A 144179-nucleotide genomic window follows, 5' to 3' on the forward strand; every position below is an offset into this window, starting at 1 on the left:
TTGCTGGTCCTACATATGCATGGAATCTTCCTCATCTCCTAACTGTCAACATAACCTTTATGGTTTATAACATTTATTTTGCTTTAATAACTGAAGTAAATCCCAGGGATCCTTAGGCCACAGAAGAGGTCTCATACATTACCACTTTGATTAAATCTTAACACCTGATTATGATAACAGGAAACTTATTGCATTCTGGCTTATGAAAGCTACACACAGCTGCTGAATCTTGTGTCATCACGACACTAGTTAGTTTTGCCATTGATCTAGACAGTGTGAGATTTCCATAATACATCCATACTGTGAACCAACCATTGTTTAGTCCTACTTTTTGGGAAGCAGTGCATTCTATGTAAATTACTTTGTAGTCAATGAGAGGAAAAAAAAAACAGTTTAAAGTGGATATAATGAAACAGGGTCTACGAGGGTCTATAAACTTTGAAAAGGGACATTCAAATGAAAATATTGCTATGCATATAACTTTATAACACAAGAAGTTCTCTGTTTTATAAGGAAATCTGCAGAAAGTCAAGCTCAACTCAATATTCTGTCTTGATAGGGATAATAATCAAGAAAATTTCTATGTTCTATGATTCATTATTTCTCAGAGGGGGTGGGGGGGCTATATGTGCATCTGGATGTAGGACTCAGTTTTCATTATTATCAAATGGAGACCTATCGATTTCCCTGGTAGTGCAGTGGCTAAGACACCACTCTTACAACGCAGGGGGACCCTGTTTGATCCCGGGTTAGGGAACTAGATCATACCTGCTACAACTAAGAGTTTGTGTGCTGCAACTGAAGGTCCTGCATGCCTCAAGGAAGATGGAAGATCCTGCGTGCTGCAACTAAGATGTGGAAGAGCCAAATATATATATATAGAGAGAGAGAGAGACACACACACACACACACACACAAACATACGTGTTTATACACACATACACACACAGATACATATACATAATTTTAAAAAGGAGACTTGGTTTTGGAAGATTATGAGTTACCAATGGAATTAGCACTGGACTGTGACTAGTCACAGTCTATCAACTAGTATCTAGACTCTGTATCAATTTTAAACAGTCACTAAATTTATTTATGTTCCCAATTCATAAATCATAGGCATATATTTGGGAACACCTCACATGCACGTCGCATAATGTCTGACCCACCTGCCTTTACCACCTCCCAAGTCATGGTCAGCTTTCTGCTACAAAGAGTCTAATTTTGAGGCTACCTACAAAACAGCCCTTTCTGTATCTGAAATTGCTCCAGTATTCTATGAACAGTATGAAAAGGCAGAATGATAGTATACTGAAAGAGGAACTCCCCAGTTAAGTAGGTGCCCAATATGCTACTGGAGATCAGTGGAGAAATAACTCCAGAAAGAATGAAGGGATGGAGCCAAAGCAAAAACAATACCCAGTTGTGGATGTGATTGGTGATAGAAGCAAGGTCTGATGCTGTAAAGAGCAATATTGCGTAGGAACCTGGACTGTTAGGTCCATGAATCAAGGCATTTTGGAAGTGGTCGAACAGGAGATGGCAAGAGTGAATATCGACATTCTAGGAATTGCATGGACTAAAATGGACTGGAAAGGGTGAATTTAACTCAGATGACCATTATATCTACTACTGCAGGCAGGAATGCCTTAGAAGAAATGAAGTAGCCATCATGGTCAACAAAAGTGTCTGAAATGCAGTACTTGGATGCAATCTCAAAAACGAGAGAATGATCTCTGTTCGTTTCCAAGGCAAACCATTCAATATCACAGTAATCCAAGTCTATGCCCCAACCAGTAACGCTGAAGAAGCTGAACGGTTCTATGAAGACCTACAACACCTTTGAGACTAACACCCAAAAAAGATGTCCTTTTCATTATAGGGGACTGGAATGCAAAAGTAGGAAGTCAAGAAACACCTGGAGTAACAGGCAAATTTGGCCTTGGAATATGGAATGAAGCAGGGCAAAGGCTAATACAGTTTTGCCAAGAGGACGCACTGGTCACAGCAAACACCCTCTTCCAACAACACAAGAGAAGACTCAACACATGGATATCACCAGATGATTAACACCAAAATCAGATTGATTACATTCTTTGCAGGCAAAGATGGAGAAGCTCTATACAGTCAGCAAAAACAAGACCGGGAGCTGACTGTGGCTCAGATCATGAGCTTCTTATTGCGAAATTCAGACTTGAATTGAAGAAAGTAGGGAAAACCACTAGACCATTCAGGTATGACCTAAATAAAATCCCTTATGATTATACAGTGGAAGTGAGAAATAGATTTAAGGGACTAGATCTGATAGAGTGCCTGATGAACTATGGACAGAGGTTCATGACATTGTACAGGAGACAGGGATAAAGACCATTCCCATAGAAAAGAAATGCAAAAAAGCAAAATGTCTGTCTGAGGAGGCCTTACAAATAGCTATGAAAAGAAGAGAAGCGAAAAGCAAAGGAGAAAAGGAAAGATAAGCATCTGAATGCAGAGTTCCAAAGAATAGCAAGAAGAGATAAGAAAGCCTTCCTCAGTGATCAGTGCAAAGAAATAGAGGGAAAGAACAGAATGGGAAAGACTAGAGATCTCTTCAAGAAAATTAGAGCTACCAAGGGAACATTTCATGCAAAGATGGGCTCGATAAAGGACAGAAATGGTATGGACCTAACAGAATCAGACGATATTAAGAAGAGGTGGCAAGAATTCACAGAAGAATGTACAAAAAAGATCTTCATAATCACGATGGTATTATCACTCACCTAGAGCCAGACAACCTGGAATGTGAAATCAAGTGGGCCTTGGGAAGCATCACTATGAACAAAGCTAGTGGAGGTGATGGAATTCCAGTGGAGCTATTTCAGATCCTGAAAGATGATGCTGTGAAAGTGCTGCACTCAATATGCCAGCAAATTTGGAAAACTCAGCAGTGGCCACAGGACTGGAAAAGGTCAGTTTTCATTCCAATCCAAAAGAAAGGCAATGCCAAAGAATGCTCAAACTACTGCACAATTGCACTCATCTCACATGCTAGTAAATTAATGCTCAAAACTCTCCAAGCCAGGCTTCAGCAATATGTGAACTGTGAACTTCCAGATGTTCAAGCTGTTTTTAGAAAAGGCAGAGAAACCAGGATCAAGTTGCCCACATCCAATGGATCATTGAAAAAGCAAGAGAGTTCCATAAAAACATCTATTTCTGCTTTATTGACTATGCCAAAGCCTTTGACTGTGTGGATCACAATGAACTGTGGAAAATTCTGAAAAAGATGGGAATACCAGACCACTTGACCTGCCTCTTGAGAAACCTATATGCAGGTCAGGAAGCAACAGTTAGAACTGGACATGGAACAACAGTTCTGGTTCCAAATAGGAAAAGGAGTACATCAAGGCTGTATATTGTCACCCTGCTTATTTAACTTATATGCAGAGTACATCATGAGAAACGCTGGGCTGGAAGAAGCACAAGCTGGAATCAAGATTGCTGGGAGAAATATCAGTAACCTCAGATATACATATGACACCACCCTTATGGAAGTAAGTGAAGAGGAACTAAAAAGCCTCTTGATGAAAGTGAAAGAGGAGAGAGAAAAAGTTGGCTTAAAGCTCAACATTCAGAAAACGAAGATCATGGCATCTGGTCCCATCACTTCATGGCAAATAGATGGGGAAACAGTGGAAACAGTGTCAGACTTTATTTTGGGGGGCTCCAAAATCACTGCAGATGGTGACTGCAGCCATGAAATTAAAAGACGCTTACTCCTTGGAAAGAAAGTTATGACCAATCTAGATAGCATATTGGAAATCAGAGACATTACTTCGGCAGCAAAGGTCCGTCTAGTCAAGGCTTGGTTTTTCCAGTGGTCATGTATGGAATGTGAGAGTTGGACTGTGAAGAAAGCTGAGTGCCAAATAATTGATGCTTTTGAACTGTAGTGTTGGAGAAGACTCTTGAGAGTCCCTTGGACTGCAAGGAGATCCAACCAGTCCATTCTAAAGGAGATCAGCCCCAGGTGTTCTCTGGAAGGAATGATGCTAAAGCTGAAACTCCCGTACTTTGGCCACCTCATTGGAAGAGTTGTCTCATTGGAAAAGACTCTGATGCTGGGAGGGATTGGGGGCAGGGGAAAAGGTGATGACAGAGGATGCGATGGCTGGATGGCATCACTGACTCAATGGACATGAGTTTGAATGAAGTCCAGGAGATGGTGATAAGCAGGGAGGCCTGGCATGCTCAGATTCATGGGGTCGCAAAGAGTCGGACATGACCGAGTGACTGAACTGAACTGAACTGAACTGAAGTCTATGTATTGAGCTAAATTTTCTTCCCTACAACTTCCCATCCTTCTTGTCTATGACAACCTTGGCATAGGTGAAAGTAGCTATCATGTCTCCCTAATATTTTAATTTCCAGACTATTTATCCATCAGTAAAATAAGATTAACTATCTCTGACCTGCTTTGTCTCAGGAGATGACAATAAGGTGAGATAATAGATGTGAAAGGATGTCAAGAATACAAAATAAAAACATACAAAATGTATCATTGTTCTATCTTAAAAATAACAGGTATGAAATTCTAAACTTTCAGCTAAAGCATCTTTCATCATAGTGTTAAAAAAATAGCTCCAGTTGTTTATATCTTTACATTCTTAAAATTGAACTAAATTAGTGTTTGGGTAGAAGAGTCAGCCAAAGAATTTCAGCAACCAGAATAAGTAGCAGTTAGAGCATGTAAGGCAAGTTAGGACAATCTGAAGGACGGAAAACCTGCATGTCTGAGACTCAACTTTGCAAATCAAGAGAAATGGAGGAACTGAGCTAAGAAGGCTTCTCTGTTTAGGACAATGTCTTTTATTGTATGAAAACTCTAAGCACAGGAGGCCTGATCACCCTCATATGGATCCCACAGGTCCTATCACTTTGGAGGTTAAATGTACCTCTGGCATCTGCATAATTGATTCAGATCTTGGAATCTAGAGTCAAATTATTTAACTTGAAATATGACTATGCCGCTTCTTAACTGTGTGATTTCAGGAAAATTATTAAACTTTTTGATCTCAAAAACCTTACCTGAAAATGGGGGCTTAATAAGAAAGGTACAGTCTAGGGTTTTTGAAAGGACTGCATGAATTACACCATAGAAAGTATATAGAATATTGGCTATTTCCTAGCTCAATAAATGCCAGCTGATAATGAATCTAGTACTCGTGCTAGAACAGAGATCTTCAACCACATACTTTCCTTATTTTATGCACAACATTATGTACTGTGGCTGCATGTTTAAGTCACCGGGTATACAAAATGGGTCCTCCTATACTTTCTCCCATTTTCAGGCTTGTCACAAAGGGAGATCTAAAATATCATACACTGGAAATGATCTATTGATTAGAAAAAGCACATCCAATAATCAGTTTAAAAGGCTATTAATTTAAAGATAATGTTGACTACTTGTTCCATCTTACTACTTGATCTGATCAAGCCTAGTCTTTCTATACCTATCCAGGGAGTACGGACATCATTATTAAATTTGTTCCAATTCAGACTGAAATAAGAATGATCAGACATAACCCAGTCAAAAGAATATTCCAGTCATTGATGTCAGTGAACTGGAGAGAAAAAATGTAGATGCAACTACCAGATTACTGTTCTCACTGATGCCAATGAAACTCAGAGGGAAAGACCAGACAAAACTTCATACTTGTCTTAAGTGTGTGGACTCAAGTTAACACTTATATTAATATTTCATTTTACTTTTAGCCTCACCCTTTGCTGTAAGAATGCCTTTCCAAGTAGAAGAAGCAAATCAGATCACCAGAAGTTCTAATTACTGTTACTTCATTTTTCATATGATTTTTCTCATTCTGATAGAATCAGAAGGATGAAAGAATCCTCTTCACAGGTCACAGTGGAGTGATGTGTGTTCACTGTAGCCTTTTCTGCAAAGAGATGGACTACTTGGCTCCCCTCCCTGTATTGCTGGCTCACAAGATCACACTAGTGTTTCAGTTTCTCCATTTTCACTGTTTTATTTTTCATAAGATCTGACTGACTGATATAATTTCTTTTGCATTTTCAACTTAAATTATTCTATTTACTCTCCACTTTGGTGCCTTCCAGGCTTCCCTGGTGGCTCAGGAGTAAAGAATCCTCCTGTCAATACAGGAGACCTAAGTTCAATCTCCAGGTCAGGAAGCTCCCCTGGAGAAGGAAATGGCAAAAATCCCATGGAAGAGAATGGTGAGCTACAGTCCCCGGGGTTGTGAAAGAGTCAGACATGACAGCAACTAAACAACAAAATTCATCAGGGAAAGGGGCACAGTTCTTGAGATGCTAGCCTACTGTGTTCCCCTTTTGGTGCCTTTCTGATTTCTTCTCTGATTTACTTTTCTAGTCTATACTGCCCACTTAAAATATAGTGGAAACTGGGAAGCATACTCTTCAATTTTCATGGCTTTGTTTTCTTTTTTCTTTGCCCTTATTTTCATTTTCTTTTTCTATTTTTCCTAATATAACACTTCTCTTTTTCTCATATTTCTATATTTCTGGTTTCCATAGGATACTGGGTTCCCCATTCTGATGCTTTCTTGTTATGATACAGAATCCATGTGTATCCTGTAATCAGGATCACTGAAGCTGTTAACTGTTAGCTCTGAAACTCCAGCAGCTAGACGCCTTCCCCAGTGCATGGTGGGGACAGCACACCCCTTTGTCTTGGAGGCTAGACAAGAGGTTCTCATTGGACCTGAACAGATTGAAGTTATCTTCTGCCCTTAAAATCATTCTAATCTGTTCTTTCACGGTTGTGATTGAGATTTTAGCCAGGGGGCTCCACTTATGTCTAGTCTCTTTCTTCCATATCCTCCTGTAGAGCAAGTGAATCATCTATGTTTTGTGCAGTTCTACAGCCTCACTGCATGGATGGTCCATGTGGGCAAGAAATTTCATCAGCAGCTACAATGTTAGGAAATGGTAAACAGTTGGCACCTCTGTCAATCAGAAAAGCAGGAATCAAATAGGTCACATTGCAATGAGGCTGAAATTACTTTTTTATAGATATAAAATTCTTATACCTCTGTAAAAATTAGATATAAAATTTAACACATTATGATCAGGCCTTGAAAGGGTATCTGAATCTAGACAAACATGAATATATGGATTCTGAATAATATACTTACTGAAACGAGTTTGCTACAAAATTTCATCCTGAAATTAAACTGATAGAAAATTTTAAAACAAACATCACAAGAACTCTAGAAGAAATCCAAATTGCATTTACACACTGTTTATAAATTGATGAAAACAGGAACTTCTTATATTACCACCCATAGAGTGTTTTAAGCTATATTCAGGAAGATATTCTTTCATGACATACCAATTTTTAAGCATTAAATCATTTGAAAACCTTAGAAATTCATTTATTAAAAAACATGAAGAAATTATTAATGAAAGCAGAAGTAAAGATTGATTAATTGAAAAATAGATAAAATGGATTAACAAATCTAAATGTGGATTGTTTTAAAAATAATAACAGAAATAGATAGATAATCTAATTAGGAAAAAGAAAACTAGAAGTAAATAAAATGAATTAGAAGATATAAATGCAATTAGAAAGAAATTATTTAGATAGATTACTTTATAAACCTCTATACAAATATACATATAATAGGTGGACTAAAGGAGTCTGCTTTGTACTAGAGGAATATTACATAGTACTTACAGCAGGAATTTAATCTTATTTCTATCATTTCCTGGCTGTGTGAAATTGGGAAATATATCCATATTATCTGTGCTTCAGTTACACCATTTACAAAGTGAGAGTGATGATCACTAGATTTACCTCAGCACTTTGTTCTAATTGAGTTAAATAATATTTAAGAAGAACTTCTAAATTCCCAGCATACAGTTAAAGTTTAATACAAGTTACACTTTAATAATAGCAGCAATTGGGTTTTACAAGCTAAATATTATTTCAACATCCACAGACTTACATGTTTTTAATATATAACTTTATTGTTAGAATGGCTTTATTTTTAACTCTTAGCACTCAGTTTTGATAAATAACAAGCAAATTACTGTAGATTTGTTCAAGTCAATAAAATCTAAATGAGTGATTAGGTAATTAAATTCAAGGGGTATAACTCAGTCCCATTTCAAAGCCGATGGGCCGCACTTCAAATACCCACCCCCCAAGCCTTTTCCTGTCTTCCTCCTTGATAGGCTATCACTCCAAGGGGTACTTATATCAACAGAGCTGCACACTGGCAGGCGAGAGACTGTTTCTTCCTTGTTGGACTCATAGGTGCCTAGACCTATTCTGTTGCTGTTATCAGCTGCTGGAGCTTCCGTCATCTCTTTTCTTGGCACAGAAAATATCATTTACAGTTCTGGCAGATTCACTTGGTTTTTCTATTTAGCTCTCTGGCATTGATGATTATCTAGAGAGGATGGTCTGGCTCCTCTGCTCTCCTGCAAGATTAGCTACTTCAAACTTGCTGCCAGCTCCTGGAAATCTGGATGACAAAAGCAAGGTACACCTTTACATCCTCACTCATTGAGTGTGGGATTTCAAGGGGAACCCAGCTAGTCCCTGCAGCCCTCCTCAGGGTCTCCTAATGGAGCTAAAAGTTCTTACCACTTCTCTCTCTCCCTTTCCCTCATTTGCTGCTAAGTCACTTCAGTCGTGTCCGACTCTGTGCGACCCCATAGCGGAAGCCCACTAGGCTCCTCTGTCCCTGGGATTCTCCAGGCAAGAATACTGGAGTGGGTTGCTACTTCCTTCTCTTTCCTTCCCTCATTTGGTATCTTTTAAATTCAAGCTCCAAAGGCTTCTCCAAGTGTGATGCGGGTAAGGAAGATGATGGTGATGATTAGGGAGAATGCACCTTATTTTACATCTGTGAGCTGTCAACTCAAATCAGTCTTCACTGTTGTAAACTGATAACAGAGTTGGTGTTTGCTTACACTTAGAGGAGAAAGAAGTTGACACAGGGACACAAAAAGTTTGGTGTGAATGGCAAGTAGTATCCAGGTCAGAGAAAGAAGGAATATAATTAGAAAAGTGAGCAGGACTAGATGTCATCATAAGGAATTTGAATTGCATTCTGATGGTGATGGCAAACAATAAATGAATTTTACACTGGGCAAGGCCAACATCTGATAGACGCTAATGAAAAATATGAACTCCAAAGATCAGAGAGGAGGCAGGGAGACCCCTTAGGATATCACTGAACAAATCCAGGCGAGAAATGAGATGGTGGTTAGGGCCAATATTGTTACAGCGGAAATGATGGCAAATTTGCTGTGAAATGGAAAGAAAATGAAAAGAATCAAGGATGAGTCTTTTGTTATAGACCTGAAGAATGAAGTAGTTGATAGTGTCATTTCAAGAAATGGGACATTTATCCTATGCCAGGCTTTGAGATATGTGGAATAAGGGAGAAAGTAATAGCTTCCATTTGAGAATGATGTACACAGGGAGGTGAAGGTAACCTTCAGAGATGAAAGGGAAGAGACGGGGGTGATGCTAATCAGAATGTTCTTGGTGGGAGCAGTGTTTATTTGACTGGAGAAGAACATGAGAGAATTTCCTGTGGTAATGGAAATGTTCTGTAACTTAGTGTAGAGAGCTATGTGCACTTTTCAACACTGGTAGAACTCTATAACTATGCTCTGCATTTTACCATATGTAAATTATACCTGGAAATGGTAACCCATGATTTAGGAAAACAAAATAGCTTTGCTCACAGATATAGAAAGATGGGGCTTCTATGGTGGCTCCACGGTAAAGAATCCACCTGCAATGAAGGACCTGTAGGAGACTCAGGTTCAGTCCCTGGGTTAGGAAAATCCCCTAGAGGAGGGTCTGACAACCCACTCCAGTATTCTTGCCTGGAGAATCCCATAGACCCAAGAGGCTGGTGGGCTACAGTCCATAGGGTCACGAAGAGTTGGACACGACTGTAGCAACTTAACACACACATAGAAGGGTAGTGAAAATAAAAAGCAATTCAACTAAGGAAGCTTTCCATTGAGATAAGAGAACAAAAAAGCTTTCACTTTCTGGATAAAAGGTTTCTACTTAGACTTGTTTAAGAAAGAAGTTTGAGAAGTATGACCATGAAGGATCTATCCCAGTTACTTGAAGAGGTGAGTTCTACAGAACTCTCCCTGTGATAATGATTTCTTGTCAGTTAACCTTACTCATAAGATCAGATCATAGGAGAGCTTGTGTTACCACCTGACCCTAACTTTCTCAATGGCATTAAAGGGAATAATGATTCATGTATATCTGTGTTCCTGTACTGCTGAGGTCTTCTGAACAGCTCACAATTATTGGGAGCTATAGAAACTGTCTCCCAGAAAATAGAGACACCCAGAGACATTTCAGGATAGTCAAGTGTTATTTTCATGAGTCAACTTAAGTTTCCTTTCTGGAGGCATTTCCTCACTTTCCAGGGTAACAGATCACTCACTCTCTCTGGAGAAGAGAATAAGCAGATGAAGCAGATGTACCAATAACCACAAAAGCTTAGAGTTCTCTCTAAGAGGAAGGAAGGGATAAATTAGGAGTTTGGGAATAACAGATATACATTCAGTTTAGTTCAGCTCAGTCATGTCCGACTCTTTGCGACTCCATGAATTGCAGCACACCAGGCCTCCCTGTCCATCACCAACTCCCGGAGTACACTTGGACTCACGTCCATCGAGTTGGTGATGCCATCCAGCCATCTCATCCTCTGTCGTCCCCTTCTCCTCCTGCCCTGAATCCCTACCAGCATCAGAGTCTTTTCCAATGAGTCAACTCTTCGCATGAGGTGGCCAAAGTACTGGAGTTTCAGCTTTAGCATCACTCCTTCTAGTGAATACCCAGGACCGACCTCCTTTAGAATGGACTGGTTGGATCTCCTTGCAGTCCAAGGGACTCTCAAGTGTCTTCTACAACACCACAGTTCAAAAGCATCAATTCTTTGGTGCTCAGCTTTCTTCACAGTCTAACTCTCACATCCATACATGACCACTGGGAAAACCATAGCCTTGACTAGACGGACCTTTGTTGGCAAAGTAATGTCTCTGGTTTTCAATATGCTAACTAGGTTGGTCATAACTTTTCTTCCAAGGAGTAAGCATCTTTTAATTTCATGGCTGCAGTCACCATCTGCAGTGATTTTGGAGCCCCTAAAAATAAAGTCTGACACTGTTTCCACTGTTTCCCCATCTGTTTCCCATGAAGTGATGGGACCAGATGCCATGATCTTAGTTTTCTGAAAGTTGAGCTTTAAGCCATCTCCTAATGTGAGACTTCTTCCACTTTGATGCAAACCTAATTCAATAAAATGTAAACATTTTGCCCTCACTGTGTTGCCCTCTGGGGCTTGGGGTGTGGGAACCCAATGCTCAGTTATTGTTCTGGATACTGTTTTGATGAAGAATAGCAAACTGTGTCCCTGGCTTAGGGTCTTGGGTTCTTGGCAATTGTTGCTATTTAGTCACTAAGTCATGTCTGATTCTTTTGGGACCCCATGGGCTGTAGCTTGCCAGGCTCCTCTGTCCATGGGATTTCTCTGGTAAGAATACTGGAGTGGGTTGCCATTTCCTTCTCCAGGGTATCTCCCCAAACCCAGGAATGAATCCTCATCTCTTGCATTGGCAAGCAGATTCTTTACCACTGAGCCACAAGGGAAGCCTATTCTTGGCAATACATGAGTGTGTCTGTATATATATATATATATATATCAGATCAGATCAGACAGCCGCTCAGTCGTGTCCAACTCTTTGCGACCCCATGAATCACAGCACGCCAGGCCTCCCTGTCCATCACCAACTCCCAGAGTTCACTCAGACTCACGTCCATCGAGTCAGTGATGCCATCCAGCCATCTCATCCTCTGTTGTCCCCTTCTCCTCTTGCCCCCAATCCCTCTCAGCATCAGAGTTTTTTCCAATGAGTCAACTCTTCGCATGAGGTGGCCAAAGTACTGGAGTTTCAGCTTTAGCATCATTCCTTCTAAAGAAATCCCAGGGCTGATCTCCTTCAGAATGGACTGGTTGGATCTCCTTACAGTCCAAGGGACTCTCAAGAGTCTTCTCCAACACCACAGTTCAAAAGCATCAATTCTTGGGCGCTCAGCCTTCTTCACAGTCCAACTCTCACATCCATACATGACCACTGGAAAAACCATAGCCTTGACTAGACGAACCTTTGTTGGCAAAGTAATGTCTCTGCTTTTGAATATGCTATCTAGGCTGGTCATAACTTTCCTTCCAAGAAGTAAGCATCTTTTAATTTCATGGCTGCAGTCACCATCTGCAGTGATTTTGGAGCCCCCCAAAATAAAGTCTGACACTGTTTCCACTGTTTCCCCATCTATTTCCCATGAAGTGATGGGACTGGATGCCATGATCTTCATTTTCTGAATGTTGAGCTTTAAGCCAACTTTTTCACTCTCCACTTTCACTCATCAAGAGGCTTTTGAATTCCTCTTCACTTTCTGCCATAAGGGTGGTATCATCTGCCTATCTGAGGTTATTGATATTTCTCCCGGCAATCTTGATTCCAGCTTGGGTTTCTTCCAGTCCAGCGTTTCTCATGATGTACTCTGCATAGAAGTTAAATAAACAGGGTGACAATATACAGCCTTGACGTACTCCTTTTCCTATTTGGAACCAGTCTGTTGTTCCATGTCCAGTTGTAACTGTTGCTTCCTGACCTGCATACAAATTTCTCAAGAGGCAGATCAGGTGGTCTGGTATTTCCATCTCTTTCAGAAATTTCCACAGTTATGTGTGTGTGTGTGTGTATATATAAACAACAGACTAACTTGGTAACTGGCATGTGGGGTAATCTCAGACACTTCAGAGATTTTGAGCAAACATGGAGGATTCTACAGTATTCATGTAATAATTCCTTCACGATGTGTGTCAGATTCATGGATCAAAGCTTGAACCCTAAGCCAGATGTCCCACAGAGACCAGCAAAATTTGGGAGCTATTTCTAGCAGATGTAATTCTGACAATGAAAATGTAAAGCTACTTTTGCTAATTTTGTGGGGGAAATATACATCCCTGCAACAGTTTTTACAGTGTCTTCACACACAACTATACCTGTTGGCAACCTGTGTTACTGTCGAAGCCTAGTCATTTCCCATCTGTTTCTTTTGTGACTCTGCTTTCTAAGGTCACAGTACAAGTGGTAAGCAAGTCCTCTTTTATTTCCCTCAGTAGAAGAAAACTTTGTATTTAGCTTGCATTCAAATGAAGAAAGCTGATTTATACCTTTATCACTTAAAATCTTTTCTTGATTTCAAACGTATTCATTCTCAATTCTTCTAACAGTGGTTCAGTTCTTCCTTTGTCAGAAAGTGGTATACACAGACAATTTAACAATGAACTTCTATGCAGATGTAACACCACTGCTTTCTTGGAGGGAGATCAAAATATGTATTGTCTACAATGTCTCTATAGCAATTTGCAGAAAGATCAGAAAATGTGAAGCCTACTACACTGTCTGCTGCAACAATTCCCCTGTAGGTTTAGGGGAGTATATAGAACATAAAGAGATACTTGGACAATTCTATGAATTTGAGCATATCTTGAAGTGTAGAAAAATTTGACTCTGATCCTGACAATATTATAATACCATCCATGCTGATATTAATAACAATCAAATCATGGCAATGGGGAAAAATATTCAACTCGTTGTATAAGCCATCACTTTATCTGTGTGATTGACCACACTAAGCAAGTAATTATTTTAATGCCATATTTAGAGACAGAATCTGATAGTGTGTCTGCTACACCTTGGAGATTTATTTCTTCTTGGATACTAAACACATGCTAGGCAACACACAGGACTTTGAATTAGATTTTGATCAATGACCTCATGCTAATTTCCATTCTGTTTGTTTTGCTAGTGGGAAGCTTTGAGAAGTGAAGTTTCAGATCTATTATGTATTTTTGAGGGTATTCAGAAAGACAAAATGATATCTTTTACAGAAGAGATGGCCCCCTATCTCTTTTCTTAATGTCAGTTCTCTACATATCTAGGATTATTCTCTATCTCTAGAAAACTCTGATCTTTTATGAAAGAATGAAGTGTGAGCTCAATCTATTTCTAAGAACAAAATCACCGAATAGCTTTATTTTCAGAAAGGCAAAATAATCTTAAATTGCCTTACATTCTAAGTGATATTATCTGGACTGGAGCACAAAGATAATGTCATTGTGTCCTTTATATCACTCACCAACCCACACTCTGGAGTTAATTAAATGAAAGATTCATAACAAATGATGAGATAATAAAACAAAGATTTTTTTTCATTTATCTTAATTCTTATATATGCACTTAAAATGTCTAGAAAAAAATCCATCCTATCTTCAATTATAAATATCAGTTAGAGATTCAATTAACTTTAAGTCCCAAGATTAGCTACTGAAATGCAGGTACTATTTTGTTCTTTTCTCCAGAGAGTCTGCAACTTGATAAATTGTTCCAAGACCAGAGCACATTTTCCCATCAAAAGAATCCACAGAGAAGTGTCAGGTCAACAGATGGTTCCCACCCAACTGTTGAGCCTTCATAGTCCTCAAGTTGAATATTCTATCAATGCTGCAGAGAACCTAATCATCAGGCTTGTTAATAATACTCCTGTGGAAAATTAATTCAGAACCCTTCAATTCCCTAAGGGAGCCAGGGCACAACTTGCCCTGTCAGTGGGGCCATGGATTCTTTTCCTCCTAGTGACTGGGTACGGGAAGTACCTCTTCCCCCTCTAGTAATTAGCCTTGGTGTAACAGCCATGGTGTGAAGCTGGGACATCCAACACAGAGAAAGCTGGATGGGCTAAATATACTGGCTTGATAGCTCTGAAGAGATGCTTCTCACTCTGGCTGTGAGTACATGACACCTTTCTGAAGTTGCCTTTCGAGGGGTCTAAGAGCCAACCTTTATGCTTCAATTTCCTCCCGATGCATTGCTTCTGATGAACCCCACCTGCACGCCTCCACGCACAGCTGATTAGATTAGATTCTCAGTATTTCTTCCCTATTTTCCTCTTCTTTTAGGAAGCATACAGGACTTCTGGGGCTTTTTTCTGCTCACATACTTTCTTCCTGGACACTCTCCTTTAAGGCAACCCCTGGGAAGATGCATGTGGTAAAATATTGTCTTCTCAAATTCCTCTTCCTCCATAAACCTGACTTGGTGCTGTAAGGTGTGGTGTGCAAACTGAGCATCTAGATACAATGATTTGAACTGAGAGCCCTGCTGACTGCGGCTAGTGATGGTACAGGCTCAGTATAGAAAGATATCCTTGTTTATAAATATTCATTTAACATAGGAAATCTCAGTATAATTAACTATCAGACTTGAATTTAAAACAACTTTAAGGTGGCTCAGACAGTAAAGAATCTGCCTGCAAGGCAAGAGACCCAGATTTGATGCCTAAGTTGGGAAGATCCCCTGGAAAGGAAGAGGAGCCTGGTGGGTTACAGTCCATAGGGGTGCAAAAAGTCAGACACAACTGAACAGCCACTATATTAGCTTGCCATGCCAATATTCAACCCAACCTCTATCTAGATATAGCCCACAGTTCTATAAGCTCATGGTGTATGCTGGATAGAAGAACAAAGAAACAAAAGGTGTCTAGTCTTTGCCTAGAACATAATTGAATCCAGAGTCATCTATTTTGGAACGTATACATAGAGTTAAACATAAAGGGTTTTACATGTTTTGGAGTCTCATTAGTATCATATATTTTTTTCATTTCTTTAAATGGAATTTTACTGATTATTTCTCCATTAGTCAAATTCATAGGGAGTTCATTGTCATACTCTTAGGGTTTTTCCCTCTCCTGCAAATTATTCAAGAAATCCACATGATTAAGACTTTTTTAAAGAAGAGGTGTCTGCCCGATTTCATTGTGAAATTAAGTAGGAGCATTTCTCCTCACCCTAGCTACTGCCATCTCCACCATGGAGCCACACTGCCCTAAAATGCATGGCAGGAGTGACACCCCCCCCCCCCAAGCTGTCCTCTCAGGACCCTTCCTCAACTCTGACGTCAGGGTGAGCCTCACAGCCCCTTGCCATTGTGTGTCCTTGCTTGGTGCCCATTGTACTTGGGAAGGATTTTTAGCAAGATGTATCTGCTCTGCCCACCTGTTTTGTAGGGAACTCAATCAACCTTGTCATATCAAATACAGAGAATAGATACTGGTCCATATTACCCCCTCTGCCCTCTGTCTTCCAGTCTTTATTTTCCTATTCAAAGTATAGGCTGATTAATTTGTCTATTGTTTACATAGATATAAAACAAGATACTAAAAAGTCAGTTTTGTTTTTTTTTTCCCCAGTCCCCTCCAACTGTATAAGTGCTTCTTCCAAAGGACCTCTCAACTGGCTCGGGGTGGGAAAGCCTCAGTATTCCTTACTAGATTGACAATTTCAGCTTCTATAGATTCCTTCTTCCTCTCTCAGTTCTGATTGTTTGCTTAGAGATTATATAGTCTGATTTGGGGGTAAACAACTTGATTGATGTTTGCAAGGAACAAGTCTATATTTTCAATTCTTAATGAACTCTGAAGAGAGTTGCCTAGTACCACTTTCTGCTGTTCTCCACTTGATGACTTTTTTTTTTAATAATGTTTGTGATCCTAGTTCTGGGACATCAGAAAACATTCTTCTCCAGATTGGACATTTGTATGAAGTTGGAAACATCCCAAAGGGAACAGGCGGTGAGGTTAGTTGAGGATTCTGGAAATAATCTGCAGGCTGACAGCTCAGTGAAGTACTATCACACCAGTAAAACATGAAGAAAGTGAGAACAGCATGTTAATGTAGGAAGAGAGGTCATTGCTCCCATTATGGATAAGTAAGGTGCTTTAAGAAGATGAGGAAGAAGGAAAAAAAAGAATCTGATTTCCAGGGCAGAAAACAGGAGTCGTCAAGGTGTCAAGCTGATAACCACTTAGATTCACTTAGATTCCCTTAGGTATCAGCACACATTGATGGAGGCTGAACACTCTCTCTTACCTGCATGCCCTGTCTTGTGCATGCCTCCCACCCTTTTTTTCTTCCACCTCCCATGGGGCATAAGTTCAAGGGAGAAAACGGCAGTGATCAGCCCTTGGGAACTAGACCAGACCTCCAAAATGACACTCCTTTTCCACCTTCCCTCTGAGCTCATCTGTGATTCTAACCTAGAAGAGAGCTGAGTGGTGATGGTCATGGTAGTGAGAGGTGGATGTGGGGCAAATTGGTGAGATTTGAACTGGTTAGTAAGTGCGAGCACTATCATGAATTCTATTTGGGAAACACTTGATTTGAAGGAACACTTATTTGAAACTTTTAAGAAGGGACTAAGACCGTGGAAACTCAGATTAGATCTCTTTGCTTCTACTGGTCCTCATACAGGAGAGTGAGTTGGGTTCATGTAGCAAACTCCCTAATGTGCAAATATCGTGTCTGTGACTATTGTTCACACCTGATGCAAGGCAAATTCCTGCGAGAAAATGTCTCTTCCTTCTCTCCTATATATTCATGGAGGAATCCCTCCCACATTTGGAACCTGGTCCAATACCCTTGAATGGAGGAATTCTGAATATAGGGTATAGTTTTCAGTCTCCACTGGATCAAGCCCAACATAAAGTAGGAAAACTTGCTACCTCTCTTCCTACTCCTAATTTTTTTGTAAAAAACTCTGACCTATTGCACTTTGATCCTAGTCAACTGTTAAGACCCAGTGAAGGTTCTTAAGTTCTGCTTCTTTTCTCTAGAACTGGATTTCTAACTCGACCTCACATTGCAGAAGTGGTGGATCCGTCAAGTCCATTGTGAACAAACAGCTGCTGGTCTTTGTGTAGTAGAACATAGACAAGGGGCAGGTCTCTGATTTGAGGTGGAGAAGAAGACTTGAGGAAAATTGGAGGTGATCTTCTGACTGGTGGCAAAAGCCATCAAGCTCATGGAAACAGAAGCCTGTGGAAAGGAAATCCTACCTGAATGTGCTACCCCATGCCTTGGTCTGTGAGGCTCAGCAGCAGGTAGAGATGCTGCTTTTTAAAGGACACAAAATGGGTCACACATGAAGCAGGTCAGTATTGATGCTATGAGCAGAGCAGGAAATAGAATCATCCCAGGAGACTGCAGTGTGGGAACTGGAAGGGCTGCCAAAGGCTGTAAGGAAGACTTGCTGAAAAGGCTTGCCCATGTTGTAAATGACAGGGACCTTGCTGATAAAAGATCACAAATACAAATACATAAGGAAAAAAGAGTTTACTAATTTCATATACCCACCCCTGAATGAATGTCATCTTTTATTAAAAACAAAAACATGTTTTCTTTGGATTTTTTTTTTTAGAGTAACCTCACAAAGGAAAGTTTTAATCATCAGTTCAGTTCAGTTCAGTCACTCAGTCTTGTGTGACTCTTTGCAACCCCATGGACTATAGCACGCAAGGCTTCCCTGTCCATCAATAACTCCTGGAGTTTACCCAAACTCATGTCCATTGAGTCGATTATGCCATCCAACCATCTCATACTCTGTTGTTCCCTTCTCCTCCTACCTTCAATCTTTCCCAGCATCAGGGTCTTTTCCAAGGAGTCAGTTCTTTGCATCAGGTGGCTAAAGTATTGGAGTTTCAGCTTCAGCATCAGTCCATACAGTGAATATTCAGGACTGATTTCCTTTAAGACGGACTGATTGGATCTCCTGCAGTCCAAGGGACTTTCAAGAGTCTTCTCCAACACCATAGTTCAAAAGTATCAATTCTTCAGTGCTCAGCTTTTTCATAGTCCAATTCTTACATCCATACATGACCACTGGAAAAACCATAGCTTTGACTAGATGGATCTTTGTTGGCAAAGCAATGTCTCTGCTTTTTAATATGCTGTCTAGATTGGTCATAGCTTTTCTTCCAAGGAGCAAGCATCATTTAATTTTATGGCTGCAGTCACCATTTGCAGTGATTTTGGAGCCCAAGAAAATGAAGTCTGTCACTGTTTCCATTGTTTCCCCATCTATTTGACATGAAGTGATGGGACCGGATGCCATGATCTTAGTATTTTGAATGTTTAACTTTAAGCCAGCTTTTTCACTCTCTTCTTTCACTTTCATCATGAGGCTCTTCAGCTCCTCTTCACCTTCTGCCATAAGGGTGGTGTCATCTGCATATCTGAGGCTATTTTAACCATAGAACTTAGATAAAATAGTTGAAGGCCACTTCAGGTTAGCTGAAAACCAGTAGAGGTCTTGGATATGCCAAAAAGGGCCTTGGGACTGAATATAGAAAGAGCAACCAGAAATAGCTGAGCGCTGCTCAGTGCAATAGAGGTATCTGAGTTCCTGGAGGCAAAGCAAGGGTAAAGAGAGAATATGAGGGGCCAGGAGGAAATAGATAAAAAAGTACAAGAGGAGCTTTAGCAGAAGAGATACAGAATAAGGGAGCAGGTCAAGGACAGAAGATCGTCCTTGACTCAGCAAGTTTGGAGAAACTAGAGCTAGAAATGAGCACAAAAGAGCTCTGGGCATTTCACAAGTTTTCCCATGAATATGGAATGACCTAGCCTCCATCTTGGAGGTGGGATTGGAGGGGGAATTCCAAATAATTAAACAGATGGAAATAACTAAGTGATCAGACTGTCGTTCCCAGTTTCAGTATTTTTAGGAGTGCTGGGTGACAGGAAGGAATATGTGACCACTTCAAAATAATCAAGTGGACAAGTGACAAAAAAAAAAAAAAAACTTTAAGCAAACATGAACTGATAAGAATATTTACGTCTACACAACTCTAGACCATAAATCTGCTGATGGAGGGTTTTTAGTCATATTCATTAATTCAGTGACTTTCCCAGTGTTGAGCAACTATTTGTGAAAAGCAGAAAAGAATAACAGGAGGAGGAAAGAGAAGCAAGGATAGGGTTCATACCAGGCTGTCACTGGTTAGAAGAAATTGAGTAGCACAGAAAATATATTCAGCTCAGCATCTTTGATGTTAGCCATCTCTCTATTGGGAAACCTGCCCGCCATGTGCTTGCACACACACACATACACTCAAATACACATACAACCACACAGCCCAGTTTCCTCACCTGCTATAAGTTTATCTTCCTTTGTCCTTTTATTTAAAAGCACAACTCTCCCCAAACTCAAGCTGCCATTTCCTGTTCCACTTCCAGCTTTTCTTTGCCACATGGCCTGTGTGCCATCTGGGCCATGATGTATTTTCTGCATATTTATTTTTTGTCACCACACTTTGGTATCTAAGCTCGAGCATAACAGGAAATTTCGACAGTTTTGTTCACTGACATGTCTCTTAGCAATGAAAGGGTTCTTGGCCCATAGTAGGTACTTTTGAAGAAATGTATGTATGAATGAATGAAAGTGAATATATATGTCCTAGTCATCTGAAAAACAGAAATGAATTTTTTGCCTCCAGACTCAAAGAATCACATTGAAGAAGTTAAAATAGGAAAAAGAAAGTGAAGAAAAAAAAAAGGAAAACCCATTATCAGATATGAATTAAAGCCTGTATGCTTTTATGTATTTGAAACCCCAACCAACACAGAACAGTAGTCAGAAGCTGGACCTAATTTCTAGGAAGGAAATTAGAAGCTTATTTTCTGTCTTTCCATTGCTTTTGAATCTGTGTCCTGATACAAGCCAAATGTTGTCTGTCAGCCTGTTCCAGCATGTGCTCTCATGTGCTGCCACACTTTTCATTGCTGTCCCTCTGAGTTAAACTGCTCTGTTCTGCTGCCTCACTATCTAAGGCTCGAGATAAAAATGCTCAGTTGCTGCTGCCGTGCTGTCTCGCTTTTAAATGCTTCTGAATCATGGGGTTTGCCTCTGACTACATCTTGGTAGCTTCCAAATAAGACTTAGAGAAACCAAGCAACCACTGTGATGATGACTAAACATTTTGCAGAACAGTGAGAGGGAGAGATTGGTATGGCTCTGATGGTTCCATTTTTCCTTCTGAGCAACACCAATCCCCACCACCTAGGGAGGATGGATGACTAGTGAGTGCCATCATGGGCACAGCTCTGACTGGTCAACAGATGCAATTCTATTATTATGTGAATTCCCTAAGAATATGAAATTGGATGAAATTAAAAAAAGAAAACAAATAGATGGAGACTTTCTTCACCAGAGATGCTTGTAGAAGCCAAAAAGTCTTCCTGGTCTTTGTTTACTATCTTTCCATGGAGTAGCAGATGTTGGGAATTCTAGAAAATGAAAAAAAAAAAAAAAAAAAAAATGCCAACATCCACTGAAGCCTGAGTGATCTTTAATGCAAAGCTGTAGGATCATTGAAATTCAAAATTTCCAGCAAGTTATGTTGATTAATATTGTTCACATATGCTTTTATTTTTTAAATGTTTAGGGTGTTTTTGATGTAAGTCCAAGAGGCTGTACAAAGGGTGTGGGCATATGTGTGATACTCTTACTCACTGTAAAGGAAAACACCGCACCAGGGAAATGCTGGCTGCCATCAGCCTTGTCTCAGGACAGCTTTAGGGCAGCATGAAGTATCATAGTATCATAGTGCCCTCTTTTTTTGATTATGTGTATCTACGATTTATCTGGTGGCTCAGACGGTAAAGCGTCTTGCTTACAATGCGGGAGACCTGAGTTTGATCCCTGGGTCAGGAAGATACTCTGGAGAAGGGAATGGCAACCCACTCTAGTACTCTTGCCTGGAAAATCCCTTGGATGGAGGAGCCTGGTAGGCTACAGTCCTTGGGGTCGCCAAGAGTCGGACATGACTGAGCGACTTCACTTCCACTTCTACCATTTATCTAAAATACCCTTGCAGTGGCATGGTATTTGGAATACTTTTCAAATTTCTTCTGCAAAGTTCAGTAATTCAACTGCATTCAGGATATTTTTCTCAACTTTCTACCATATTTTTGAATTTTTAATTTTATATTGGAGTACAGTTGATAAACAATGTGTTAATTTCAGGTGTGCAGCACAGTGATTCAGTTATACACATACATGCATCTATTCTTTTTTCAAAGTCTTTTCCCATTTAGGTCATTACATAATACTGAGCAGAGTTAGAGTTCTCGCTGCTAATATGGTAGATCCCCTGATCGGTTATCCATTCTAAACAGCAGTGGTGCACGTCAATCCCAAACTCCCTAATCATCCCTCCACCCCCACTCTTCCTCCCTGGCAACCACAAATTCACTCTCTGAGTCTGTTTTCACTTTACAGATATGTTCATTTATATAATTTTTTAAAAAATATTCCACACATAATCAACATCATTTTTTCCAACATGTCTTCATATAGTTTGTCAAATTAGATGACAAAAAAAGAGAAAAGTTGTCATAAGGGATCATCCGTTAATATTTGTTTTGGGTGTATTTATTTATAATATAAAAACTATGTTATCTCACAGCATAAACAGGGTTCTTGGCAGGGATATTTGAATGATGCTCTGAACTTGATGATGTTCAATATATATTATCACTCTTAGAAAGTAAAAGCCCTCCCCACCCCAGATTTAGATTTACAGTTTTAGCATTTACATTCAGAAGAAAATATTAAAAGCCAGAAGTCATTGAGTCTCTGCTCCTCTCTCAATGGGAGCCAGTGTAAACTGAATATTGCAATCAGGTTATGGGAATTTGGTTCCTTTTACTTTCTATTGAGGGAACACATTCTGACAAGCAATCTTAATTTAAAAAGTTAAAATTTGAAAACAACAGTAGTACAATTTCACATTGCATTTGAAGAATAAACGTCAAAACTTACAGATTAATTTGTACTTAGAAAAAAAAGTGTTTCTCCATGTTTCTTTTTCTGAAAGATCTGCCTGTCATCTTTTGAGTAGTCAGATCCCATGCGGCAGTCCTGCCTTTCCAGCGCCCTCTACTGGGCAGTACAGCTGATGATTATGTGTATGTGGGCGCCTTCACATTTAGGCTGATTTCATTTTCAAAGCACAGAATCAAAGGGCAAGGCTAGAAGGAATTTGAGAATTCCATCCCTGCTTTCTACTGGGGTCCTATTCAAGCTACCTGAGAGACCTGAAAATCTCTTCTGTTTTTCAAGAGTGTTAGAAAAGCAAAATGTGTCAAAACTACTTTGGTTGATATTTTTACCCACCTGGCCTCATATCCGTGATGCCTTAGTGGGCGTTTAGGGTGACTTAAATTACTGCACCTGCCACAAGTGCCTTCAGGGTACTGTAATCGATAACACTACCTTTTATCCCTTAAACACAAAAGATGTGCCTTTCACTCCAGCCAATGGAATTAATCAGTGCAACATAAAAATTGCATATATGTTTATCATTTCCTTTCTAGCCATAGTAATGGGTGCATATGTGTGATGGAAACACCATACTATTTCTATTTTTTTCATAGGAAATATCTAGAGGCACACGCACCCACACATGAAAACCCATGTTGCCTTTTAATGATACTCATTTTGTTACATTTTAATGTGAAGGGCAAAAAAATTCTTTATCCTTAGGCTGGAATTTAGTGTCTGTCAGTATTTGGCATGTGCCTATAACACAATCTTTATTACATTTTGACGTCTGTGATTGACCCCCAAAACAGGAGGTTTAAAACAAAACAAGTCAAATATCGTAGCTAAAGGGAATCTATATGTGCTCCCTGCTCTTCTTTTCTTCCCTTGGTTACTGGTAGAATTTGTTAATTATAGCATGAAAGGAGATGAAATTTGGTAACTTTAAGAGCTGCTTTTGGTTGATTTTCGACTCCTTGAACATTAAGTTTATATGGATATTTATAATATGTCAATGCATAACAAACAGAGTTGACTCATTGGAAAAGACTCTGATGCTGGGAGGGATTGGGGGCAGGAGGAGAAGGGGACGACAGAGGATGAGATGGCTGGATGGCATCACTGACTCGATGGACGTGAGTCTGAGTGAACTCTGGGAGTTGGTGATGGACAGGGAGGCCTGGCATGCTGCGATTCATGGGGTTGCAAAGAGTCGAACACGACTGAGTGACTGATCTGATCTGATATATATATATATATATATATATATAAACTTGCTGAGGCTCCTAGATAGTCTCCTGGCTGTGCTATGCTATACTTAGCACAGCGTCACACTCATGTGCGACTCTTTGTGACCCCATGGACTGTAGCCTATCAGGCTCCTCTGCCCTTGGGGATTCTCCAGGCAAGAAGACTGGAGTGGGTTGCCATATCTTCCTCTAGAGGATCTTCCCAACCCAAGGATCCAACCCAGGTATCCCGCATTGCAGGTGGATTCTTTATCGTCTGAGCCCACCAGGGAAGCCCAAGAATAGTAGGTAGCCTATCCCTTCTCCAGGTGATCTTCCCAACCCAGAAATCTAACCCAGTCTCCTGCATTACAGGCAGATTCTTTACCAGCTGAGCTACCAGGAAAGCCCCAGTCTCCTGGCTACTGTCAAAGAATGAAATCACCACCATCCCTTGCAACTTTTCAGCTGGTTCATAACTATAATATCCTAATAGCATAAATTTGCTGATGGATGTTACATCTTTCAGTTTTCTGCAGTTACTCTATCATTTTCTATAGGTCGCAACTAAACAATTGCTACAATGATGAATAAAAAAAGAACCACAACAGTCATGATAAAATACCCATCTACAGTAGTTAAAATAGTTTCAAAGAGGGCAACACAGATTATTCCATATTTCTATAGTCATGTATGTTTCCACATGTAAAAGGTATGTGCATGTTACATATAATATTGCTTTGCATCAGCCTTTGGAATCTTTTTTATTTTTTACAAATAGTCCAGTGCAAAAAGAAAGTAATGCAGAGGAAATGTACAAGAATCTTTCACTTTAAAAAAATCAAACTTTGTTCAAAGCTGGTAGAACACCAACACCAACACACTGATCATATCTTTTCAGAACCTCTTGTAGTGTAAACTTAGAGGGTCACGCATAGAAAGTTGATCTCAACCAAATCTTCAAACGGACAAAACATTCTCTAGGACCCAGTAGGGACTGAGTCAGCTGCCAGATAATACATAAGCAGAAGAGTTGAGCAGGTGATCTTGTTTCTGTAGCCCAAGGTAGCTGAGTCTTAACATCAAATACGATGTCAGAGCTCTAAAAATATGTTAGGTGGAAAAAGAACCTATTCAACTTCAAAAAGTATTCGAGTTTGTAGTATTTTCGACCATCTTGCCATGTTTATACTTTTTGTGATAATGTATTGGAGAGTGAAGACCTAGGAGATAGAAACATTTTTATCCAACTGATGGACCCAGAATTCTAATTATGTACGTTTTTGTTCCATTAGGCTACCAACTGTTGTTTACTAACTGCATGTGGAATTCAAAAACGCTGAAGAAAGCCAGCCATACTATAATGGAAACAGTGTTGGTTTGGGAGTCAAGAGTTTGGTAAATTTTGTTTTGTCTTCTATTGCTGTCCCTATATGTTTCAGTAGCCTTGAAGGAAAGCATTTTGTTTTATTTTTAAAAATAAGCCTTTAGGGACTTCCTTGGTGGTCAAGTGGTTAAGACTCCATGCTTCAAACGCAGGGAGTGTGGGTTTGATCCCTGGTCAGGGACTAACATCTCGCATGTTCTAGTGCAAATAATATTAATAATAATTAACCCCCCTAATTACTGACTTCCTCATCTGATAATAAGTATTGGTTGGAGTAGGATGATTAACTCTTTTGCAGCTATAAATGTTCATACGCCAGACTTGCATATCCAAATGCTTTGTTGACATCTTTGCTTATAAATATGATCTGACCTCAATGGTAACACTTTAATATGTAAAAAGCAAAACAAAACACAACCTTTGATTTGCCTCCACACATCTGCCCACTCACCTAGTCTTCCCAATCTCAGGGCATAGCAATTATTCAGACCAAAGTGATACATGGACTGAGTGGTCTTCTGTTTTCAATACTCTACTATGGTCTATCTCCCGACAAGGCAGCTGGAAACAAATCTTTTTAAAGCAATATATAAGACTGCTTTTCTCTTTTATTAAAAGCCCACCCACAGCTACCCATATGCTTTTAAAATTTTGAAGTGTTTGTTTTATTTATTTTTGACTGCACTGGGATTTCATTGCTGCACATGGGCTTTCTCTAGTTGCCAAGAGCATGGGGCTACTCTAAGCACTGTGCACGCTCTTCATTGCTGTGGCTTCTCATTTGCAGAGCATCTGGCTTCAGCAGTTGCAGCTCACAGGCTCTGGAGTTCAGTGTCGGTAGTCATGATGCACAGGGTTAGCTGCCTTGCAGCATGTGTGATCTTAGTTCCTGGACCAGAGATTGAACCCATGTTCCCTGCATTTGCCCCTGGATTCTTAACTAGTGGACTACCAGGGAAGGTCCTGCGCATATGTTTCATTTGCAGCATTTTTCTTTGTTATTTCTTCTCTGACTTCACCTGCCACCGCTGTCTTCTAAAATCAATTTGCTCTAGCTGGATGGGTCTTTTTGCTCCATTATCTGGCTCCATGTAGAAAAATAACTCCTTAAGAGAATCCTTCACTAGGATTGTTTTGTTATCTTTTAAAAAACCATAATGTGGTTAAAACAAAGCTGATTTTGTAGCACTTAAGCAAATGCTAAAAAGTATAATTTGCCTTCTTGTATTGGTATGAGTATATCTTACCTTAAGCAGAAGTTTGAAATTGCACACCTTTTTATAGTAAAGAAGTTATTTGATGAATGTAGAAGATTCTGCATTGGAACAGAGAATACTTGGGAATAAATTATTTATTTATTCTCCTCTTTGGTTTGCAAAGAAATGATGGTCCTAGAATTTTCTTTTTGATGAAAAAGTTTTGAAATCGAGAGGGTACATCTTTTGGCTCACAAAATCCTTCCATGGGCAGAACTTTACTTTCATGTTTTTGTTTTGCACAGTAAGAAACTCAATGCATAAAAAACTTCCTATTTTAGGGCATGTACAACTGTTTCCACTTTCAGGTATGTGTTTTCTCAATATATTCATTTAACTAAGGCTCTCACTTCCAGTTTCTGCTCAGCTGTCATCTCTGTAATATATTCTTCCCTGACCTTTATACCAAATAACTCTCCACTCCTCTTCTAAGCTGTTTTATGTCTTTATTCTTTATAGAACCTATTATTATCAGATATACAATATGTTTATTTGATTATTTGTATATTATCCATTAATTTCCTGAGAGCACGGTTGTAGTTTGTCTGTCTGTTTGCTTTTAATCGTTGGTACACTCGGTACCTAGAAGAGTTCCTGGCGTGTAATAAATGCCTATTAATATCTGTTCATTGACAGGATATTTAAGTTTGATTGAAAGACATGATTTTCAGATTAAAAAAGAAAAATGGAAGGAATAAGTTCAAATACACAGGAGTCAATTGTATATAAACTAGAATAAACTTGTAACATTTCACTCATATAGTCAACACATTTATGTTAATGCCTATTGTGACCAAGTGCCATTCCAAACACTGGAGCTCCAGATATGGAGAGGCTCAGATGAAGGGTAGAATACAACACACAAAGATTGAAAACTAGAAGTGAGAACAGTCCTATGGCATCACAAACAGAAGGTCAATTACTCTGTCCAAAGCAGTTAAGGGAGATTTCACAGAAAAGAGTGCACTTAAGCCAGGCCATTTGTGAGATGTGGTGGTGATGGTAGTGGTGCTGGTGGTGATACTGAGGGGGTTATTGCTGTTGTTCAGTCGCTAAGTTGAGTCTGCCTCTTTGTGACCCCATGGATTACAACATGCCAACCTTCCCTATTCTTCACTATCTCCTTAATTTTGCTCAAACTCATGTCCATTGAGTCAGTGATGCCATCCAACCACCTCTTCCTCTGTTGCCTTCAGCATTCAATCTTTCCCAACACAACAGGGAGGGTGGTGGTGACTATTAGTGGGTAGGCGACATATAGGGAGGTGAATATTTCAAATTGTGGAAATAATATGAGAAAACACAGGGTAGAATCACGCATTTAGAAGATGTAGCATTTGCCAGCAAGATTCTATAAATCCATATATCCTTGGCTCCCTGCTTCTGCTTAGCTGACAACCCACTGAAGAATGCTATGAATCTATGAATGCTAAGAATGCTGGAATCTCTGCTACCCAAGAAACAAATCATGGGCATCCTCAACCTTTGGGGACGTCCCAAGCTCCCTTTATTTATATATCCGCAGGCTAGTAAGACAGAAGGCCAATGAAGTAGCAGCTAGATTCTGCCTCTGTCTTCAATTTAGCCTCTGAATTGTGTATCCAGCTGGGTCTTGCTGTTAGATGATTCTATATGACTGAATTGCAGCGCCCTTTCCCAGCAGGAGACAGCTAGGAATGGAGTCTGGACTCAACATGGAAGAGCTGACATATATATTTTAGTGTTTCTTTTTCTTACTTTTGTAATCCCAGACATTTTTCCACATTAATATTTTATCACCTTTTTTTTTTAATGTTGCAACTCTATGAGGCAGAAATGCAAAGAGAGCTGGTACCTTTTGAGGGACTGACCATTACCCATTGTAAGGTTAAGGTTTTTTAAACATCTCCTCATTTATATTTAATGTAGCATTAGCCATCACAACTGCTCTGTCTACCCTGGTAAAACTGAGTTTAACATGTTTGATAAACTAGGAAATTGTGTTGTTTCTGGGTTCTAATCTCAGCTCTAAAATGAATAATTATGTGTCATAAAACAATGCACCTGAACATTCTATTAGTGTCCACATGTATCCAACAAGGAGCTTGAATCACAGTGATTACTGAGATTCAGCATTCCCTAATTCCAGAAATTAAAAAACAAAAAGGTAGAAAATGAAATTGGAAACCTTTTACAATCAGCATCAGGCATTACTTGAAAGGCACTGAGAATATTTTTGGTTTGTTCTTTTATTTTAAATATTGACTTTTCAGATGTATGAATCCTTTTTAGGCCTTCTCCATCTATGCATCTGCTACTCAGAACCATTCAGTCATGGTTAGAATACTGAATTTAAAGAATTCATTATTTTAAATATTGTGTTAATGGCATCTTGTGTGTGTATGTATGTGTGTTGTATTTAGATTCATAAATTTCTCAGGCAGGGGTTAAGAAATGGCAACCCACTCCAATACTCTTGCCTGGAAAATCCCGTGGACAGAGGAGCCTGGTGGGCTGCCATCTCTGGGGTCGCACAGAGTCGGAAACGACTGATGCAACTTAGCAGCAGCAGCAGCAGCAGCAAGGACTGCTTATTACACAACCTAGACAGCATATTAAAAGCAGAAGCATTACTTAACCAACAAAGGTATGTCTAGTCAAAGCTTTGGTTTTTCCGGTAGTCATGTATAGATGTGAGAGTTGGACTATAAAGAAATCTGAGCACTGAAGAACTGATGCTTTTGAACTGTGGTGTTGGGGAAGACTTTTGAGAGTCCCTTGGACTGCAAGGAGATCCAACCAGTCCATCCTAAAGGAAATCAGTCCTGAATATTCATTGGAAGGACTGATGCTAAAGCTGAAACTCAAATCCTTTGGCCATCTAATGCAAAGAACTGACTCATTGGAAAAGACCCTAATTCTGGGAAAGATTGAAGGCGGGAGGAGAAGGGATGACAAGGGTGAGATGGTTGGATGGCATCACAGACTCAACGGAAATGAGTTTGAGTAAACTCCCAGAGGTGGTGATGGACAGGAAGCCTGGCATGCTGTAGTCCATGTGGTCTCAAAGAGTCAGACAAGACTAAGCGACTGAACTGAACTGAACTGAACTGAAGGACTACTTTGCAATAAATCATGATAACTGTTATGAGGATGAGCATGACATAAGTGGAAGGCTGGTGGTCATTTCACGTTACTGCTCCATATAGTTGTTCTTATACATATTAGATCTTAGAGGGCTTCCCTTGTGGCTCAGCTGGAAAAGAATCTGTCTGCAATGGGGGAGACCTGGGTTCGATCCCTGGGTTGGGAAGATCCCCTGTAGAAGGGAAAGGCTACCCATTCCAGTATTCTGGCCTAGAGAATTCTGTGGACTGTATAGTCCATGGGGTTGCAAAGAGTCGGACATGACTGAGCAACTTTCACTTCTTCACTTCATTAACCTTAGAAAGTATTAAAAAAAAAAGTCCCAGAGCATGACACACCATTTTCTTTTCTGAGCCTGAAATGATAGACAATACTAAATAAAACCTCTCACTTTTATTTTCTTAATAAATTCTTGTGACTCTGAATCCCATTTGATCCCAGGAAGTCTGACTGACTCAGATTACAAGAGAAAAAAATATTCATTTCCTCACCACACACACCTCCACTGCTCCCACTTTTATGGTGTCATATTTATCTACATTAAGGGATAAAATAATTTAGGAAATATTTCTATATTTGCCTACTAAAATACAAGTTTGTTGAAAAAGCGAGCTGTTAAAAAGAACAGAATTGAGGTAAAAGAATATATTTGGAAACATGGTAAACATTAATAATTTTAAATGAAAGATAAGGCATATGTTGTGTATATAACTTTGAAACATACATTTACTTATCCTTTGTTGCTACCATCACCCTGCCTATGGAAGTGGTACTGAATTTACATTTTAGGATACAAGAATCAATTCCTTTAAATTAAAACCAGTAATCAATAAAGACTTTTCAAAATCTGATGCCATTGTTAAGCTCATGTAATTTCAAAGAAGAATCTTTATACATTAAGAAATTGATTCATTTTCGTATGATCAGATATTTTCATTGCTACTAGATTAAAACCTAGTGCATGTAATTTTAGTACACTTGTATCATTTTCTTTAAAAACAAAATGTACAACCTAATCCCATGTCTGATAAATTAGTTTTCTTGGTTTCTATTCAGTATGTTTTAAATGAAAAAAAAAATAATGTTCTGACAAGTATTTAAAGGACAAGTGCAGTTGCGATGAGCCAGATAGTATAGCTATATGTGAAGGGATTAAGCAGCTTAAAATACATTGTCACAGATTCTGGAATCTCCCCTTTTTCTTGACAGCCAAGGTCAAGTTTTCCTCTTTGCGACCATGGGGACTATTTTCAAACCATTTTGCAGACCCAGTCTTGTAAACTTCAATTAGTATATACTCTAGAGATTTGGAGGACGTCACTTTTGTAATGACGTTTATGTTGAAACCATGAATAAAATGCTTATAAATCCTGCAAAACAGAGCTCATTCATTTGCAGCTGTTGATGACAAAAATACCTCTAAGAGCAGCTTCTGTCTATTTCTGCTTAGTTGACAATAAGCAGAAACCAGTCCAGGCACAATTAGAATGACAGAAAAAGATATGCTCTTCATCTTAAGTCCCTCTCCCGTTCCCACACTGTCTTGATGGCTGTGCTCTGTCATCTGCTTTGAGAATCCGGTGCACCCCACCCCACCCCCACCCCCTGGTTTCTATTCCTAGTTCACAAGGTTCTAATGCCTAACAAGACACTTTTGAATCGATTGACTTATTGCCCTTCATATGAAAGGATTTCAAGTATGCTCCAAAAGCGTTCAGTCTTTTATACTTAACTGTGAAATAAATGTTATAAATTCTCTGGTTCAAAGAATTGTTAAAATATCTGAAATAAAAAAATATACTCTGTTCTTCTATAATAATTATTTGCCAACAGAAGTGATCCCAATGCAACTGATATGTTAGGGAACAATTTAAGCATAACACACGTTTCACATTTGCTTATATGCAAATTCCTCTTCTAGAAACACCATATGTCCTCCAAAAACATCACCCACCTGAATCCAGCTGCATAGGAATATGCAGTTCAGACACACGTACTTCTAGCTACCTCAGCTCACTGTCTGTCATAAGAGCTACACCTATGCACATTTGGTGTTACAAATTCCACCCATTTCTGAGAACCCTACTATCACACCCTACTTCTGTCATTCAAAATATTTTGCAGACTTACTATCCTTCCATCACTCAGCTCCACAAGCAAACTCTTGGTCTCTTTCAAAGTGAAGTGCCATATTTATTGTAGTATTTATGTATTTATAAAGCAGTTAATTGTGTAAAATTGTGCTGCTATTTTTATGAAGTTACTATTTTTTTCTGATGTGTCATTGATGAAGTTTTTGAATGTTGAGCATCTGTGGTTTTTGTTGCATAATTTTGGACATTGTGAAGATTTTTAGGGGCATATATTTAGCATGATAGCAGAACTGACTGTATGAAAGTCCCTCCATTCCTAAGAATATCTCTCACATTTCCTGGGAGGATGTCTATCACTGCCTTCTCTGGACCTATTTTCTTCTCGTGCTTGACTTTTGTTGCTGTCAACTCCCATTTACTATAAAGACTACACAAAGACTAGGTTTGGTTTTTTTTTTTCCTTTTAAACTTGTGAATAGATGGGAATTGTCATGGATGCTATGAACACATGTATACCTGTGGCGGATTCATTTTGATATTTGGCAAAACTAATACAATTTGTAAAGTTTAAAAATAAAATAAAATTAAAAAAAAAAGAATTTGTTTTTTTTTATTGGGTAGGTAAGAGGCTCTCTTAAGATGTTTAAGTTGGAGAATGGAAATGGAAGACAAGCCACTGCAGGTGAGGGTTCTATGTAAAACTGTTAGGAGATTCTATGGATGGACAGCCTGTGACTTCCTAGAGGATAGATAATGCCTTATCATCTCTATTAGGACGTCATCTGGGCATCCTGCCTTACCTGAAATGGCTCAACATGTTTACTGAATGAACTGAATACCAACAGGAAAAATATGGACTAGTTCTATATGGTCACCCAGAGACAATGAAAAAGTCTTAATAATAATGCAGATAATCAATTTCTCTAATTAGGCAAGGAGGCATTCCAGTGCATTTTAGGGAAGCATAAAACTCTGACAATGGAAATTGAAATTAAAATGATTTTTTAATTTAAATTTATTTATTTTAATTGGAGGCTAATTACTTTACAATATTGTATTGGTTTTGCCATACATCAACATGAATCCACCACGGGTGTACACGTGTTCCCCATTCTAAACACCCCCTCCCACTTCCCTCCCCATACCATCCCTCTGGTTCATCCCAGTGCACCAGCCCCAAGCATCCTGTATCCTGTATTGAACCTGTACTGGTGATTCATTTCTTATATGATATAAAAATGATTTTTAATTTATCCCAACTTTGAAAGTGAAGTCACTTAGTCTTATCCGACTCTTTGCAATCCGGTGGACTGTAGCCTGCAAGGCTCCTCTGTCCATGGGATTTTCCAGGCAAGAACACTAGAGTGGGTTGCCATTTCCTTCTCCAGGGGATCTTCCCAACCCAGGGATCGAACCCAGGTCTCCTGCATTACAGGCAGACTCTTTACCATCTGAGCCAACAGGGAAGCCCTAAATATGATGCCCTTTGAGCTCCTGTTTTAATAATGCTGGGCATAGTGACTTTCACATTAGGACATCATTGACAATCATTCAGAAAATCAGTTAATCAGACCATTCCAGTTTCTCACAAGCATTCTATCTGTCTGTAGTGTAGAGTTCAATGTCTTCACACACTTCGACTATTTTTATTTTTTTAAATATTTGGGAATGTTTATTATTCTGGGTGTTCATTGGAAGGACTGATGCTGAAGCTGAAACTCCAATACTTTGGCCACACCATGCCAAGAGTTGACTCATTGGAAAAGACTCTGATGCTGGGAGGGATTGGGGGCAGGAGGAGAAGGGGACGACAGAGGATGAGATGGCTCGATGGCATCACCAACTCGATGGACATGAGTTTGAGTGAACTCCAGGAGTTGGTGATGGACAGGGAAGCCTGGCATGCTATGATTCATGGAGTTGCAAAGAGTCAGACACGACTGAGTGACTGAACTGAACTGAACTATTATTATGAAATTCTCTAGAGACAGAAATATAGGAAATCCAATCCTATGCAATATTTATATGGTAAAAGCTAAAAGGGAGAATGAAAATCAAAAATATAATCATAGAGACTATGGAATCATTGTATGCTGACTCTAAGTGTGGTGTCTGCTGGGTGACTCTGACTTCATTTCAATTAAGTGCTTATTATAACTCCCCAGGTGGGTAGCCCATCTGCTCCTCATGGAAGGCAATGTCACCCAACATCTTGGCTCCCTTCCCTGCCAATTAGTCCCCTATATGCATTTTATATGAGTGTTACAGAACTTGGGTAGGTGTGAAGATTTGGACTTACTATAGTTTTGTTGAAATCCAGTTTAAGCATACACTGATAAAGGAATGGAAATTGTAAACATTAGTATGGGAACTCAGGGATTTGTATAAATGCTGTACATTTTTATTTCCTAAGTGGTTATATAAACTTAAAATTGTATTCTTTTTTGGCTTAAAATGAATGCATGTGTGCGTGCTCGGTTGTGTCTGACTCTGTGACTTCATGGACTGTAGTGCCCCATGCTCCTCTGTCCATGGACAGAGGCAAGAATACCAGAGTGGATTGCCATTTCCTTCTCCAGGGGATTTTCCTGACCCAGGGATCGAACCTGTCTTTTCTGTGTCTTTTTCATTGCAGATGCATTCTTTACACTGAACCCATTGGGGAAGTCCTAAAATAAGTGAGTCACCTAATAATAGATTCATTTTTTAGTTATGTTATCTTTTTCTGTCTTACTTCTCACTGAAATTCAAGACAGTTTTTGAAACAGAGTTTGGTGGTGGTTTAGTTGCTCAGTTGCATCCAACTCTTGTGACCTCATGAACTATAGCCCTCCAAACTCCTCTGTCCATGATATTTTCCAGGAAAAAATACTTAAGTGGGTTGCCATTTCCTTCTCCAGTGGATCTTCCTGACCCAGGAATGAACCTGCATCTCCTGCATTGCTCGCAGATTCTTTACCTACAGAGCCACCAGGGACATATAATTAAACATGGTCTTCTTGTGCACTTTGATCCTTGTGTATATTCTTGTCAGTTGTTCAAAGTGGTTGAATTTGACTCTAAATAGTTTCACTGTCTTAATACATTATTCTGTGTGGCAAAAATAAAACTGGACTAGAATTATCTAGGCCAAATGATACAGTGGATTTCTAGGAAGCCTAAGGCAGATTGGCTATTTTGCATTGAGAAGAAGCCATTGGAGAGTGATAGTTTAAGAAAAATTTTGTTGTGAAATATTTGATTGGGGAAACATTTTTGAAATGTTCAGTTTAACACATTAAGGTACTATTATGCGCCCTCCAAATAGATTTCCTGGAGATTGTCTGCCACCTTCAACACATTTACTGAATTTCAACTTGAAAGTTTATTGTTGTCAGGGGATAGATGTAACCTGAATTAAAGGTGTAATGTTAGTAAATAATTTTCTAACAACTTACAAAAATTAGAACTGAAATTTTAAGCTTTGTTACTATTGGATGTAGTATTAAAGTAAAAGTGAAAGTCTCTCAGTTGTGTCAAATTCTTTTTGACCCCATGGACTATACAGTCCATGGAATTCTCCAGGCCAGAATACTGGAGTGGGTAGCTTTTCCCTTCTTCAGGGGATCTTAACAACCCAGGGATCGAACCCAGGTCTCCCACAGGGCAGGAGGATTCTTTACCAGCTGAGCCACAAGGGGAGCCACAAGGGAAGCCCAAGAATACTGGAGTGGGTAGCCTATCCCTTCTCCAGGGGATCTTCCCAACCAGGAATCGAACCAGGGTCTCCTGCATTGCAGGTGGATTCTTTACCAACTGAGCTATTAGGGAAGCATTAGAATGAAAGCTCATCAGAATTTCCTATAAGTAATCATTTCTACTTAAATTTTTTAGAACAGTTGCTTTAGTTTCCTTTTTTAAGTAGAGATTGAGCTGTTGTTCCAGAGACCCCAAAATATCACTGATTTGAGAAAAATAATAGAATGTTCTATCTCTTGCCAGTGACATCAGGAGGTAGGCAAGGGTTCCAGGTGAGGTAGGCAATTCTGATCCTTGAGGTCATACATTTCAGTTCAGTTCAGTTCAGTCGCTCAGTCGTGTCCAACTCTTAGCGACCCCACGAATTGCAGCACGCCAGGCCTCCCTGTCCATCACCAACTCCCGGAGTTCACTCAAACTCATGTCCATTGAGTGGGTGATGCCATCCAGCCATCTCATCCTCTGTCATCCCCTTTTCCTCCTGCCTCCAAACCCTCCCAGCATTAGAGAATTTTCCAATGAGTCAACTCTTCATATGAGGTGGCCAAAGTACTGGAGTTTCAGCTTTAGCATCATTCCTTCCAAAGAACACCCAGGGCTGATGTCCTTTAGAATGGACTGGTTGGATATCCTTCCAATCCAAGGGACTCTCAAGAGTCTTCTCCAACACCACAGTTCAAAAGCATCAATTCTTCGGTGCTCAGCTTTCTTCACAGTCCAACTCTCACATCCATACATGACCACTGGAAAAATAATAGCCTTGACTAGACAGACCTTTGTTGGCAAAGTAATGTCTCTGCTTTTCAATATGCTATCTAGGTTGGTCATAACTTTCCTTCCAAGGAGTAAGCGTCTTTTAATTTCATGGCTGCAGTCACCATCTGCAGTGATTTTGGAGCCCCCCAAATAAAGTCTGACACTGTTTCCACTGTTTCCCCATCTATTTCCCATGAAGTCATGGGACCGGGTGTCATGATCTTCATTTTCTAAATGTTGAGCTTTAAGCCAACTTTTTCACTCTCCTCTTTCAGTTTCATTAAGAGGCTCTTTGGTTGCTCTTCACTTTCTGCCATAAGGGTGGTGTCACCTGCATATCTGAGATTATTGATATTTCTCCTGGCAATCTTAATTCCAGCTTGTGCTTCTTCCAGTCCAGCGTTTCTCATGATGTACTCGGCATAGAAGTTAAATAAGCAGGGTGACAATATACAGCCTTGACATACTCCTTTTCCTGTTTGGAACCAGTCTGTTGGTCCATGTCCAGTTCTAACTGTTGCTTCCTGACCTGCATATAGGTTTCTCAGGAGGTAGGTCAGGTGGTCTGGTATTCCCATCTCTTTCAAAATGTTCCACAGTTTATTGTGATCCACACAAAGGCTTTGGCATAGTCAATAAAGCAGAAATCAAAGTTTTACTGGAACTCTTTTGCTTTTTCCATGATCCAGTGGATGTTGGCAATTTGATCTGTGGTTCCTCTGCCTTTCCTAAAACCAGCTTGAACATCTGGAAGCTCACAGTTCACATATTGCTGAAGCCTGGCTTGGAGAATTTTGAGCATTACTTTATTAGCATGTGAGATGAGTGCAATTGTGTGGTAGTTTGAGCATTCTTTGGCATTGCCTTTCTTTGGGATTGGAATGAAAACTGACCTTTTCCAGTCCTGTGGCCACTGCTGAGTTTTCCAAATTTGCTGGCATATTGAGTGCAGCACTTTCACAGCATCATCTTCCAGGATTTGAAACAGCTCAACTAGAATTCCATAACCTCCCCTAGCTTTGTTCATAGTGATGCTTTCTAAGACCCACTTGACTTCACATTCCAGGATGTCTGGCCCTAGGTCAGTGATCACACCATTGTGATTATCTTTGTTGTGAAACTCTTTTTTGTACAGTTCTTCTGTGTATTCTTGCCACCTCTTCTTAATATCTTCTGCTTCTGTTAGGTCCATACATTTCTGTCCTTTACTGAACCCATCTTTGCATGAAATGTTCCCTTGGTATCTCTGATTTTCTTGAAGAGATCTCTAGTCTTTCCCATTCTCTTGTTTTCCTCTATGTCTTTGCATTGATCACTGAGGAAGGCGTTCTTATCTCTTCTTGCTATTCTTTGGAACTCTGCATTCCGATGCTTATATCTTTCCTTTTCTCCTTTGCTTTTCGCTTCTCTTCTTTCACAGCTATTTGTAAGGCCTCCCCAGACAACAATTTTGCTTTTTTGCATTTCTTTTCTATGGGGATGGTCTTGATCCGTGTCTCCTGTACAATGTCACGAACCTCATTCCATAGCTCATCAGGCACTCTATCTATCAGATCTAGGCCCTTAAATCTATTTCTCACTTCCACTGTATAATCATAAGGGATTTGATTTAGGTCATACCTGAATGGTCTAGTGGTTTTCCCTACTTTCTTCAATTTCAGTCTGAATTTGGCAAAGGAGTTCATGGTCTGAGCCACAGTCAGTTCCCGGTCTTGTTTTTGTTGACTGTATAGAGCTCCTCCATCTTCGGCTGCAAAGAATGTACTCAATCTTATTTTGGTTTTGACCATCTGGTGATGTCTATGTAGAGTCTTCTCTTGTGTTGTTGGAAGAGGGTGTTTGCTATGACCAATGCATTTTCTTGGCAAAACTCTATTAGCCTTTGCCCTGCTTCATTCTGTATTCCAAGGCCAAATTTGCCTGTTAACTCCAGATGTTTTTTGACTTCCTACTTTTGCATTCCAGTCCCCTATAATGAAAAGGACATCTTTTTTGGGTGTTAGTTCTAAAATGTCTTGTAGGTCTTCACAGAACTGTTCAACTTCAGCTCTTTTAGTGTTACTGGTTGGGGCATAGACTTGGATTACTGTGATATTGAATGGTTTGCCTTGGAAACGAACAGAGATCATTCTGTCGTTTTTGAGATTGCATCCGAGTACTGCATTTCAGACTCTTTTGTTGACCATGATGGCTATTCCATTTCTTCTAAGGGATTCCTGCCCACAGTAGTAGATATAATGGTCATCTGAGTTAAATTCACCCATTCCAGTCCCATTTGCCTTGATTCATGGACCTAACATTCGAGGTCCCTATGCAATATTGCTCTTGACAGCATCGGACCTTGCTTCTATCATCAATCATATCCACAAATGGGTATTGTTTTTGCTTTGGCTCCATCCCTTCATTCTTTCTGGAGCTATTTCTCCACTGATCTCAAGTAGCATATTGGGAACCTACTGACCTGGGGAGTGCCTCTTTCAGTATCTTATCATTTTGCCTTTTCATACTGTTTGTGAGGTTCTCAAGGCAAGAACACTGAAGTGGTTTGCCATTCCCTTCTCCAGTGGACCACATTCTGTCAGATCTCTCCACCATGACCCGCCCATCTTGGGTGGCCCCACAGAGCATGGCTTAGTTTCATTGAGTTAGACAAGGCTGTGTTCCTAGTGTGATTAGACTGACTAGTTTTCTGTGTTTATGGTTTCAGCGTGTCTGCCCTCTGATGCCCTCTTGCAACACCTACCGTCTTACTTGGGTTTCTCTTACCTTGGACGTGGGGTATATCTTCACGGCTGCTCCAGCAAAGAGCAGCCACGGCTCCTTCTCTTGGACAAGGGGTATCTCCTCACCACCGCCCCTCCTGACCTTGAACGTGCAGTAGCTCCTCTAGGCCCTCCTGCTCCCGTGCAGCCACCGCTTCTTGGACATGTGATTGCTCCTCTCAGCCGCTGCCCCTGACCTCGGATGCGGGGTAGCTCCTTTCAGCCACCACCCCTGAACTCTGACGTGGGATGGCTGCTCCTGTGCTGTTGCAGCCTGGTACTCTCGGCTGCTGCCCTGCACCTTGGACGTGGGGTAGCTCCTCCCGGCCGCTGCCCTTGTCAGGCATGGGGTCCTCCTGGCTTCTGCCCCTGACCTAGGACATGGGGTACCTCCTCTGCAGCCACCAGCCGCAAGGTCATACAGGGACCAGATTAATTGCTCTCCACCATTCCAGAGGAAATTTTCCTTCTGCATGGGAAAAGCTGGCCACCAGAACCAAATCCCTGTGTGTCTGTCATTAAAGAGAAATTAGGAGATGGACCACAATTTCCTTTTCTAAAGATGTGATCCAGTGAGGATCACTTGCACATGAGGCTAAGAAATACAACACCCTTTTGTGCAAAGAAAGGGAAGTGTATGCAGGAGCAATTTTTTTTTTTTTTTTATTGGAGTGTAATTAATTTACAATGCTGTGGCAGTTTCTGCTGTACTGTGAAGTGAATAAATTATACAAATATATCAACATTTTTTAAAGTTCTTTTTCCATATAGGTTGCACAGAATATTGAGAAGAGTTCCATGTGCTATACAGTACATCCTTGTTAGTTATCTATTTTATAATATATAAAAGGCAGAGGAACAAGAGATCAAATTGTCAACATCCGCTGGATCACGGAAAAAGCAAGAAAATTCCAGAAAAACATCTATTTCTGCTTTATTGACTATGCCAAAGCCTTTGACTGTGTGGATCACAATAAACTGTGGAAAATTCTGAAAAAGATGGGAATACCAGACCACCTGACCTACCTCCTGAGAAACCTATATGCAGGTCAGGAAGCAATAGTTAGAACTGGACATGGAACAACAGACTGGTTCCAAATAGGAAAAGGAGTACGTCAAGGCTGTATATTGTCACCCTACTTATTTAACTTATATGCAGAGTACATCATGAGAAATGCTGGGCTGGAGGAAGCACAAGCTGGAATCAAGATTGCTGGGAAGAAATATCAATAACCTCAGATATGCAGATGACAACACCCTTATGGCAGAAAGTGAAGAGCAACTAAAGAGCCTCTTGATGAAAGTGAAAGAGGAGAGAGAAAAAGTTGGCTTAAAGCTCAACATTCAGAAAACTAAGATCATGGCATCTGGTCCCATCACTTCATGGGAAATAGATGGGGAAACAGTGGAGAGTGGCTGACTTTATTTTTCTGGGCTCCAAAATCACTACAGATGGTGACTACAGCCATGAAATTAAAAGACGCTTACTCCTTGAAAGGAAAGTTATGACCAACCTAGACAGCATATTAAAAAGCGGAGACATTACTTTGCCAACAAAGGTCTGTCTAGTCAAGGCTATTATTTTTCCAGTGGTCATGTATGGATGTGAGAGTTGGACTGTGAAGAAAGCTGAGTGCCGAAGAATTGATGTTTTTGAACTGATGTTTTTGAACTTCAAACTGATGTTTGAAGACTCTTGAGAGTCCCTTGGACTGCAAGGAGATCCAACCAGTCCATCCTAAAGGAGATCAGTCCTGGGTGTTCATTTGAAGGACTGATGTTGAAGCTGAAACTTTAATACATTGGCCACCTGATGCGAAGAGCTGACTCAATGGAAAAGACCCTGATGCTGTGAAAGACTGAGGGCAGGAGGAGAAGGGGAAGACAGAGGATGAGATGGTTGGATGGCATCACCGACTCAATGGACATGGGTTTGGGTGGACTCCAGGAGTTGGTGATGGACAGGGAGGCCTGGCGTGCTGCAATTCATGGGGTCGCAAAGAGTCGGACACGACTGAGTGACTGAATTGAACTGAACTGATGTCAATCCCAATCTTTTCATACCTACTGTTTATCTGTTTGTTCAACTTTCATTTTTTCAAGTAATTTCATAGTAAAATATGTTCTACTTATATAACAAAAAAGCTTTAAAAATAAATCATAGTAAGTTTGCTTATATTGGATTGGCCAAAAAGTTTCTTCAAACTTTTCGGTTAGATCTTATTGAAGAATCCAACAAACTTTTTCATCAACCCAATATTTTTAAAAAATCCATTAGTGTCCTTTGTTTCATTACCCCAATATCACTTACAATGCCCTGTGGGCTCTGGCCTTGCCTCCAACTCCAACAACACTCTATCCATTCTCTTCCTGGCTTCCTATTTTCTAACTCCCCAGTTCCTTTCTGTGGACAATCCAACCTCCTATTTCTGTTTCTTTGCTCTTGTTATTCCTCCTTTAAAAAATGTTCTTCCCATGATTCTATGTATAATTGACAACTTCTTATCCTCAAGAGTGCAGCTTAAATCCCACTTTTCAGAGATTGTTACCACTCTGGTTCTCCAGATTGCTTCACCATTCTAAAAATTTCCTTGATATCAATTTATCATTTTATTTATTTACTTTTTATGTATTTAAAATTTTATTTTGCTTCTATTATGTAAATCTATTAAGGCCCAAATCTTACCTGTTTTGTTTTTGATATTTAAAAAACCTCCTAGATGAAAACACACAGTGCGAAAGTTTTTATGAGCAGTAAACATACTTTTAATGACACTATAATGATGCATATATGTTGCACTTTTGTCCAAACCCATAGGATGTACAATACTACTCACTTTATTAAAGTGAACCCTAAGAGGAACTGGGGACCTTGTTGATTATGATGCATGAATACAGTTCATCCTTGATTTAAAAAGAATAAAAGATTCCACTCTATTGATAATAGGTATGCATGTAAGGGAAGGGAGTATATGGAAAATTTCTGTACCTTCTTGTCAATTTTGTTATAAATATAAAACTGCTTTAAAAATTCTAAAAAAAATTAACACTTATGGTAGATATTTTTGACAAAACTTTTATTTCACTTTTACATTGTCGTTCAGTTGCTATTGTGTCTGACTCTTTGCAACCCCATGGACTGTGAAGTGCTTTTAAATACATATACATACTATATATTTATGTATGTTTGATGGACTGTGATGTAAAATGTATTTTCTAGAGCAAAAAGTTTGCAGGCTACTGTAGTTAAATTGGGACTTCCCTGGTGGCTCAGATGGTAAAGCATCTGCCTACAATGTGGGAGACCAGGTTCGATCCCTGGGTCAGGAAGATTCCCTGGAGAAGGAAATGGCAACCCACTCCAGTACTCTTACCTGGAAAATCCCATGGACGGAGGATCCTGGTAGTCTACAGTTCATTATATCGGCAAATAAAATCACAAATTAACCTCAAAAAACCCCACAAGACTCTCCTAGAACATAGTCACTGAAACATAATAGATCCTCAAGAAATATTTTTGAAATGAGCAATATGCATATATATTTACAATGTCTGCAGTATCTTTTTAGAATGTTGTATTGTCAAATAAATATCTGCTTTTCTCTTAATATCTTAACAATTAATGAGGTAATGTATACAACTGATGTACAGTTCATCACTTGCCTCCTGTGAGATGTAGCTCCTGACCCTAGGAGGGTTTATATAATCTGGTCCTATGTAATAAAATGTTTAGTTACAGCATGGCATTGTATTTTCTAAGATTTTGTTACCAATGGATTTTCATTTGCTTTATACCATATCCATAAAGTTCTATTGACTAAACCCTGAATAAACATTCTGAAATATTTGTTGGTCTGAAAACAAAAGACCGATCTATAATATTGATCAGAAATAAATGGCTACTCCTGAATCATACTAAATAATCTTCAAATCAGAAAAGCAACTAACTACTTTAGAGGAGAAATGTAATAATAAAGCCATGAATTTTTAGAAATAAAAAGAAATAACATAATTTTAACATATATTTGCACATATAGTTTATAGAATTTTTAAAAGGGATATAATCCTTTTCCTCCTTCATCCTATAAACAATCATATGAAATGATACAATATAGTGAAAATGAACATTTACTTCCTTCTGTTGTTTATCTTTTATAATTATATCATGGATTTTAAATTCCTTTCAAGATTACACAAAATGATAATCATCATAAGTGATACAAATGAACCATAGGACTTCTCAGAACAAGTAGACTGGGCCATAAAAGAGGAGCAGAGACTTTAATAACATGGCCCAGGTTCACCCATTTGGCCTAAAAAATGTTAAGCTCTAGAAGATTTCCTTTGGTTCATTTCTCAGTTGGCCAAATCATGGTAGAATAGCACAATCAACATTAGATGGAGTTTCTGTTACTATCTCCAATGCAGCATATTTTTTTATTAAATGGGTTTTCCAAAGTCAAAAAGGCTTGGGATAAATAAAAAAGGATATATCTGTGAATCCTATGATAATCACAATGATTCTTTCTGAGGTTCCATGGTGATTCTAGTAAAAACAACTGCATTGTTGCCTTGTTAGTTAATATTAATAACAGGATATCAATTTTGTAGAAATAGCAATATTTTATCTCTTTTGTGCTAACATCAATGACACATTTCCTTATTTTCTAGATATCTGAAAGTGAATGCAAATAAGAAAATTATTTTAAAATTTAAAAGAATTAGATTATATTTCTATTAGATTTTTCTATTAGAAACTGCACCTTAATTCACATGAAGAATCCAGAAACTATTCTTCATGCCACTATTATTAGAAAGACTTCTTTACATCAGAAAGTCAGTAGATCCTGGCCACATGGAAGAGTCTGTTGACTCAGAGTGTCCACCATACACATAGTCATCTTCTGAGAAAAACAACCTCACCTATTCCTTGAGTATAAGTGATTGTGCTTTCTGTTCTCTCTCTTGAAAACTTGGCTGTGATTGATTGGATCTAATGGGACCCTTTCTCACTGAGACCTTTGGTTGTGAAACATAAAAAGGGAAATTAACAGAAAGAAGTTATAGCAGAGAACTAGAAGCCAGTGAGTTGAGAGAGAGTGAAATGCACTCTAAATCAGTATAGTCAGACTGTCTAGGCTTGGATGTGGGCATCAGTATTTTCGAAAACTTCCCACATGTTTCCAAAGTACAAGCTATACTGAGGATCACATAGTAGGACAAAGAGAAACTTAACTGAAAGGATGTAAAAGAGGCCAGAGCCCTATGACCACTGCTGTATCACTGAAACAGCTATTGCATTTAGCATGTATTTGGGATATAGTTGTATTCTTGCTTTGTGAAGCCAGAAAATGCAGCTTCTGTGCTGGTTTTTCTGTGCTTCCTCATTAGTTAGGTATCCTTATAATGATAAGCCTGAGGTAACTTGAGTTTGTATATAATTTTTGCAAACTTGCATGCAAGGACTTAAATATTGCAATATTTTTCAATCAAATCTGAGCACTATATTATTATATTAAATAAACACCAAACATGAGGAAAAGGAGTTATTTTCCTTAACCATTCGGTAGATCCACTGACATATTTCCATGTTCCAATATTGTTCTTTGAATTATCAAAGGGTGCTTGAACAAACACTGAATCTAAGATTAAAGTAACAAGGCATATTTTCCCTTAGCAAAATTCAGAGACACACTTTCAAAAATTTTTTTAAAAAAAGCATTTGTGGCAAGAAGGCTCATGACTCACAACATAAAGAAGGATGTGAAAAACTGGAAAAAAAAATATAAATGTTAATAAATACACTATACTGGGTTTACATTGAGAAATTACATAATACTTTGTGCAGTTAAAAAAAAAAAAAACCTACTTGCTAATATTTGAATACCAGATGTAAATCTATGTGCACCAAAATCCATTCATTCTGCTATGTGCAAATGGAAGACATACTTTTGTATTTTAATTAGATATAGAATGAGTAACTAGTCTTTGTGTACTCAACATTAATGGCAAGAGTATGACTCAAGTATGTATTTATTTTTATAATAAAATGTAGACCTTAGGACTGGAGCTGTTTAATGTTTTTTTCAACCTGTTTTTTATTTTCCCAAGAAATTATGCTGCCCCTTGCATTAACTGGTCAGATTTTCAAATTAGTTAAAGTCAAACATATTAACTGGTATATGACTGTTGAGAAAAAACTGGTATTTATTACACAAAATATACCACAGGTGACTGCTGAAATCTTAACACAACTGCATTTCTTCAGGTTTTGCCTTTAACTCCATTATATCTTTGAACTGCTTTTAATACTTGTTTTCTTCCTTGCCCTTAATGTTGTGAGAAAGAGAGGACATATTTCAGATTGGCTACAATGTTAGTGACATACATTGCTTCCTCCTGCTGACTTCTGTCTTGCATTTTAGATTAGTTATAAAGTTGCATAAATAAAATCTCTTAAAAGTAAAATGTGTATAATAAAAGTATAATCATTAGCAATGATTCTATTGCTAGTTACCAGTGCTTCTATGACTTTGTTTTAAGGCAAAAATACATTCCATCCAAAACTCTTAGTTTTATGGAGCATATTTGATATATGGTTAAAATTCTACCTTCTTTTTTAAATTAAAATATTTTAAAGTAGCAAAAACAAGAAAGGAAACACAGCAAATAGTTTATAATAATTATAACTGGAGTATAACCTTTAAAAGTTGTGAATCACTATGTTGTGCCTGCATGTGTGCATGCTAAGTCACTTCAGTTGTATCTGACTCTTTGCATCCCCATGGACTGTAGTCCACCAGGCTCCTCTGTCCATGGGATTCTCCAGGCAAGAAAACTGGCGTGGATTCTCATGCCCTCCTCCAAGGGATCTTCCCAATCCAGGGATCAATGTCTCTTATGTCTCCAATCTCTTATAGTTTCCTGTTCCTGTCTTATGTCTCCTGAATTGGCAGGTGGGTTCTTTACCTCAGAAGCCCCATGTTGTACACCTGACATTTATATAAATATTACCAATCAACTTGGAGAAGGCAATGGCACCCCACTCCAGTACTCTTGCCTGGAAAATCCCATGGACGGAGGAGCCAGGTAGGCTACAGACCATGGGGTCGCGAAGAGTCGGACACGACTGAGCGACTTCACTTTCACTTTTCACTTTTCACTTTCATGCATTGGAGAAGGAAATGGCAACCCACTCCAGTGTTCTTGCCTGGAGAATCCCAGGGACTGGGGAGCCTGGTGGGCCGCCGTCTATGGGGTTGCACAGAGTCGGACACGAATGAAGCGACTTAGCAGCAACCACTCAACCATACCTCAAGTTTAAAAAAAAAAAAGTAGCAAAAACTGTCAGTCTTAGGACCATAATAATATTCTACAAAGCCTCAAAATAAGCAATAATTATACCCATCTAAAGTATGGGGTAGGGGATCCAGAGTGGAATACAACTGCTATAAACGATTCTAACTTTACTTGAAAAATAAGAATAACATAACTACACTGAAAAAAATGAGGAAACAAAAACTGAATAACTTTGGAAAACAATATCTTGACTGGATGTTTTGATGCTAAATTCAAAAAGGCTTTAAATAGTTGGTCAATGTGTTTCTGCTGCCTGGTACAGACAGAAATTTTTGTTCTTTAACTTCAGTAACTTCATATAAAACAAGCAAAACAATGTATCTTTATAAGTATGTTAACTACATAAAAAGCAATATGATGATGTTCTTCATAGAATATTGGGTATTATCACTTTATTTGGAAGGCTAATTAAAAAAATAAAGATATACTGCTTATGGAGTTTTAATAATTCCCAAGCAAACGACACATTTGCCTCCATGTAATGAGCAAATTAGTCATTAGAGGCTCTTTCTATTCTTTTCCAGCTTCTCAGAAAATGAGTTTTCATGAAAATGACTGGATCAAGCTCCAAGATGCTATTAATCTTAGGTTAAGATAGAAGAGACATCAGATCTCCTTCAGCATGATCTAATTTTTTACTGTGATGGTTGAAGTAGCTAAAGTTAGGCACTTTAGAGAATAATAATTAATCTTCTCATCCCTCTAGAAAGAATCTTTTAGGTTACTGAAGACAGGATTGTCTTTATGGTTTAACAGAAGTGCCTTATATAAGCACATGGAAAAGTGTATTAACTGAAAGACTCTTTCTTACTTAGCATCTAGCTATTTCAGTGAAAACCTTGCATTCCCCTCAAGAGAGGCATTTAACTTTGAAACGGATACTAAGTAATCGGGCATTTCATAGTATTGGACTAAGACAGATCAATGAGTAAAGAGTTTTACCTTGGAAGTTCTTACTGAACGTTTTATTCTTTCTTTCAGCATAGACTTCTGATTCTTGTAGACTGTATTTCCAGGAATCCTGATGTTTATTCTTTCCTTTTCTGATCAGATCTATATCTGACAATGTGATTTTATTAGAATAGCATCTTTCCTCTAACACTAAGAAATTTGGCTTTTTCAGTATCTGATATGACAAATGATTTTAGACTGAATCTTGTGCAATTCTTTCTCTGGAATATTTTCCCAAAACTGCATTATAAATTCAGATACATTATGAAAGGAAGAGTAAAAAAGAAAAGCATAATTGATTAATGCCTATGTATAAATACTGTGCTATACACTTTCAAATCTTACTTAAAATAATGTGCTATTAACTAGCATATTAATCTCCCATACACATTTACTAAATATTCTGCTCTTATTTATTGATGGAGGAAATATTTTAGACTTTTATTTCAGATAGTTTTTTTAAAATTGTATTTCTAGTATGTATTTCCAGTCCATCCTAAAGGAGATCAGTCCTGGGTGTTCATTGGAAGGACTGATGCTGAAGCTGAAACTCCGATACTTTGGCCACCTTACGTGAAGACTTGACTCATTGGAAAAGACCCTGATGCTGGTAGGGATTGGGGGCAGGAAGATAAGGGGACGACAGAGGATGAGATGGCTGGAGGGCATCACCGACTCGATGGACATGAGTTTGGGTAAACTCCGGGAGTTGGTGATGGACAGGGAGGCCTGGTGTGCTGTGATTCATGGGGTCACAAAGAGTCGGACACGATTGAGTGACTGAACTGAACTGAACTGAGTATACATACTTCCAGTTGTGGTTTTAAACTTTGGGAATATTGATCAAGTAACCAAGTCCTAGTTCTAATGCTGTGGGATAGTTCCATGATTCATTTAAATTGGAAACTTTCTCATTTTTAGAGCTTAGCATGTTTAGCTTAGATTAGGTTTACTCAGAAACCAGCTTAGGTTTTTCTTAGCTGGCTCAAATTCAATTGAGATTTTTTTGAAAGACAAAATCTTCCAAAACTCAAATAAGAAAAAATAGACAACCTGAATAGGTTTATATCTAGTGAGGAAATTGAATTAATAATTCATAACCTTCAAAAACAGAAAGTACCAGGCCCAGATGGACTCATTGGTGAAGTCTCCCAAACATTTAAGGAAGAAACTATACCAGTTTTCTACAATCTCTTTCACAGAAGAGACTGTAGAAAGTGAACAACTCAATTAAAAAATGGGCCAAAAATGGGAATGAAGAAGATATACAGTTGACAAATAACTATATGAATAGATGCTCTACATCACACATCATCAGGGAAATGCAAATTAAAACAATGAATAAATACCTGGTATATCTTATTATGCACCTGGTAGAATGACCAAAATCTGGAACATTAGTAACATCAAGTGAATGTGAAGATGTATACAAAAGCAATTTTTATTCATTGCTGGGGGAAATGCAAAACTGTCATTTCTTTGACAGATAGCTTGATATTTCCTTACAACACAAAACATTTGCCATACAATCCAGCAATCTCACTCTGTTATTTACTAAATGGATTTACTACATAAAAACCTGTGTAGTAGATGTTTATAGTAGCTTTAATCAAAACTATCAAAACTTGGAAGCAACAAAGATGTCCTTCAGTAGGTGAATGGATTAAAAAAAAACCAAAAAAACCTCATTTCTTTTTTTTCTAAAAAGCAATAAGTCATCAAGCCATAAAAAAATATAGCAAAACTTTAAATGCACAGTATTTAGTTAAATAAGCCATTTGGAGGAGGAAATGGCAACCTACTCTAGTATTGTTGCTGGGAGAATCCCATGGACAGAGAAGCCTGGCGGGCTGCAGTCCGTAAGGTAGCACAGAGTCGGACACGACTGATGTGACTCAGCACAAATAACCCATCTGAAAAGGCTACATGTTATATGATTCCAACTATATGGTATTTTCAGAGAAGGCAATGGCACCCCACTCCAGTACCTCTTGCATGGAAAATCCCATGGACCGAGGAGCCTGTTATGCTGCAATCCATGGGGTCGCTAAGAGTCAGACACGACTGAGCGACTTCACTTTCATTTTTTACTTTCCTGCATTGGAGAAGGAAATGGCAGCCCACTCCAGTGTTCTTGCCTGGAGAATCCCGGGGACGGGGGAGCCTGGTGGGCTGCCGTCTATGGGGTCGCACAGAGTCGGAAACGACTGAAGTGACTTAGCATAGCATATGGTATTTTGGAAAAGCAAAAACTATGGAGACACTAAAGTATCAGTGTTTCCCGGGGGTTAGGGATGAGAGGGTAATGAATAGGTGGATCACAAGCAATTTTCCAGGCAGATGAAATTACTCTGTATGAAACCATAATGGTGGTTACATGTCATTACACATTTGTCAAGACACATAGAACATGTAACAGCAAGAGGAAATCCTAAAGAAACCACGAACTTTGGGTCATGACATGTCAGTTGCAGTTTCATCAGTTGTAATTAATGTACCACTATGGTTAGTGATCTTGATAATGGAGAAGTCTATGTATATATGGGGCAGGGAGTCTATGAAAAATCTCATTATCCTCCTCCCAATTGTATTATGACTCTAACTATACAATACAAAAAAAGTATGTTTTAAAATGATTGAAATATTAATATCATATTTTGTGAATGCTGAACGTTTGCTAAAACAGTCAATTCAGTGCTTGGCAAGTATTGGTTGAATTTAGGTTTATGATACAACTGGCGTGGAAACAAAAGCACAGAAATATGCCACAAAGACATAATCACACACTTATAAACACAGGGACACATAGACACAGTTATGATCTACAATGTTTGAGTCTTAATATGAAGGAGAAGAATGAAATGAAAAACAGAGTCTCGATGGTGTATCAGTTTCTAGGGCTGCCATCACAAAATACCACTGTTCTCATGTCTAAGAGTCCATGGTCACCATGTCAGGAAATTTGGTCTCTGGGGGCCTCTTTCTTTGGCTTGCAGATGGCTGTCTTTTTGCTGGGTTCTTACATGATCTTTCCCCTGTATGTGTATGTGCCCCTGGTATCTCTCTGTGTGAGCAAATTTCCTCTTCTTATAAGGAAGAGGAAATGGCAAGTGATTGCAGGAAAATTCCAGGGAGAGGAGCCTGGTGGGCTACTGTCTATAACGTCACAGAGTTGGACACCACTGAGCGACTAAACACACACAACACCTAAGGATACAAGTTAGACTGGATCACAATTCCTTTATGCTCTCCTCTTAACATGTGTGCCCACTAAGTCACTTTAGCTGTGTCTGACTTTGTGCAACCCTATGGACTGTAGCTTACATGGCTCCTCTGTCCATGCCATTCTCCACGAAAGAATACTCGAGGGGGTTTTCATGCCTTCTTTCAAGGGATCTTCCTGATCCAGGGATCAAAGCTGCATCTCCTGCATTGCAGGCATATTCTTTACCACTGAGCCACCAGCGAAGTCCTCTCTTAACATAGTCACTTTTTAATGGTTCTATCTCCAAGTTCACATTCTGAGGTAGTGAGGGTTGGGGCTTCTACTTATGAATTTTTCCAGAGGTGGTGAGTCAGTCCATGAAAGAAGTGATAAATAGCTGACTTTGAACATTTTTTGTTGTTGTTGTTTTGGTTAGTTTCATTTAAAGAAAATAATTCAGAAGGTTACATTTCATAAGTTTTCCATACAATCTCAACCCCCGAAATTTCATTTTAGCAAGAGACATTAGTCAGAAAAGAGTCAGGGAAGACATTCCAAATACAGTGCAGCTTTTGGTGTCACTGTGCCTGCAGTATTATCTTGCAACATAATTTGTAGTTTTAAAGTGATTTTTAAATCTTTTTTCTTTATGCTACCCTGACACATATCTGATAGCCAATCATTTTAATTATTAATTTTTATTTTTGCTATGAGTAAATACACGTTGCATACAAATAGAAATATTGCTTTTTACCTTTGATTGTGAATTGTTTTTAGCATGAATCTTTAATCTCTTGACAATTTCCACATCAGTTCAGTTCAGTCGTTCAGTCGTGTCTGACTCTTTGCGACCCCGTGAATCGCAGCATGCCAGGCCTCCCTGTCCATCACCAGCTCCTGGAGTTCATTCAAACTCATGTCCATCTAGTCGGTGATGCCATCCAGCCATCTCATCCTCTGTCGTCCCCTTTTCCTCCTGCCCCCAACCCCTCCCAGCATCAGGGTCTTTTCCCGTGAGTCAACTCTTCGCATGAGGTGGCCAATTTCCACATAGTTAGGTACAAAAAGAGAATTTTAAATCAATTTTGTTGAGAACATGTATTTTTTTAAAAATCATATTTAGTGAATTTTCTTTTTCACCCAACCATTGACAAAGTGAAATATTTAAATAGATTCTGGGGATAATTATTAGATGGTGAAAACCCATTGTCAACTTCAGTTAATTAAAAATAACTTAGATGCTTCTTTTTGTAAAGCATTTCCACGTGTATGTCATATAACACTCAGAAAAAAAGCCGTGTAATATTTCATCTTACTATTAATTGTTTACATTGTTTTTTTTAAAGTGCATTTCAAGCTGTCTCTTTGTCAAAAGTTATTTACTGCTATTTATTTTTCTTAATTTAAGCTATTGTATTGTTAAGTCATATATATATATATTTAACTTTGAAATAAAAATTAGACCTGAATTTTAAAAAAAGTTTCATGGAGTTGCAAATTCCAGAGGCTGCCACAGTTTCAATATACCTCTGCAACATAAAGAAATACTTTGCTAACTGATGACTGATAGGATTAACTCAAGTGCATTTTAGCTTTTTCTTAATTATTGGCTCAATATACAACACAATCCAACAGGGACATTTTCTATGCTTTAAAAGGGCCCTTCTGTTTGAACTCTTCAAAGAAATGGGAAAATTAATCAAACCATTATGATTTTGACTTTACATATTACCACGATTTTTATTTTTTAAAAAGTTTAATAATTCCTTGCCATGTAAATTTAGACTTTATCTGTAGTAAGTCACATGAAACTGATGATGCCATTTAATTAATTTTCTGACTTTATTTTTAAATAATTAACTATTTTTAAATGAAAGGTTTTTTTTCACCAAAATTACTATGTTCTAAATTATGTTCTCGCTAATTTCATGCAGGACAACCCCTCAGAGTCTCTAGAGACATCAAGTAACTTAATAGCTTCAAATGGGTGTTGGAAGTGGAACCCGTGTTAAAATAAAGAAAACACTATCCACCCATTTGCCCTTCTTCCCACTCTCTGCTGAGCATCCTGTGGGAGTGGTGCTCCTGGAAAATTCCAGCATGTGATCCAATGAACCAGTGGATGGAGATAGATGGAGTCTGGCTACTTGATAAAAGGAGCAGCCACGTCTAGATAAGGCTAAACTGGAAGGGAAGGATGCAGATGTGGGATGCCAGCCTGGCAGGGAAGTCCGCTAGCTATCCAGATGACAAAAGATCAGCATGGGTGTTGGTGGGTAGGAAGGAAAAAGTCTATACAGTTAGGAGGAAGGTAATAAGCATACTTGTATGCTTCTGATAAATACCTTCTGCAGGTCCATCAGGCTAGCAAAACTGCACGTACTGCTGGCTACCTCTCTAAATCTGACCCTAGAAAAATTGCAGGAGAAGAAAGCATGTACTGAGATAAATTAAATAAAGCCTTTGAGAAACTTCTACCAAGATCAAAAGCTGTCTTGGACTGGAATGATGGGTTGTTGTCTGTAGTGGGATGGCCAGGAGGCAGTGGCAGAGCAGATTGAGGAGAGGATATAAATTCTAGATGTTCTTCCTCACATCACCCAGGCAAAATTGTTTCTTCTTCCTTCTCCACATAAATCATCAGCAAAAAGCAAGTCCACTAGTGGGCAGGAGTGTTTGTAATAATTTTAGGGCAACACAAGCAACCTGCTGGGTGGAGAATCTAGTTTGTGATGAGAAGTGCCGTTTATCCATGTTGCCTCATCCTAACCTCCAGGGCTGGTGGGTTGTCCCTTGTCTTACAGCTTCTTTCTGAAAATGTTACTGGGGAATCTCTGACCACAATATTTCTTAGGTGACTGTGCCAGCAAAGGAGGTTGTCTAAAATTTTGGTGCCTGACTTGTCTGCCCTGGAATTGATTCTTCCATTCTTCTTAAACTCCTGAGAAGTGACCAAGAATAGAGTGTGGCTTTCACTGGTCTCCAATGCCCTTCACCTTCCAACAGACAAGATAGCCTTTAATCCAGGGAAAATCAAAGTACAGGGTAATTAAATACACACATAAGCTATACATCCAGTGCATCAGAAAAACAAACAGAATAACACTTTCCAAAGACAAAAAGAGACTCCTATCAAATTTGGCAACCACAAAACAAAACTAAGATTCAATAATGTGCTGTCTACAGGAGACACATTTAAACAAAAAGAAAGTTTGAGAAAGAATGGATGAAAAAACATATACCAGGGGAAAGAAAGTTGGGGTATAAATTTAATATCTGAAAGATAGAATTCGAGAAAAAAGGTATCTGAGACAAAAGTGAGTTTTCTATACTGGTAAGATTTAAAAAATGAGATAACCATTACAAAATTCATTCATTAAATACTTGAGCCTCTAAATTCATAAAGTTATAACTGACATTGTGATGGATTGGCTCACTATATAAAGAGAAATAAAAGCGGATTTGTCCCTAAAACCATACGGCAAGCTGGACACCAGATGGATTAAAGATCTAAATGGGAAACATAAAGCTATAAGTCAAGGGAAATTGTAGGGGGTTCCTTTTAAACAAACCCACAAAACAAATTATAAGGTGTTACATTTATGAATATGGTTATGCCAAAATTAAGAATTTCTGTCCAATGAATTACATTATATGCTTCTTTCCAAAATAAATGAATAGATACAAACTTATTTACAATCCTATTTATAATCTAAGATTGAAAAGCTATTAACATGCACAGTATATATACCATCACAGGAATACAGCAGATAATTAGGTAAGATTAAAAGAAGCAACTAAAAGTCCAAACATTAAATAGACATATGAAGAGATATACAGACATTTGTAATTGTAAAAAAGAAAGTAAAATGGGATACCACTTTAAATTCATCAGATTGATAACCATTAAAAAACTAGATAACATTAAACATTGCTAGATTGTGGAGGTAGAGGAGTTCCCATGCATTCTAAGAAGATCTGTAAACTAGTAATGCCATTTTGGAAAGCAGTCTGGCTATACTTAATCATATAGTATTTGTGTGATCCATGACTCAGGAATTTCATTCCTGGATATAAATCCCAGAGAAATTATCCCACAATCCTAAAAGGAACCATACATAAGGTTTCATATAGCAATTTTGTTGTGATGGATGGACCTAGGGCAAAATAGTGTTTACCACTGGGTGATTATAAGCACATATGACAATATGAAGAAATGTTAAAGATATATTACTGAACAAAAAAAGTAAGAATCAGAATAAGATGTGTGGTACAATTCTATTTACATAAATTAAATATTCATGTGGGAAAATATCAACATTATTTTTCAGAAATGCAAACTCATCAGATGTTCAATTGGTGGAAGGACAGAGGACGGAGGGTAGTAGGATAGTATTAGCCGTTCAGTCATGTCCAGTTATTTGTGACCCCAAAGACTATAGCCTTCCAGGCTTCTCTGTTCACGGATTCTCAAGGCAAGAATACTGGAGTGGGTAGCCATTCCCTTCTACAGGGAATCTCCCCCACCCAGGGATGGAACCTGGGTCTCCTGCATTACAGGCAGATTCTTTGCCATCTGAGCCACCAGGGAAGGACTGATCTAAAGATAAGGTAGTTTCAGGACTTCCTTGTCAGTCTAGTGGTCAAGACTCCATGCTTCCACTGCAAGGGGTATGGGTTCAATCCCTGGTGGGGAACTAAGATCCTGGATGCTGTGGCCAAGATGCAGCCAAAAAGGAAAAAAAATAAAAAAAGATAAGGGAGTTTGGCATAGGTGTATAGAATGGGACTGCTGAGGTTGGATAAGTAAAAATTAAACAAGAGACTTTGTCCTGAGAAAAGGAGCTTCAGATGAAAACTTATGATTAATTCAGACATATTTTTCACCTGAAACTGAAACAAATAGAAATGGAAAGCAGATTAAGAAAAAACAAGAGAGAACTATAAAAACTAAATATGCAGAGGTTTTGACTCAATAAATGCATGTTATTTACTTTGGTTTAAAAAAAAGGGTTTTATCCACATAATTGAGTTCACAATAGTAACAATGTATAGTATAGCTAAGACATTATAAACATTGGTTTTTTTCTCCACATTGTGTAATTATGACCACTGACTAGTCTGCTTATTTCTTCCATTCTTATTATTTTAATAATATTAAAATAATCTTTCAGTTATTTTTAAAGTTCACCTTATATTGACATATTTATAGTGCAAATTTAAGAATATATTCTGGAAACAACTAAGACTAGGAAAATGACCATCATTAACTTTAATAAAAGAACATGATTTCAAGTTTTCAATGGATAGATCAATTATATGAAAGCCTGTGACTTTTTTTGTTTTTAATAACTTTAGAAAATTCATCAATCAGCAAATATAGCATTGTAATTATTTCCAAGAACATTTTAATTTACTGTCTCAAATTCTATATCTTGTATCCCAATTTAAAAATCTAATATACCAATTTATATTAATGAAGATTCTTGAGACTTAAATATATCCTCATGCTTGTTATATATAAAGCATTGACATTTTGGTCTTTGTATTCATCTGGTTCTCAAAATGGCTTCCGAAAGACACATTATTCAGTTTTCTTCATCCTTAGAAATTATTTTCTGCATCTTATTCTGGATTATCTCCTGATCCTTTACAAGGTCTCTACCAAATAGATGCACAAAGCAATGTCAGATATCCTTAGAGACCCTGAACAATTCTAAAGATAGTATTTGTTGCTAGAGTCAAAATTTTGAAATAGCAGCAATCCAATAATCCCTTCCTCCCACCTGACTACAACAATTCTATCAAGGAAAAAATTTTTAAGGACATTTAAAAATGGAGATGAGTGTTTTTTAGCTACTTGTGGTGTCACACAGCTATCATAACTAGAGATGAATATCTGAGATACTTACAGCATAAAAGAGAGATGTGTACTTAGACAGCACAAACCTCTGTATTTCTTGAGGATTGTCACTCCTCAGGCATTTCCTCAGCACCATCTCTACTTCTATCATTGTTCTGTGGTCCCCTTTGTTTATGTATATTTCTCTTTAGGCTTTAGTTGCCTGTCTTCCAGAAATACATCAATTTCTGCTTTATTGACTATGCCAAAGCCTTTGACTGTGTGCATGAGAAAAAACTATAGAAAATTCTGAAAGAGATGAGAATTTCAAACCACCTGACCTGCCTCTTGAGAAACCTGTATGCAGATCAGGAAGCAACAGTTAGAACTGGACATGGAGCAACAGACTGGTTCCAAATAGGAAAAGGAGTACGTCAAGGCTGTATATTGACACCCTGCTTATTTAACTTATATGCAGAATACATCATGAGAAACACTGGGCTGGAAGAAGCACAAGCTGGAATCAAGATTGCTGGGAGAAATATCAGTAACCTCAGATATGCAGATGACATCACCCTTATGGCAGAAAGTGAAGAGGAACTAAGGAGCACTTGATGAAAGTCAAAGAGTAGAGTGAAAAAGTTGGCTTAAAGCTCAACATTCAGAAAACTAAGATCATGGCACCTTGTCCCATGACTTCATGGGAAATAGATGGGGAAACAGTGGAAACAGTGTCAGACTTAATTTTTTTGGCTCCAAAATCACTGCAGATGGTGACTGCAGCCATGAAATTAAAAGACACTTACTCCTTGGAAGGAAAGTTATTACCAACCTAGATAGCATATTCAAAAGCAGAGACATTACTTTGCCAACAAAGGTATGTCTAGTCAAGTTCAGTTCAATTCATTTCAGTCGCTCAGTAGTGTCTGACTCTTTGCAACCCCATGAATTGTGCAACGCCAGGCCTCCCTATCCATCACCAACATCCCGGAGTTCACTCAAACTCACGTCCATCGAGTTGATGATGCCATCCAGCCATCTCATCCTCTGTCATCCCCTTCTCCTCCTGCCCCCAATCCCTCCCAGCATCAGAGTCTTTTCCAATGAGTCAACTCTTTGCATGAGGTGGCCAAAGTACTGGAGTTTCAGCTTCAGCATCAGTCCTTCCAAAGAACACTCAGGACTGATCTCCTTTAGAATGAACTGGTTGGATGTCCTTGTAGTCCAAGGGACTCTCAAGTGTCTTCCCCAACACCACAGTTCAAAAGCATCAACTCTTCGGTGCTCAGCCTTCTTCACAGTCCAACTCTCACATCCATAGATGACTACTGGAAAAACCATAGCCTTGACTAGACGGACCCAAAAAAGATGTCCTTTTCATTATAGGGGACTGGAATGCAAAAGTAGGAAGTCAAGAAACACTTGGAGTAACAGGAAAATTTGGCCTTGGAATACGGAATGAAGCAGGGCAAAGGCTAATAGAATTTTGCCAAGAGAATGCACTGGTCATAGCAAACACCCTCTTCCAACAACACAAGAGAAGACTCTACACATGGACATCACCAGATGGTCAACACCGAAATCAGATTGATTATATTCTTTGCAGCCAAAGATGGAGAAACTCTATACAGTCAGCAAAAACAAGACCAGGAGCTGACTGTGGCTCAGATCATGAACTCCTTATTGCCAAATTCAGACTTAAATTGAAGAAAGTAGGGAAAACCACTAGATCATTCAGGTATGACCTAAATCATATCCCTTATGATTATACAGTGGAAGTGAGAAATAGATTTAAGGGCCTAGATCTGATAGAGTGCCTGATGAACTATGGAATGAGGTTCGTGACATTGTACAGGAGACAGGGATCAAGACCATCCCCATGGAAAAGAAATGCAAAAAAGCAAAATGGCTGTCTGGGGAGGCCTTACAAATAGCTGTGCAAAGAAAGAGAAGCAAAAAGCAAAGGAGGAAAGGAAAGATATAAGCATCTGAATGCAGAGTTCCAAAGAATAGCAAGAAGACATAAGAAAGCCTTCCTCAGTGATCAATGCAAAGAAACAGAGGAAAACAACAGAATGGGAAAGACTAGGGATCTCTTCAAGAAAACTGGAGATACCAAGGGAAAATTTCATGCAAAGATGGGCTAAATAAAGGACAGAAATGGTATGGACCTAACAGAAGCAGAAGATATTAAGAAGAGATGGCAAGAATACACAGAAGAACTGTACAAAAAAGAACTTCACGACCCAGATAATCATGATGGTGTGATCATTGACCTAGAGCCAGACATCCTGGAATGTGAAGTCAAGTGGGCCTTAGAAAGCATCACTACAAACAAAGCTAGTGGAGGTGATGGAATTCCAGTGGAGCTATTCCAAACCCTGAAAGATGATGCTGTGAAAGTGCTGCACTCAATATGCCAGCAAATTTGGAAAACTCAGCAGTGGCCACAGGACTGGAAAAGGTCAGATTTCACTCCAATCCTAAAGAAAGACAATGCCAAAGAATGCTCAAACTACCGTACAATTTTACTCATCTCACACGCTAGTAAAGGTTTTTCCAGTAGTCATGTATGGATGTGAGAGTTGGATTGTGAAGAAAGCTGAGTGCCAAAGAATTGATGCTTTTGAACTGTGGTGTTGGAGAAGACTTTTGAGATTCTCTTGGACTGCAAGGAGATCCAACCAGTCCATTCTAAAGGAGATCAGTCCTGGGTGTTCTTTGGAAGGACTGATGCTGAAGCTGAAACTCCTTTGGCCACCTCACGCAAAGAGTTGACTCATTGGAAATGACTCTGATGCTGGTAGGGATTGGGGGCGGGAGGAGAAGGGGATGACAGAGGATGAGATAGCTGGATGGCATCACAGACTCGATGGACGTGAGTCTGAGTGAATTCCAGAAGTTGGTGATGGACAGGGAGGCCGGGCATGATGCAATTCATGGGGTCACAAATTCATAGGGTCACAAAGAGTCGGACATGACTGAGCGATTCATCTACCTGTCTCTGCTCATGCCTTTTTCTAATTTCCCTCTGTTTATCGCCATTTCCTTGATTTTTATGTTTCTAATAAGTGTATATGTCATCAGATGAGTTAAACTTTGATATGCTCCTTTCTCTCTCAAGCTTTTAAGGAACTCTGAAATGATTTATATCTTGATTATTGAACTTCAGAGGAAGAAAAGAAATTTACTTCTAATACACAGACCACTGTAGGCTACACTTAATCATCCACTTTAGCACCTAAAAAACAGCTACTTAAGCAGTTCCTTTCTTTTCAGTGAAATGAATTTGATGCTTTTAAAAACAATCTCATAGTGTCAGTCACATAAAAGAAGTTGAGGATTATAGACTCAGAATATAAGTTGCACCTCTGTTTCTTGAATAATATCATTTAGTCACTAATCATGTCCAACTCCTTGTGACCCTATGGATTATAGCCCGCCAGGCTCCTCTCACTTGGGATTTCCCAAGTGAGAATACTGGACTGGGCTGCCATTTCCTCCTCCAGGAGATCTTCCCAACCCAGGAATAACATTCTAGAGGAAATATGTTGAATCTTTATCTTCTCAATGTTCATTCTACAAATGAAATAACTTGGCATCAGTACTACCCACCAGGTATGCAATGGTCTCCAGTGCTGAAAGTTAAAGGTCACAGAGAAGATAGAACTAATAAAATAAATACACTAACAAACATAATGTAAAATATACTGGAGAAGCAAACAACAGGTTTAGGGCACATACAACAAAAAGTATGGTGGTTCTTTGAGCAATTGATGTTTGACAAGAGATAGATGGGAGAAAACTGGAGGGTCTGCTGCATCCACTCCTCTCCTCTTATCTCTCCTCATCCTGCAGTCAGAGAAATCTACTTGAAACTCACATGAGATGCCATTTTCCTGGACTCTTAATCCTTCAACTCAAAATCCTTTGGTGCTCATTTCTTGACATCACATGAAAGTCTCTCTGTAACCCATACACACTTCCACCTCAGAAAAAAGCCTTTATGTATACTGTTCCCAAATGCCTGGAAACTTCTCCCCACATTCTCCTTCTGTGCAGTTAACTCACTTTAAATGTCCTAGGTAGAAATGTGAGAGGCATAGTGGTTTCCTTGTACTAACACATGTTTTAGAACTTCTTTTTTTGTAAGAAAGGACTCCTTAGTTAGATGCATATTCCCAGGAAACAAAGAAAACTAGTATGCTCTTAACTTATTGGCATGTGTTAACTCATTTTACTAATATTAATATCTACAATTTGCTTATGCTGGATGTGAAACTATGCCTTCCCAAAAAGTATTTGCTAATGCATACCCTAGAAATGATCACAAGCCTGGGTTTTCATCTAATATTTTAAATCCATACAGTATGTTATGAGATGGGAAATTGTATTTTCTAGCTGATGGTGCTTGTTCTGATCAGAGATACAATCTCAAAGTCTTCTAATAAGGGACACTCAGTTTTGTCTGACTCTTTGCAACCCCATGGACTGGAGCCCATTGTAGCCCAACAGGCTCCTTTGTCTGTGGAATTCTCCAGAGAATAATATTGGAGTGGGTAGCCATTCCCTTCTCCAGGGGATCTTCCCAACCCAGGGACTGAACCCGGGTCTCCTGCATTGCAGACAGATTCTTTACCATCTGAGCCACCAGGGAAGCCCATAAAATATGTTATGAGATAGGAAATTGTATTTTCTAGCTGATGGTGTTTTTTCTGATCAGACATAATCTCAAAGTCCTCTTATCTGTTTCTATATGAAGGTTTCCTATACTTTAGTTTATTCACTCAAAATTACATATAAGGTAAAAATTTTCATCTTTCTATTTGTGATTTTTATAAGTGACTGCTGATTTCATTCACTATCACTATTATATGTTCTTATTGGGTTTCCCTGGTGGCTCAATTGGTAAAGAATCTGCTTGCAATGTGGGAGACCTGGGTTCGATCCCTGGATCCCCTAGAGAATAGGAAGGCTACCCACTCCAGTATTCTAGCCTGGAGAATTTCATGGACTATATGGTCCATGGGGTTGCAAAGAGTCAGACACGACTGAGCGACTTTCATTTTATGAAAATCACATGGATTAAAATATGTAAGACATCTTGCAAATGCTATTGTTGCTGTTGCTGTTGCTGTTGTTGAATCACTAAGTCACATCAGACTCTTCTGTGACCCTGTGGACTGTAGCCCACCAGGCCCCTCTGTCCATGGGATTTTCCAGGCAAGAATACTGGAGTGGGTCGCCATTTCCTGCTCCAAGAGTTCTTCCCCACTCAGGGATCAATCCTGGGTCTTCTGCATCGGCAGGTGGATTGTTTACCATTGAACCATCTGAGAAGTCCCTTGCAAACATTAACAAGTTCTAAGTAACATACAGTATTTTGGGAGTAGTATTTCTGTCTTTAATAAAGAACTGGTCTTATTGAGATATAAAAGCAACAGTTGTGCTTTCTTAGTCGTGAGAAATCTACCAAAGCAAACCCAGCTTTCATGTCTGAATGTAAATTATTTTCATTTCTCTCGTTTGCTTGCTAAAAATGTGAATAAGCACTTCTGAGAAATAAGAGACTGCCTTAAATACTTTTCTTTTGGTTTCTTGTTTGCAAATTCACCCTCTTCTGTGTACCCTAGAAAATTATGTTTTTGCAGTTTTACATTCGATAAAATCTTATGGATTTAGAAAATCAAGAATTGGATCTATATGTAAATGGAATAAATGGCCTGCTTCCAAACATCTTCCCACAGGACTGAGAAGCAATCTAATTTTCAAAAAAATTGAAGGAGCTTTTTGAATTAAACCGTGTTTTCTAGAGATCTTCTTCATTGAATGCCTTTGAAGTATCACAAAGAGATCCAGGGGTTAGCATGAATTCTCAAGTGTGTGCATTAGAGGGCAGGGTTCATACCAGATGAAAAATATATGTGTGTGAGTGTGTGTGAATACAGTATAATTTTTCATGACACTGGTTTCTATAAGAATATTTTAGATAAAATGTACCATTTTTCAAGATGTTTAAAATCAAGTTATTTAATCATAATTTCTTATTAACAGTATGATCTTTTAATAGAAATAAAATCATACAAAACTTACTAAAAATTTTCAATGACTCTAAATACAAGTACTTGCAAGTCAGCACACAAATAAGTTTTCAGCCCACTGACTTCCTTTTTGCCTCTTTCTCCACTTAACTCCAAGTAAAGAAAACATTCTTGATAGAAAATCCTTTTTGTTATTTTCTGTAGACTCAGTCAAACATTCATCATTTTTACCTTAAGTAGGATGCTTTCTTTCCATTAATGCAAAATCTAATGTCTCACCTTTGGGAAATGAGTAAATAAATTATTACATTTCCATATATTTGAAAATCATGTCAACAGTTTTAATAGGAGATACAAAACATGTGGTGAAATATCTCATTTTTAAACATTGAGTATGGATTCATTGAATATGGAAAATTTCTAAGAGAACTTATATTGACTGTTAATAGCATTTATTACCTGGGTAGTTGGGAAGTGAGTGATATTTTTATATATGTTTTGTTTATTTTTCAAATTTTCTGTAATAAACACCCATTTCCCATATCAAAATAGTGCACTGGTGTTTTAGATGAAAATGCTTATTAGCCTCGGTTGTGTAAAGGTTTTAATAGCCATAATGCACATACATGTGGTGTTAACTGACTGTAAGGTCATCAAAGATACACCAGAAAATGATTTCCTGCATCAGACAACAGAGATACATCATAATCCGAAAAATGAACAAATAATGTTGTATATTAACGCATATATGTAGAATCTAGTAAATTGGTACAGATAACCCTATTTGCAGGGCAGAAATAGAGATGCAGACATAGGGAATAGATGTGTGGATTTGGGGTGGGAGTGAGGAGGAGGGTCAGATGAAATTGGAGGTTGGGATTGACATATGTGCACCACCATGTGTAAAATAGACAGCTAGTGGGAACCTTCTGTAGAGTGTAGGGAACTCAGCTCAGTCTTCTTGGTGACCTAAATGAATGGGATGGTAGGGGTGGCAGGGAGGTCTAAGAGGGAGGGGATATATGTGTATATATATATATATACATATATATAACTGATTCACTTCACTGTACAACAGAAGCTAACACAACATCGTAAAGCAACTATACCCTAATTTAAAAAAAGAAAGAAACCTATGAACATATACTTTTGGGTCAACAGCAACCTCTGTATTTACTGATGTGGTCTCAAAAAATCTAAAAGCCAGAACCTGACTTCATTTTCATGTCTTGTAAAATTTATATGAAAAGATGCTCAGTACAAAATTGATGGCTACAAGGAAAAAAGTGACCTTTAGTGGCCTTGAGAGTTCTAAGTATTTTCAGGCAAAAAGACATAGAGTTTGTACCTACTTCTACATCAACACTTTAACAAGGAAAAGCTAGAGCTCTTAAGAGAAATGATCACAATGATGAGTGGATTTTCAGACTTACCACATGAGGTAAAGATGGAGCGAATTGTGAACTTTAGCAAAGACAGAAGTAGCTTTGAAAGAGAAATGAGGGCTATCGTGAGATGCATGTAAACATGTCAACAGAAAGACACATGGTACGTACTGTGTTTTTGCTCAGATTTGTTAAATAGGAGAAAGTAATTGATGATGAATGAAAACAAAGAAAAACCTTTTGAAGTAATTGGAACAATTTGAAAATTACTAGATGACCACTAAAGATAGTATAATCCACATAGCTAAATGAATTCAGACTGACCCTGCATGATGAATTACTAGAAATATTTAAAAAATATTGATACGTCAAGAACAGATTAGATGAAGTGGACTTTACGTTATGTTTTAATTTTAAGATGAGATAATTTCTGGGTGAGCCAGGGAGCAAAATAAAAGCATTGGTCCATTTGCAAGCACATGCACTCAGGAGAGGATTTTTGCAGGCAGCAGAAGAGGTTGACAGTAAAAGTAAAAAAGACAAAAGTTAATTAAAAACGTGTATCAATACAATGGTCACAAATCAGCAGACCTCTGTCAAAAATTTAAATAATATAGTGGACAAACTCGTCCTCTATTAACACAGATGTGAAACATATCACCTTTTATAAATTTATTTCTATTATAGTCTTTATAACCCTAGTCCTTAATCAAGTCTCTCCCTTTCCAGACTCATGACAAGATTCAGGAATGTTTGTGTATGCTAAGACACTTAGAAAGGCATCTAGTACAGATATTAATCGGAGTAGTTAAACAGCCGGAGTGAGTCCTTTTCAGAGGTTCTTTCCCTTGGGATCTGTGTTTGGGGAATAGGAAGCTTCTCACAGGGTAATACTTGCATCACTCCATTTCTTACTGGGTTCTGGCTGTCTTCGTGGAATGCTAAAAAGAGGCTGGGCTCCATACCCACTGCTCATGGGATGTACCCACATCTCTGGAATCTTTCTTAAAAAACAAACAAACAACAACAACAAAACTTTCATTTTATATTGGAATATAGCCAACTACCAATGATGTGATCATTTCAGGTGGATAGCAAAGGGATTCAGCCATACATATACCTGTATCCATTCTCCCCCAAACTCGCCTCCCATCCAGGCTGCCACAAAACATTGACCAGTCTTTCTACACCCACTAGAGCACTGTAGGAGAGCTGGGTGCAGATGCAACCTACTGCAATACAACCTTATTGCAATCCCAAGGAAAATGTGTTTCTAGTTCAGAGAGAGAATCTCTTCTCTCCCTTCTGCTTTTGGTTAAGATATTTTATTTTCTATACTCTGCAGTCCTCTTCCTTATGTTTTTGGACAAGATGTTTTGTCTGTACTGACAAATCCTTTCCTCTCCCTGGGGTTTAAGCTTTTTGAACATAAACAAGGATGTCTTATAGGCATTTCAGTTTTCTGCCCTGCTACATTTGTTCCCAGAGGTAATAAATACAAGTAGATCAACTTGTTTAAATAAGAATAAGTGAAATAAAAAGATATAAAACTTACCAAAAATTGGCTAATGTCTCAAATATTACCTTCTTTTGAAAATGAAAATCCCATAATAACATACATACATTTTTAGGTGGAAGATATCAGTGAATTAGGATGCTAGAGCAAGAAGCTTAAGAAAGTACCCATAATCAGTTTCTTAAATGGCAATTTCAAGAAGTAAGATTAAGAGTGAATTCTAAAAATGATAGGGTAAGTTTTATTATAAAGATTTGCTGTATCATGTTAGAATAGTGGGACTAAGAAGATAATGAGTGTGCATTTAAATAGCAGATTAAGACCTCCTCCACACATTCTCCAGAAAGGTATGGCAGAAATAGAATGTTTCACCCTTAGCTCATCCACCTCTACTTTACTCTTTGCTTTCCAATTCGCATATGGACAAATCTTACTGTCCTTGGAAGTATCTTCATCAACTTCCTTTTAATATGGTCAGTTGTGAAGTATTCCAGGACATATTAGCAACAGACGGTTGTGTCAGAACTTTTTTTTGCACAGCAGATACTGATGAGCCTTGAACAGCAGGAAGTCACTGATACCAATTTTGAAAAATGCCACTGGCTTTGATAAAAATTATGCTATAATAATAGCTACAAATTCCCTACAAATGTGCAGTTATTATGGTTGGGAGGGATTCTAGCAATGCAAATTGTTGTTTTTTTTTTCTTTTTTTATTTCTTCCTAGGCAGAATATAGTATATAATAATTGTATCAGAAATTTGTATTCTTTCCCCAAAATCCATATTCCTTTCCTTCTATGCTAACAGACACTATCTGATTTTAAGTGATAGGTGTAGAACATTTTGCAGTCTTCTGCAGCAAGGAACAGAATGTAACTGTAGATAATGAGTACAGACTCTGATAGGTGTTTTTAAATAAATGGCATATTTATTTCTCCTGACTATTTTTTAAATTTCTTTTTGATTAGAATGTAGATGTGACGGCTGGAATTGAAGCAGTCATCTTGGATCATGAGGTGTTTGAAGAAGATAGAGGAATAAGAAAAAAGGAGCCTTTTTCACTGATATGTTAGAGTTACCATTCCAGCTTTAAACTACCTATGTGAATTTTTATGTGAGAAATAAACCTCTATTTTATTTAAACCACTCTATAAAAAAAAGTCAAATCTAATTCTAAAACTTCCAATAATCTATGTGAGTTTTTATTAGTATTCAGAACCAAAGTTGTCATAGGACTTTTACACTCAAAATACCTCTAGAAATAATCTATAGAATAAAGCATTAATGAATACATACTGCTACTGCTAAGTCACTTCAGTCATGTCCGACTCTGTGCGACCCCATAGATGGCAGCCCACCAGGCTCCACCATCCCTGGGATTCTCCAGGCAAGAACAGTGGAGTGGGTTGCCATTTCCTTCTCCAATGCATGAAAGGAAAAGTGAAAGTGAAGTCGCTCAGTCGTGTCCGACCCTCAGCGACCCCATGGACTACAGCCCTCCAGGCTCCTCCATCCATGGGATTTTCCAGGCAAGAGTACTGGAGTGGGGTGCCATTGTCTTCTCTGAATATATACTACTTTTATATTAATTAGAAAGCATGTAGTTTCCATAAAAAGATTTATATGATATTTAATATGACATTTATATGACATTTCTGTCAGAAAATAATTATATCTCTTTTAAATAATTATTTAAAACTTAATTACTATAAACTTAAGAAAAAAATACACAGATTTGAGTTAGTGCTCCAAAGTATTCAAAGTAACTCTGGAAAAAGAATTAAACTCCTTAACATTAGCCAAAAATGTGTCATTTGCTAAGGAAATTGCGTGTTTAAAGAAACAAATATTTTCCAAGTGGCTAATTGTATATCTAAGCTTAGTATTTCAGAATCTGAGAGACTTTCTTTTGGAGTGTGGACCAGCTTAGACTTCACACATGACAAAATGCTCAAGCACTTAAAACATTAACCTTATTTTCCAGTCTTACTGAAACACGTGAAAAATCAAGTTGGCAAGCAGTGAATTTATGACTCTGCAAACAAAATAGACATCCAACTGGCCAATTATGGTTTAACTTTTTTCCTAAGCAGACTATAAAGATTATTGTATTTCCTAGTATTTATATGAAAACATTCATTCTCTGATTGAAAGGATGGGATATCAATGTCGTAGCATTGTCCAGTATTCACTCAGATTCAGCCAGAAGGAAACCCTAACCTCATAGAGGAACATAATTTCCAGTCACTTCAATGAGGATTTTTCTGTTGGAAGGACTTACTATTTCACCCTCAGTTTGAGCCATAATTATTCATTTTATCAGGCAATATAAAGCCTTTTTTTCACAGCTCATACTTTTGCACATAGTGCTATCAATTAATAGAGAAAAGCCCAGTTATAAACCAAATCCTGGAGAAAATAAATTAGGTAAGTTTGAGTGACACAGGATATTATTAAGGATTTAACAATATTGCTAACATTCCTGGGTTTAACAATTATGGTACTGTAATTTTTTCCTTCTGTTTTCTTTATTTGTTTGAAATCCTGGCATAATTTCAAAAAGGTTTGTGTGTATATCTGTGTGTATGTGTGATGGAGAGAGATAAAGGGAGAGAGGAGGGGAATTGAGAGAGAAGTATATTTGCCAACCCAGTGAGGGGAGATATAATCACCTTTCAGGTTCACTACAGAACACAGAAAAGCAATATTTATCCATCTAAAGAAATCTACCTGATTTCCATGCTTATTATTTCAAATTGTATAAGGTCCATTTAACTTGATCCCTGATGTACATACATTTTTGTGTTTAAAAACATTTTAAAATGATAATATTACTTCTTTTGATGACAGCCTCCTATGTGAAATAACTAGCTTGATCTGCTATAATTAACATGGTGCAAGGTGGGGGTGGTGGGGGAGTTTCTTAGGAATAGTGCCTAAGTAACAAAGAGACCACAACCAATAAAAAGAAGCCCTTGAAAAGGTAAGACCCAACTTCAGACGTTTGTGGAAAATAAAACGTTAACACCAGAGAGAAGTGTAGTTGCGTTTGGGAACCATACAGAAACAACCTCCTATTTGTTTCAAGGCATTCAATTCATACATTGAACTTAGGTTCTAATTTATACCTTGTTTCTTTCGTTCCTGCTATTGAATCTAAAGATAAAATTGTGGGCAACACAAGTATTTGCTTTAGGGCAACCTTGAATTGAGATAATCACCATTTGTTTTATCGTGGTGTAATCCTGGGCAGCTGTTAATTTAGAATAAAGTAAGAAAAGTGGCTCATTCTACACGTAATATACTTTACACATTTAGTTCTCCTGAGCTGGGTTTCTAAACCCTCAAGGTTTATTGTGTTGTATTTTGAAGGAAAGGGTCCATTAACTTGCTAAGAACTTTTCACAGAAACTTATTACTGACCTTGATAATAGTCTCTGAAGCTGGCAATATAAAGAGGATGAAGATAAGGACAACTCTTCTGTCAGCATGTTGGGTTTATGGTGGATATTGTTTAACTAGTATTAAAATTACCAAGGATATTCTTCCTGGGCCATATATTTAGACAAATCTTTTATTTTTAATTTACACTATGAATTTTGGATAATTTATTGAATTATGGAACAATCAGGCACATTTTTCCTCTTGCTCTTATTAATTCCAAAATGAGGTGATGCTAACAAACTTGAATTATACTTATATAAGGGCTTCCTTGGTGGCTCAGAGGGTAAAGAATCTGCTTGTAGTGCAGGGACACCGGTTCGATCCCTGGATCAGGAAGATTCCCTGGAGAAGGAAATGGTAACCCACTTCAGTATTCTTGCCTGCAGAATGAGCCTGGGGGTCTACAGTCCAGGGAATCACAAAGAGTCAGCTACAACTGAGGGACTGGCACTTTAACTTTCACTGTACTTACATATATATGATATAGCACACACATGGCGGTAATGAATTTGAATTCTAGGAGCTATAAGATAATAGGTTAATCTCTAAAGAGAACACATTAGAGGGAAAAGCTTTGCATTTTTATCTTAAGCTATTGAATCTAATGGAAGAGTCCACTTTGCTTTGCTTTAAAAGGATATCTATTGTTTATTAGCTTCCACAAATATTAATAATTAATAAGAAAAATGATGTAATAAAAGTATTCAGTCTCTAGAGTAAACATTAATTTACTTTATTATTGTTAAGAACATTTAACATAAGATCTATCCTCTTAACAAAATTTTAAGTGTACATTCTGTCAACTACAGGCATGATATTATATCTCAGATCTCTAGACTTAACTTATCTTGCATAACTGAAACTTATATCCATTGAACAGCAACTCATCATTACCCACTGTCCCCAGGCCCTGGCAACAACCATTCTCCTTTCTGATTCTATGAGCTTAAGCATTTGTCCTTCTGTGACTGGCTTATTTCACTCAGCATACTGTCCTCTGGTTCCTTTATATTGTCATATATTACAGGATTCCCTTCTTTTCTAAGGCTTTTCCCCAGTGTGTACGGTCCCACTTTTTTACATTATAATTTACTCCCAATTTTATTGAAATGTATGCTGAAGTGGCTCAGATGGTAAAGAATCTGACTGCAGTACAGGAGATCCAGGTTTGATCCCTAGGTCAAGAAGATCCCCCGGAGAAGGGAATGACTACCCACTCCAGTACCCACTCCAGTACTCCAGTATTCTTGCCTAGAGAATTCCATAGACAGAGGAGGCTGGCAGACTACAGCCCATGGGGTCACCAAGAGTCAGACACAACTGAGCGACTTGCACTTTTAATGCTGCAATGTACATGGAGTACAAACATGTTTTTGAGATTCCAATTTCAACTCTAAAATAAATATTCTTAAGTGGGATTGATGGGTATATGGTAATTTAATCTTTTTTTTTTTTTTTTAAGAAAGCTTAACACTGTTTTACATAGTAGTTGTACAGTTTTGCATTCTCACCAGGAAAGTTCAAGGGTTTCTATTTCTCCACATCTTCATCAACACTTTTTTAAAATTAATGTTAATTAATTAGAAATTATTTTATTGTAGTTTTAAGCTGCATTTTCCTGTTAGCAATGTTGAGCATATCTTCATATACCTGTTAGCTATTTGCATGCCTTCTTTTAAGAAATATTTATTTAGAGCCTCTGCCCAATTTTAAAAAAAATGGGTTAGTTAGTTTTTGTGTATGTGTGTGTTTAGTTGTAGAAATTTCTTATATTTTTGGATATCGATTTTTTATCAGATATATGTTTTACAAATATGTTCTTCCATTTCATAGGTTGCTTCTTTTTGAATATTTTGTTCCTTTGCAATTAGCTTATTTTTAAACATTACCATCAGTATTGTTTTATTGTCTTAGAATGCAGAGCTTCCAAAACCAAAATATGTAATTTCATAACCAGCTGTCTAATGGAGAATCTGCATATTCTCTATTCTGTGCCATATGCAATATCTGATTATTAGAATGAGATTTAAAGTAGATTATCTGTATGAAATATATAATTGTTATTACATCTATTTTAAGTTAATACAAAAAATAAGGTATCAATGCCATTATTCTTGTTTTAAAAGTCAGGCCAAGGAAATTTATACTCAAACTACTCTTCAGCTTCTGCCCTCCTAATATTAAAGGTCTGCTGTGATATATTCTCCATCCAGTTCACTGAAGAACCTGAAAAGCTTTATGCCCAGATATAAAAATATGTATGTGGCTTCAGATCTTTCTACAACTTTTGCATTATTGATGTAAAAGAAAAAATTGAAAAGACATCTGGTTCCATTTGGGACTAAATCCATTAATTCCCTAAATTAAATCTTAAATCATGCAGTATATACTTGCAATAAGATCCTAAGTCTAGACAGATATTTATGGAAGATATTGCAGTTGTCAATAGAGCACATCAATACTTAGTAGAAAAAGCAAATGTTGCAGTGCTATTTCCTTTACTTTTCGTATTAAAAATCAGTCTAGAAAAGATGATTTAATAAAGATCCCTCCTCATTTGCAAAGCTAACAAAGGTGTCTAACTCATAATGGAAAAGATGACAGGGATTTAATGATTTACAGGAGAAATTCGTATACTAAGTTTGCATTTGGGTACATAAAAAGATACAAAGATGACTTGACTATGTTTTGAAATATCCTGAATTCAAGTTGCTTTCTTTTCAAGTTTGGTTTAAGGGAGATTATTTGGGTGGAAATGAAAGAATGGGACTGGGAAAAAGCTTATAGAAAAGCAGAACTCTTTTTGTTACCCATGAAAGCTTTTAAAAGTTGCCCATTTTTCTGTTCTATTGATGTCACGTAATATTTGTTTCACAATAAATTATGAGCTATAGTACTATCAACCAAGTCAATTCTATTATCCTGTTTGGCAGGAACCCAAAGAAGGCAAACGTAAATTTTTGGTTTCCATTAAAACTTTGGGAATCTTTAAAGCTTCTTTAAGGACAATAGGAAAGATCTGCTTCTACTCTTAAAATATATTTATTTCAGTGATATCCAAAGAAATGGTTTTGCATTTCATACTATAACTTTCAGAGATAAAAGCAAAGTTACAAGATACGTAACCTGAAGCAAAATGGTCATCTGGGAATATCACTGCATTCAAACTATCCAAACACAATAGTCTAGACAAACACACATACTTGTACCACCACAGAGCCGGAGGTGGGGGGATTTCATTCTGTGATTTTTTTATTTGCATCTTGATCCAAGTCTTGCTGCCAGATAGGCATTGCAAAACTGCAGTTCTCATTTCAAATCCAGATTTATGCTCTAATCTCTTCTTTAACTCTATATTCATATTTTTCTTCTGACTATTGTCTAACCATTTTTTTTTCTCCTGGAATCTTATAAAGTTTCCAATACGATCATAAATCTTATATTTTGTTTAAGATGAGTATGCTTGCTTGAGTCATCTAGACATCCTTAGGAAGCAATAGAGAGTAATGAAAACCAATAATTGAGTGACATTCATGTTATTTTATAGAATGAATTCTGCCTTAGCTCTAATCTTGTTGCTGGTCACACTGAGAATTTGAAAGATTTACAGTTATTTCTCTAGTTGAAAGAGAAAGAGGGAGTGAAAATAATCTCATCACAGCAAAATGTTTCCCTTCAGTAAATATCTTGGGTTCCTCCTAAAGGTTTCTAGGCAATATTTTAGTATGCTGGTTTATTTGTGTTGATAGCTGAAATTCACAATATTATGTAGCAAAGGGAAGATAGAAGGAAAAGGGAAATATATCCATGAATATAAAATGATAGCACATGGATAATCTCATTGTTTAAATCAGCTTACCTTTCCTTAGTGAAGAAATGTGCTGTTGTTGTTGTTTTAGTTGCTCAGTCATGTCCAGCTCTTTTGCAACCGCAGGGACTGTAGCTCTCCAGGCTCCTCTGTCTATGGAATCTCCAGGCAAGAATACTAGAGCGGGTACTATTTCCTTCTCCAGGGGTTCTTCCTGACTCAGGGATCAAACCCATGTCTGGCATTGGCAGATGGATTCTTTATCACTGAGCCACCTGGGAAGCCCAAGAAATATGTATTAAAAATATATATATTTTGTTGGCCCCAAATTATCAAACTCATTCCAATGCCAAATTTACAATGGCATATTTTCTTATTTTTAAATTGTTATTGAAGTATAGTTTCTTTGCAATATGTTGGTATTTTCTGCTGTACAAGATGAATCAGCTGTATATATATATACATGTATTCTCCCCCCTTTTAAAAAATTTCCTTCCCATTTATCTCAACAAAGAGCATTAAGTAGAGTCCCCTGTGCTATATAGTACGTTCTCATTAGTTATCAATTTTATACATAGTAGGTAATGGCAGCCCACTCCAGTACTCTTGCCTGGAAAATCCCATGGACAGAGGAGCCAGGTAGGCTGCAGACCATGGGGTCGCTAAGAGTCGGACCTGACTGAGCGACTTCACTTTCACTTTTCACTTTCATGCATTGGAGAAGGAAATGGCAGCCCACTCCAGTGTTCTTGCCTGGAGAATCCCAGGGAGAGGGGAGCCTGATGGGCTGCCGTCCATGGGGTCGCACAGAGTCGGACACGACTGAAGCGACTTAGCAGCAGCAGCAGTATGTATATGTCAATATTCATTTTAAAACTTACTTTCTCATTCAATGGTGATTGGTAAGGGAGTGGTAAATGTTTTATTATTGTATTTTACTTTTTTTTCTTGTAGAAATGTTCTCTTCATAAGCATGGAAAAATAAAGATCTTAACATAATATCAACATTCAAAGAAAAAGGTTGGTATAAAAAGTTGATTACTAGAGTGAACTCTTATTTTGTTCATGAGATTCTTTTACTGCCATAGATGTTCTAAGGTTGTGTCAGAATTCTTTATATAAATAGAAACAAGAAGAAAGATATAGGACATAGGTAATCCTATAAAGTCATATTTCTGTTTGTGTGTTTATAGAAATCTTGATCCTTGTGATAATGCTTTTATTATTTATAATGAATAGCAAATGGTCTTGACTACATTGTATCTCTTTTGCTGCATATTTTGAGACTTTTAAAGCTCTCTTCTAAAATAAACATAAAACACACGTCTAATAAAATGTACCTTTGTTGGAAAGGTTTCACTGATGTTTATAATAGTGTAGTATGCTGTAAGTTATTTAGTGAAAGTCACTCAGTCATGTCTGACTCCATGCGACTCCATGGACTATAGCCTGCCAAGCTCCTCTGTCCATGGAACTCTCTAGGCCAGAATACTGGAGTGGATAGCCATTCTCTTCTTCAGGGGATCTCCCCAACGCAGGGATCAAACTCACGTCTCCCTATTGCAGGCAGATCCTTTACCATCCGAAGCACCGGGGAAGCCTCAAGTAATTTAACTGAGATGTAAAATGTTGCTTTAGATAATCTAATATTTTACATTGCTTACATGCGTTCATTTACAGCTAGGGTGAAAATATGGTGTGTGAAATAAAAGATGAAGGCAAAGTTTGAAAGCATCTCAATTGAATAATAGAAAACATGATTATTTTAATAGTAAGGAAAAGGTGACTTAAATAAAATCAAAACCATTAATAAGCACTTCAGTTACTAGAGAAAATCACTGTATGCATATTTATCTTTTACCTAAAGGTATGAACATTTCTATGTAAATGCAAGTGATGCAGACAGAGAATTACAGATAGAGACTGTCTTGTCAGAAGATTCATCTTTTTCACTAGAAAATAGAGTGGCAGCTTTCCTCCTCAATACCTGACATAAAAATATATAATGATGACTAATAGTATAAAACTGTATGTGAAGGCAGACACGATGCATTCTAAGGATCCTAGCTATATTAGTGCATATGTGCCTCTTACAGTTCTATTTGCATGTTCTACTTCTCTAAATCTGGGAGTGCCAATGAGGTCCCCAGCCCTAAGTCTAAAACTACTCTACAATAGTTATATTATAAAATATTGTATGATAAATATTACCATACAGTCTGTGCTTTTTTTTATGATCATGAACTTTTAAAAATGGAAAATATTAATCTTAAACCACAAAGTGCTTTTTTCTCCATGTCAAAATTAAAGCTATTTTCTCCTTTTCAAAAACTGTAATACAGTTCTCCTGTATAAAATTTTTTTCTCACTCTTCTTTTTTTTTTCTTTCTTCACCCAGACAATAGTTTTACACATCTCTTTTAACTTCCTTAGTATGTTTAACTTTATGTTGGGAAATATTTTTTAGTTTTTTATTTGCTAAGATTCTTTTCATTCTGAAGATAATGGTAAGCCAGTGATAATCATAAACCAATAATAAAATATTAGATTTAGAACCATGCTTAAGATGCTCTAAACCCAAATGGTTTCCTTACAGATTGCAAAATTAAGGCACAAGCAAGTTAAATTATTAGTCTGTGGTAATTGGAAATGTTAATGAAAGGCGTCCAAGAAAATCCCTTCTTTATTATTTGAGAATATCCATGTTTAGCAGTATTTCAGATGCAATACTCTATCTCAGCCCAATGTAGATTTTGGTCAAATAAAAAAAAATTGAATATATTGCTGGCTCACAAGATATCTCTAGGAGATTGAGGTTTGGGAAGCATAGTGAATTAATCACAATGAGCTGAATACTAGAGACTGCAGTAGGCACACTGGATAAACAACTTTAAACCAAGCTTTACATGGAAATAAAAAGAGAGCAAATTCTGGGATATTATATTTCTAGTAGTCAAATTGTTAAGAAAAGGTTAAAGTACATAGGATAAATTAATATATTTTACAGACTCTATTTAAATATGATCTCAATTTATATTAGATCTTATTTTGTCCTTTATGTTTCTTATACTCAATCCATAATTTTGTTATTTCTTTTGTCTTTCAGTGCTGTCTTAAATGTTTTTTTTCTGGTCTGCCTTTTGGTTTTCTAATTCTTCCTCAGCTGTTTCTAATATGTGTCAGTTACCTCTCCATTGTATTTTAATTTTTACTCATTTTTGGTTAAATTTTTATTTTTCAGAACTTCTGTTCAATTTTTTTGTATGTTTGTTTTCATGTCCCTAAAGATATTTTCAAGCTTGTCTTATTTAAAAAGAGATTTAAAATTGTGTGTGTCTATTTATATGTGTGCCAAGTGACACAGTGGTATAAAATCTACCTGCCAATGCAGAAGATGCAAGAGTCGTGGGTTTGATCCCTGGGTCAGGAACATGCTCTGGAGTAGGAAATGACAATCCACTCCACTATTCTTGCTTGGAAAGTTTCACGGACAGAGGAGCCTGGTGGGCTACAGTCCATGGTGCCACAAAGAGGTGGACATGACTACATGACTGAACATATCTGTGTCTTACAGTTCCTATCTGATTTATTTTTAAGGATATAGTTATCTTTTATGTAAGGGTATATTTAAGGGTATATTTATATGTAGATATAAATATCGCTTGCAGATATTTTTCTTTGTATTACTTTGGCACTTGGTTTTCATTTGGTGTTTGGTTATTTTTTTTAATTTAATATCTTTCTCAGTGTTCGTAACAAATTATCTGAGATGGTAAAGAAAATGACTTCCTGTTGATGTCATATAGGTCTTTGATTACTTCTTCTAAGTGTGACATACCACTACCAGTCTCAGTTCAGTTCAGTTCAGTCACTCAGTCGTGTCTGACTATTTGCGACCCCATGAATCGCAGCACGCCAGGCCTCCCTGTCCATCACTAACTCCCAGAGTTCACTCAGACTCACGTCCATCGAGTCGGTGATGCCATCCAGCCATCTCATCCTCTGTCGTCCCCTTCTCCTCCTGCCCCCAATCCCTCCCAGCATCAGAGTCTTTTCCAATGAGTCAACTCTTCGCATGAGGTGGCCAAAGTACTGGAGTTTCACTTTAGCATCAGTCCTTCCAAAGAACACCCAGGACTGATCGCCTTTAGAATGGACTGGTGGGATCTCCTTGCAGTCCAAGGGACTCTCAAGTGTCTTCTCCAACACCACAGTTCAAAAGCATCAATTCTTCAGCGTTCAGCCTTCTTCACAGTCCAAATCTCACATCCATACATGACTACTGGAAAAACCATAGCCTTGACTAGACGGACTTCTGTTGGCAAAGTAATGTCTCTGCTTTTCAATATGCTATCTAGGTTGGTCATAACTTTCCTTCCAAGGAGTGTCTTTTAATTTCATGGCTGCAGTCACCATCTGCAGTGATTTTGGAGCCCCCCAAAATAAAGTCTGACACTGTTTCCACTACCAATCTAGGACTATTTAAATACAAAGGCTGAGATTTTTGCTCCTCACAATGGTGGCCTTGTGGTTATAATTTCTCAGGAAGTATGTCTTTTCTACTTGCTGTTTAACTTAGAACCAAGCAAACTAGGGACTTTTTAAACCTTCTTGCGGTATATTTTTTCGTCTTTTTCCTCATAATGATGATATAAGTCTACAGGGACTCAGCTTAATGGGGCCAGTCTTCACTATTATAACTACTTTCCAGATTAGGCTCATGATTTTCATTTTTTTTTTCATGATTTTCATTTTTGTCTCTCTTGCTCCAGAACGTCAATATCAAAATCAAAACATGAGATTTTTTTCTTTCTAGGTTGACTATCTTATGCTATGTAATTTCCCAGGTGGCTCAGTGGTAAAGAATTTGCCTGTTGATGCAGGAGCTGCAGGAGATGTGGGTTTAATCCCTGGGTCTAGAAGATCCCTTGGAAGAGGAAATGACAACCCACACCAGTATTCTTGCCAGGATAATTCCATGGACAGAGGAGTCTGGAGGGCTATAGTCCACGGGGTTGCAAAGAACTGGACATAACTGAGCTACTGAACACATGCACACACACAAACCCATGTTATGCCTGCTGAATATTCATTGGAAGGACTGATGCTGAAGCTGAAACTCCAGCACTTTGGCCACTTGATGTGAAGAACTGACTTATTGGAAAAGACTCTGATTGCTGGCAAAGATTGAAGGCTGGAGGAGAAGGAGATGACAGAGGATGAGATGGTTGGATGGCATCTTCAACTCGATGGTCATGAGTTTGAGTAAGCTCCAGGAATTGGTGATGGACAGGGAAGCCTGGCATGCTGCAGTCCATGGGGTCACAAAGAGTTGGACATGACTGAGTGACTAAACTGAACTGAATGCATAAAATGCTTAAAGGAATCCTGTCCTCTCTGATTTTCAGCTCTCTCTTAATTTTTAGTCTGATAATTCCTGACTATCTTTCCAGTTTTTTATTCTCTTAAAATTATTAAAATTTATTTTTTTGTCTAGTATTTTGAGTTGGTTCAGTTAGAAGTGTGCTTCTAACCTAACATAACAATCCCATCTTGTCATTTTGCTGAAGATGAAATTTCAGCAGAAGCTCTTCTATCTTTGAGTATGAGTGAAATATATTCAGACACTCTGAAACATAGTGGACATTATATTGTATAATTTCAAACACATTTATATCTTGTGACTAAATTATTTCACTTTGAGATATGCACAATAATACATATGTATATTATACAACCATATATAATAAAGTGTACAATTATTTTCATAGTTGCATTCCTTGTTAGGACAAAAAAATAACACAAACCAAAGTCTAGTGACACAGTAATACAATATAACAGGGGTCCTTTGTTTAGAAGTATGTGAAAATATAAATTCTGTAACAGTCATATGATGGTACACTATACAGCATTGAAAATGAAAAGACTACTAATGCATTAAACAAAATGGATAATTTTCAGAAATACAATTATTCTGAGGTAAATCTGAAAACCTTAGAGTTTGTGATACCACTTTAGTAAAGCATACATAAGCAAAGAATACATTGTTTGTAGAACATGAATGGTAAAATGATTGAATAAAAAAGGAATACTGACTATCATATAATTTAGAATACTGATTATTGTTAGAAAGAAAAGACATGAATGAAAAATGGAAGAAGTAAATGAGTAGCTTCAAGATATTGATGATATATATCCTACTTTTGAATTTATGTAGTGGTTTCAAGGTGTTCACTTTATTTTTATATTTTATAAGTAATTTAATTTGTAATCTACATGTATAACTTACACATATAACTTAATGCAAAGCATTATTTTATAGATATCTATAATTCCCTGATCCTTATTAAAGCTGTTAGAAATGTTTTAGTGCCTCTCTAAGGCATCCAGTAATTAAGCATGCAGTGTAGTGAATTTATAATCATAATTTTAAATAACCCTAGTAGAATCCTATTTCTCTTACCTTACAGATCCAGCTGTGTAGCCACACTGTTTTGGACTAGAATTCCAATCCGTTCTCTGATCAATTCGGATGTTACACATTGCTCTATCCAGATGTCAGAATTTACAAAATATAGTCTATATTTTTCTGGTAATTTTAGTCTGATAATTTTAAGTATAGTCACACAGAGAGTGGGGGAAAGAGATTTGATAGCTCACTCTTTAAACTGTGGCTCGTTATATCAATGTAGTCCATGTCATTCAAGCAAATCACTTTTGGAGGCTATATTATTTATGTCAGTTAGCTGGTGGGCATGTTAATGCCATAATCTTTTGGATTCTAGTTGTATTCTTATTACATATAAATGGTTGTGAAATTTATAAGGAGTTGAACTTTGTTATTATAAACTGGTAGTTTATCTAACATGAAGAACAATTTACTTGAAAATTCCCATGCAAATAAATGCAAAATGACCTGAAGATTTTGCCTACAGTAGGGGCAGTAGGAGCAGCCCAGACCAAAACTGTGCCACCAGTTACCCTAACCTGCTTCACACAGAGATTTAAGGAGAGAGGCAGAATCAGGGTTTGTACTCTTGACTTCTATGAAGAACTTCTAATAATACTGAAGAAATAAAGAGAAGAATCCACACCAAGGAAGAAAAATATATATTTTGTTACATTATTTCACTTTTATTGTCCTTTTTTTCACTCTTTTGAAAGAACTGAATTAAAATAATGCTGTCTAAAAAGGAGGTTAAGAGTATATTTATTTTACTTATGAATTTACTTATTAATGATAGACAAGGAACAAAATATTCAGACTGCATATTTGTTTTCAAAGTGTATTGGTTTGTATCATCAAAAATAATCACTAATCTTGATATACCTTGCTTTTTAAATATATAATCATATCCTCAATATAATCAATTCCACAATGAACTCCCCAAATTTCATAGAATTTTATTTACATTTTTCCTATATCTATTTCTATATAAGTTGTAGTGTATGTTGTATTTGTCCAGTTTGCTGAAATCACATTTGTGATAACTGGAAAAAAGCCAAAAGCAGTATAAAGCACTCATGAGTCATGTTGTTCTATCAAACTAAAACCTCACTTAATACTACAGAAAGTATTGACTGTTTTGCACATGTCCCATTACCTTTGGTGGCCAATTCTCTTTGGAGTAGGAACAAACCTGCTAAAATGGACCCCCTAAATCAAATTGGTATGTGGTACCTAAAGCTCTTGGCTGCCTTTGAAAACAGGTCTCCAGAGTGGTTGTAGCAATGCTGCTGTATCACCAATTGAAAAATTCCAATTTACTTTCCTCTTTAGATCTGCACAGAAAATGAGCCCACATCAAATTGTGATGATTAAGGAAGACATTGCTTGTAACAGTCTTTCCCAGTTTAAAAATAACTTCGTTGGAGTTGAAAAGTAGCATACACATCAATAATAAAGGGAATAGGAGGGACTGAAATGACTCAAAATGAACTGTATATGACTTTGGTTATATATAATGAAGTGAAGTGACGTGAAAGTCCCTCAATCATGTGAGACTCTTTGGGACACCTTGGACCATATAGTCCATGGAATTCTCCAGGCCAGAATACTGGAGTGAGAAGCCGTTCCCTTCTCCAGGGGATCTTCCCAACCTAGGTATCGAACCCTGGTCAAGTGCATTTCAGGCAGATTCTTTACCAGCTGAGTCACCAGGAAGCCCTAACTGATGAAAGTAAATTAACAACAACAAAAAAGTTAGTAAATAGGGGGGAAGGCGCCAAGATGGTGGAGGAGTAGGACGGGGAAAACACTTTCTCCCCCACAAATTCATCAAAAGAGCATTTAAACGTCGAGTAAATTCCACAAAACAACTTCTGAATGCCGGCAGAGGACATCAGGCACCCAGAAAAGCAACCCAACTCCTCGAAAGGAGGTAGGAAAAAATATTAAAGACAATAAAAGAGACAAAAGAGGGAGGGACGAGTTCCGTCCCGGGAAGGGAGTCTTAAAAAGAGAGAGGTTTCCAAACACCAGGAAACCTTCTCACTGCCGAATCCGTGCCGAGCTTTGGAAGCACAGAGGACAACATAACAGGGAGAAAAAATAAATAAACAATTAAAACTCGCAGATTGCGAGCCCTACGGTAACTCCTCCAGCGGAGAAGCAGCGCAGACGCCTGCATCCGCCATTAGCAAGGGGGGGCTGGGCAGGGAGGCACGGCGCGGGCTGCATCGCTGAGAGTAAGAATCTGGCCTGAATACCCTGAGCACTATCTGAGCGAAATAATTTGGGCTAGCAAACCAGACTGTGGGATATCTACCATGTGAAAAGCCAGCCCTAACCTAAGACACCGCCAGCCCGCGCACGGAACAAAGGACTAAACAGAGGTAGCCGGCTGCAAACCTTCCCCCTCCGGTGACAGGCAGCCAGAGCCGGAAGGGGGCAATCGCAGCCCCAGAGAGACATTATCTATAAAACTGGCTTCTTTGCTAACTAAAACTTATTGGGGGTCTGGACGGTCAACATCTGCCTGAGAAGGTGCGCCGGTTTTACACCCAGATAACCAAGTGGTGGGGAGGCGATAAGTCGCAGCATTGGCGCTCGCCAAACACCTCATCACCTGAGCTGCTCGGACCTGGGAAGAGCACAAAACGCAGCCCCAACTGAGTCTGCGCCTCTGAGGACTACCTGAGTGCCTGAACCTGAGCGGCTTGGACCTGGGAGGTGCATACAACCCAGGGCCAGCCTCGGATTGTTCCCGGCGGAACAACCTAGAGCCTGAGCAGTGTGGGCAGGGAGGCTACACGCGTCGTGAGCGGGGGCAGACCCAGTGTGGCTGAGGCACTGCGAGCGCACGCCAGTGTCATTTGTTTGTAGCATCCCTCCCTCCCTCCCCATAGCGCGACTGAACAAAGAGAAGAAATACAGCTCCACCCACCAGAACACCGACACAAGCTTCCCTAACCAGGAAACCTTGACAAGCCACCTCTACATACCTACACACAGCGAGGAAATGCCACAATAAAGAGAACTCCACAAACTGCCAGAATACAGAAAGGACTCCCAAACTCAGCAATTTAAACAAGATGAAGAGACAGAGGAATACCCAGCAGATAAAAGAACAGGATAAATGCCCACCAAACCAAACAAAAGAGGAAGAGATAGGGAATCTACCTGATAAAGAATTCCAAATAATGATAGTGAAATTGATCCAAAATCTTGAAATTAAAATGGAATCACAGATAAATAGCCTGGAGACAAGGATTGAGAAGATGCAAGAAAGGTTTAACAAGGACCTAGAAGAAATAAAAAAGAGTCAATATATAATGAATAATGCAATAAATGAAATTAAAAACACTCTGGAGGCAACAAATAGTAGAATAACAGAGGCAGAAGATAGGATTAGTGAATTAGAAGATAGAATGGTAGAAATAAATGAATCAGAGAGGATAAAAGAAAAACGAATTAAAAGAAATGAGGACAATCTCAGAGACCTCCAGGACAATATTAAACGCTACAACATTCGAATCATAGGGGTTCCAGAAGAAGAAGACAAAAAGAAAGACCATGAGAAAATACTTGAGGAGATAATAGTTGAAAACTTCCCTAAAATGGGGAAGGAAATAATCACCCAAGTCCAAGAAACCCAGAGAGTCCCAAACAGGATAAACCCAAGGAGAAACACCCCAAGACACATATTAATCAAATTAACAAAGATCAAACACAAAGAACAAATATTAAAAGCAGCAAGGGAAAAACAACAAATAACACACAAGGGAATTCCCATAAGGATAACAGCTGATCTTTCAATAGAAACTCTTCAAGCCAGGAGGGAATGGCAAGACATACTTAAAATGATGAAAGAAAATAACCTACAGCCCAGATTATTGTACCCAGCAAGGATCTCATTCAAGTATGAAGGAGAAATCAAAAGCTTTTCAGACAAGCAAAAGCTGAGAGAATTCTGCACCACCAAACCAGCTCTCCAACAAATACTAAAGGATATTCTCTAGACAGGAAACACAAAAATGGTGTATAAACTCGAACCCAAAACAATAAAGTAAATGGCAACGGGATCATACTTATTAGTAATTACCTTAAACGTAAATGGGTTGAATGCCCCAACCAAAAGACAAAGACTGGCTGAATGGATACAAAAACAAGACCCTTACATATGTTGTCTACAAGAGACCCACCTCAAAACAGGGGACACATACAGACTGAAAGTGAAGGGCTGGAAAAAGATTTTCCGTGCAAATTGGGACCAAAAGAAAGCAGGAGTCACAATACTCGTATCAGATAAATTAGACTTTAAAACAAAGGCTGTGAAAAGAGACAAAGAAGGTCACTACATAATGATCAAAGGATCAATCCAAGAAGAAGATATAACAATTATAAATATATATCCACCCAACATGGGAGCACTGCAGTATGTAAGACAAATCCTAACAAGTATGAAAGGAGAAATTAACAATAACACAATAATAGTGGGAGACTTTAATACCCCACTCACACTTATGGATAGATCAACTAAACAGAAAATTAACAAGGAAAAAAAAAAAAAACATGTATCTATAAAGTTCACTAAAGCAAAGCACAGTAAAATGAGGTATGGCAATAAAAGGCATTAAATTTATCAAATAAAAAAAAATAAAGTGCTGAAAAATTAAAGCTGTCGAAAAAAAAAAAAAGGTAGTAAATAAAAATAAAAAATTATTTGTGTGTGTGTTTGGGAAAAGCAATGCAAACTTTAGTGTATATGCCTAGCTTTTTAAAATTCTATCAATAATATTTTGGGTTTTTCAGGAAAATTTATTTTAAAACACATGAAGACAAAGATTTTGTGTGACAAGTAAAATCACAGTGACTAATTTGAACAGGTCTATTTATTAAAATGCTGTAGATATTTTGATAATCATTTGAATATTTGGCAACATTTTCTTATTAAAAGAGTGAAGATTAATTCACTTAATTAAAAATAAATTGATAGAGATATGTTCACTTAGGCACTTTGTCTTACCTGAACATTTTCCCCAGTACAATTAAACAAAAATATGTGGCATATTTTTTAGGGTTGACCAAGAAAACTTTAACATTCCTTCAACCAGACTACACTTTAGTCTAGCATCATCCTAACTATAGGCCCCTGACCTTCATTGTCTTAGAACATTAGCTTTAGATTTTTTCTTATTGTATTTGATCACAAAACACTGAAGAAGGGGAATGACTGAGAATGCTAGCATTGTGCTTTGGCAATAAGTAAAGATAAAAATATGATCACAGTCACTTGTATTTCCATACACTTGGAAAAGAGAATGTTTTTCTGATATTTCAGTGGAAAGGCATACTACTTTCCATTATTTACCATTAAAAATGGAAAAAAATGTGGAAAATGTTTCAATATGATATATAACCACATAGTCACAGAGCATCAGGAACTGAAAGTCATACAGGGAGAATGCTATATGATAAAAGAAATCAGAGAAAATATAAAGAGCAGCAGAGATGAGAAAAGGCTTGGGAGAGGCATTGAACTATTGCAAGGAAACTAAAATAGCAATAGCAGAATTAAAATCCGTAATTGAGGTGATAAAGAAAAGCATTAATCGTTCAGGAAAATTGAATTAATAATCTGGAGGAGAATGTTTTAAAAAATCCATTAGAGCCTGAGAAAATGAAAAAGAGATGATCAATGGAAATGAACATGATTGATGTGAATAGAGTACAGATTGTGGAAGTTTCATTTGCAGAAAACTGTTGCCCTTGAAAAACAGTGTTAATAAATATAGGAAAAAGGTATAAATTAAATGTAAATCATAAAACATTTCAATTTGGTACTAAAGATACGAAGTATGTCTCTTTGTGTGCACATATATATTTCTTGTGAATATATATACACATATAAGGGGCTAAAATACCACATAAAGATTTCTCTTTGGTGAGAGATTTTATTTTTAAAAATAGGAACATTTTCATTTCCCTATTTATAATAATAAGCAGGCACTTATTATCATAAAATACTAAATAAAGTATTGATAATATTGAAAAACATGAATTATGTTACCCGGAGTAGGTAAAATTAAGAGAGTATCACTTTAGGAATTATTGCCTTAACAGCATTTGTCTAGATGTGTTACTTGTTATTTACTATGTCCATGTTTCTAAACAAACTACATCATGGCAGCACTGTAGGAGTAGTTCATCATGGCCATTTAGTTCCGGGTTGGATTCTTGGGTGCAGAAGATCTGCTGGATAAGGTATTGGCTACCCATTCCAGTGTTCTTGGGCTTTGCCGAGGTCCAGCCCCGGCTGATCCAGGGAGTTCTAAGGGGAGACGGCATTGACGAATACACTGGCTTTAATTAGATATTAATTAGAGATATAAAGAGTAATAGAATGAGGATAGCTCAGTAGGAAAATTCAGTGGAGAAAAGAGGCTGAATAACTTGGTTTACGTGGAAAGCTAGTAAAATCCCAAGGCAAGGAATTTATGTCACCTACGTAGGTCGCAGGCGTCCTCCAGTTCTCCCGAAGGAGAGGAGACACTAAGGCCTCCCCGGTCAGATCTTAGAAGCCCAGGCATAATTAGTAGGCTTGATGAGCCTCCACGTTCCAGATGGGGGTTCAGCCAGAAGGTGAGAGAAAGAATGACATGGGGGGACCAGTCTTTCGAGGAACTGATCCCCTTTTTATTTTTCCAGGGTCTGTTTTTATACACTGAGATGTTATACAAAAGTCATGCGGGGTCAGCAGACCTGACTTTTATACAAATGTATACGAAGATCTTAGGGGTGTTACATCATCTTCTGGCCAGGGGGACCTGCTAACAATTTATGACCCTCTCCTTGTGACAGCGGTCAGTCAACCAGAACACTTATTTCTCCAGGGATGATTATTTTTGAAACAGACGCCACCTTCCGAAGGTACCAGATAAAGTTACATTCCTATAGGGTGAGGGTGTAGTGGGTTTTAATTAAGGAAAGAATTTGCTTAGCCTAAGGTCTAACGTGATTAATATCAAAGGTTAATACTTATTTCTTCTATATATTCATTAATGTGTATAAGGGCAGGGGATGTGGAGACATAGCAGTAAACATTGGCTCAACAAATGAAAAACCCTTCACCAATACAATTTCTAATCAGCCCACTATACTTATTCTAATAGTTTTGTAACTTCTTTAAAGAACCTGTTTTTAGAAGGTTTAAAGCATCTTGTGCCTCTCATGGTTGGGAGGCTGTGAGCAATCACATGCGGCCAGACAAGCCTGTCAGGCAGGCTAGAAAACCTTCTTCAGAGGAGTTTGTAGGTTGAAATACTCCTATCACGCCCAGGAATTATTATTAACTGGAGCTCTAAGTTAACTCCTTCTCCGAAAGAGGTGGTGGGGGACAGCCCCCCATAAAGTCAGAGGTGTAGGTGAGAGCACAAAGTAGTAAAGTAGGCAGACTCTGGTTTGGGGGGTAGATGCTGGAGAATTTCCAGGGGGACTCCTGAGGCTCAATCCCGCCTTTGCGTATGTCGAGCCTCCTTCCTCATGACTTTTGCCACGGGTGGAGGTCCTCACACTGGCTCCCGGCAGGGCTTCCCTTATGGCTCAGCTGGTAAAGAATCCACCTGCAATGCCGGAGAACTGGGTTTGATCCCTGGGTGGGGAAGACCCCTGGAGAAGGGGAAAGCTACCCACTTTAGTATTCTGGCCTAGAGAATTCCATGGACTATAGAGTCCCTGGGAGTTGCAAAGAGGCCGACTGAGTGACTTTCACTTTTCATTTGCCCTTTTTTTTTTTTTTTCATTTGAATGTATAGGGGCCTTCACATTTCCTTGTTAGCCTGCTAACTTTTCACAGAAGAAACCATTATATCTTACAACATCAAGAAGACACGAATTGGAGGAGCAAAGTGCTAAATAATATCGAAGTTAAGCTTTCACGATGGCTCAGTGGTGAAGAATCTGCTTGCAATGCCAGAGATGCGGGTTTACTCTCTAGGTGAGAAAGATCCCCTGGAGGAGGGTATAGCAACCCACTCCAGTATTCTTGCCTGAAAAATCCCATGGACAGAGGAGCTGGTGTGCTATAGTTCAAAAGACCACAAAGAGTTGGACACGACTGAGCACCCATGCTCCTAAGCTTTTCACACTCATTCTGGGACAGAACAGAATTGGGCAAGAGAGAATATCCCAAGCTTAGAATGACTAAGATATTAGAAGTTTTACTGTTTGTATATATTCCAAAAGAGATTCTCTTCTCTCTCTCTCTCTCTCTCTTCATATATATATATATATATATATATATATATATATATATATATATATTGTACTTGACAGATAAGTAGAAAGAAGGAGAAAGAGTAAGAGAGATTTATCTATTTACACACACACATGCATACCCACACACATACACCCACATGTATTTAAAAGCATTGGTCATTTATGCTATTAGAACAATTACTTTATGAGATAATTACCTAATTGAGAACAAACTAAATGATAATTGAGAGTGGAAAAGGGGGATGAGAAAGCAATGAAAAAATGAAAGGAAAGACATGCCAGTATAGTTCAAACCTCTGTGTTTACCAAACTTTCTTCACCTTGGCATTGACTCTTCCTATTCTGTTGTTGAGAATACATACACTTGAGATGACTTCTATCTTCTCATGTCCTTGAATAACAAAGTCTCCAAGCCATCCTTATAATTCACCACCTACTGATCTGAACTGATTTTTAAAGCATCCAGCAGAAAACTTAAATGGCATTTCTGGATTATGTTTTGAACCTTTTTACTTATTGCCTATATGTAAATTATTGTTTTGAAAAACAGTAGCATTTCATATGGTTTTTGCTATCTGAATGATAAGCGCAATTTTGTACAATAAAAAGGATTGCTTTCAGGCAGTTGAGATTTAATTAAATTCTCTGAGCTTCGTGATTAAAAAGAAAATGCTATTCCTAAATCTAGAATGCACACAACACATTCTAACATTTTGGAGCAAGTATTAGACTTCTTTTGTACTTCATTACAAGTCATGACAGATGATTGGGAAAAAAAAATCTAACGTGCAAAATATATTGATTCTGACAATAGTTCAGAGCTCATAATTAGTATTATGGATTACTCAAATAAGTATGAATTTCTAAACTTACAGTTAAAATGTTTTAAGGAATTCTGACCTTAATATTGCTATATTATATACTCCATCTTATGATTACTATCAATTATCAGTTAAGTAATCATGCAAGTGGAGAAGGCGATGGCACCCCACTCCAGTACTTTTGCCTGGAAAATCCCATGGATGGAGGAGCCTGGTAGGCTGCAGTCCATGGGGTTGCTAGAGTCGGACACGACTGAGTGACTTCACTTTCACTCTTCACTTTCATGCATTGGAGAAGGAAATGGCAACCCACTCCAGTATTCTTATCTGGAGAATGCCAGGGACAGGGGAGCCTGGTGGGCTGCTGTCTATGGGGTCGCACAGAGTCATACATGACTGAAGAGACTTAGCAGCAGCAGCAGCAGCAAGCATGCAAGTATACGCTCCCTATTTGAGATATACATGACTTATCTCTTCACTTCCTTGTAAAGTCCAGAAGGCCAAGGACCATACCTTATATTTCTTTCTTTATCTCTCTTGAATCTTCTCATAGTATAGTCCACTAGGCATATATTTACTAATAAATTGACTAATTGCTGTCAAGTTATTGTTAATTACTCACCAAATTTCAATGGTATTTTTCCTCAAATAGATCAAAGAGTTCTACAGAAAACTGCATATTTATAGCATAGAGCACTACAGAGTTGAAAATAGTAAATCCAGAGAGAACATAGGAAAAAAAGTCAGAGAGATGAAGAGCAAATGATAAAATTGATTCAATATACTTATGGGTCACTTAATTTTATGCATTTAATTACATTTCCAAATAATTTTGCCATCAAAGATGATTATATGACACTGGATACAAAACCAGAAAATTTCTTCTCTATTTCTTAAGCCTCCTAGTTATTTTGTCTGGACTAGTGTGGTTATGTTTCATTTCCAGCCTTTAAGCCTTATTACTTTTTCAGACTGCCATGCAAGGGATCACAAACACATACTACTGGTCAACATGATGCAGATACGCACTAGGGTATTTCAGGTGAAGGGAGGGGTTTACAAGCAGGGAATTACTTGAGCACCCACAGCACCCTGAATTCACATTAGCCCAGGATTTCCTCCAGATGTAGCTGGTCTGTGGATAGCACAGCTGAAGTTCCTGTAAAGAGGCTCTGGCCTCGGGATTCTGTACAAACGGTGCAGCGGGGGAGAAGGAAAAGGAGAAGGGAAAGGGAACTTCAATTCAACTCCTTAAAGATGCAAATTTCTCTCTTCAAATAAGTGTCCTTGTGGATACAGTCTGTCCTACTAGTCAGCTAACTCAGACATGCCAAGCCAGCTTTCTGTTAGCACAAAGGGTGTGGGTAGAAACTGAGGCCTCAGAGTCATCCAGAGACAAGTATAAGAGAGTATAGAAGTCAATAGTAAGTCACCCAGCTAAACTTCCTAGAGTAATGGGGCAACAGTGGCTGTTACATTATATTTCTGGAAAACTCTTTAGTTTTAACAATGTGTGATACTGAGAACCACAGTGCCTGAGCCCCACTACACTCCGCCCTGCCCTAGGGTAGAAAGGCATTTATACAACAGTTCAAGCAACACACAAATTGCTCCTGATCATAGTCCTTCTTGCTTTTACAACAGCACATTTTCCTGTGAAGAAAAGGACTGAGAATATAATTTTTAATGGAAAATGAATAACTTGCTGTATCAGTTCAGTTCAGTCACTCAGTCATGTCTGACTCTTTGTAATCCCATGAATTGCAGCACGCCAGGCCTCCCTGTCCATCATCAACTCCCGGGGTTCACCCAAACTCATGTTCATCAAGTCGGTGATGCCATCCAGCCATGTCATCCTCTGTCGTCCCTATACTGGAACACAAATTAGATATTTCTCAGTTGCTTTAAGTATTTTAAAATTTGTTTGTAAAACGCATATTTGAAATAATTATATTGTCTAAAATTAAAATGTTTTTTGGATAATTCCAAAATACCCTTTACAATTATGCTATCTAAATCGTTACAGAGACTGCCTAATCATATAACCATGAAAACAATATTACTGTCCTTGTTGATTTTATAAATTATATTTACCACTTAATTTATAATTTATTTTGCCTGTTTACATTATTTAGTTCAAGTACACACACCTCAGTGTGTATTGGTTATTTGGAATAATAGGTTATTTGTTGTGATCATTTCCCCCTTCCTCATAAATTCATAAACACATGCTTTCTCTTTTACTACCTTTTTGCTCTTCATGTCCTTAATCTGATGTTTCCTTTGAGAACAAATTTCAATTGTAATAATTATTATTATGATTCTATATGGCAACAGAAAATGAAGAGCTGGATAAGAGTTTCATAAGCGTCCTCAAGTAGAAAAATATATAAGGAAGACTTTAATACCAAGGATTTTATCCTGCCCTGTAGTGAGATTTCTGGTTAACCCATTAGTGTTGGATTACTCTCATCATAATGGAAAACATCAGAGAGGTGTATTGTAAAAATTTTCTCACTGGGCCTCTCATTCTACTTCATTTTGGGAAAGAATACAGTTTAATCAGGATAGGATAAAGAAATATTGGGGTAAATAGCTTAATAAACATGCTTTATTATTTCATTGATAACTCATATAACTTTCTTCCATTTGTTATTGTTTAGTCATTAAGTTGTGCCCAATTCTCTTGCAACCCTGTGGGTTGCCATTTCCTTCTACAGGGGATCTTCCAGACCCAGGGATGGAACCCTGCATTGGCAGATGAATTCTTTTCCACTGAACCACCTAAGAAGCTTCAATTTTCTTCTATGGCCTGCCCATAACTGTTTGAAAAACACAAATCAAAAGTAAAGTTGAACTCCTTCTTATAGCTATCTTAGTGAAAGCTTTGATTCACATTCCAAAGCAAACCTCTAAGCACCAGCTGGCATACCTCTGTTCCCAAGATATCCCCACTTCTAAGATGCAGGGTCAAGGAAGTCTTAAACTGTGACTCAGTTGAAGTGATTATTCCACAATGCCCCCTTCAACCCCACCCCACCACACAGAATATCCATTAAGACTGTTTTAAAGCCATTTCAAGTATGTTTGTTCATGACAAATATTAACACAATTGTCAATTAACACATGATTTAAAAAGTAATAGCAATAATCAGTAAAGGATTGCTGGCAATCTAAGGGGTAAAACAAGATGAGGAAGACCCCTTTACTCTTGTTTTAACAAGTCTAAAATGAAGAAATTAAGTAAACCCTTTTATTAATTATATTGCAGTTTCCTATTCTATGAGATGCATTTATACTAAATATATTAGAATATAATTGTTATTCTGCTCACAATACAAGTTGAAAATGACAAAAGAAAATGACAAAACAACCTCAATGTCTAGTCTAGTAGCCACTCCCATCTCAATAAAAACAAATATTAGAAATGTAATCATAGTCATCGTAATTCATTTTTATGGATTCATAATTCATTCATAATTATGCCATTCATAATTCATAGCATTCATAATTATGCCATCTAACAAAAAACCAACTCCTTCTTTTTGCTATAAAAAGTTACTCTTTACAATTTCTAGGCAAAAACAGTGCATACTGAAAATATACAGTGTATATTTTTGTATTTGTGGGAAACATAATTTCAAGTACATATGTATAATTCTATGAGATTTTTGATGATGCATTTAATAAATTTAAATACATTTAGGAAATATTTATATTACATTGATATTTTATTATCTTAAAATGAAATGAAGGGTATATTAAGGACATGTCAGTTAAAGTAGAAGAAATAGAATAACTATACACAGAGGGACTGGGCTTCCAGCTACCATTAATCATAATGGTTACGGTTTGGATATCATCAAAAAAACTCAAGGTACCTCTGTAAAGACACAGATTAAACTCCATGTGTTAGTCTCCTGAAATGGATTTAATGTTTGAAAATTTCAAAACTTGCTATTCAAAGTCCATGAAACTGCTTCATTATAAATTAATATATAGTTTGTGGTGCAAAAACTCAAACAAATACACAGAAAAAGTTAGACTTTATCTCTAAGAGTGGTTTTGATGGTATTGGAAAGAAGAGAAAGAAAAGTATGGTCATTCTACTCATGTCAAGCTCTATGAAAAAGCTACACACATAACATTGAATTCAATAAAACAGTTGTGCATGCTGACATGCTAATCCTTATCTATCATTTGCTTTCTATCTCTTAACATTAAAATTCTATTTAAATATCAATAATAAAAGGGCTGGTGAGGAATATTTTGAAAATGTGATAAAATATAATAAAATTTATGTACTTATATTAATTGCATCTTTTTTTTATTTTCAATTCGTGCTTATTGAGAGAATTTGGAATATACAGAAAAATTAAAATATGCAATAAAAGTATTTGATGCAGAAAATTATTGTAATCACCTTCATATATTTTTGTCAGTTTCTAAACTTATGTATTTGAAATCTTAATTAAATATTTATATACAATGTATTAAGACTAAATAGTACACAATTACACCCTTATTAACTGAACTACAAATGCTAAGTATTAGTCTATGTCATTATATACTATTTAAAAATTTGCATTTCATCATACCACATGCTCTAAGTATATATTTGTTCATTAATCAAGCACTATACATTTAGGCTGCTCATATGTTTTTACAGTTATTAGTATGTCATGATTTTCATTTTTGTACTAAAATGTTTGCCTGGATTCTAGTTTCTTAGAATCCAGTTCTAGAAGAGAAATTACTATATTAAAGGGTGTGAACTTTTAATAGACCTTGGCATGTATCGATAATTTGCTTTCCAGAAAGTTTGTAACATACTACTGATGTGACTTAGCATGCATGCACTTATTCATACTCTACTATTTGTTACATAACATGTAGCTCTTTTAAAGGTATGACTAACAATTCATTTAACTTTCTAGAGAAATTTAAAACTATTGTAATTCAGTGTTTGAGATCTGTCAGAATTCCTTTAAGCTGTCAGAGATTTTGATATGCTATAATAATATTGATACATTTTAAAAGGAAATATAACACCATATTCCCAGAATCAGTCTTTCACATAAAAAAAAAGTAGAAAAGAGTCATCATATGAAGATTGTATTCTATTTCATGTTTTTTTTTTATTGCAGTACAAATTTGTTGCACTATGTGATTCTCATCACGTATTTTTCTTAGGTTATTTTATCCATTTTGGATTTGTATGACTTTCTTCTCATATTTAATAAAATGATTCTAGAATGGTATGGGTGATTATCTTTGAAATGATCATCCAAATGATACCAAATGATATCTATTACTTTATAAAGAACTTGAACATCTATTCCCTCGATAATTTGATCTTTATAAAAACAGCCCTGTGAAATTGGCATTTTACAACTACTCAGGGATTTATTCATTTATTTTTTTAATCCTTACTGATGAGAAAAATAAGACTCCAAAATGCTGAGTAACTTTCCAAAAGCATACAGTTCTAGATGACAGAACTGGGATTTGAAGTGGTTCTTTTGATTCCAGATCACATGTTCTCTATTTACTAGCTTATTAGCACCCAATTATCAAACTTTAAGCAAAGGGACATTTTAATGGAGCTTCAGTCAACATGGAGTGAGTCATAATCTACATCATAGAATAATAATTGCTTCAGATTGGGAAGATAGGGAAGCCATGAGAGATTGCTAGAAATTGGTTTCCCTACAGGCTAACAGAAGGGCCTGAAAAAATTATATCTACAAGGAAATTATCAATTTGAACACTTAAATATTGAGCCTGTTCACCAAAACGAAATTATCAGATAATGTTCATTGATTTACTTTTTTCCCCTTACAATCCATGGGAGATACTTTTCTCATAAACTTTCATGGTAAGATTTAGCATCTGTTAGGCTCAGATGCAGAGAAGGCAATGGCACCCCCACTCCAGTACTCTTGCCTGGAAAATCCCATGGATGGAGGAGTCTGGTAGGCCACAGTCCATGGGGTCACTAAGAGTTGGACACGACTGAGTGACTTCACTTTCACTTTTCACTTTCATGCATTGGAGAAGGAAATGGCAACCCACTCCAGTGTTCTTGCCTAGAGAATCCAAGGGAGGGGGGAGCCTGGTGGGCTGCCATCTATGGGGTCGCACAGAGTCGGACACGACTGAAGCCACTTAGCAGCAGCAGCAGCAGGAGGCTCAGATGGGAAAGAATCTGCCTGCAATGCAGGAGACAGATTCTATAACTGGGTTGGGAATTTCCCTTGGAGAAGGGAAGAGCTACCCACTGAAGTATTCTGCCTAGAGAATTCCTTGGACAGAGGAGCCTGGCAGGCTAAGTCCATGGGGTCACAAAGAGTCAGACACGACTGAATGACTAACTCAGATTCTTCCCAGAGCCAGTTATTTATAATGATGGTGGAAGCTGGTGATGTTGTTTTATTATAGCTATTTTTCCACATTTATCAATTAGCATTTTACTGGAATTAAGAGACCTCCTTCCTTCTCCACTTATGTCTGTGTGCTTGTACTCTTTATCTATCTATGATGTATCTATTTTCTATAACATTTCTATTGTCAATGTGGACTTACAAATTCCTATTTTATCAATGGACTATCTTCCATTTGTTTCGTATTTATTTTTATGCTCAAATTGTCCCAGATTTTCCCAGAAGTAGCCCCTTTCATTATGATAGTTGCTGTGTACATTCTGAGAGATATTCCATGCTCATCTACCAGTCTTGAAATGAAAATTGCCAATTCTCCAAAAAGTCCTGGTTCCCTCTGGTGGTGAATCATATACCCCAATCAAGAGCTAGGTGTTTATTGTTACAAGCATGTCTGGGATGTATTGTAGGCTTGACTCCAGACCATGGCAATAGAGTATATATCCCAATACAGCAAGTCACGGGAATTTCTTGGTTTTCCAGTGTATATAAAAGTTATGTTGACATTATACTCTAGTCTTTTAAGTGGATACTAGTATTATGTCTAAAAAACAATGTACATATGTTAATTAAAAATACTTTGTAAACAAATGAGACCTAGTTAAAATTAAAAGCTTCTGCACAACAAAGGAAACTATAAGCAAGGTGAAAAGACAGCCTATGGAATGGGAGAAAATAATAGCAAATGAAGCAACTGACAAACAACTAATCTCAAAAACATACAAGCAACTCCCGCAGCTCAATTCCAGAAAAATAAATGACCCAATCAACAAATGGGCCAAGGAACTAAATAGACATTTCTGCAAAGAAGACACACAGATGGCTAACAAACGCATGAAAAGATGCTCGACATCACTCATTATCAGAGAAATGCAAATCAAAACCACAATGAGGTACCATTTCACGCCAGTCAGAATGGCTGCTATCCAAAAGGCTACAAGCAATAAATGCTGGAGAGGGTGTGGAGAAAAGGGAAACCTCTTACGCTGTTGGTGGGAATGCAAACTAGTACAGCCACTATGGAGAATAGTGTGGAGATTCCTTAAAAAACTGAAATTAGAACTGCCTTATGACCCAGCAAACCCACTGCTGGGCACACACACCGAGGAAACCAGAATTGAAAGAGACACGTGTACCCCAGTGTTCATCGAAGCACTGTTTATAATAGCCCGGACATGGAAGCAACCTAGATGTCCATCAGCAGATGAATGGATAAGAAAGCTGTGGTACATATACACAATGGAATATTACTCAGCCATTAAAAAAAAAATACATTTGAATCAGTTCTAATGAGGTGGATGAAACTGGAGCCTATTATACAGAGTGAAGTAAGCCAGAAAGAAAAACACCAATACAGTATATATGCATTAGTAACGCATATATATGGAATTTAGAAAGATGGTAACAACAACCCTGTATGTGAGACAGCAAAAGAGACACTGATGTATAGAATAGTCTTTTGGACTCTGTGGGAGAAGGAGAGGGTGGGATGATTTGGGAGAATGGCATTGAAACATGTATAATATCATATAAGAAACTAATCACCAGTCCAGGTTTGATGCAGGATACAGGACGCTTGGGGCTGGTGCACTGGGATGACCCAGAGGGATGGTACGAGGAGGGAAATGGGAGCGGGGTTCAGGATGGGGAACACGTGTACACCTGTGGCAGATTCATGTTGATGCATGGCAAAACCAATACAATATTGTAAAGTAATTAGCCTCCAATTAAAATAAATAAATTTAAATTAAAAAAAAAGAAAAACCCAAATAAATTTTTTGGACAACCCAATACTAAAAAAATAAAAAATAAATACTTTATTGCTAAAAATATGCTAACCATTATCTGAGCCTTCAATGAATTGTAATCTTTTTGCTGGCATAAAGTTTAGCCTCAGTTTTGATAACTGCTGACTGACCAGGGTGGTGTCTGTTGAAGTCTGGGGTGGCTGTGGCAATTTCTTAAAAAGAGACAGCAATAATGTTTGCTGCCTCAATTCACTCTTTTTTTCACAAACAATTTCTGTGTAACATGCAATACAGTTTGATAGCGTTTTACCCACAGTAAAACCGTTTCAAAATTGAAGTGAATTCTCTCAAACCCTGCACCAGCCCTATCGACTAAGTTTAAACATCATTCCAAATCCTTTGTCATTTCAACAGTCTTCATAACATCTTCACCAGGAGCAGTTTCATCTCAAGAAATAATTTTCTTTGCTCATCCATAAGAAACAACTTCTCATCTGTTAAATTTTTGTCATAAGATTATAGAAATTTAGTCACATCTTGAGGCTCTACTTCAAATTCTAATTCTCTTACTATTTCTACCGTATCTGTGATTACATCCTTCATGGAAGACTTGAACCCCTCAAAATCATCCTTGAGGATTGGAATCAACTTCTTCCAGACTCCCGTTAACTTTGATATTTTGACTTCTTCCCATGAATCACAAATATTCTTAATGGAATGATTAACCCGAACCAGTAAGTTTTCAATTTACTTCATCACATTATAGAAGGAATCATTATACTATGGCAAGTATAGCTCTATTTTAAAATACTATATTTCTTAAATAATAAAATTTGAAAATCAAGATTATTCTGAACTGAATTTCAGAAACAATGTTGTGTTAGCAGGCATGAAAACACCATTAATCATATATATCTTTCTTGGAACTTTTGGGCAACCATTTACATTGTCAATGAGCAGTAATATTTTGAAAGGATTATTTTTTTTCTGAGAAGTAGGTCTCAACAATGAGACTAAAATATTCGGTATCAGATCAGTTCAGTTGCTCATTTATGTCTGACTCATTGCGACCCCATGAATCGCAGCATGCCAGGCCTCCCTGTCCATCACGATCACCCTGAGTTCACTCAGAATCACGTCCATCCAGTCGGTGATGCCATCCAGCCATCTCATCCTCTGTCGTCCCCTTCTCCTCCTGCCCTCAATCCCTTCCAGCATCGAGGTATTTTCCAATGAGTCAACTCTTCGCATGAGGTGGCCAAAGTACTGGAGTTTCAGCTTTACCATTTTTCCATCCACAGAAACCCCAGGGCTGATCTCCTTCAGAATGGACTGGTTGGATCTCCTTGCAGTCCAAGGGACTCTCAAGAGTCTTCTCCAACACCACAGTTCAAAAGCATCAATTCTTTGGCGTTCAGCCTTCTTCACAGTCCAACTCTCACATCCATACATGACCACAGGAAAAACCATAGCCTTGACTAGACACACTTTCGTTGGCAAAGTAATGTCTCTACTTTTGAATATGCTATCTAGGTTGGTCATAGCTTTCCTTCCAAGGAGTAAGCGTCTTTTAATTTCATGGCTGCAGTCACGACCTGCAGTGATTTTGGAGCCCAAAAAAATAAAGTCTGACACTGTTTCCACTGTTTCTCCATCTATTTCCCATGAAGTGATGGGATTGGATGCCATGATCTTCTTTTTCTGAATGTTGAGCTTTAAGCCAACTTTTTCACTCTCCACTTTCACCTTCATCAAGAGGCTTTTTAGTTCCTCTTCACTTTCTGCCATAAGGGTGTTGTCATCTGCATATCTGAGGTTATCGATATTTCTCCCGGCAATCTTGATTCCAGCTTGTGTTTATTCCAGTCCAGCATTTCTCATGATGTACTCTGCATAGAAGTTAAATAAACAGAGTGACAATATACAGCCTTGATGTACTCCTTTTCCTATTTGGAACCAGTCTGTTGTTCCATGTCCACTTCTAACTGTTGCTTCCTGACCTGCATACAGATTTCTCAAGAGGCAGATCAGGTGGTCCGGTATTCCCATCTCTTTCAGAATTTTCTACAGTTGATTGTGATCCACACAGTCAAAGGCTTTGGCATAGTCAATAAAGCAGAAATAGATGCTTTTCTGGAACTCTCTTGCTTTTTCCATGATCCAGCAGATGTTGGCAATATGATCTCTGGTTTCTCTTCCTTTTCTAAAACCAGCTTGAACATCAGGAAGTTCACGGTTCACATATTGCTAAAGCCTGGCTTGGAAAATTTTGAGCATTACTTTACTAGCATGTGAGATGAGTGCAATTGTGTGGTAGTTTGAGCATTCTTTGGCATTGTCTTTCTTTGGGATTGGAATGAAAACTGACCTTTTCCAGCCCTGTGGCCACTGCTGAGTTTTCCAAATTTGCTGGCATATTGAGTGCAGCACTTTCACAGCATCATCTTTCAGGATTTGAAATAGCTCCACTGGAATTCCATCCCCTCCACTAGCTTTGTTCATAGTGATGCTTTCTAAGGCTCACTTGACTTCACATTCCAGGATGTCTGGCTCTAGATGAGTGATCATACCATCGTGATTATCTGGGTCGTGAAGATCTTTTTTGTACAGTTCTCCTGTGTATTCTTGCCACCTCTTCTTAATATCTTCTGCTTCTGTTAGGTCCATACATTTCTGTCCTTTATCGAGCCCATCTTTGCATCAAATGTTCCCTTGGTATCTCTAATTTTCTTGAAGAGATCTCTAGTCTTTCCCATTCTGTTGTTTTCCTCTATTTCTTTGCATTGATCGCTGAGGAAGGCTTTCTTATTCTCTCCTTGCTATTCTTTGTAACTCTGCATTCAGTTGCTTAAATCTTTCCTTTTCTCCTTTGCTTTTCACTTCTCTTCTTTTTACAGCTATTTGTAAGTCCTCCCCAGGCAGCCATCTTGCTTTTTTGCATTTCTTTTCCATGGGGATGGTCTTGATCCCTGTCTCCTGTACAATGTCATGAACTTCTGTGCATAGTTCATCAGGCACTCTATCTATCAGATCTAGTCCCTTAAATCTATTTCTCACTTCCACTGTACAATCATAAGGGATTTGATTTACATCATACCAGAATGGTCTAGTGGTTTTCCCTACTTTCTTCAATTTCAGTCTGAATTTGGTAATAAGGAGTTCATGATCTGAGCCACAGTCAGCTCCTGGTCTTGTTTTTGTTGACTGTATAGAGCTTCTCCGTCCTTGGCTGCAAAGAATATAATCAATCTGATTTTGGTGTTGACCATCTGGTGATGTCCGTGTGTAGAGTCTTCTCTTGTGTTGTTGGAAGAGGGTGTTTGCTATGACCAGTGCATTTTCTTGGCAAAACTCTATTAGTCTTTGCCCTGCTTCATTCCATATTCCAAGGCCAAATTTGCCTGTTACTAAGATAAATATAGGATTTTCAGAATGGTAGATGAGCATTGGCTTCAACGTAAAGTCACCAGCTACATTAGCCCCTAGCAAGGGCATCAGGTCAGCCTGTCTCTTGAAGCTTTGAAGCCAGGCATTGACTTCTCTTTTCTAGCTATAAAAGTCCTAGATAAAATTTTCTTCTAATATAAGCCTGTTTCATGTACATTTAAGATCTGTTGTTTAGTGTAGCCACCTTCATGAATTCTCTTAGCTAGATTTTCTGGATAACTTGCTGCAACTTCTACATCAGCGCTCACTACTTCATCTTGTACTTTGATATTACAAAGATGGCTTCTTTCCTTAAACTTCATGAATCAACCACTGTCAGCTACAAGCTTTTCTCCTCAGCTTCCTTTCTCAGCCTTCATAGGATTAGAGAGATTTCAGGTCTTGATCTGGATTTAGCTTTGACTTAAGAGAATGTGGTAGCTGGTTTGATCTATTCAGACCACTAAAACTTTCTCCATATCAACAATGACTGGCTTTCTTATCATATATGTGTTCACTAGAGAGGCACTTTCAATTTCTATCAGTAACTTTTCATTTGCATTTCAACTCAGCTAACTGTAGCAAGACACCTAGCTTTTGGCCTGTCTAGAGTTACAACATGGCTCCTTCACTAAGCTTAATCATCTCTGCTGCTGCTGCTGCTAAGTCGCTTCAGTTGTGTCTGACTCTGTGTGACCCCATAGATGGCAGCCCATCAGGCTCCACCGTCCCTGGGATTCTCCAGGCAAGAACACTGAAGTGGGTTGCCATTTCCTTCTCTGTAATCATCTCCAGCTTTTGATTTAAAGTGAGAGACATGGGTGGGACCCCTTTTTTCACTTGAACACTTAGTGGGATATCACAGGGTTATTAATTGGCCTAATCTTAATATTGTATGTCCCAGGAAACAGTGAGGCCTGAGGAGACAAGGAGAGCTGGGGAACTGGTCAGTCTGTGGACCAATCAGAACATATACATTTATTAAGTTTGCCATATTACACATGTGTAGTTGTGGCCCCTCAAAACAATGGCAAGAGTAACATCAACGATTATAGATCATCATAAAAAATGTAATAATAATAGGAAAAGTTTGAAATATTGCCAGCGTCACTAAAATGTGACGCACAAACCTGAAGTAAGCAAATGGTATTGGAAAAACGGTAATGAAACAGACCCACTAGATACAATGTTGCCATAAATATTGAATTTATAAAAAACCCAGTATCTACAAAAGGCAATTAAGTGAAACACAATGAAATGAGATATGCTTATATTGGGACACCATTAATTCCAGATCCATTCAGCTAACAGATTTAAGACACCTGTGAATGCACATATATGAATGTGTGTATATATACATACTGTATATGTACTGATACCTCCAACTTCAACCCACCCACTGGGTTCTTGCTTGCTGTTCCCCAGTCCATATTGTATATCCCCTCTTCCTTAATGAGAGTCCTGGCTCCAAATGCCAATACAATTACTCATTGACTCATTCTGGCAAAAATACATAAAAAGAGCTTCAGAATTGCTGGACCCACAACACGATGAAAATATAACATACAAGAAAGAGTTTAAAGAATTTTTTGCAGTTTTATGTCACCCTTACTTTGAGAATATACAATTAAAATGCTATGTTTAAATGTTCCTTGAATTTATTTGGTTTATCTATTTGGTTTTGTGTTTGTTAGGTTCCACCTGCAATGTGGGAGACCTGGGTTTGATCCCTGGGTTGGGAGGATCCCCTGGAGAAGGGAATGACTACCCACTCCAGTATTCTGGCCTGGAGAATTCCAGGGACTGTATAGTCCATGGGGTTGCAAAGAGTCAGACACAACTGAGCGACTTTCACTTCAGTTGTTAGGTTGGTTTGAATTTTACTTCCTTGTGGTTGTATTATTCATGTATAATATAGCAGAGTTCATTTGTTTCTCTTTGTAGTCAGTTTTTTTTAATTCCACAATAATTTATGTTTATTTCTTGAATATATGTAATAGTTACATGCATAAGAATATTGTGCATCACATTTGATATTGCATTTACTTATGGTTAGTCCCTCAGTTGTGTTCTACTCTTTGTGACCCCATGGACTGTATTCTGCCAGGTTGCTCTGTCCATGGGATTTTCCAGGCAAGAATACATGAATAGTTACCATTTCCTCCTGCAGGGGATCTTCCTGACCCAGGGACTGAACTTGCATCTCCTGAGTCTCCTGAATCGGCAGGCAGATTCTTTACCACTAGCACCACCTGGGAAGCTCCATGAATCCTGGTATCTGGCCATAGTTGAGACCAGAGCCTGGAAATTGATGTTTATTTCTTGTTTATTTGCCAGAGCAAATCAGTTCTTTCTTTGCAAAGTCTTATTTTCTGTTAAAAAAAAAAAAAAAGGAAGAAAATAAGAGATGGCCTTTAGTTTCCTTATCAACTCTAAAATTTGTTCTGTTAATCATATAGTGTTTGTAAACCCTTTGTAAATTGTAAATAACCTTGACATAAAGTTTTATTTTGGAACATGCTAGAACACATGCATGCATGGGATGTTATAGCTATTTTAAGATGAAATCATTGATGCCTTATTTTTGGCATCTTTTCATGGTGAGAGTTATAGTCTTACCTCAGGGATTAAGGTCTGAAATTTTAGAGTATCTAAGAATAGCAGGATAAGAATTGACCATAGGCCAGCTCGAACTGGCCCCTCAAATGAGCCTGTGGGCTACTGGTGGGTCATGCTCACAAAGTCTTCCAGAGTCAGCCATGTTTCCTTTAAAGATTACCTCTGTTGGAATCCCGAGAACATCTGATCACAGCAGGAGGAAAACTTCTGCTCTCTGCCTTTTACATTTCATCAGCTTGACTCATGACCTTCTCAGCCAAACACATAACCAGTGAAGGAGTCTGCATTTCTGATTATATATCCCGACTTTCCTAGCATATCACGTAAAGTAAGCACTTTTCTCTGAAGTTTTCTATTAATAGTCGAGAGCCAGAGAATACTCATATCCATCCCATCCATGATCCCTGAACTTGACTCCCAGGAATGGGGGTTGCCAGACCCTTGTTCCTATAGTCGTGAAGCAGAGGCAGCACTGAATGCTCCTCCTACCTGCCGGGCCCTAAAGTCAGCAATAAATTTGATTGAGCAGCAACAGCCACAGGGGAATCATATACTGTTTTTCTTCTGCCATGAGGGCTAAGTTTTAAAATCACTCTAGAAATCACACAGCTCATAAGTCACCCCCTTATATTATGACCAATAAAATGCCAAGGCAGAAGAATCGTCTGGCTTCACGAATATTGAATTTATGCACCTTAGATTCATCAAGAAATATAGAAACTACAAGAGTGAGTTATCTGTATAGTAAATATTTTATTTTATTTTTCTGTTTTCATCTATTTGTTGACTAGGCCAAATGCAAAATACATTATAAAATAAAGAAACAAAACACAAAGTCACCTCCTTTGAATATTTATCTGCTTCTTTCCTGGCATCAGATTGTTTATTCATTTATATTTGTATTTATTATTCATCAAAACACTTTGATATTTAAAGCTTCATGTCAAGAGATAGAATGCAAATAGTTACTTCTCAAAAAGGAACCTCAGAAATTTAAACTATTTTAAATCTAAGTTAATGTGGATGGGTATATTTTAAAATAATGCTTCATTCACTTAAGTAAACTAGCATTTAACAGTCATTTTTAAACAAATGTTTCCAAAGCAGCTGACTATTGGAAATAAACTATATTTTGAAAAGCTTTATAAAAAGCCTTAAATATTATGATAATTTAAAAGTGTTATAATAATGTCAATTCCTATTTTAAAACCATACCATCCATTCTTTTGATATATAAAAGATAGATACATAGAGATATATAAACATCTATATATATACACATATATACTTTTTCTTCAGATTAGTGGGTTAAATAAATATTTGGTGGCTGCTTTTTTTTATTGAATGCTTATTAAAATATACTGATATGCAAGGCTAGACCTCAATGTTTTATGGCCTAAGGAGAGACACAAACAAGAAAATAAAATAATAGACTAAAGATGTACAGTTTATTCATTTCAAAGCATGAATTTTCAGTACAAAATTGAGAGAGGTGGATTTGCTACTGCATGATTGTATTTTATTATAAATCTCTATTATTGGAAAGTGATTGTCAATGTAAAATACATTGCAATTGAAATAATGAGATAGATAAAAATGAAATTGAGGGAAATAATAATGATGAGGTTGCACTAATGTGTCTTACTGATAATCTAGACGAGACGGGGGATCAGCGAATAATCATAGAATGCTTTCTTGAAATTTCAATGGCTTAGGAAAATTAAGACTATAAACCTCTATTATGGAGACCTGATTATTAGAACCTTTTGAAAACTGCAATATATTTTGATCAGTTGTGTCTATGGAAGGGTTGTCAAATGTGCCAGATTTTGATAAAAATCAAATCAAGTTAATGTTCATGTTCGTTAAAAATAAATTTCGCCCTATATTTCAAAATACCTTGTGGCTCAGTCTAGATTATATATTTTAGGTCCTTCATTGTGTTTGATATTTCTTTGTCCTGAGAAGATAAATTTTAAAGATGAACTGTATTGCATTTACAAACTAATATAATTTAGATTCATTTTCACTACACACTTTAGATTAATTTTCATATTCTAATTTGTAAGAACAAAATGCTAACTGTAAATACATTTAATAATTATTTAACCATCCTTAATTTTATTTTGTTATGAGACTTAGCTACATCGTGACTCTTATTTACACAAAGAAACCAAATTTCACTCACTCTCAGTTGCAAATCTTTGATGATGTGTTTCAGTGCACTCTACATATACTGATTCATTTTTAAAAATAAAATTGGTTTGTTATTTTTCCTTTTTCAAAATAACAAATAATCCATCCACATCAAAATGGATATTAGTTACATTCTACCAAAAAATGATTTTTGAAAAAACATATTGAGTGGCTGAATCAAATCAATAGCAATAATAAAACACCTTTGATTATTAATTTTTATTGAGTGCCTTCCCACTGTGCTGAAATGATATGGTACAGTTTCTACACCAGGACTGATTGGGTCATTGCTGCTGATAGTGGATTTTTAAACAATTGAGCTACAACCTTTGAAAGTACGGGTTCATCATGGAAAATGCTGACGCAACCATAAATGATGCAGGTTAATGGTATTGCTAGATGATACATGCTATTAGTAGAGGGAGCAGTACTGGCCCTTGTTGTGCTTTGCAAACTTTCACTAAAGAGAAGTCCTTGATATTTCAGCAACAAATAGAAGTGTCCTGCCTGTTTTTATTTGTGTGGAGTGAAAAGAGGTATGTTGTGGTATTCATTACCAGGTCAATTTCTTGGGGTTGGCTAATAACTGGCCGAAATACAAATCCATGATCCCAGCTTTTCCAGATATTTGTATGGCAGACAGCTACACAGCAGCAGCTTCTGTAATCCCTTCTCCTGCAGTTAGAGCTACGAGAAAAGCTTAATAATATCCCAGAGGCAAAGATGAAACGGTATTTCCACAGCTACTGTTTGCTGTAGAGAGCTTTTGAAGTCAAGCTTAAGATGTCTTTATTTCCCTACCAGAAAGAATTTTTTTTTTTTTTTTTTGCCCTCTTTTACTCTGGTGTTGTCATGATGATGGCTTTCTGCTTGAAAAATATTCCAAGCAGCTGCAGCTCTCCCATAAAGCATTAGGGAATGAGAATAGCTTTTCATCAGGGGCTGTTGGAATCTGTAACTACAGTTTGTCACTGCCGAAACCTACGGCTATGCTGGTAGTGATCTCAATTTAAAACTCCCGGTTTCTTTCTTACGGGTTTAGGACAGCCATGATTTTCATCGTCATCTTATTGGGGACTGCCTTTACTTTTACCTTTTGTGGTTAAATAAATTCTAAATTGAGTGTAGTGCAGAGTTCCCAATTCAATTTATGTTCTGTGCCATCTAGAAAACAAAAAGCAGTTGCCCCAGAATGCACCACAAGTTAAATTAATTGCAGTAGTGGGTAACAAGGTGAAATTCAGATCCGCTTTATTTAGTATAGGGAAGGGTTACTAACCCCTGATCACAGGATCACAGTGAAAAGTTGCAAGAAAATGTCGAGAGCAAAACAGCCATTTTATTTATTGAATTTGCCACACCTGATGTCAAGTATAATAGGATCCGATGAAATATGGAGATTGTAGCAACAAATCTTAATTATAATAATAAAGAGAAGCAAATCAAAAGAAACAAAAAACAAGTAAAAGCAACTGTATTGTATTGTATTGTAAAAGCAATACAAGAGTGGCAACAAAGTCTAGAAAGTTTAAAACGTCTTTAGAAACTTGAAACTGCAAATATCTTCATAGGTAAGAAAAACATGATTTTTAACAAGTGGTTGTACGGTACTGACATTCTTGTACTGTGAAAATTTAATACTACCATATATAAAAAATATTTTATGAAAAGAATATTTAATTCTTGACGTTATGTTTGTGAATTTTTCAAAAATATATTTTATGAGCTTATTTATTGCATTTATAATTTGAAATTTAGCAAAAGAAACTTTAGGAAAAAATGTCAAATTCCAGATATATATTTTTCCTTTTTTGCCTTCTTAGAGTAAGAATTTATTTTTATTGAAGTATACTTGCTTTACAATGTTACACTAGATTCTTCTGTACAACAAAGTGAATCAGCATCAGCTATATGTTTACATATATCCCCTCCCTCTTGAGCCTTCCTCCCAACCAATACCTCCCATTCCATCCCCTAGGTCATCACAGAGCACTAGTCTGAGCTCTCAGTGCTATACAGCAGCTTCCCACTAGCTCTCTATTTTACTCATAGCAGTGTATATATGTCAGTGCTACTCTCAATTCATCCCATCCTCCCTTTCCCCTGCTGTGTCCACAAGCCTGTTCTCTACATCTGCATCTCTACTCCTGCCCTGCAAATAGATTAATTAGTAAAAACAACAGACATTTGAGGAACTTGTGCCTTGTTTTGTTTTTGAGTAAGTAAAGCATTAAGTACTATAAAATGTGAAAATAAGTTCATGAGGAAACATACTATAAGATGACTCATATATTAAAGTCCAAAATAGAGAATTATAAAAATTAATAATTACATTAATTAAATATGTAATTGATGATTATTTGAACTTTAAGAAGTTTTTATAACAATCTCATCAATAATTTTTAAAAATTTTAACCATTTTTGAATTTTGAAATGTGTTTTTTTAATGCTCTCTTTACTTCCAAAAAGGATTTGAAAAAGTTGAGAACCTCACCCTTTTGCCACTAAATAGTTATATAATTTGTTTCACAGTTGTAGCTCAAATAATTCAATATCAAAGTTGGGAAACATGACTAATGGGGTTAGTCCTAGGATGAGTGCTATTTAATAATTCCATCAATCATCTCAAAACATGCTCATTTACTTAGTTAATAACATCAGACTGGGAAGGGTTATTTAGCACCTTGAAGGACAGAATTAAAATGTAGTGTGACCTTGAAAATTAACAAGTTTTAGAAGTTGTCAGAATCAAATTATAAAATCTTACAGAAAATACATATTAAAGTCATTCTGTAGGCTTAAAACACCTGAATAGCAGATTTGTAACAGATTTATTAAGTTTACTGAAGAAAAAAAAAAAAAAAAACCTCCATCCCAGTGAGGAGAGGGAACTAAATCACAAATGATTCTTTTCCTAATAGTGTTTGCTAATGGTTAAGAGCATGGCCACTGAAATCTCCTGACTTGTGTTCAAATTCTGTCCCTACCTCTATTCATCTGTGTGATCATTGTCAAACTACTTAATATCTCTGTCCCTCATCATTCTCATCTGTTAAGTGGTGAAAGTTAAGAGTACCACCTTCACAGATTTTTGAGAGAATTAAACAAGGGGTACTACCTGGAATATGATAGGTATTATATACTTTAAATACAACATGTTGTAATTTATCTGTCACTTGACAAAGAAATAGAGCAACTGTGTCTATTTTATCTACCAGGGAAGAGAGTCTAAGGATGATTTTATATATAATTTCTAAAAATGAGGATCACAATTGGCACATAAAGGAGAATGTTTGTTTCAGACACTTTTAATCATCTGTTATAACACTGTTATGTCCAGAACCTTAAAACACTTAATTTAGAGTACTTTTCATATATTTTTGGCAATGGGAGACTATCAGCAACTTAGGGAATCTAGAAAGTTTCATTCAAAGGAGAATTATGGAAGGCCTTATAAGATTACAATTTGATAAAATCTTGTGAATTACTGGTCTGGTCTACAGGGTAAGAAATTGAATTTTTGATTCTCATGTAATAGGTGTTAAGAAAAAAAGAGCACTGTTTTATTCAACTGGGAACACAAATCAATGATATTCAATTCTGAAAAAATGTCATTTTATTCACATTAAGCAAAGTGTAATAATTTTTTAGAGGATATAATTTCAGACTCTCCTGGAATTTATGAATGCCTTTCTTTCAGGTCAGTGATTCTCACTAGGGATGATGAGTAGGTTATTATAATTATCTGTGTAATACTTTTGCAAATTAACCCACTCACATCAGACAAACATACACAAATTCTAGTATGCACACTGGAGAAGAATGCTTCTACCTCTGTGAGGAACATCAATAAGTGAGTCACTGCCACAGATGAGAAAATCTCTCAGGTAATACCTTTCATAAGAAAATTCATGATCCTCTACTGTCATTATGTCAGACACCTCCATATATATGTTGTTATTTTTGAGTCTCCAAGTCATGTCCAGCTCTTTGTAACCCCATGGACTGCAGCCTGCCAGGTTCCTCCATCCATGGGACTTCCCAGGCAAGAATACTGGAGTGCATTGCCATTTCCTTTCCCAGGGGATCTTCCTCATCCAGGGATTGAACTTGTATCTCCTGCAAAGGCAGGTGGACTCATTACCTCTGAGCCACCAGGGAAGCCCCCATATATATGTGTTTATTTCTCATAATTAAGTGCAACTAGGCTTACATAATGTATCAGTCAGGATTAAATTAACTATCAGAGATAGCTTAATGTATGTATGCCTCAGATTTTCATCTTTAATATGGAAATATTACAAATTATTAAACTCAACAGGAAAGGTTGATTTAAATATGTTTCAATGCTTTGCAAATGTAAGAGTGCTACATGTGGGCAAAATAGGAAGTCATCACTATGGGCTGAAAATAGCCAGCCCCAAGTACACCATAATTTAGATGACATAAAAGACTGCCCCAGTTTGATTTCTGTTAATTAGGTCAAGATAATTTGGCAGCCTTTCGAGTATCTTTGTCTGAGCAAGAAGGGGTGTGGTGATGGACATGTCTGTGGTCCATAGAGACAGAGCTGAGCAGCGCTGACACAAGTGCTTTACTAAAACTGGTCATGCTCTACAAGCCTGTAGATTTGTGGCCATTCCTCATTCATTCCCAAATGCCAGTTGTCGTATGAATGTCCTCTCAGCAAAGTTCTGTGCCCAAGTTCTTACTTTTAAAGGCATGTACAGATACGGCCAGAGCCCTAATAAATCCATCATTAAAGTTGTCACCATAAGCCCCTGAAACTGACCATAACAAGATCCAGAGATTTTTCAAGTAGTTGATCTTATTCATGTTTATTTGGGACTTTATCTTCTACTACTAGAAAGCAGTTCTTGTTTTCTTTAATAAACGTCTGTTTTTTCAGCTGAATCTATAGGAATGTGTGTCATTTTTCATAAATGTTTCTTTTGTATGCTTTTATTTATTTTTAGAAATACAAAGAAGACAGCATACTTGAGATTTAATATATAGCCTGCTGCTCAACTATTTATGTAAAAATAATAGCTAGCACATTAAGAGAAATGGTATTAAAACTAAGCCCCCTGCAAGTACCTAAGAGAAACATCAAACTCTGCAAGTGTTTATTAAAGTTAAAATGGAAATATGTGATCAAATTCAAGGAGGCATTTCTTTAACTTTGACCAGGAATTTTTTTTTTTTTTTTTTTTTTTCGGTAGAGACAAGGGGGAAGAAACTTACTTATGAGATTAAGGGTTTAAATCCTTGATTTTAGCTGACCACTTGAATACCTAAAGAAATGAATAGCACCTGGTCGCATTCCACCAATTTCATTAGCAACAAACCATTTCTCTAATGGCCCTCACTTCTGCTCAGTGCCTACTTCCTGATCATTGTAATGTGGGAGGTGGAGAGGAGAGGGCTGAATTTAATTTCAAAAGATCAAATTTAATTTCAAAATATCAAATTTTTAACTGGAGATGCCCATATTCAAAAATATTACACAAGCTCTCCCTTATGGTTATTATAAATTTTGTTTGTTGTTTAGTCGCTAAGTTGTATCTGGGTCCTTACGACCCCATAGACTGTAGCCTTCCAGGCTTCTCTGTCCATGGGATTTCTCAATCAAGAGTACTGGAGTGGGTAGCCATCTCCTTCTCCAGGGGACCTTCCTGACTCAGGGATAGAACTGGCACCTGATCTGAACATTGCTTCAGTTCGGATCAGTTCAGTTCAGTTCAGTCTCCAGGCCTCCCTGTCCATCACCAACTCCCAGAGTCCATCCAAACCCATGTCCATTGAGTCAGTGATGCCATCCAACCATCTCATCCTCTGTTGTCCCCTTCTCCTCCTGCCCTCAATCTTTTCCAGCATCGGGGTCTTTTCAAATGAGTCAGCTCTTCACCCTTGATTCATACACCTAACATTCCAGGTTCCTATGCAATATTGCTCTTTATAGCATTGAACTTTGCTTCTATTACCAGTCCCATCCACAACTGGGTGTTGTTTTTGCTTTGGCTCCATCCCTTCATTCTTTCTGGAGTTATTCTCCATTGATCTCCAGTAGCATATTGGGCACCTACCGACCTGGGGAGTTCCTCTTTCAGTGTCCTATCTTTTTGCCTTTTCATATTGTTCATGGGGTTCTCAGGCAAGAATACTAAAGTGATTTGCCTTTCCCTTCCCCAGTGGACCACATTCTGTCAGACCTCTCCATCATTAACCGTCCATCTTGGGTGGCCCCACATGGCATGACTTAGTTTCATTGAGTTAGACAAGGCTGTGGTCTGTGTGATTAGACTGGCCTGTTGTCTGTGATTGTGTTTTCAGTCTGTCTGCCCTCCTCTGCCCTCTCTCAACACCTACCGTCTTACTTGGGTTTCTCTTACCTTGGACGTGGGGTATCAGGGCTACTCCAGCAAAGTGCAGCCGCTGCTCCTTACTTTGGACATGGGGTAGCTTCTCTCAGCTGCACTCCTGCACCATCACCGCCTCCGTGCTCCTGTGCCATCCCAGCTGCCGTGCTACCTTGGTAGGCAGACTATTTACTGCTGTGCCACCAGAGAAGCTAAAACCATATATGCATCAAAGAACTTCTACTTTGATAACTCAGTTTTGTAAAAGTTGCTGGGGTCACTTCTGTCCTTTGAATCTGTCCCATTGTGTGATTATTATCTAACTGCATTCATCACTCATTCACAAAATTGAGAGGGAGCAGAATATACCACCCCAAAATGTACCAGTGGGGATTGTTTTGAGTTGAAGACAATCAAGACTCAGCAAACTCAGGAAAAACATTTACCTCTATCTCAACTGTTTGAAAATATAGAGACATGGTCTGGCCCAGAAAGAGATCTATTGGCAGAAGTGACTTATTTATTTATTTTTAATCTGAGCGACTTACCTGCAGGGCAGGGAAAATATCCAGGTACCAAACACATTCTCCTCTCATCTTCCTGTAAATTGTCTTCCTCCTCTTTGAAACCTCAGACCCCATCCCATTCCTTAGCTCAGGATGGCATATAAGCCTCAATAGCCTATGTCTTTGTGTCTCACATATTTTGGGGTCTTGCAATGTACATAATTAAATTTTTTATCTCCTGTTAATCTGTCTTGTGTCAGTTTTATTGTTAGATCAGCCAATGAACCTTGTAGAACAGACTGAAAAATGTTTCCTCCCCACAAAATCAACAAATATTTGTTGATGACCCAAGAGGCACCAGGATATGAAAAAGACACTGGAAGTATAACACTGTATAGCAGTCATTCTGAATTTCAAGTTAACAGCAGATTAACTAGAGAAGCAAGCAGAGATGACAATGCACCATTCTAGTTTCATGGAGGTACAAAAAAGGGACACCTCAACCAATATTGTGTTTTAAGAATTGACAGTGTTCTAGTCAATTGGAACAGGCTAGACAGACTTAGCCAGTAATGAGACGCTAGGCATGAACATTGGAAAACAAAACAAAATAACACAAACAAGAACTTTGAATGTTAAGATAACTGGTTAGTTGGGGGTGAAAGTGGGGGGTGCACAAGAAAAGTATTGAATTTCCTTATACTTATTTGTATAGCTTAGTAAACATTTTATTTTGAATTGCACACAGAATTGATGTAAAGTGACCTGGGAAACAGGAGGAGTTCAAGAATAAAAGAGATGGGAGTGTATGTGTGTGTGTGTGTGTGTGTGTGCGCGCGCACATGTGCATGTGCATGCTCAGTCATGTCCAACTCTTTGCAACCCCATGGACTGTAGCTCACAAGGCTCTTCTTTCCATGGATTTTCCAGACAAGAATACTGGAGTGGGTTGCCATTTCCTACTCCAGGGACCTTCCCCAACCAGGGATCAAACTGGTGTCTGCTGTGTCTCCTGCATTGGCAGGTGGATTCTTTTACCACTGAGCCACCTGGGAAGCCAACAGAGGGGAAAGTCAAGGGCAAAGTTAAATATCCAAAGCATATGTTGCAGCTCTTACAAACTCAAATCGACAACCTGTTCTAAAAACTGATAATGATCTCCTTAGTAGAACATAGGTACCTTTCATGCAGAAATCTTGTCTTAGTCATCTTTGTTAATACCAACACTTAGAACTGTATTTAATACATTTTAATATGAAGAAGTCATCCCGAGTCATGTTAAAATAGACATAATTTCTCAAACAGAGATGGACCCAAGATTCTATTCCTAACAAGCTCTCAGGTGATGTTGATACTGCTGAGTAGGCAGCCACACAGACTTTCAAAGAACTAGTACCTTGCCCTCTTATATGGGAGAGCTCACACATTTCTAAATAGGACAGATCAGATCAGATGAGTCACTGAGTCGTGTCCAACTCTTCGAGGCCCCATCAATTGCAGCACGCCAGCCCTCCCTGTCCATCACCAATTCCCAGAGTTCACTCAGACTCATGTCCATCGAGTCAGTGATGCCATCCAGCCATCTCATCCTCTGTTGCCCCTTCTCCTTTTGCCCCCAATCCCTCCCAGGATCAGAGTCCTTTCCATGAGTCAACTCTTCGTATGAGGTAGCCAAGTACTGGAGATTCAGCTTTAGCATCATTCCTTCCAAAGAAATCCCAGGGCTGATATCCTTCAGAATGGACTGGTTAGATCTCCTTGCAGTCCAAGGGACTCGCAAGAGTCTTCTCCAACACCACAGTTCAAAAGCATCAATTCTTCGGCGCTCAGCCTTCTTCACAGTCCAACTCTCACATCCATACATGACCACAGGAAAAACCATAGCCTTGACTAGACACACCTTTGTTGGCAAAGTAATGTCTCTGCTTTTGAATATGCTATCTAGGTTGGTCATAACTTTCCTTCCAAGGAGCAAGTGTCTTTTAATTTCATGGCTGCAGTCACCATCTGCAGTGATTTTGGAGCCCAGAAAAATAAAGTCTGACACTGTTTCCACTGTTTCTCCATCTATTTCCCATGAAGTGATAGGACTGGATGCCATGATCTTCTTTTTCTGAATGTTGAGCTTTAAGCCAACTTTTTCACTCTCCACTTTTACTTTCATCAAGAGGCTTTTAGTTCCTCTTCACTTTCTGCCATAAGGGTGTTGTCATCTGCATGTCTGAAGTTACTGATATCTCTCCCGGCCGTCTTGATTCCAGCTTGTGTTTCTTCCAGTCCAACGTTTCTCATGATGTACTCTGCATATAAGTTAAATAAACAGGGTGGCAATATACAGCCTTGACGTACTCCTTTTCCTATTTGGAACCAGCCTGTTGTTCCATGTCCAGTTCTAACTGTTGCTTCCTGACCCGCATACACATTTCTCAAGAGGCAGATCAGGTGGTCTGGTATTCCCATCTCTTTCAGAATTTTCCACACTTAATTGTGATCCACACAGTCAAAGGCTTTGGCATAGTCAATAAAGCAGACATAGATGTTTTTCTGGAACTCTCTTGCTTTTTCCATGATCCAGCAGATGTTGGCAATTTGACCTCCGGTTCCTCTTCCTCTTCTAAAACCAGCTTGAACATCAGGAAGTTCACAGTTCACATATTGCTGAAGCCTGGCTTGGAGAATTTTGAGCACTACTTTACTAGCGTGTGAGATGAGTGCAATTGTGTGGTAGTTTGAGCATTCTTTGGCATTGCCTTTCTTTGGGATTGGAATGAAAACTGACCTTTTCCAGTCCTGTGGCCACTGCTGAGTTTTCCAAATTTGCTGGCATATTGAATGCAGCACTTTCACAGCATCATCTTTCAGGATTTGGAATAGCTCAACTGGAATTCTATCACCTGCACTAGCATTGTTCATAGTGATGCTTTCCAAGGCCCACTTGACTTCACATTCCAGGATGTCTGGCTCTAGGTCAGTGATCATACCATCCTGATTATCTGGGTCATGAAGATCTTTTTTGTACAGTTCTTCTGTTATCTTGCCATCTCTTCTTAATATCTTCTGCTTCTGTTAGGCCCATACATTTCTGTCCTTTATTGAGCCCATCTTTGTATGAAATGTTCCTTTGGTATCTCTGATTTTCTTGAAGAGATCTCTAGTCTTTCCCATTCTGTTGTTTTCCTCTATTTCTTTGCATTGATCGCTGAAGAAGGCTTTCTTATCTCTTCTTGCTGTTCTTTGGAACTCTGCATTCAGATGTTTATATCTTTTCTTTTCTCCTTTGCTTTTCACTTCTCTTCACAGCTATTTGCAAGGTCTCCCCAGACAGCCATCTTGCTTTTTTGCATTTATTTTCCATGGGGATGGTCTTGATCCCTGTCTCCTGTACAATGTCACGAACCTCTGTCCATAGTTCATCAGGCACTCTATCTATCAGATCTAGGCCCTTAAATCTATTTCTCACTTCCACTGTATAATCATAAGGGATTTGATTTAGGTCATACCTGAATGGTCTAGTGGTTTTCCCTACTTTCTTTAATTTCAGTCTGAATTTGGCAATAAGGAGTTCATGGTCTGAGCCACAGTCAGCTCCCGGTCTTGTTTTTGCTGACTGTATAGAGCTTCTCCATCTTTGGCTGCAAAGAATATAATGAATCTGATTTCGGTGTTGACCATCTGGTGATGTCCATGTGTAGAGTCTTCTCTTGTGTTGTTGGAAGAGGGTGTTTGTTATGACCAGTGCATTTTCTTGACAAAACTCTCTTAGCCTTTGCCCTGCTCCATTCCGTATTCCAAGGCCAAATTTGCCTGTTACTCCAGGTGTTTCTTGACTTCCTATTTTGCATTACAGTCCCCTATAATGAAAAGGACATCTTTTTTGGGTGTTAGTTCTAAAAGGTCTTGTAGGTCTTCATAGAACCGTTCAACTTCAGCTTCTTCAGCGTTACTGGTTGGGGCATAGAGTTGGATTACTGTGCTATTGAATGGTTTTCCTTGGAAACGAACAGAGATCATCCTGTCGCTTTTGAGATTGCATCCAAGTACTGCCTTTCGGACTCTTTTGTTGACCATGATGGCCACTCCATTTCTTCTGAGGGATTCCTGCCTGCAGTAGTAGATATAATGGTCATCTGAGTTAAATTCACCCATTCCAGTCCATTTCAGTTCGCTGATTCCTAGAATGTCGACATTCACTCTTGTCATCTCTTGTTTGACCACTTCCAATTTGCCTTGATTCATGGACCTGACATTCCAGGTTCCTATGCAATTCTGCTCTTTACAGCATCAGACCTTGCTTCTATCACCAGTCACATCCACAGCTGGGTATTCTTTTTCCTTGGCTCCATCCCTTCATTCTTTCTGGAGTTATTTCTCCACTGATCTCCAGTAGCATATTGAGCACCTACTGACCTGGGGAGTTTCTCTTTCAGTATCCTATCATTTTGCTGCAGGCAGCTGAGGCCGGCTCGCTAAGTGCAGGCAGCTGCAACCGGTGTGCTAAGCGCGGCCGAGAGGAGCCACCCCACGTCCGAGGTCAGGGGCAGAAGCCGGGAGGACCCCATGCCCTAAGGGCAGCAGCCAAGAGGAGTTACCCCACATCCAAGGTCAGGGGCAGCGGCCGAGAGTACCAGACTGCGACGGGGCAGGAACGGCCGAGAGGAGCTACCCTGTGTCCGAGTTCGGTGGGGGCGGGGAGTGGGCGATGAGAGGAGTTACCCCACGTAGGAGGTCAGGGGCAGTGGCCAGGAGGACCAACCCCACATCCAAGGAGCCCTGGCTGCGCGGGCGCAGGAGGGTCTAGAGGAGCTATCCCATGTTGAAGGTCAGGAAGGGCTGCGGTGAGGAGATACCCCTCGTCCAAGGTAAGGAGCAATGGCTGCGCTTTGCTGGAGCAGCGTGAAGAGATACCCCACACCCAAGGTAAGAGAAACCCAAGTAAGACGGTAGGTGTTGCAAGAGGGCATCAGAGGGCAAACACACTGAAACCATACTCACAGAAAACTAGTCAATCTAATCACACTAGGACCACAGCCTTGTCTAACTCAATGAAACTAAGCCATGCCCGTGGGGCAACCCAAGATGGGCGGGTCATGGTGGAGAGATCTGACAGAATGTGGTCCACTGGAGAAGGGAATGGCAAACCACTTCAGTATTCTTGCCTTGAGAACCCCATGAACAGTATGAACAGTATAAATAGGACAGAATTACATCTAAATAAGTTGAATAAAATCAGATTGCTTTTAAAAAGTTATATACCATATACTATAGACACATAGATGAAAGCAGGAAACAACTTATATTTGAACAGAATCTTGATTTCCTATTGGAATTCTAATAGATGAGCCAAGAATTTTTGCAAAATTAGAGAGACACAAAAGGGAACTGCTTTTTTTTGTTGTTGTTAATCATTGCTTTACAGTTACTTAGAGTGCATGTAAAGAAATGATAGAAGTTAGAAAATTGAAGAGAAGATTTTGACCTCCTTGCTAAAGCATGCAACTTCCAACCTTTCCTAAGTTCATAAATTTAAATTCTACAGAGAATTGATATAGAAAAAGTTAGTACCTTTTGGCAAAACTTCAGTTAGTGCAAGTTGTCATGTGAAATTTTTATCTTTGGGTGTTTAATCGTTTTTTTCCAGAGCTTTTTCTATGCCAAAGTGAAAGTGAAGTCTCTCAATCGTGTCCGACTCTTTGTGACCCCATGGACACCAGGCTCCTCCCTCCGTGGGATTTTCTAGGCAGGAGTACTGGAGTGAGTTGCCTTTTCCTTCTCCAGGGAACTTCTTGACCCAGGGATCGAACCCAGGTCTCCTTCATTGTAGACAGACGCTTTACCACCATACTGAGGTTATTCAAATAATTTTTCCAGAAATTATCATATTATTATAATATTTAATAAGATAGTTTATTTTATGTGGCACCCTTTCAATGCCATGATAGCCAGATATTTGATCAAACATCAGTGCAGATGCTGCTGTCAGGTATGTTCTAGATGAGATCAACATTTCAATCAATAAATTTTGAAATTGCTCTCCATAATGAGTTTCATCTAACCAGTTGAAGAGCTTAAGAAAGAACAAAATGTGGTCTCACAAGAAAGAATGAACTTTGCCTCTGAACTGTCTTTGGGCTTGAATCTCTCTATCTATTGTATACCTACATATATATGTGTGTGTGTGTGTGTGTGTGTGTGTGGCTTATTTTCTTGAAATAACCACAGGGCACTCTATTACACATAGAGCCAGTGTGTACCAATGTACCATCCAATGCTATTTGTAGCATCGTGTTTATTTATTCATCCCTGCAGGACATTGACCATGGCCTCAATGAGTACCCCAGAATCACTTATCTATACATATATATATATATATATATACACATACGCACACACACACACAAGCACATGGCTTCTATTTTTTTTGGAAAATCCTGTCAAATACTTTACTTCCGCTGATTCTAGGACCCTATTATACAGGTAGGACTGTCAGCATTTCCAAAGATTCTATGCCACTTGAGGGAAGTTTGAGCCCTCACTCATCAGGGAATGGTTTCATGTTGTTGACTCCCTCAGAAGTATCAGGGAAAAGAGTGGAACTGTCCTTGACTTCAGATGTCATCGTTAATGGACTAAAATAAATACCTATGGAAAATATTATATATATATATATATATATATATATATATATGTATATATATATAAGTAAATGAGATGCATTGCCTTAGTTTAATTTGTTTCAAAACATATTTGGGGAGTGCCAACCCTAGGCTAAACTTTGTTCTGCTGCTGCTGCTGCTGAGTCACTTCAGCAGCCCACCAGGCTCCCCCGTCCCTGGGATTCTCCAGGCAAGAACACTGGAGTGGGTTGCCATTTCCTTCTCCAATGCAGGAAAGTGAAAAGTGAAAGTGAAGTTGCTCAGTCGTGTCCAACTCTTAGAGACCCCACAGACTGCAGCCTACCAGGCTCCTCCATCCATGGGATTTTCCAGGCAAGAGTACTGGAGTGGGTTGCCATTTCCTTCTCCAATGCATGAAAGTGAAAAGTGAAAGTGAAGTCACTCAGTCGTGTCCAACTCTTAGAGACCCCACGGACTGCAGCCTACCAGGCTCCTCCATCCATGGGATTTTCCAGGCAAGAGTACTGGAGTGGGCTGCCATTGCCTTCTCTGAAACTTTGTTCCAGGAGCTGGGAAAAAGAAAGTCAATAACAGAATTCCTCCTCTAAATGGAAGGAATGCTGTATATTACATGGTAAATGACTGGTAAATTCAAAGACAGGTGGTTCTGGGGTAGTCATGAGGCCATGGTCAGTGTCCTGCAGGGATGAATGAATAAACACCATGTTACAAACAGCATGGAATGGTACATACTGGCCCTTTGTGTAATAGAGTGCCCTGTGGTTATTTCAAGAAAATAAACCATTGACTATTAAAGGAAATCACCTAAATTAGATGTCCTAAAGACTGGGTCATGAGAAGGGAATGAAATTAAACAAATTGGAAAAAGCTCTCTCCTCAGCCTGACTTGCTTCTGCTAATGTTATTAAGTCCTAAGTCAAGGGGTTGGAGTCGTGGACAAATCAGTGATGGGAGGCAGCGGTGCTGTTCCTACCTTGTTTGCAACTCAGTCCTCAGACTGACCTGACCAGGTCTAGATGTATCCACAGGACAAACATGCCAGCCAGTCCTACTCTTAGTAACATGTGAAGGCCTCTGTCCTCCACCTCCTCCTTGCCCTCAAACTGAGACAGCAGAGATTTGCTGTCATTCACCTGTTAGCCCACCTCTTTACAATTACCCAAGGTATTTCTTGGGTCACTTAGTTTAGATGGGGAATTTGGCTTGGGATTAGTATGAATGGCTTGAGACAAAGGTTACACTGCCATGCAGTGACTTTGGATTAATGTGTCCTTTTAAGTTTTAGTATGGGGATAGAGGGGAGTAACCACACTACATGGCATTGAACAAATTCAACCACTGGACTAGCAGGGGAGGTAGGGGGATTTCCATCTCTTTTCTAAATTGGAAAACCAAAGAGCCATCATTTTTTGGAAACAATTTAACAATCTGCCTGACATGCAGTCAGCTTTCATGGAATGTAATCATGATGATGATGTCAATGATGAGGGTTGGGTGATGAAGACAATCACAGCTTAAAGAGGAAATAATTTTTCTCTGCCATTGCTTTTACTGGACTTCTGCATTTCACGTCATTTTCCCCATTTCTCAGATAAGCACATAAAAATAAAGGGAAGCCAAATTAAGTAAGGTGTGCAAATTTTCTGGTCAACTCAGTGTTAGATGGTGATCCAAAAATAATGCAAGGAATATGTTTGCCAGTGTGTACTTGTGGGAAGATTGCATGTTTATGGTGTGTTTTCTTTACTTAGCATGACTCTTATGGTGTGTGGCATTCACAGGCAATGGCACATGGGTGGTTTTCCAGAGATGGAAACTAGAACATAGCTGCTCCAGCAAACTAAGGGAGAAGACAGAGGGACGAATAAAAGGAAGAGAGAGAGAGAATGAGACTTTTGCTGTTCATGTCTATTATATTCCCTGATCTTAAAGAGGAAAGTGGAGACTATTAACCCTCTTTCTTTGAGCCAAGCTGTTTAGCTTTGTGAGATTGGAAGACGGAGGAGAATGAAGGGAGGGTCAACATCCAGGGAGATGTCTACTTTTTAAAATTTGGAATATATTTTGGGGTTTGTAGGCAACCAACTGTGAAAGCCAAAGAAGTGGTATCTGTGTGTCACTGAGTGTTCATTAGACTGCTGGCAGCTGCATCACTTATTTTAGCAGATGATACAACAACTTCACTAAAGTGTGGTGTGTCTTGCATCTGTATGAATGTGCCTTTGACTTTCACTGGAAAAAATATATATATCCTGCAGAGCAGCTTCTAATACTTTCATTCTCCTTGTTACCACTTAAAAATTCTCACTGATTGAGATGTTACATATCATTTTGAGTGGTGTTAACTTAATTATTTCTTATCTGTTGAGGATTTAAACATGCTGGTGTAGCTGGCATTAATTATTAAATAAAGAAGAAAATGATCTGTGGAGCAGAGATGTACTATAGATGAAGCCATTTTTTTTTTTTTTAATCTTGCCCTTAACTTCATCTCTCTTTTCTGCAGACTTCAAAAAGTTTCATGGTACCTGCAAATTAATTTTAGATAAAATAGGGAAATTTTAAGTACAGGAGCTGCAAACTTAATAGTCTGTTTTATTAATGAAGGATTTGCTTATCAGTGCCTTTAATTTTGCGAAATGCTTCCTTCTCAAGCGTGACAGGAAATATTGAAATGTCAGACCCCCATGGGAGCCACCAAAATATTCATGAGCGCCTCAGAGAATCTTATCTATGTACAAACAGAAAAAAAAATATGCCTAGATATAGATCAGGGAAAACTTAATTTTTCCTACATGAAATGCCTTCTAAATGAAGATGTATTATTTTCTGATATAATTGAAATTCGGTTCTCGTAAACCAGCAGTAAAAAGTCCATCCATTCATCAAAATACAGCATGATTACAAATGAATAATAGCAGTTAAAAACATTGAAATTATTTTTCTTTAAAATTTTTTAACATCCAAAATTATATGTTTAAACAGTAAAGGAAAAGGAATCCTAGTCAGCTCACAAAGGATCTCAGCCTGACTTATTAACTAATTATGAGCAATCTGAAATTTCTTCTCAGTTTTGGCTGTTCCCATTCCTTTACATTAAATTTGGCTGATGTAATTACTTTAACTATTCTCCCTAAAATTTTTCATCAGCTTCTAATAGTCTCTTAGTAGAAGATATATATATTTTTTCACTCTAACAGTTCTTCTGTCTGAGGCTGAATGCTTTTAAAAACATCCTCATCTTCAGATTAGATCTTATTTTTTTTTCCCTTTATAGAGCGTATGCTTCCTAAAATCCAGATTTTTTTTTTTTCTCAGTAAATATCATTTTGAGACATGATTATTAGAAACAAGCTAGTATTTTGGACTTGTAAAATAAATTCTGAGAAATAGGAGAAATGGACTGGGAAAAAGTCTTACAGAGCAAGGTAAATCTGAGTAATATTTAAAAAACATAATTTCTATCAAAGCTATTTGATGATGTTTTTTGAGCTGTCCAGAAGGCAATGTCACCCCACTCCAGTACTCTTGCCTGGAAAATCCCATGGATGGAGGAGCCTGGTAGGCTGCAGTCCATGGGGTCTCTAAGAGTCGGACACAGCTGAGCGGCTTCACTTTCACTTTTCACTTTCCTGCATTGGAGAAGGAAATGGCAACACACTCCAGTGTTCTTGCCTGGAGAATCCCAGGGATGGGGGAGCCTGGTGGGCTGCCGTCTCTGCGGTCGCACAGAGTCAAACACGACTGTAGTGACTTAACAGCAGATCTCAAAACTATTTAAAGACAACATATTTATCTATAATTCATAAAAAGTTGTTTAGGACTGATCTTAAGAAATAAATAACAATTAAAATTCTGCTTTGTAAATGATAATTTTTATTTAATCATTTGTCTAAATCCAGATTCTCCTTCTCTGTATCTTGTTTAGGCAAAAGGACACCCTCAGAAATCAATTGAAATGATTTGTTTGGAGTTACCATTTTATAACCTTAAAATACTGTTTGATTGATCATATTTTAATTGTTCACATAGTCTATTTCTTACTATAATTTTAGCATTTCTTATGTAATAAGTATGTAAAAATAGTTTATGAATTGAATGTGAAATTCAAATAAATGAATTCTTCTGCACTGGAAAGAGCTTAAAATGTACCTTGTGTCAGCTGAAGCTGGTATACACAGAATTTACAGCAGAGTATATCAAAGAGCTAATTTGGATAATTTTAGCAGAAGATGATCATCCATATAACTCCACAAGTAATTGTTTATAATGTGCACACAGAAATGGAAAGAAAAAAGGAAAAGCCAGGCCTTTAATCAAATAGCAGCTGATTGTTAAGTCTATAGGCCTTCCTTTGGTATTAATAATCAGTTCTTCCTTTCCAATTACAATGCCTTTAGAACATTATTTAAGGAATTTAAAGAAAATCATCCATGGAGAAAATTTCTTTATTCTTTGATCTAGTTTAACTTATTATAGTCTCTTTAATCTTCAGCACATTTTTTCCAATTGCATATTATTCAGGTAAGTAAAATAATTCAACATTTCACTAATTACAGACAAATATAGAAACATCTATTTATGGAGTTTTTCAAATACCGCTAGAAGGACAGTAACTCAGTAACTTTCTGAAGGATGATTTGGTAATGAGTCACAGAAGACTAAAAATTCACAAATTCATTAACACAGGATCACATCACATAATTGGTGCTAAAAAGAAGTAATAAATAATATTCACACAGAAATACATATGGAGGATTTTCAGTATTGGCCAGTTTACAATACCGAAAACTATTTGGAAACAACAAATACCTTCCAAGGAAATACCATCGTGGCAATAGAACACATAAACAATGATTCGGTATATTCCAGTGCACTGGAATATTTTGCATCAACTAAAATGTTATTAAAGGAACGTATAATGCAACGGAAGAACAAATTAAATACTATTTACTTGGAAAATAGAGTTGCTTTGATCTCATTTTGTATGCTCTGATCTCATTTTATTTTAAAAATTATATCCCATGTATTTTTAAGAAGCATAGTCTTAAGTATAGTCTAATATATATAAATATTAAAAATTTCAAAATTTTTGCCCGTGGAGTTTTAAAATAATATACCATGAAATATATTTTATTTTTTAAACCCAGAGTATATGTATACTTAATCTTTCCAAAAGCTTCACCTTTACTCTCTCAATTAATGTCCTGCTGCTAAGTCACTTCAGTTGTGTCTGACTCTGTGCAATCCCATAGATGGCAGCCCACCAGGCTCCGCCGTCCCTGGGATTCTCCAGGCAAGAACTCTGGAGTGGGTTGCCATTTCCTTCTCCAATGCATGAAAGTGAAAAGTGAAAGTGAAGTCGCTCAGTCGTTTCGGACTCTTAGCGACCCCATGGACTGCAGCCTACCAGACTCCTCCGTCCATAGGATTTTCCAGGCAAGAGTACTGGAGTGGATTGCCATTGCCTTCTCCTAATTAATGTCCTAGTCTACAACTATGAAGAACCTACTGTATAGCACAGGGAACTTACTCAATACTCTGTAATGACCTATATATGCGGAACACGTGTACACCCATGGCTGATTCATGTCAATGTATGGAAAAACCCACTACAATATTGTAAATTAATTAGCCTCCAATTAAAATAAATAAAATTTAAAAAAGAATGGATATATGTATATGTGCCTGGAGAATCCCAGGGATGGGGGAGCCTGGTGGGCTGCTCTTTATGGGGTCACACAGAGTCGGACACGACTGAAGCGACTTAGCAGCAGCAGCATAACTGATTTACTTCACTGTGCAGCATAAATTAACAAAACATTGTAAATCAACCATACTTCAATAAAATTTTATTTTAAAATATTCAAAAAATAAAATATTGCTCTCTGTGGAGAGAATGAGCTTGGGAAGCATTGAGATCTTCCCAGTAGACTCTCTATGCATCATTCCATTGGCTTCCGCCTATCTTCCCTTCTCTCTTTTCTATTACTCCTTATTCTTGACCTTTTCTTTTCTCAGGCTCTCTAGTCCTCCTCTCAACAACTCCTCCTCTCATTTCCCTTTCTCTTTCTCTTTCTCTCTGCTTCAAGCTTCTTCAATTAACTGCCTCCTATTATGCCCTTTCTGCTAAGTCTGCTAAGTTGCTTCAGTCGTGTCCGACTCTGTGTGACCCCATAGACGGCAGCCCACCAGGCTCCCCTGTCCCTGGCATTCTCCAGGCAAGAACACTGGAGTGGGTTGCCATTTCCTTCTCCAGTGCATGAAACTGAAAAGTGAAAGTGAAGTCGCTCAGTCTTGTCTGACTCTAGCGACCCCATGAACTGCAGCCTACCAGGCTCCTCCGTCCATGGGATTTTCCAGGCAAGAGTACTGGAGTGGGGTGCCATTGCCTTCTCCAATTATGCCCTTTACTCTTTTTTTATGTACTTATTTTCTCTTATTTTGTATTGGAGTATAGCCAAAAAACAATGTTGTGATAGTTTCATGTGGAGAACAGAGAAACTCAGCCATACATATACATGTGTCCATTCTCCCTTAATTGTCATGGATTTGATTTAGGTCATACATGAATGGTCATCTGAGTTAAATTCACCCATTCCAGTCCATTTTAGTTCGCTGATTCCTAGAATGTTGATGTTCAACTCTTGCCATCTTCTATTTGACCACTTGCAATTTGCCTTGATTCATGGACCTCCCATTCCAGGTTCCTATGCAATACTGCTTTTTACAGCATCAGACCTTGCTTCTATCACCAGTCACATCCACAACTGGATGTTGTTTTTGCTTTGGCTCCACCCCTTCATCTTTCTGGAGTTATTTCTCCACTGATCTCCAGTAGCATATTGGGCACCTACTGACCTGGGGAGTTCCTCTCTCAGTATCCTATCATTTTGCCTTTTCATACTGTTTATGGGGTTCTCAAGGCAAGAATACTGAAGTGGTTTACCATTCCCTTCTCCAGTGGACCATATTCTGTCAGACCTCTCCATCATGACCCATCCGTCTTGGGTGGCCCCACAGGGCATGGCTGAGTTTCATTGAGTTAGACAAGGCTGTGGTCCGAGTGATCAGATTGACTAGTTTTCTGTGATTATGGTTTCACTGTGTCTGCCCTCTGATGCCCTTTCTCAGTGCCTACTGTCTTACTTGGGTTTCTCTTACCTTGGACTTGGGGTATTTCTTCACGGCTGCTCCAAAAAGTGCAGCCTGTGCTCCTTACCTTGGATGAGTTGCCCTTCCTGACCTTGAACGTGGGGTAGCTGTCCTAGGCCACTGCCCATGACCTCAGACGTGGGGTAGCTCCTCTTGGCCACTCCTGTGCCATTATATCTACTACTGTGGGCAGGAATCCCTTAGAAGAAATGGAGTAACCATCATGGTCAACAAAAGAGTCTGAAATGCAGTACTTGGATGCAATCTCAAAAATGACTGAATGATCTCTGTTCATTTCCAAGGCAAACCATTCAATATCATGGTAATCCAAGTCTATGCCCCAACCAGTAATGCTGAAGAAACTGAAGTTGAAGGGTTTTATGAAGACCTAAAAGACCTTTTAGAACTAATACCCAAAAAAGATGTCCTTTTCATTATAGGGGACTGGAATGCAAAAGTAGGAAGTCAAGAAACACCTGGAGTAACAGGCAAATTTGGCCTTGGAATATGGAATGGAGCAGGGCAAAGGCTAATAGAGTTTTGCCAAGAGAACACACTGGTCATAGCAAACACCCCCTTCCAGCAACACAAGAGAAGACTCTACACATGGACATGACCAGATGGTCAACACCGAAATTAGATTGATCATATTCTCTGCAGCCAAAGATGGAGGAGCAATATATACAGTCAGCAAAGACACGACTGGGAGCTGACTGTGACTCAGATCATGAACTCCTTATTGTCAAATTCAGACTTAAATTGAAGAAAGTAGTGAAAACCACTAGACCATTCAGGCATGACCTAAATCAAATCCGTTGTGATTATACAGTGGAAGTAAGAAATAGATTTAAGGGACTAAATCTGATAGACACAGTGCCTGATGAACTATGGAATGAGGTTGGTGACATTGTACAGGAGACAGGGATCAAGACCATCTCCATGGAAAAGACATGCAAAAAGGCAAAATGGTTGTCTGAGGAGGCCTTACAAATAGCTGTGAAGAGAAGAGAAGTGAAAAGCAAAGGAGAAAAGGAAAGATATACCCATTTGAATGCAGAGTTCCAAAGAATAGCAAGGAGAGATAAGAAAGCCCTCTTCGGTGATCAATGCAAAGAAATAGAGAAAAACAACAGAATGGGAAAGACTGGAGATCTCTTCAAGAAAATTAGAGATACCAAGGGAACATTTCATGCAAAGATGGGCTTGATAAAGGACAGAAATGGTATGGACTGAACAGAAGCAGAAGATATTAAGAAGAGGTGTCAAGAATACACAGAACTGTACAAAAAAGATTTTTACAACCCAGATAATCACGATGATGTGATCAATCACCTAGAGCCATACAACCTGAAATGTGAAGTCAAGTGGGCCATCACTATGAACAAAGCTAGTGGAGGTGACTGAATTCCAGTTGAGCTATTTCAAATCCTGGAAGATGATGCTGTGAAAGTGCTGCACTCAATATGCCAGCAAATTTGGAAAACTCAGCAGTGGCCACAGGACTGGAAAAGGTCAATTTTCATTCGAGTCCCTAAGAAAGGCAATGCCAAAGAATGCTCAGGCTACTGCACAATTGCACTCATCTCACCCACTAGTAAAGTAATGCTCAAAATTCTGCAAGTGAGGCAATACATGAACCGTGAACTTCCAGATGTTCAAGCTGGTTTTAGAAAAGGAAGAGGAACCAGAGATCAAATTGCCAACATCCACTGGATCATGGAAAAAGCAAGAGAGTTCCAGAAAAGCATCTATTTCTGCTTTATTGACTATGCCAAAGCCTTTGACTGTGTGGATCACAATAAACTGTGGAAAATTCTGAAAGAGATGGGAATACCAGACCACCTGACCTGCCTCTTGAGAAACCTATATGCAGGTCAGGAAGCAACAGTTAGAACTGGACATGGAAAAACGAACTGGTTCCAGATAGGAAAAGGAGTACGTCAAGGCTATATATTATCACCCTGCTTGTTTAAATTATATGCAGAGTACATCATGAGAAACGCTGGGCTGGAAGAAGTACAAGCTGGAATCAAAATTGCTGGGAGAAATATCAATAACTTCAGATATGCAGATGACACCACCCTTATGGCAGAGAATGAAGAGGAACTAAAAAGCTTCTTGATGAAAGTGAAAGAGGAAAGTGAAAAAGTTGGCTTAAAGCTCAACATTCAGAAAACGAAGATCATGGCATCTGGTCCCATCACTTTGTGGGAACAGATAGGGAAATAGTAAAAACAGTGTCAGACTTTATTTTTCTGGGCTCCAAAATCACTGCAGATGGTGACTGCAGCCATGAAATTAAAAGATGCTTACTCCTTGGAAGCAAAGTTGTGACCAACCTAGATAGCATATTCAAAAGCAGAGACATTACTTTGCCAACAAAGGTCTGTCTAGTCAAGGTTATGGTTTTTCCAGTGGTCATGTATGGATATGAGATTTGGACTGTGAAGAAAGCTGAGCACCAAAGAATTGATGCTTTTGAACTGTGGTGTTGGAGAAGACTCTTGAGTCCCTTGGACTGCAAGGAGATCCAAGCAGTCCATCCTAAAGAGATCAGTCCAGAATATTCTTTGGAAAGACTGATGCTGACGCTGAAACTCCAATACTTTGTCTACCTCATGTGAAGAGTTGAGTCATTGGAAAAGATCCTGATGCTGGGAGGGGTTGGGGGCAAGAGGAGAAGGGGATGATAGAGGATGAGAAGGTTGGATGGCACCACTGAATTGATGGACATGAGTTTGGTAAACTCCGGGAGTTGGTGATGGACAGGGTAGCCTGGCGTACTGCAAGTCATTGGGTCGCTAAGAGTCAGACACGAATGAGCGACTGAATTGAACTGGTACATAAATGGTCTAGTGGTTTTCCCCACTTTCTTCAATTTATATCTGAATTTTGCCATAATGAGTTCATGATCTGAGCCACAGTCACCTCCCTGTCTTGTTTTGCTGACCGTATAGAGACAGCTTCTCCATCTTCAACTGCAAAGAATTCGATCAATCTGATTTTGTCATTGGCCTTCTGATGGTGTCCACATGTAGAATAGTCTCTTGAATTGTTGGAAGAGGGTGTTTGCTATAATCAGTGTGTTCTCTTGGCAAAACTCTGTTAGTTTTGCCCTACTTCATTTTTTACTCTAAGACTAAACTTGTCTGTTACTCCAGGTGTCTCTTGACTTCCTACTTTTGCACTCCAGTCCCCTTTGTTGAAAAGGACATCTTTTTCTGGTGTTAGTTCTAGAGGATCTTGTAGGTCTTCACAGCACTGTTCATCTTCAGATTCTTTGGCATAAGTGGTTGGGACATAGACTTGGATTACTGTAATATTGAATGGTTTGCCTCAGAAATAAAGAGAGATTATTCTGTCGTTTTTAAGATTGCGCCCAAGTACTGCATTTCAGACCCTTTTGTTGACTCTGAAGGCTACTCCATTTCTTCTAAGGGATTCTTGCCCAGTAGTAGATATAATGGTCATCTGAATTAAATTCACCCTTTCTGGTCCATTTTAGTTCACTGATTGCTAAAATGTTGATGTTCATTCTGGCCATCTCCTGTTAGACCACTTCCAATTTACTTTGAATCATGAACCTAACATTCCAGGTTCTTATGCAAGGAACCTTGTTGTTCTTTACAGCATCGGACTTTACCTCGACCACCAGACACACACAGCTTGGCATTATTATTGCAAAATTGAAACTTAAACTTAACAAAGTAGGGTAAACACTAGCCATTCAGATACAGCCTACATCAAATCCCTTGTGATTATACAGTGGAAGTGAAAAATTGATTAAAGGGATTAGATCTGATAGATAGATTACCTGAAGAATTATAGATGAAGGTTCATAGCATTGTAGAGGAGGCAGTGATCCAAACCATCCTCAAGAAAAAGAAATGCAAAAAGGAAAAATGGTTGTTTGAGGAGGACTTACAGATAGCTGAGAAAAGATGAGAAGTGAAAGGCAGAGGAGAAAGATATATCCATTTGAATACAGAGTTCCAAAGAATAGCCAGGAGAGATTTGAGAGCCTTCCTAAGTTATCAATGCAAAGAAATAGAGGGAAACAAGAATGGGAAAGACTAGAGATCTCTTCAAGAAAGTCAGAGACACCAAGGAAACCTTTCATACAAAGATGGGCACACTAATGGACAGAAGCAGGATGGAAATAACAGAAGCAGAAGATACTAAGAAGAGGTGGCAAGAATACACAGAACTACACAAAAGAGATCTTAATGACTCAGACAATTACGATGCTGTGATCATTCACCTGGACGTCCTAGAATGTGAGGTCGAGTTGGCCTTAAGTAATATCCCTATGAACAAAGCTAGTGGAGCTGTTGAAATTTCAGCTGAGTTATTTCAAATCATAAAAGATGCTTTGAACACACTGCATTCAATATGCCAGCAAATTTGGAAAATTCAGCAGTGGCCACAGGACTGGAAAAGTTTGGTTTTTATTCCAATCCCAAAGAAAGGCAATGCCAAAGAATGTACAGCAAAATTGCACTCATTTCACACAATAGCAAAGTAATGCTAAAAATTCTCCAAGCTAGGCTTCAACAGTACATGAACCAAGAATTTCTAGGTGTTTAAGCTGGATTTAGAAAAGACAGAGAAACCAGAGATCAAATTGCCAACATCTGTTGGAGCATAGAAAAAGCAAGAGAACTTCAGAAAAACATCTACTTCTGCTTCATTTACTATGTTAAAGCCTTTGACTGTGTGGATCACAACAAACTATGGAAAATTATTAAAGAGATGGGAATAGCAGACCACCTTACCTGCCTCCTGAGAAAACTGTATGTAAGTCAAGAAGCATCAGTTAAAACCTGACATGGAACAATGAACTGGTTCCTAAGAGAGAAAGGAGCACATCAAGGCTGTATATTGTTACTCTGCTTATTTCACTTATATGCAGAGTACATTATGTGAAATGCTGAGCTAGATGAAGCACAAGCTGGAATCCAGATTGCCAGGAGAAATATCAGTAACCTCAGATATGCAGATGATACCATTCGAATGGCAGAAAACAAAGAAGAACTAAAAGGGCTCTTGAAGGTTAAAGAGGAGAGTGAATAAAACTCTACGTTCAAAAAACCAATATCATGGCATCCCGTCCAATCACTTCATGGCAAATAGTTGGGGAAACAAAACAGTGACAGGCTTTATTTTCTTGGGCTCCAGAACCACTTCAGATGGTGACTGCAGCCATAAAATTAAAAGACCCTTGCTCCTAGGAAGAAAAACTAACAAACCTAGACTGCATATTAAAAAGCAGAGACATTACTTTGTTAACAAATGTCTGCCTAGTCAAAGCTATGGTTTTATCCAGTAGTCAGGTGTGGATGTGAGATTTGGACCATATAAAAGGCTTTTTATTGTCCATAAATTGATGATTTTGAACTGTGGTGCTGGAAAAAACCTCTTGAGAGTCCCTTGGACAGCCAGGAGATCAAATTAGTCAATTCTAAATATTCATTAGAAGGACTGATGCTGAAGCTGAAACTCCGATATTTTAGCCACCTGAAGTGAAGAGCCGACTCACTAGAAAAGTCCGTGATACTGGTAAAGATTGAAGGCAGGAGGAGAAGGGGATGACTGAGGACAAGATGTTTGAATGGCATCACTGCCCAATGGGCATAAGTTTGAGCAAGCTCCAAGAGCTGTTGAAGAATATGGAATCCTGGCATGCTGCAGTCCGTGGGGTCACAAAGAGCTGGACATGACTGAGTGAATAAACAACAATTCTACTCTGCCCTCCACTGTTCCTCTCTCGTAAGTTCATTGTCTAAGACTGTGAGTCTATTTTTTTTTGTAAATAAGTTCATTTGTATCTTTTGAGATTCTGCACATGAGGAATATAATACAATAGTTCTCTGTCTTATTTCACCCAGTCTGACAATCTCTAGATCCATCCATGTTGCTGCCTATGGCATTATTTCATTCTTTTTAATTGCTGAAAAATATTCCATTGTATGTATATATTACTGCATCATCTTTATCTATTTTTCTGTCGATGGGCATTTAGGCTGCTTCTATATTCGACTATTGTAAATAGTGCTGCGATGAACATTGGCGTGCACTTATCTTTTCCAATATAGTTTTCTCTGGATATATGCCCAAGACTGGGATGGTTTGATCAAATGGTAGCTCTATTTTTAGTTTTCTAGGAATCACCATACTGTTCTCCAGTTGGTACAGCCCCCTTTACTCTTTTCCTCATCCCCCTTTGACTATGACCTGGAGATTATGAGGGCTAAATACCCTCATAAGTCAGAGATGTCTGACTTAAAGCATGTGCTCTATTTTGCTTTGTTGCCTTTATAATAATAACTGTAATGGGATTTTAAGTATAAAACGTTGTCTAATTTAGAATCAAATGGATAACATCTCAGAGTTGAAGCCAGGAAGGCTCTTAAGAGGATCAGAGTATCATGGAGCCTGCAGTAGCCATGGCCATAACCTTAACATACACTTACAAAGACTTTTGCTATAATTCTCTTTTATGCTACCTAAGCTGAATCATTTATGAGTTAATTCTATACCACACAATATAGTAATAAAGATGCTGCCCTTGTATTTTAAAGTGTGGCCTTTTATAAGAGAATATAGATTGAGGGCAATATTTAAAATGACAAAAATATCCTGTATATTATTTTTAAAAAGCATCTAAAAACCTTGTGAACAATTAAAAGATTAGATATTCTTTCTCATGACACAAATACTTCATTCAACAACTCTTTCACACTTACAAGTTGTAATAAATATCTCATATGAATGGCTCAGAAATGCATTCTCTCCCTTCTGTTTCCCCACAGTTTCCAACCCTAATCCTACCTAAGAAGGAATGAATGTTAATAGGAGGAGAAAAAGTGATCACAGGGTCAGTCCTGAATGAGGGCTTAGAGAAGTTTGAAAAATCTCTTTGATGAAAGATAAATCATCATCAGGGATAAATCACATACAAAGCAAGATATTTGCTGCTGCTGCTGCTGCTGCTAAGTCGCTTCAGTCGTGTCCGACTCTGTGCGACCCCAGAGACGGCAGCCCACCAGGCTCCCCTGTCCCTGGGATTCTCCAGGCAAGAACGCTGGAGTGGGTTGCCATTTCCTTCTCCAATGCATGAAAGTGAAAAGTGAAAGTGAGGTCACTCAGTCATGTCCGACTCCTAGCAACCCCATGGACAGCAGCCTACCAGGCTCCTCCGTCCATGGGATTTTCCAGGCAAGAGTACTGGAGTGGGGTGCCATTGTCTTCCCCAAGTACCATATTTAAGCAAAGCCAAATGACATTTCCTGTTATTTGGATATCAGTTCAGTTCAGTTCAGTTCAGTCGCTCAGTCATGTCCGACTCTTTGCGACCCCATGAATCGCAGCCCGCCAGGTCTCCCTGTCCATCACCATCTCCCGGAGTTCACGCAGACTCAGGTACATCCAGTCGGTGAGGCCACATAACCATCTCATCCTCTGTCATCCCCTTTTCCTCCTGCCCCCAAGTAACATTCAAAATATTTAGCCTTGACCTCTGAGAACATGTGAATATTTGCTAGTGGTAATAATAGTGTCCTTGATTACCTAACCATTTTCCTAGCTAGGAGAAATAAAGGCATGTCATAATTTATGCTAAACCAGAAAGAGTGCTTAGAAAATGAACAAACCGTAAGAAACCCTCAGGAAAAAAGAAAGCAATGGGTGAAGGCCCTAATGCAGAATGAGCACTAAGCCATTGGGAAGGTCTGCTCATGGCTCTTAGAAAGCCACGTGGCTTTAGCAGGCCATGTTAGAGTTTGTTTTCTAATTACCACACATGCATGAGTATTTGGACCATATTATCTCTGAGCTCCATTAGATCTCATGGTATGTGTTATTTGCTTTGGTGAAAGCTGTCCCTTTCCTTCTAAACATACACACACAGACACACACACATGCACACACACATGTGCATGTGCACGCATGCACACACACACACACACACACACATACGTTACCTCTGCAATTACTGCGAATATTGGGAAAATGTTCTTTCAGTTCAGAGATCAACTGAAACTTTAAGTGATATTTTCTTTAATTCTCTGGTCACTTTTAGGTATAACAGTTGTATCTAGAATGAACATTCACTTGCATCTCCAGTTGATGTCTCCTCTGCTTCCTAAACCCTCAATCCCGCATGGGCATTGGCCAGAGGGATGTGGACCTGTCTTCCTCCCCATTTAAAAAAAATTCTATTATTTATATTGTTATTTTTTAATTGTTAGTTTTTGGCCATGCCATGTGGCATATGGGATCTTAGTTCCCTGACTAAGGATCAAACCCACACACCCTCCATTGGAAGTGTGAAGTCCTAACTATTGGTCTGCCAAGAAAGTCCCCCTCTTCCTTTCCATTTTACAAATGTTTTCTTCCTTCTTTGATTGGAGTGAGGACTCCAGAGGCTGAAAGGGAACCATGTCTTGCTGCTGTAGTTTTCTTTGGTCACTACTGCTTCTGTGGCCGAGACTGTTATCCCAAGATCCCCTTTGCAGCTTATGTCACAGTGCTGGTTCTCAGGCAAGTTCATTTGTGGGTCACCTAGGGGCCCTGAGGGCTCCACTGTGCTTATACCTCTGAAGAGAGACCCTCTCTGACTTAAACTTTTCTGGTGCCCTTCACTCCTGCTCTGGGAGGAGAAGATGTTTGCTGCTGGAGTCAGATCTCTTGGGTCACATAGCAACAAGCTGGTTCAAGCTAGGCTAATATCTATAGTATTCATTTCAGTCTCTACAAGCTCAGTTTTCTTCTTGGATCCTCCTCTCTGCCCTGTTTTATCTCTTTTCAATTATCTGCCTTCCTCACACTTCCCTTGCTCACAAAAGTCCAGTCGGCAAGTAGCAAAGTTTCCATGTAGGCAGATGCCAAACCAGGACTTGGGGTGTCAGTCTCAGTTATAACAGACTCTCTTTAATCTCTACAAGTAAATCTCTTGGAATTTCACATTTATGGGAGGAAGCTGTAGCATTGTAAATAAAAGCAGAAAAAAAGCCACAATACTCACTTTGAAGCTTGCACATCTAATTCAGCTCTAACTGCATGTTACCATATTATTACACCAACTGAGGAAGAAGCAGGTAGAAGTATCATTTTGTTGTTTGTTGATGTGGATAGTATACATGTGTGTGTCTGCAATGCTTTACAATCTCAAGAGGCCTAGTAACAATGCGTTTCTGTTCTTTTTAGGGTGCTTTCAGGCTAACTCTCCCTGGGTTTTATCAAAGTGGGCAATTAGGGTAACAGTGTAAAGCTCACTTCACATCCTGCTATTCCACACTGAAGTGCAGGTTATTCTTTCTATGAGATCATTTCACCAAGTTCACCAGGAAAAACTTACTCGTCATGGTTATTTGTTTAGTAGAAGAAGGAGGAACATATTGACTAGAAGAACTCAAGAAAGTTCAGTTCAGTCACTCAGTCTTTGCAAACCGATGGACTGCAGCACGCCAGACTTCTCTGTCCATCAACAACTCCTGGAGCTTACTTAAACTCATGTCCATTGAGTCGGTGATGCCGTCCAACCATCTCACCCTCTGTCATCCCTTTCTCCTCCTGCCTTCAATCATCCCCAGCATCAGGGTCTTTTCAAATGAGTCAGTTCTTCACATCAGGTGGCCAAAGTATTGGAGTTTCAGCTTCAGCATCAGTCCTTCCAAAGAATATTCTGGACTGATCTCCTTTAGGATGGACTGCTTAGATTTCCTTGCTGTCCAAGGGATTCTCAAGACTCTTCTCCAACTCAAGGAAGAGATGACAACAAAACTATGGGAAAGCAGGGTGCTCTAATCCCCTAAAGATGGAAATCAGGAAAAAGATACTTCAAAGGTTCTTAGTTAATCTTTTATCTCTCTTCTCTGTAAATGAGCAGCTTCTTAACATGTTGGGAAATGTGACAGCCAAAACCATATATGTCACATATAAAAAAAATTCAAAAATCATGAGTGGGGTCTAGTTTTTAGAAATTTGATAAGAATCTCACTTTAAACCAGTTGATTATGGACAGTAAGGTAGCATCCTGAAAGTCTATTTGAATTTGTATTGTATAATATACAATAGTACATGAAAACACTCAATGTCCATCAACTGATGAATGAATACATAAAATGTCTTAAATGTATACAGTGGAATATCATTTGATGATAAGGAAATAAATATATTACATGTGAATATACTTTGGAAATCATGATGTCAGAAAATATGTCAAAATATGTCAGAAAGAGCTTCATACTGTTCATTTATATTACATGTTCAGAATAGACAAATCGACAGAGACAAAAAGACTAGTTTCTGCCTAGAATGTTTTGAGAGAGGACAAATGTAAAGTTAGACTGGTGATTATTGTTTAATCTTATGCATTTATGAATGAAAAAATTCTATTCACTTTAAATGGGTGATCTGTACAGTGTCTGAATTATATGTCTATAAAGCTGTTAACAAAATAAAACAACAAATATACATGGAATTCCTCTGAACCAGGACAGTTGATCTTATAGGTAGCTTTCCTACCATGTTACATTGACTTTCTTCTAGAATGCATCCTAGATTCACAAGGGGTCCAGATTCTTTAGACAATAGCATAAATTTTGCTAGAATGGAATTGATTTTTCTTCATGAACATCGACATATGATACCAATACCTTCTTTACATACACTTGTCATGAATGAGCTCATATGCTAATAACTTATTGGGCCAGAAGAATGTGTGAAATTTAAGTCTGCCTCTTGAATGGGGGTGAGGAAAGTGAATGTCCAGGAAATGATCAAGAGCAAGCATTTGGTTGTGGGAATGAATTATTATAACTTGTATCTGTATCTTTAACTATTTGATATTTGCATAGATATTCATGCTCATCAGGGTGATAGGTCAGATAATTCCTTAGGGTATATGAGTTATCCTGAGAGAAGGCTGAACATTCCGTAATATGCAGGGCATGATAAGAACACCCAAGTGTGGTCATATGCCGGCAGGATGTTGTGATATGTTGCAATTTATGCATAACTATAAATGTGGATTATATTATCTAGTTTCATCGACTTCTACGCTCATCAAATAACCAAGTGTCTGAGAAAATTTCCTTGAAAAAAAGCCACAGAAAATATTGAATAATGCCTATGTAAACAAAGCAACAAGACATCTGCAGAACTGACATATCTCCCCCTAACATAAGCTCTTTGTCAACCAGGTTTTGAAGTAAAACAATCAGAATTAGGCACCTCTGGCAAAAACCTGACCAAGGTTTTTTAAACCATCAAGAAGATACTTTGAAATCTGGATTTCTATCCACTATTGTTAGTGGTAAAATTTCCCTTAAATACACGCTGTGCCTTGAATGATTAGATAGTGATGCTTGGAAGGCACAAAGCAACCGGGAAAGCTTTTTGGAAATATGTGCCCAGAATGCAAAGAAAAAAAAGAGTATATTTTTTTAAGAACATTATGTGGAATTAAAATGAGCATTTTACACAATTTCATTAAGCTTAATAAACATAAAACTTTCTTATTTAATAGTGAAAAGCAAGAGAGAAGAGAAGTAAATCCGACCACCAAATAACATTGAATAAAACCTTATTCTTCCTGGCTCTGTTCAAAATGTCGAAGAGAATACATGGCAAATGTCTTGTTAATGAACCAATCTCATTTCTTTGTTCTTCAGTATTTTTGGAAGATAATGATAAAGACAAATGTGATAAGGACATGAACAAATGACTATAATGATAGATCATAAGAGAGGAAAGATCATAAATGACAGCAAGGATGAAAACATTGACCAGAAGTGAAAGTTCAGCTGCATAGTTCAACTGAATGTTATAGATATTTCTAGAATGACTCAATTTATGAGACTTTTTAAAAATTACAGTGAATAGCTAACTTTTTGTGAGCTGCTTTTCTGGTTTTAGTAGTGAAAGACTCAGAACAGGTGAAGAAAATGTCTTAAAAATCTGTTCCTTTCATTAGAGCAAAAAAAAAAAAAAGTGTTTTTTTGTTTTGTTTTGTTTTTTTTGCAAATTTTTCTTTTAATACTGATGGAATGACCGCTTTACTTAAAACACAATTTCTCATAAAGTCATAAAAATAGCACCACACACGAAAATTATACATTGCATTATTCATAGGCAAGTTATTTCAGTGGAAAAGTTTTGTCAAAAATGGTCAAAGTACTGCATGAGGTCAATTTTTCATTAAAAAAAAAGACATTTAAAATGTATATCTTTTTAAAAAATGCCTTGTAATAGATTAAAAGTGAAAGAAAGAATATCTTTTGTATCATGCAGAAGTTCTCATGTTACCTCATGAAAAAATACTTGGAAGAATTGCATACTTATGTATTTTCCTTTTATTAAGAAGACAAGGGTTTCAAATTTGTGAACTTGTGTGTATGTGTGTATGTGTGAGAGAGGTAAGTGAGTCATTAACGCTCTATCTACCAGAGAGCACTATACCACACCCTAGAAAGAAAGACAAATGAATGGATGAATAAATATTTAATCTAGTGCTTATAGGCAAAACTGATAGTTTAACAGAGAATTGGAAAGTAACTGCTTTCAGTAGAAAAGAAAAAAGGAAAAAATGATGCTCCAGAGACAAGATTTTTCAATTGTGTTTCAAAATATTTCATAATTAAGTAATTTTGACCAAAAACAAGTATGTCACCTATAAATTTTATTTTATGCCTATATTTTAAATTAAAGAGAGAATTTCATGCTCTGTTTTCAAAATTAAGAACTATAGTAGGGTTTGGATTGATTCGTTATAAATATGAACTTGCAGTTACCTTCAACTAGTTTGCAAGGATAGTAACATGGACATTTCCAAATCAAATTTTAAGAAAAGAAAAAAAAAGGCTTTGTGCTTTGTGTATTATGTGGTTGGAACTAACCAACCATTGAGTAATTGGATTTAACAGGATGGCCAATAATGTACTTCTTTTATTTGGATCCACGTATCCTAGTAATATTTACGCTAGTAAAGTAATGCTTAAAATTCTCTAAGCCAGGCTTCAGCAATATATGAACCGTGAACTTCCTGATGTTCAAGCTGGTTTTAGAAAAGGCAGAGGAACCAGAGATCAAATTGCCAACATCTGCTGGATCATCAAAAAAGCAAGAGAGTTCCAGAAAAACATCTATTTCTGCTGTATTGACTATGCCAAAGCCTTTGACTGTGTGGATCACAATAAACTGTAGAAAATTCTGAAAGAGATGGGAATACGGGAACACCTGATCTGCCTCTTGAGAAATGTGTATGCAGGTCAGGAAGCAACAGTTAGAACTGGACATGGAACAACAGACTGGTTCCAAATAGGAAAAGGAGTATGTCAAGGCTGTATATTGTCACCCTGTTTATTTAACTTATATGCAGAGTACATCATGAGAAACGTTGGACTGGAAGAAACACAAGCTGGAATCAAGATTGCCGGGAGAAATATCAATAACCTCAGATATGCAGATGACACCACCCTTATGGCAGAAAGTGAAAAGGAACTAAAAAGCCTCTTGATGAAGGTGAAAGTGAAGAGTGAAAAAGTTGGCTTAAAGCTCAACATTCAGAAAATGAAGATCATGGCATCAGGACCCATCACATCATGGGAAATAGATGGGGAAACAGTGGAAACAGTGTCAGACTTTATTTTTTTGGGCTCCAAAATCACTGCAGATGGTGACTGCAGCCATGAAATTAAAAGACACTTACTCCTTGGAAGGAAAGTTATGACCAACCTAGATAGCATATTCAAAATCAGAGACGTTACTTTGCCAACAAAGTTTCATCTAGTCAAGGCTATGGTTTTTCCTGTGGTCATGTATGGATGTGAGAGTTGGACTGTGAAGAAGGCTGAGCGCTGAAGAATTGATGCTTTTGAACTGTGGTATTGGAGAAGACTCTTGAGAGTCCCTTGGACTGCAAAGAGATCCAACCAGTCCATTCTAAAGGAGATCAGCCCTGAGATTTCTTTGGAAGGAATGATGCTAAAGCTGAAACTCCAGTACTTTGGCCACCTCATGTGAAGAGTTGACTCATTGGAAAAGACTCTGATGCTGGGAGGGATTGGGGGCAAGAGGAAAAGGGGACAGCAGAGGATGAGATGGCTGGATGGCATCACTGACTCGATGGACATGAGTCTGAGTGAACTCTCGGAGTTGGTGATGGACAGGGAGGCCTGGGGTCCTGCGATTCATGGGGTCGCAAAGAGTCGGACACGGCTGAGCGACTGATCTGATCTGATTCTAGTAATAAATCTTTTTTTTCCCTTTTGACAGCCTTTAAAACAAGTCTTCAAACAAATGGAACTTAGAATTATATGGTCACAGAGTTATATCACAAAACATTAAACCAATATTTTCAAAAATCATAAAGCATATTCATGTCATGCTCACCAAATAAATTTTAAGGAGAATAAAAATATTTTTGAATGATTTATAAATACATATAAGTGGAATAATTTTTTAAAAATTACTATTAGTTTCAATTACCTTAAATTTGTTTTTAGTCTTCTATAATGCATAGTTATTAATATACCAAAATTCTACAACCTGAGATAAATCAGTTCTAATGAGGTGGATGAAACTGGAGCCTATTATACAGAGTGAAGTAAGCCAGAAAGAAAAACACCAATACAGTACACTAATGCATATATATGGAATTTAGAAAGATGGTAACAATAACCCTGTGTACGAGACAGCAAAAGAGACACTGATGTATAGAACAGTCTTATGGACTCTGTTGCAGAGGAAGAGGGTGGGAAGATTTGGGAGAATGGCATTGAAACATGTATAATATCATGTATGAAATGAGTTGCCAGTCCAGGTTCGATGCACGATACTGGATGCTTGGGGCTGGTGCACTGGGACGACCCAGAGGGATGATATGGGGAGGGAGGAGGGGGGAGGGTTCAGGATGGGGAACACATGTATACCTGTGGCAGATTCATTTCGATATTTGGCAATACTAATACAATTTTATAAAGTTTAAAAATAAAATTAAATTAAAAAAAATAAAATAAATAGACTTAACAATGATTAAGAATGTAATGTATACATTTTGAAAGAAGTCTAGAGTTAGGCAGCGCTACAGTTAGTTCAGTATGTGTGTGCATTATGTGTGTGTGTGTGTTTGTGTATGCTCAGTCATGTCCGATTCTTTGCCACCCTGTGGAGTGCAGCCCACCAGGCTCCTCTCTCCATGGGAGTTTCCAAGCAAGAATACTGGGGTGATTTGCTACTTCCTCCTCCACGGGGTCTTCCAGACCCAAGGACTGAACTGGCATCTCCTGCATCTCCTGCTTTGCAGGTGGATCCTTTACCACTAAGCTGATGGGGAAACCAGTTAGTCCAGTAGCTCAGATAATTTCCTCAGGAATCTCCTATTCAGCAGTTCCACTGTTCTCACTATTCTGACATGTGCAGCCTCCATGATAGCTGCATCATGTCCTTAAACTACTGTCTCCAAGGACAGCACAGAAATGGTCAACACAAAAAGACAGTTCTTGGTAGAAACACTCTTTTTCAATGAAGAAAATCTCTGGAAATTTCTAACAGATATCTTCTTGAGTTTGCTTGGTCCTGACTGATTTCCATGATTATGTTTGGACCAAACCGCTGGCAGCAGCAAAGAGAACAGCCATGGTCTACTGAGCCTAAGTGTGTTTCATGCCCAAGGACTAGACAAATCACCTAAGTGAAATGGGTTTTCTGCCAACAAGAAAAGAGAGTTTTCTGTCAGGTAGACAACTAAGTTTCTGCACCTGTAATACATTAGTATAGTATGTCTTGTATATGATTTATGAGGAAATAAATATGCCTATATTGGCATTTTGTGCTCTTTTATTTATTTATGTTTTCTGATAATTGTATGCTATCAAGAAAGTTTTACAGTTGTGGCTATACTTTAATCCCAGTGATATTTGTAAAAGAATGATCTAATTTAAAAGTTTCTAATTAATCATTTAAAAAGTGAATTAAAAATAAATCACCAGTAAGTGAATAAAAATTCTGTCTAAGAGGATTAAGAATAGGGAATGACTTGAGTAGTTTAGTCTTTGTTTTCATTTTTAATATGACATTTGTGTTTGAAGGGAAACTATTGAGAATTCTAAACAGCTCAAACTAACTGGACCTAAAACTATCAAAAAATATTAGGAAAATATCTATAGTAGCTGTCACTTCAAATGAATAAATGAGACATCTTAAAAATAGACTTGGCAATATAAGGCATAAGTCTTAGATTATAAATGGCCCAGAGAAAATACTGGGTTTTTCTTTAACTCCTATCCTGGAATAAGGGATCTTTATAAGAAGTGAATTGTTAGTTCATTAAATGTTTAGCATTAAATGGTATATTCATTAAATGTAAATTAATTTCAAGCAAACATTAAATTAGAGCCATGTAGTTAGTAAATCAACAATATTTATGTGCTGAGATTTACAAAAGAGGCTATAGTCCTTAAGAACACAGAGAGTGAGTCCAGTGAGGGTAACAGGACAAATACAAACAGAAAAGATTTAACTAAGAATATATAATGGGAAAATATACAAAGTAAATGTCAATCCATCCATCTCTAATGAACTGAATATATAAATACTTGAAGAAAGCTGAAGAAAATTGAATAACTGAAGTCAAATGGAAGCATTCAGTAGAAGTTATAAGTGATGTCAACAGCTGACTTGTGCATTAAGAGCACAGCAGACTTGCGGCTGAAAAACAGAGTGATCATACATCCATCCCCGTTGGCTTGGAAGAGTTCTAATTGGTGTGGACTATCCCAATATTCTGATTTAGAATTCTTTCTTTTTTTTAAAGCTGAATATTATTACTAAAATTTGCTCTTACATAGATGAGATAGTTTTGGTAGGTCTCTGCTTTATATTTCCAGCCTTGTAATAACTTCCTCTAATAGTGAATTAAACACATGTGTAGTGGACATAGTTTTCATTTTTATATGTGGATAAAGAGCAAACAGTGGTATCCTGCCACTCATTTTCCAGTTGTTCCGTATGCAGAGTAGTTACCTTTTTCCTTTCGAGACAAAAGCATCAAGGCACTTGCTGATAAACCATGAGTACTGAAATAAGGTGCTGCACAGGCTGCATCGTGCTGTCACTTCAGTCATGTCTGACTCTTTGTGACTCCATGGACCATAGCCCACCAGGCTCCTCTGTGCATGGAATTCTCCAGGCAAGAATACTGGAGTGGCTAGTCATTCTATTCTCCAGGGGATCTCCCTGACCCAGGAATCAAACTAGGGTCTCCTCATTGCAGGTGGATTCTTTACCAACTGAGCTATCAGGGAAGCCCCTATTGTTGTGGGACACATATAATTCACAAATATGTTCAAACAAGCTGCAGTATTCCCACATCTAAAATAGAAGTCCTTGCCAAAAAATATTTTTATACATACTCACATAAATGAACTACAACATTTTTCTGATGCTACTGATATTGAATAAAACATTCTGGTAGCATAACATTCTCCTTTTATTGTGCAACATTAATCTTAGTTTGGATATATTTGAGCCTATAAAGAACTACGTCACAAATCAAACTGTTTCCTATATTTGTATTAAACTATTTTTAATATTTTTGGTTGTAATGTTTTAAATATTGGAAATCTTTTAAAATGTTTTATTGGAGCATAGTTTCTTTAGTGTTCTGTCAGTCTCCACTGTACAGCAAAGTGAATCAGCTGTACCTACACATATACCCCCCGTTTTTTGGATTTCCTTCCCATTTAGGTCACCACAAAGTGTACTGAATAGAGTTCTCTGTTCCATGGTAACTTCTCACTTATTATCTATTTTATACATAGTAGTATATATGTCGGAGAAGGCAATGGCACCCCACTCCAGTACTCTTGCCTGGAGAATCCCAGGGATGGGGAAGCCTGGTGGGCTGCCGTCTATGGGGTCACACAGAGTCGGACACGACTGAAGCGACTTAGCAGCAGCAGTAGCAGTAGCAGTATATATGTCAATCCCAGTCTCCCAATTCACCTACCCCCATCCCTTGTTTGTGTCCATGTTTGTTCTCTATGTTTGTATCTCTATTTTTATTTTTCAAATAAGTTCATCTGTACCATTTTTAGATTGGCACTTATAAGTGATTTTACATGATACTTTTTTCTCTTTATGACTGACTTCACTCTGTATAACAGTCTCTAGGTCTATTCGCTTCTCTGGAAATGGCACAATTTCATTCCTTTTTATGTCTGAGTAATATTCCATTGCATATATGTACCACATCTTTTCCATCCATTCCTCTGCTGATGGACATTTAAGTAGCTTCCATGCCCTGACTACTGTAATTAGCACTGCAATGAACAATGGGGTGCATACATCTTTTTGAACTATAGATTTTTCTGAGTTTTTGTCTAACCTTATGTGGAAAGGTTAGAGGTATATAATTCTCTGCAGAGTAAGTTCAGTTTATCTCAGGAGTGAGATTGCTGGGTCACAAGCTTCTATTTTATAGTACAAATTTGCATGGAACTCTAGTCAGCTACATGTGTAAGACATGTAATTTTGCCTTAGGTTTATTCTCATAGTAATCTTATTTCTAAGGTCTAGTAGTCAAATTACACTTGCATTTCCTCACAACATTATCTTTCTAGGTAAGATGCCAACACTTTTCTTCTCAGCCACCATCAATGTGAATTATTTCAAACTTGAGAAGCTGGGGATTACCTGCTCCATAAGAGACAGTACTGCAAAAACATGTCTTTAAAAAGTATACCATGTCCTTTACTGTTAGCATTAATTTCTGATATAGACTAAATAAATATTAAAATATCTGAAAGGATTAGGAAGTGCACACCTTGGAAAATACAATTGATGTTTTATTCAATTCATACACAGTGCTATAGCAGCAATTCATGACTCTAAAACCTC

Source organism: Bos indicus, chromosome 9 (assembly GCF_029378745.1).
Source record: "Bos indicus isolate NIAB-ARS_2022 breed Sahiwal x Tharparkar chromosome 9, NIAB-ARS_B.indTharparkar_mat_pri_1.0, whole genome shotgun sequence".
In the NCBI taxonomy this organism is placed as follows: Eukaryota; Metazoa; Chordata; class Mammalia; order Artiodactyla; family Bovidae; genus Bos; species Bos indicus.